Source organism: Spermophilus citellus (assembly GCF_964194105.1).
Source record: "Spermophilus citellus genome assembly, chromosome: 5".
In the NCBI taxonomy this organism is placed as follows: Eukaryota; Metazoa; Chordata; class Mammalia; order Rodentia; family Sciuridae; genus Spermophilus; species Spermophilus citellus.
Genome location: NC_138186.1, coordinates 57316807 through 57458452, shown reverse-complemented (window position 1 = coordinate 57458452; position 141646 = coordinate 57316807). Strand labels below are relative to the sequence as shown.

Sequence of the window (141646 nt, the reverse complement as noted above, 5' to 3'; positions counted from 1 at the left end):
AATTTGCAGGGCAGAATAAGATCGAGGAGGGCACTGAGCATATATATATATCCAAAGATCTGCAGAAGAGCCAGAGATCTGTCTCCTTGAATCTTTGGCTGAGTTCTGATTTGCACATGCTTGAAAGGGAAAGGCAGGGAAAGAACCGCTGAGGGCAACGCAATGCCTGGAGCTCCTGCAGGGTTGGGGTTAGTTTGTGTTCCCAACAGGCAGAGTGGAAAGACCTCGTAATACGCAGGATATTGGATACAATCCTCAGAAGGCCATTGCCTTAGTTGAGGTCTAAATTAACCTTGGGCTACCACCTGCTCTGGATCCATCCTAATAAAAGCAAAGCATCACCAGAGGAATCTGATTCCAAGCATATTAACTGCGTGCCAGAACAGAGAACAACAACACTGAAAGGAATGCAGAAGAACCCAGCACCAAGCCTTGGAACGATCACAATGTGGGGCGGCCAGTCAAGTTACAGATCGATAATTCTCAACAAAATGTCAGCATGTCAACTCCAACAATACACAGAAAGGACAATACATCCGGAGCAAGGGGGAAGCAAAACAGGTTTCACGTTTGAAAATCGATCAACTTTATTTGCTTGATTAACAAACTCAAAGATGGAAACCATATGGTCATTTCAACAGATGACCCCAAAGCATTTGGCAAAATCCAATCAAAATCCATTCCTGATAAAAACTCTCAGAGAACTAGGAATAGAAATCAAGTTCCTCCATCTGATAAAGGGCATCTAAAGACAAACAAAAGGCAAGCAAAGAAGCCAACTGGGAGAAAACAATCTGGAGAAGGTGAAGGAGTTAGCAGAGAAGGGCCTGGAAAGAGGGTGTATGATAGGCTAGCTATTCGAGGAGGTAGAGCAAAGCATGAAGATGGTGAGCAGGGAAATGGTATCCATAGGAAATACCCAAACAGGATTTCCAGAGGTGGAAACTACAGTACCTTAAAAAATGAATGAATGAATGAATGAATGAATAAATAAATAAATAAATAAATGACTGGGCTGGATAAAGAGCAGATTCAATTAGGTCACTATAGAAAAAAAGATCAATGATTTTGAAGATACATCAATTTAAAAAATATCTAAAATGAAACTCAGAGAGAAAATGAGAAGGGGAAAAATAGAACATAACTGATATTTGAGGTTATATCAAACAATCTAATAGATGTGGTTGGAGATACAGACTGGGCAAGAGCCTAAAAAATCATATGTGAAGGCACTGGGGATGTAGACGTGGTAGAGTGTTTGCTTAGCCCAGCACCACAAAAGTAAATTATAGTTGAAGAAATACCGGTTCAGATTTTTTCCAAATTTGATGAAAACTAAAAGAAAGAAAAACAAAGAAAATCACATAAAGACATTGCTGAAAATCAATGATAAAAGAAAATTGTGCTACTAGGCATGTTCATGCATGCCTGTTATCCCAGTGACTCAGGAGGCTGAGGCAGGAGGATTGAAAGTTTGAGGCCAGAGTCAGCAATGTAGCAAAACCCTGTCTGGAAATGTAGTTCAGTGATAAAGCACCTCTGGATTCAAACCTCGCTGCTGCAAAAAATTTAAAAATTAAGTTAAGGCAACTGAAAGACTTTTTTCAGACAGAAAAACCGAGAGCTAGACTGGTCAAAGCAAATTTGAAAAGAAGTACAAAGTAGAAGGATTAATACAAACTGAATTCCAGACTTATTTTAAAATTATGGTGTGATATTCACATACAGATAAATTGATTGCTATTCATTAACTATAATTTGTGTTTTTTCTTTTTCTCATAAAAATGTTGAATATTTTAAAATTTAAAAATATCGCATATTTTTTAAATTAAAATTTAAAAGTATCTAAATGATTTGAATTTGTTAACTTTTTATATTTACTTTAAAATGCATGTATAATAATACATTTACACATTGGATACTTTTTAAAATTACATTTTACTTTTAATTTTTTATGGCATTAACATAACAATCACATGAAAATCTTGATCATAAAACCATAATTGATGATTTTACTGAAAGGAGAACACAAAAAAGAAATGTTGCAGAATACATATATAATAGTTTATGAATTATGGACTTTTTTTGATTATCCATCCAAACTTTACTGCTTTCAGACGTATATAATATTAATAAAATTCAGTGATTTCTGTATTTTGCTGTCTTTTATGAAATTACAGCTCTGTGTGTGCACACATAGACATTTTCAGTTATAAGAAAGGCATATTTTTTTTCAACATGCACACAAGTCATAGTGTTCTTTTTGATGGATTTTTTTTTTGAGACAGGGTCATTTTGTGTTGCCTAGGCTGGCCTTGAACTCCTGATCCTCCTGTCTCAGCCTCCTGAGAAGCTGGGATTACAGGTATGAGCCTCCATGCCCACCAGATACTCTTCTTAATAAACATAAAATGGAAATTCTAATCAAAGAATTGCTTTTCAATTTAATTGCATATTTTTCTTCTTTGAACATAAATAATGGCACATTTTATGATCAATAAGGTTTTAGATGTTATAGATACATTATTATTGTTGAGGAATAGATAGGTGAAAAAATGAAGTATGTATATATTCTTCTTTTCTTTTCCTTTTTTTTGTTATTTTTTCTTTTTGAGTCTATTTTTTTAAATAAAATTTTTATTTGACCCAGAAGAAACCTACCTAGAATTGTCTTTGACATTTAAAATTCACTTAATTTAAACGAGGGGGATAAATAACTTGAAGCATCATAATTATTCAGCCTCAAAAAAACTTTCTTTAAATATCTTTCTCTTCTTTGGCAAAAAGAAAAAAATAAGTCTCAAGGCCATGCTCGCCTGCTGCCTGCTGATAAATCTCTTCCCCTTCCTTTCCTTCTCATTCTCTTTGATCTCCTCTTCATCATCATCATCATTATTACTATTATTATTATTTTGCAGCCCTGGGGACTGAGGACAAATCTCTTAGAACACTCCCCACACTACAAGCAAGGCAAAGGCCCCCAAGGGCCTCCATGATCTCTGAGTGACCGGAATGAGACCAGCTTTGTCCCGCCTTCAGGGAGTGCCTGTGCTCCTCACTCCAAACACAGCCAGCCGTTGGTGTCCTGTTCTGTGTGACTCCTCTCTCCTGGTTAAGGGGGCAGTTGTTAGACCAGGAGGATGGAATGTATTTTTACATAATGGTTTGTCAGGTTTATTTGTAAACTGTAACTCCCAAGATACAGATTGGGGGGGGGGGCCTCCTTTACATTTTTTTTAACTTTCTCTCTGTTGGTGTATTATAATTATACATGATAGTGGGATTCATGATGCCATGTTCATAAATGCATTTGATTTGATCAACCTCCTTCTCCATCCAGTGCCTTCTCTTTCCCTCCCCCTCCCTCTCCCTCCTCCTTTGCATACTTGCCCTGGTCTGCAAATGTGAGGGGTGGGGTGTGTCTGGCAGGTGACACATTCAGAACCTCACTCAGGTGGTCTGGCCCCAGGACCCAGCTGCCTGAGAGGAGACAGTGGGCAGGGGGTCAGCAAGAGCACAGCATGGAGAACTTTTTAGAAGAGAGATATGATGATACCAGAGGACCTCTTTGAGGGAGGGGAAGGTAACATTAAAGAGGAAAACTTTGTTGGGCAAAGGAGTAAGGAAGACAGATTAAGGATGGGGGGCACTGGGATCATCAACTTTTCCTCTGGGGACAACTGTCTCGCTAGAAGAGATGTTGGCAGGAACTGCACCTTAAGGAGATGTTGGCTTGAAGCTTGGAACTGTTGAGATGGCTCGTTTACTTCAGCCAACTCCCTGTCATCCTCAGAATGGAAACCAGTGTCTCTTGGCAATCCTAAAATAAATGCAGGAGGGACGAGCAAGGTACAGCCATCTTATCAGATCCTGTTGTACTGCTGCCTCTGACCCAGAGGCCAGCCAGTGTTGGAGAAGGGTTACCAACTGGCTGCGCTGAGCTGGGTCGCTCTCTTTGACGGCATCCAAAGAATTCAGAATGTGACGTTACTCCTCACCATGCCCAAATCATCTGCAGGACCCCAGTGATACAGTCCCCATGGTCTGGGAAACACCAGGCTGACCCAGACTCCAAAAGGGTGCTAACCCAACTGGTCAAGCCCAAGTTCTACCATCCCCATCTACCACTTCTGGAAATCTATGTGATGAGTCCACTGTTGCCAGAGGCGGCCCCCACCAATTTCTCTCATCCCTGTGTCATGTCACTCCTCCTGCCAGGAGATGGAGGCCGCTTCCCTTCCCTTTGACTGCACTAGCCTTGGGATGTGCTTTGACCAACAGAATACACCAAAAGTGATACCGTGTCAGCTCCGCCAGGCTTTAAGAGGCCCAGCCACTTTTGCCTGGATTCTTTGGACCTGGGCCACCATACAAGAAGTCCATCCTGCCAGGCATGGTGGCGCACGCCTGTAATCCCAGGGGCTCGAGAGGCTGAGACAGGAGGATTACAAGTTCAAAGCCAGCCTCAGCAAAAACTGAAGTGCTAAATAAAATACAAAATATAGGGCTGGGGATGTGGCTCAGGGGTGGAGCACCCCTGAGTTCAATCCCTGGTACCCCCTACCCCAGAAGAAAAAGAAGTCCATCTTGATGCAAGAAGAGATCCAGCCAGCCTCCACCTGTTCTGACCTCCCCAACAGAAAACAGCTAAATGAGTAGCCACAGCCACACCATGAGGAACAGGACTGCCCAGCTGAGCCCCTGGGATCATAAGGAATGCAGAACTGTTTTTTTTTAAGTTGCTAAGTTTTGGAGTGGTTTTAGCACAGCAATAGGCAACTGAAATTCATTCCAAGAACTGCTAAAAGCCTTACCAGCTATGAACTCAATCCTCACAACATCTGTGTTACCTTTAGCTTCGTTTCACAGGTGAGAAAGTCAAAGCTCAGAGGGTGACATGGCTTGCGTTGGGTCTCATGGTGGAGGCCAGCTTTGGACTTAAGTCTATATGACTTCAAGGTGGGCAGGTAGAGACTGGCTAGGAGGTAGGTCAGGGAAGGGCTTATGTCCCCATGACAGGAGGGAGGGTGTGTTAGTATGTCATTGCTGTGACCAAAACACCTGACAAGAACAATTTAGAGGAGGTGGCCCAAAGTTTACTTGGGGCTCATGGTTTTAGTGGTCTTAGTCTGTGGTCCGCTGACCCCATCCCTCTGGGCCCTAGATGAGGCGGAGCATCATGGCTGAAGTGCATGAGGAGGGCTACTCATGTCATGGTAGCCGGGAGGCAGAGAGAGCAGAAGGAACCAGGGACAAAATATATAATCCCCAAGGCACACCCCTTCCTCCAGCCACGCCCCATCTGCACACAGTTACCTTCCCATAACCCATTCAAAAGTATTAATCCACCAAATGGATTAATCCACTGATTAGGTTACAGCTCTGATAATATAATCATTTTACTTTCTTTATTAACACCGGAACTTTCGAGTGACACCTCATATCCAAAGCATATGGAGGGTAAAGTATGTGGTCCATCTCTCTCTTCCATAGAGGATTGTCCTGTGCTGCAGCAGGAACAGGGTGGCAGAGGGAACTGAGTGCACCAGGGCAAACTCCGGAGCTCTTGAAGGAAGGGTCTTCAAGGCGGCAGCTCCTTGATCCCTGCTGGAACCTGCCCTCCCTGCCCCCACCTGTCTGCAGAGGATCCTAACAGACAGCCAGGTGGGCAGGCGCCAGGCTCTTCTTTGGAGTATTGGGAGGAGAAGGGAAGTTTTGGGTGCAGTTGCCTGGACAGAGCAGAGGAGGAGGACAGGGGCCAGGTGTGGTGGAATCTGTGAAGCACCGTCTCAGCTCAGGTCCCTCTTTCTCAGACAATGTCAGAAAGCTGAACATCACATTTCTCAAAACTCTCTTGCAAGACGGATCCAAGTGGATCCGTTGCACTTGGTGGTATTTGGAAGGCAGGGGGTGAGGCAGCTCTGGGAGCTGCATTTGCCCCCAGGCCACGTGGTGGGAATATGAAGTGTTCCTGCAGATTCCAACTGACCGGCCCTCCCAGGGCCCCTTCTGGAGCTTCCTGGCTGTTGAGAGGCATATTTAGCAGCAGCAGCTTCTTGATCCCTGGATCACAGCCCTGGGCTGTGTTCTTGAACTCCTGGTTTCTGCTGGGTGTCACAGGGAGTAGCTCCTGGTGGGTCCGGATGGCCACCTCCTCCTCTGTGAATTGCTGCTCTCTCGGTTTGGGCAAAGTCACACAATTCTGGTAGGAGCCATGCCCGCCTCTCCCACACCTCCTTCTTCTCTTGGATGGCTTCTCATCTTCTCTCTTCTTTCTTTCTTTAGTTTTTGCCTTGCCAGGGATGGAACCCAGGGCCTTGTGGGTGACTGTTAGGCAAGCCTCTACCATTGAGCCACACCCCCAGCCCTGTCTTTCTCTTTTTGTTCAATCTGCTCATTTTTCCTTTATTTTTTGTGGTGCTGGGGATTGAACCCAGGGGCTCTTTACCACTGAGTTACATCCCAGCCCTTCGTATTTGATTTTGAGACAGGTCTTGCTAAGTTGCCTAGATTGGCCTCGAACTTGGGATCCTCCTGCCTCTCTCTGGGATGACAGGTGTGCGCCACCATACCCAGGCTTCAGGCTTCTGTTCCCTCTTTAAATCCCGTCCCCAGGAGAGCTGCTTGCCTCTTGTGACTGTCACTGCTCATTACAGGAGCTCTGGACAGAGAATCCAGAAGCTGCCACCGTAGCCGCCGATCTGCCACTCACCACCTGAGCACTGTCATTTCTTCTGTAAAATCATGGGGTTGAAAACAAAAGTTCCCTCCCTGCTTGAACCCACAGTGACTCGTTCTGCAAACATGTAATTGAGGGCCTGCTGCCTGACAGGTACAGGGCCTGGTGCTGGGGTAACAAGATGGATGGGGCCAGGCCCACAGGTCCACACAGAGGGCTGGTACGGTGGTTGGAGCATCAACCGGTTCTACCACCCTTGCTGAGGGAAGCAAGTGTCCCTGTCTCCCTTCCCTTTTCCTCCGATTCCTGGGACACAGCCACTTTCAACTCTTCTAGAGGATCTTTTGGTTTTCAGCCTCCCCTCTGTAGAAAAGAGACTTCCCTTGCTACCTTTTGATTGTCTGCTTTTAAGTGCCAACTAACTTCTCCCTCTGTATGATGGGGACTAAGTGCTTTCACCCACCCTCCCTGTTGTAACCTCTCCCAGCAGCCCTGCGCGTCTCTCCCCATATGGCTACCCTATCATCCTCCTGGTTAGGTTTGGATTCAGGACTAAATGTCATTTACAGCTAAGCTATATGTTATTTACTGTTCTTTGTTCAACACTTTTTGCTCTCTGGACTTAATCCATACTCTCCCCCCCCCTTTTTTTTTTTTGCTTAGGATTTTTTTTATTACAGATTAGTGACTCATCTCCCATATCTTCCCCAGTGATGGAGATCACATAAAAAATGTCCAAACATTAGCTTTCTGGAAGACTCTCCAAAACCTTGACTGCTCAGGTCCGAGCTGGTGACTCTCTCCTGGAACCCATCCTCCACCCTCCCACTGTGAGGAAGCATGATCGTGGTTGTGATTTGAGACCCTGCATGTCTCCCCGTCTCCCCGTGTTTCCCCTGTGCTCCATTCAGTATTCAGCAGGGTAAATATTTTTCCTTAGAATGCCAAGGCCATGTCACACTTTTGTCTATGTCGATGTGGTTGAATGATCTGATGCTACTTTGAGTTGTCATCCTTTAATGTGACTTAGTTTTCTCTCTGTGAGTTTCTGAGATTTGCTCTTTGTCTCCAGTGTTCTGAGATTCTGTGACAATGTTGTCTGGGGAGAGCACATTTTTATATGCTGTTTGGCATAGACATTCTCTTTGGAAACTCATATCTGTGAATTCTGGGGAAAGTTCTTAACTACTTCCTTTCCTTTCTTTTTTCTCCTCCTCCTTCTTCTTTTTTATTTTTATTTTTTATTTTGAGATAGGGTCTCACTATATTGCCCAGGTTGGCCTTGCATGCCTGGGCTCAAGAGATCCTCCTGCCTCAGCCTCCCGGGTTCTGGGGCTAAGCTGTGCACCACCACTCCTGGCTTGAATTACATCTTCAGAGTTTTTCTTTTTCTTAGTTTCTGTGTTTCTTTCTAAATCTCCTGTCGTTTAGCTATTGGGCCTCTTAAATTGGGCCTCGATTTTGTCTTTTTGTTTTGCTTTGTTGTTCTTCCAAGAGGTCTTTAACTTCAAAGCCTGTTTTCAATTCTGCTGTCTTATTTCTTGTTTCTAAGACCTCATTTTGTTCTCCAAATGCTCATTTTTCTAGCATCTCATCTTATTTCATAAGTGTGTAGTATCAGCTCTCTCTGAGAATAAATGACTTTAAAAAAATTTTTTTTAGTTGTTGTTGGATCTTTCTTTTATTCATTTGTTTGTATGTAGTGCCCGAGAATCAATCCCAGTGCCTCACCCATGTGAGGCAAGCGCTCTAACACTGAGCCACGACCCCAGCCCAATAAATGACTTTTTAAAAAAGTTTTCCTTGGGGCTGGGATATAGTTCAGTTGGTAGAGTGCTTGCCTCTGCATGCACAAGGCCTGGGGTTCAATCCCTGGCACTAAAAAAAAAAATGTTTTCCACTATCCGAGTAGAAGCGTCCTCCAAGTTGCTTTCTGTCTGGTTTTTTTTTTTTTTTAGATGTATAGACCTTTATTTTATTCATTTATTTATATGTGGTGCTGAGAATCAAACCCAGTGCCTCACACACGCTAAGCAAGTGCTCTACCACTGAGCCACAACCCCAGCCCCTTTCTGTCTGTTTTGATCTCTGCTTTTCATAGTAGATAGTTTCTTCCTTTGTCTGGTGATCCTAGATAAAAATCAAAGAACACAACTCAAAAGCCCTGTCTTCTCGGATGGCCTTGATGACTATGGCCTTTGGGAACCCTGATATCTGTATCCTTTCCTTAAGCCCCCTAGAGTGCCCCCGAGTATCCCCCGAATCTCCCAGCCCAGGAGCCCTCTGTTTACCACTACAGAAGAGCCATCGCCATCATCTGCTTTAAATCTTCTGTGCTCTGTGTGATCAGCAGTTCCTCCCTTCAAGTCCACGGTAGCCAGTTATTTTTTGCTTTTTAAAAAATACTGGTCTTTAGCCAGGCACCGTGGTGCACGCCTGTGATCCCAGCAGCTCAGGAGGCCGAGGCAGGAGGATCACAAGTTCAAAGCCAGCCTCAGCAAAAGTGAGGTGCTAAGCAACTCAGTGAGACCCTGTCTCTAAAGAAAATACAAAATAGGGCTGGGGATGTGGCTCAGTGGTCAAGAGCCCTTGAGTTCAATTCCTGAATGTATATATATATATATATATCTTCACTCCTAGAGGTCACCAGCCCCAGCCAATACCAAGACCCAATGTGGGGTCCACCATACAGGGCAGACTGCCTCTCAGTTCTCAATGCTAGTTTAGGACCCCACTCTCTCTGCCCTTTCCTCTCCAGCTTCCCTAACTTGTTGATGATGTCCCTGATCCTGTTTTGTTTGTCTCTCGGAGTCTAATCCTTAAAATAAAATTCCCCACTGTAGTTTTAGCAGGGCTTCAGATGGCATGAAGGGAAGGGCCTGGGTTCCATCTGCCATCTTTAATTAGAAGTTGGATTTTCTGTTCTCACCTCAAATTCAACTTGACCCAGACCAATCCTCTCATCTTCCACCACAAAATGAGCTCCTTCTTCACATATCCTGATTTCTGCCACTGGCTTCCGCTACTCGGTTACCTAAAGTTTAAAACCATAGGTCCTTTTTGTGTCTTTATTTTCCTGGCTTCCTATTTGTGGAACCAGTTCACCTTCCCCCACCCCACCCCCTCTTTTTTTTTTTTTTTTTTGGTACTGGGGATTGAACTCAGGGACACTTGACCACTGAGCCACATCCCCAGCCTTTTTGTATTCTATTTAGAGACAGAGTCTCACTGAGTTGCTGAAGCTGGCTTTGAACTCACGATCCTCCTGCCTCAGCCCCTGGAGCTGCTGGGTTTACAGGCATGCGTCACCGAACCTGGCTCGGTGTGTCCCTCCTGAGTGTGTCCCTCCCACTTTCCTTCATCTCAGCTCACAGATGTCTCCTCCAGCCAGCTTTTCACACCAGAGCCTTGGCCTGTTACTGATCTTTAAGCTCTCCCCCTCTCCTGCGTCTCTAGGACCCTGCCACACACAAAAATTGTTATGGATTGAGATGCAGCTCACTGACTTGGCCATCACCTAGCATTCGGGAGACCTAAGGTCAATACCCAGCAACCAGAAAAAAAAAAAAAAGTAATGTGACTGTGAAGTCAGCAGCAGAGAAAGAAATGGAAATGGACAAAAAATAATGCAGAAAAACTCTGAGACTACTCACTCACATGCTCAAGTTTTATTGAGAACATACTGGGTACAAGGCACCACACTAAGACCTGAAAATGAGAAATGGATGAGACACAGTCCCTCTCCCCCAAGAACCTCAAAGACAGCTAGATATGGAGGCCGAAGAAGGACAACAGCATTCCATTTGGGAAAAAATAAAATGTCTGTTTTCCCCCCAAGATGTCAAGATCGTGTCATTTCCTTGATCAAAAAGATTTTATTTTGTCGAGAGTACAATGTCCAAATTTCTGTACTGGACAGGCAGCTTCCCACCATGGGACTCTCTCAGGCCCAGTTCCCCCACTGCTGTGGAGGGACACAGTCCTTCTGAATGGTGGCCCCTTGCAGACTGTGCCTGGCTCACGCTCTTCTCTTCACCTACTCACTTTCCCACACCCAGCTCAAAGAAGCCCCAGGAAGCTGCACACACCCTCTCGCAGGTTCCCACTCCCAGTGGAATGTGGTTTATTTCTCATTTTTCAGGTTGCTGGGTATTGAACCTAGGCCTTGTGCATGCTGGGTAATCACCGGGCCAGTGAGCTGCATCCCCGGTCCATAACAATTATTTTTGAGGGGGGTGGGGTACCAGGGATTGAACTCAGAGGTACTGGTCCACTGAGTCACATCCCCAGCCCTATTTTGTATTTTATTTAGAAGCAGGGTCTCACTGAGTTGCTTAATGGCCTTGCTAAGTTGCTGAGGATGGCTTTGAACTCACAATCCTCCTGTCTCAGCCACCCGAGCCACTGGGATTTCAGGCATGTGCCACTGCGCGCAGCTTCCATAACATTTTTCGGGGTGTGTGTGTGTGTGTGATTGAGCCCAGAGGTGCTTCACCACTTGAGCTACATCCGGCCCCTCCTCTTTTCTCCCCAATTTTATTTCGAGTTTCCCAGACTGGCCTAAAACTTTCTATCCTCTTGCCTCAGTCTCCCAAATTGCTGGGATTGCAAGGATAGGCCACTCTGCCCGGCTTCATAACAATTTTTATAGGAAGGTTTTTTAAATGATTAAACTCCCTGGAAGTGTTGTAAGTAGGACCTTTTCTATATTTAGAATTGTTTAGCTCAAAAGGGAATGGACCATGTTCTTTTGAACATTGCCTTAACTTGATGTCACCATCATCATCATCATCATTATTGTTATTGGTGGAGGTACTGGGGATTGAACCCAGGTGCACTACTGAGCTATCTCCCAGCCCTTTATTGTTATTTTTTGAGACAGGATCTTACTAAGTTGCCCAGGTTGGGCTTCGAACTTTTTATACTCCTGCCTCAGCCTACTGAATTGCTGGCATTATTGGCTTCTTTATGGATCAGTGTTTGTATTGTTTTTATTTTTATTTTTTCTCAAACTACTTTGCTAGTTCATGAGGACAGAGTCTGAGCCTCATAAATGCCTTCAGTATCTCCCACGACCCCCAGCACCAGGCTGGGCAGAGAGTAGATGCTTAATAAACATTTGCAGGTTTACTGTGCCCTCTAGGTAGGAAGAGATACGGAAGCCAGCGTGGGGAAACTGTCTGGTATGGAAGCCAAAGCCGGGCCTGGGTCAGTCCTGGTGGAAGTGGGACATCTGAGGTCCAGGGCAGTTCAAAATCACAGACGAGTACTCTGTGGGGAGCAGGAAGCAGTCAGATGGTGAGAGTCGAAGAGAAATTTGCGTGAATGGGTTGGCAGTTGGGGGTCTGGCAGGTGCCGACTGGGAGCGGTTCGGGCTGGTGGGCAGGGCCCCGGATGGAGGCTCAGGAGCCTTCCTCACTCTGGAGCAGGCCCTGGTTCCCTCACTCCCCAGCTGCCTGCTCTCCCCAGCGTCCTGTTCACACAGGGCCTCTGTGAGGGGGTCGTGTGTCAGAGCCCAGCTTCCCCCGGCCAGGCCCAGGCCCAGGCCCAGGCCCAGGAGTATTTCCAGAGCAGTAGAGCTCCACTTGAGTCCTGGGGGGAGGACACCCTCCCACGTGCACTTGGAGATCCTGTTGTGGCCTGTCCTTACTCTCCCTAAAAATCCAAACAACATCATCACAGCTGACATTTCATAATAAAACCTCTTCCTGCTCTTCCATGGCTGGGCAGCCTGGTGGAGAGAGCAGGCTCTAGCTGAGCCTGTTTCCTCCTTGCCTTAGGACCCCCTAGCCCCCCATCCCCCCAGGTGGGCCTCCTGGGAAGCTCTTCTGTCCAGGGGCACCAGAAGCCTCCAATTCCCAGAACCCTGTGCACTGTGGCATTGCAGATCCTCCTCCCGGGCCCAGGGACCTCCCTCTCTCCATCCTCATCACCCTACGACCTGCTCCCACTTCCTTAACCGCCACGGCCATGCCTCTTGCCCACAAGCAGTTGTGGGCCCTGGCCAGCACCCATGGCCAGCTTCAGCAATGCGATCTCTCTCCACGGCCTCTGCACCAGCAGCTTGATGTCCTGCAAGTCCAGTTCGACATTTTATCCTCTCCTCTGTCCAGTCTGGAGTCGAGAGTTGCTGAACAGGTAAGGAGTCTTCCTTTGGCACAGGCCCCAGACCTTAGCACCAGTCTCCTTTTGTTTTTTAATAAAGTATTCCAGCCACACAAAAGGTACAGGGAACAAGAGAATGAACCCCTGGGTGCCCACCACCCTGCTCCTGAATTGGTTGTTTATCAGTCCTACAAATTCTTTTGTTGTTGTTGTGGGGGTTACTGGGGATTGAACTCAGGGGCACTCGACCACTTAGCAACATCCCCAGCCCAATTTTTCATTTTATTTAGAGACAGGGTCTCACTGGGTTACTAAGTGCTTCGCTTTTGCTGAGGCTGGCTTTGAACTCGCAATCCTCCTGCCTCAGCCTCCCAGGCTGCTGGGATTACAGATGTGTGCCATCGTGCCTGGCTAGTCCTACAAATTCTTTAAATGTGTGCTACGTGGGCATAGACTTCCTTATATGATATGCATGTTTTCAGACATTATGTAAATTGAAACACTTTTTCTGTTCCACTGGTTTTTGTTTGTTTGTTTTTAATGGCTTACTTATCCCCTGCTGGTGGAGAGTACTTGTTTATATCTTTTCTTTGCAGAATAATATTCCACCACAAAATGTGCCACACTTGCCATCCTCCTCTCAACGTGGACATTTACCTTAGATATCCCCAGGTGAGCTCAGGCAGCGGCCCAGTCCCCCCTTTACTCAGTTGTTATGCAAAGTGCCTCCTAATTTCATTCTCCAAAGCAATCCCATAATTAGGACTTTGTCACTTGTCACCTGGATGACCCCAGTAGTAGTCTCATTGGCTCCACAGTTCCAGCATTCTACTTAGCCCGTCTTCCCATAGTGCTCCAACCCAGAACCCCCAATCAATCCTGTTACTCCTCTGCCCAAATCCTTCTGGGGGCACTGTGGCCCCTGCTGTCATTCGGGTGGTTTGAGCATGTCCCTCAAGGCATCATGTGCTGAACTTTAATCCTTGTTGTGAGGTATTAAGAGGGTGGAAGCAGGGCATGGTGGTGAGTACCTGTAATCCCAGTGTCTCAGGAGGCTGAGGCAGGAGGATCCAAGTTCAAGGCCAGCCTCAGCCATTTAGCAAGTTGCCCTTGGCAACTCAGCAAGACCCTGTCTCAAAATAAAAAATAAATTGTGCTGCTATAAACATTGATGTGGCTGTATCCCTGTAGTACGCTGTTTTTAAGTCCTTTGGGTATAGACCAAGGAGAGGGATAGCTGGGTCAAATGGTGGTTCCATTCCCAGTTTTCCAAGGAATCTCCATACTGCTTTCCATATTGGCTGCACCAATTTGCAGTCCCACCAGCAATGTAGGAGTGTGCCTTTTCCCCCACATCCTCGCCAACACTTATTGTTGTTTGTCTTCATAATGGCTGCCATTCTGACTGGAGTGAAATGGTATCTTAGAGTAGTTTTGATTTGCATTTCCCTAATTGCTAGAGATGATGAGCATTTTTTCATGTATTTCTTGATTTATTGTATATCCTCTTCTGAGAAGTGTCTGTTCAGGTCCTTGGCCCATTTATTGATTAGATTAGTTGTGTTTTTTTTTTTTTTTGGTGTTTAGCTTTTTGAGTTCTTTATATACCCTAGAGATTAGTGCTCTATCTGATGTGTAAGGGGTAAAAATTTGCTCCCAAGGTGTAGGCTCTCTATTCACCTCACAGATTGTTTCTTTTGCTGAGAAGAAACTTTTTCATTTGAGTCCATCCCATTTATTGATTCTTGGTTTTAATTCTTGTGCTATAGGAGTCTTATTAAGGAAGTTGGGGCCTGATCCCATATGGTGAAGATTAGGGCCTAGTTTTTCTATACACACAATGGAATATTACTCAGCAATAAAAGAGAATAAAATCATGGCATTTGCAGGTAAATGGATGGAGTTGGAGAAGATAATGCTAAGTGAAGTTAGCCAGTGCCCCCAAAATAAATGGCAAATGTTTTCTCTGATATAAGGTGACTGACTCATAGTGGGGTAGGGAGAGAGGGAGTGTGGGAGGAATTGATGAACTCTAGATAGGGCAGAGGGGTGGGAGGGGAAGGGACGAGGCGTGGGGTTAGCAAGGATGGTGGAAGGGATAGACATCATTATTCAAAGAACATGTATGAAGACATGAAGTGGTGTGAACATACTTTGTATACAGAGATGAAAAATTGTGTTCTATATGTGTAATAAGAATTGGGATGCATTCTGCTGTCATGTATTTAAAAAATAAAAGCAATTCTAAAAAAGGTAGGGGGCTGGGGATGTAGCTCAGTGGTAAAGCACCTCTGGGTTCCATCCCCCGTACCAAAACAAAACAAAACACAAAGACGCAAACCAGGAGGATAGAGACTTAATTGAAAAATGCTCTTCAGAGATGGAGTCCTAGGAGGTGATTAGCCTTAGATAAGGTCACTAGGGGACCCCATGATTGATTGGTGATAAAAAGAGGAAGAGACTAGAAGAGATACATGCATACAGCTCTCTCTCTCTCTCTCTCTCTCTGCTCTTGCATGCGCTGCTCTTTGCCCCCTTGGGACCCTGTCAGCAAGAAGACTATCATTGGATGCAGCCCCTTGACTTTGGACCTCCAGAACTGTGGACCAAAATAATAAACCTTTTTTCTTTATGAAGTTACCCAGCCTGTGGCATTCAGTTATTTGCAATTAAAAAATGGAGCAAGACACCCGAGTCACCCACTTGATTCCCCAGTATGATCCTCACAGTCCTCCACAGTCTGACTCTATCTTTCCAGTGTCACCTCTCAGGGCTGCAGTCCCCCTGGTCCCCTTGTAGTCCCCAACATGCTACCCAGTCCTACCCTGGCCTTCTCTGTTTTTTTCCCACCACTTCTTGGGGTGCTCTCCTGCCAGGTCTAATCTTCCCATTGAGGTTCCCCGTCTCCTCCAGGAAGCCCACTCTGAATACCTCGGAAGGCCACAAAGCATGGTGATGGGCCACTGATGTGCCCCCTGCCACACTCCTATGTACTAAAGGACAGGATAGCCAGCCCCCTCTGGATGCAGACTCCTCAATGACCCAGGCCAGATCTTGTAGTTATTAACAGCATCATCAGTACCCCCACTTCCACTTAATTCTCCCCTTAATCTTCTGAGTAGTCAGAGATTCTTTTCTTTTTTTGTTAGTGGAACTTGAACCCAGGGATTTTTAACCCCTGAGCCACATCCCCAGCCCCTTTTATTTTTTATTTTGAGACAGGGCCTCGCTAAGTTGCTTAGGGCCTTGCTAAATTTCTGAGGCTAGCCTCCAATTTGCAATCCTCCTGCCTCAGCCTCCTGAGCTGCTAGGAACACAGGTGTGCGCCACCATACCCAGCTAGCAGTGAGAGATTTTTTACCACTGCTTTTTAGATAAGGAAATGGACTCTATTCACTTGCCCAAGACCCGAGTGCAAGGATGCAAGTGTGTGTTGGTAAGGCCAGAGAGAGGCCAGGTTTAGGGCACCCATAGGCCTCCCTGCCTCTGCCTCTCCTGCTTGGATTCCGCCCCTTGCTCTCTGCCACATTAACTTCCCTAGGCTCAGCCTCAGCCCCTCTGCAGCCTCTCCCCTTTCACTACCTAAATTTTCCCTCCTTAGCTCCAGGGCTCTTTCTAAGAGTCTGCTGGACACTCGGGTCCCAGGTGAGCACTCCGTCTCCGGGCCTGTATGGTAATGGACGTTCAAGACTACATGCTATCAGTGGCCATTACAGAAGCTTTCCAAGAGGCTTCCCCAAGGCTCCCCCAGAGCTGGCTGGTGGGGGCGGAGGCAGGGCTGGGACCCTGGCAGGGGCCTGGCCAACCCCCACAGGGCCTGCACTTACTCTCTTATGGACCCTGGACTCTAGATCTCCATCCGTTTCCTGTCCAGAGAACTGGCTCTTGAGACCAGAGGCCTGTCCTGTATCCTCTGGTGGCCACCAGCCCCTTCCTGAGCAGAGGCGGCTCTCTGATGTAATAGGGCATGGAGTCTACGTCCCAGAAGGAGCCTGATGGCTGTGCCAGACACCCCTGGGGTACTGAGTGCCATCCCACCTCAGCACTGTCACCCCACCCCGGGTTCCCTTGGCTGCCTTCTGAAGGTGGCCAGCCCTCCACGTTCCACCTGGCAGGATAGAGGGTCTGTGGGCCTGGCCGCCTCCTTGGCAGGGGCTGTTTTTCTGAACTTTTGGTCGGGGATGGAAAACTATAGGCAGTGGAGGGGTCCCAGGGCCTGAGTGACGGGTGTCACTGTGATCTCTGTGAGGCGTGTGTACCCCCAGGCTGTCCACAGATTCATCACCTGAAGATGGCTACAGATGGGAGGGGCCTCTTGGCATAAATTCACCTGAGTAGTGGCCTGGGTGTGTCGCTGGCGTGCTCAGGAGTGTGCCCGTGTGAGCGTGAGTGTGGGGGGTGGTCCTAGTGAATTCCCACCTTGGACAAGGACCTCTCTGTCTTCGCTGGCCTGGCTCCCCGTTCCATCCCAAGGCCCTGTGTGATTATTTTGAGGGTGTTTCAGTCTCTTTCTCTGGTTCATTCTGTGCTTTGGTGATTATTCCAAGCCCAAATGAACCCCATGCTACCTAGAGAAGAACAGAGACCGGGGAACTTGGAAGCCAGGGCTGAATTTCTAGAAGCAGTGGATGTGGAGGGTCACTCGGAAGCCGGGACTAAGCCACAGAGCCCGGAGCTTCCCTCTGACCTGTCCCACTGCAAACCGGATTCCTCATTCTTAATGCTTTACCTGTTACCCTCTTTGACTTCCTGTCTCAGTTTCCTCATCTGTAAAATGGGGATAATCATGGTATCTAATTCAGAGTTGCTGTTGTAGTAAATGAAATACAAGCCTTCTGGAGGAGTGTTGGGCATATAAGAGCTCATTAAGTGTTAATATTTATTGCTACTATCAAAAGTATTGGAATCCTTCATTGTGCTAGTTTCCAGAGATCTCTTCGTGTCCACTCCCTCTCTTCCTCCCTCTTGTATTCTCCCATTTCTATTTAAGATGTTTCACAGGTCACAGTTGGAAGGGTCTGGCCCGTTCCAACAGCAAAACCAACCCTTTTCAGCCTTAGGCCAAGGCACGGGGCTGTGCCAGGCGGGAGTTCTCCCAGGATGTTGAGCGCAAGTTCGTTCCGAGGAGCAGGTCCGCTTTGTCTAAAGCGCCCTCTGCTGGCCATTGGCAAAAGGCCTTTGGCAAGGGTGGTCTGCGAAGAGCCTTGACTGCAAGGGAGAGATCTATCTGCGCAGAGCCCAGGCGGGTATTGACCTACCCTTAAAATGTCCAGCTCGGAGTAATATTCATATTCTCTCTCTCTCTCTCTCTCTCTCTCTCTCTCTCTCTCTCTCTCTCTCTCTCTCTCCAGCCAAAGAACATATGCCAAATATAGCTCCCCCTTTAGGGGATAAGGATAAGACACAAGCCACAGTTAACAACTGCCCTCAAGATTCGGTAAGGAGAGAAGCTAGACAGCATGCAGGACTTCCTGAGAACAAAGTGTGATTGAGGGGCAGGCAGAGGAGTTGATTCCTATTTAGAAGGTAAAAATGGGGTGTGTGTGTGCGGGGGGGAGTGCTGCCCCATGTGGGGGGGGGTCTGTCAAATCAGTAGGAAAATTAGTTATTGAGTCTATAAGCTCCATGCACCCTGAAGGTGGAGATCCAGGGCAGCCTCTCATTTCTTTTTTCTTATTTTTAAAATGTAATGAATATTTTTTGTGGTACTAGGGATTGAACCCAGGGTGCTCTACCATGGAGCTACATCCCTAGCCCTTTTTATTTTTTATTTTGAGACAGAGTCTCACTAACTTACCTAGGATGGCCTTGAACTTGCTTGCAATCTTCCTGCCTTGGTTTCCTGATTAGCTGAGTTTACAGGGATAGGACACCAGGTCTGGCAATCTCCTGTTTCTCTCATTTATTGTCTTTCTTTCTTTCCTTTTCTTTATTTTTTCTTTTTTGTACCTGGGATTAACCACTGAGCTACATCCCCAGTCCTTTTTATTTTATTTTATTCTTTTTTATTTCCAAACAAGATCTCAGTAAGTTGCTGAGGCTGGCTTTGAACTTGTGATCCTCCTGTTTCAGTCTCCCAAATTTCTGGGATTACAGGTGTGTGCTAGAGTCTAGCTTCCTGTTTCTTTCATCCTCCCTCACCCCACCCACTCACTAGGAATTGAATCCAGGGCTGACTTATCCTGGATAAATGCTCTACCACTGAGCCACACTTCGGCTTTTTCTTTCTTTCTTTTTTTAATATTAAGACAGGATCTCACTGATTTGCTAAGGCTGGCCTTGAACTTGGGATCCTTCTGCCTCAGCCTCCCAAGTCACCGGGATTACAGGTGTGCGCCAGCCTGTTTCTTATGTTGTAAGACCGTCTTCTCTGCCAGTGCCTGAGATAGTTCTTGGCCTCACCTCCCACAGAGGTGAACTGACCAGACTTTTACTATAGTTCTGTTGAAAGGATAAAAGGAAAAGACAGTGGTTGAAACTGAAGCTCTGCTGGGGGAACTGTCCTGCCAGTGAGGCTGGGTGCCACCTCTTCTGGAGTCTGGAGTAGGAAGAAGTCCCCTGGGACCAGCCTGCAGAACAGACTCTGCTTCCAGGGGCAGGGTAAGGGAGTGAGTTGGGTGCTTGGCAGCCAACACCCCTGGATCCTCTGGGGCTTTTGGAGCCAGAGGTGCCCAGTGGTTCTCAGCTGGGAGGGGGAGGGGAAGCGGCTGCAGCAAAGTCAAGGGTAATTGTTTTATTGCATTAGAGAATGCCTTGTCCACGGATTACACACAGCTAAATTCTACTGTGCAGGGCCCTGTGGTCTCCAGGGAGGACCAGGAGGGCAGATTACAATACACAGCAGTACTGCCCCTTATAGTGTCTCGGGGGACAGACTGCGGGCAGAGGGCAGGGAAACTCCGAGACTCCAAGCTGAGCACCCCCTGCCCCCCACCCAGCCCCTCTCAAGGTACAGATGAGGGAGCAGGAGTTCACTAGGGTGGGGAGGAGGCAGGCCAGGGAGCCAGACTGGAGGAAATGACGATGGTGGAAGACACAGGCAGCCCTGAGCAGTACAGAAGCCAGCAGACCCCACCTCTGGTCCTATCCCCTTTCCTGCCCCACCTTCTCCTTAAATGTAGCTTCTGGAAAGTTCCAGCAGTTTGGGAGAAATCTGGGGGAAGGGTAATGGATCCCAGTTCTACTGCTTTCTCAACAACCTCCCCCCATACACCTCCTTCTGGGGCCCTGCCCCAGGGACTGGAGGGGCCCACCCAGCCTGAGGAGGGACGGCTTGGGAAGGGGCACTGGTGTCCGAGAAGGTGGGAGGAACTAGGCTTTGACATGGAATGAGACCCGGGCAGGGACAATGGGGCTGAGGAAGGTGTTGCCCGCCTGGTATGCCAGCTTGGACTACCTCCTCTCTCCTTTTCCTCTCCTGGCTGTCCAGGGTCCCTCTGGGTGGGTTTGAATAGTTCCTTTTCCAAACACCAGTACTGTGGTCACCAGCGTCCTGCATGGGCGTGCGTGCATCCCCCTGGAGCCTCGTCATAGGTGTCAGGATGCCACCCCACAGTGCATGAGCCTATCTAGGTGGCCCCACAGACACATGGACTGTGGGCCCTGAAGGGACCCAAGGCATGGGGAGGGGGTACCTGCAGGAGTGGAGGCCAGGGGAAAAGAGCCCTGCAGCCACCCCCACTCCGCTCACCCCAGGAACAGACCAAGTCCCTGGCTAAAGACGGGAAGCAGAAACTTGGATTTCAAGCCTGTGGAAGAACTGGGAAGAGGGGGCTGGGACTCAGGGACAAAATGGGGCAGTGCAGGCCTGACTTAGGTGTGGAGGAACCAGACACCCTGGTCCACAAACGTGGGGCACAAGGCCTGGTGCCCAGCATGCCCAGTGCTGCACCTGCAAAAGCCACCTTGGCAGGGGCCCCACTGTGCCATCCTGCCACGGCAGCCTTCCGGCTGGACGCCCCTCCCCACTCTCCCCTCGATGACACGCACAGGGCCCAGTGAATAGAGGACGTTTAATATTTCTGTGCTGGTCACACGGAACACAGGTGGGGACACATGGGGGAAGGGGCGGAGGGCCCCTGCCTCTCAGGAGGGGTGGCTTGTGATGGGGTATGTTGGGGTCTCTTGGGAAACATCCAAGGAGTCTTCTCAGTAAAGGGGCCTGGCCAGGGTGTTCTGAGCACTCAACACACCCTGTCCTTGGCCTTAGGTTGGGGTCCCCCATAGGGGGTCTGTGGAGAGTCTCACTTTTCCAGCTTTTTTGCTGGAATCCACACTCCCAGCGTGACGGGGGACTTGGTCCTAGAGAGGGGTCTGGAGAGCCCCCAGGAAGCAGCCCAGGTTTGGGGACCAGGACTCGAGCCCACCCACTCCCCTCTGCCTTCTCTCCTTCCTCCAGGCAGGGCAAGGGCAGAGGGGAGGCCAGAGGTCCCTCTCGGGGTCCAGGGTCCTCGGGGCAGGGGTGGAGGGAGAGGGTCTTGCCACCAACAGACACTGTAAACTTTGGTTTAAAACAATAACTTAAGTGAAGGGAGGGCTTCCAGCCTGGGGCCAGGGTGGGAGCTGGGAGAGCGGGGTGTCGGGAGGCGACAAAGGAAAAAGCCAACAAAAAGTTTTGGTTTTTGCTTCCGGCATAAGAAAGGTCTTTGGTCATCCGTTTAACTGGGGGGGTGGGGAAGGGGTGCTGAGGGTAGGGAAGGACTGCAGCGGAACCCCAGGCGTGGAGGGGAGGCTGGGACCGGCCTCACCCACAGCGAGACCCATGCTTCCCAGCAGTGGGCACTGTCTGGCCCCAGCCCGGGCCTCAGGGCAGTCTGGGCTCCACCTGCAAGAGTGGGCACCCAGCCAAAGTGTGGCAGGAGGCCCGTCAGCCTGGACCTGGTCTCAGGTTGGGGGAGGGCTGGAGCCGGGTGGCCCCGCTGGCACAGACCCCCACAGGGCACACACTGGTCCCCCCCAACAGCCCAAGGGCTGATTTCTTGGGGATGGTGGGAAACTTCACTCCCCCACCAGGGCCAGGGCAGGGCTAGGAGCTGGAGCTGGAGAGTTGTTTCTTCACAGTATGGAAAAGAAGGTGGAAGGAAGCACAAAGTGGGGAGGGGCCTCTGGCCAGAAACCTGGCATCAGCCAGGTGTGGGCCAGGGCCGGAGAGGTGGCTTAGCCCCGCCTGCGGGTCTCCATGGCGCCGAGGGCCGTAGGGGGAGCTGGTGGGGGAGGAGGGCCCTGCTGCTGGTGGTGGTTGGGGGAGGTGGTGTCAGATGTAGGGGAGGGTCTGAGAGGGGTCTGGGCCCTCCGTGTCCTTTGCCGGTCCCAGACCAGGGGTTCAGTTCGGTGTCCCCTTGGGGGCGGGACCGTTCCTGCCCCCAAGCGTTTGTCAGTCAGGTTGCAGTGGGAGGTGCTGGCCCAGGCCTCCCCATCTGAGTCCTGGAAGTGCCTTCAGGTTGGAGGGGCGTGGAGTGGGGGTAGGTGGGCCGGGGTACTGGGCGGAGCAATCTCCTGCTGCCCTGCTTGCCCCTCCAGGCCTTAGGACAGCTCCTCTCCGGGCAGCTCCTCCTCCAGGTCCCTGTCTTCCGGAGGCCCCACAGTGCTGGGGTTGGGGGGACCCAGTGGGGGCCCAGGCCGCCTGTCTTCCTCCGCCTCAGCCGGCTCCTCCTTCACCTGCACTTGGTGGCTAGGGGCAGAAGAGGTGAGGTGGACCCGGGCCTTCCCCTCATCCCTCATCTGTGTGCCCTCCACATTCATCCAAACATGGGGCACGGGGGTGCCCCCAGCGTCCTCCCCACGCCCATTATCCCTGAGGTCTGATGTCCCCCATGGTTCTCTGCAGAGAAAAGAGGCAGGGGTCTGCACTGTGTGCTCACCTGTACTGGGGTGGGGAGAGGCGAGGGGGGCTGCTGCTACCATTGCTGGGCAGCGGCTCCACGGGGGCGCCCACATCATCATGGCTGAGGGGCAGGAGGCTGCTGGCAGAGCCGGGGTTCAGCATTCCAGGGCTGTTGAGGAGGGGGAAGCTGCTCTCGGCCAGGGCAGCCTGGAGCACACAGGATTGAGCCTGTGAGCGGGCTCAGGGAACCAGTCCTCCCCACCCCCAGGGAGCCTCCCGTGTGGGGCAGTCTGCGGGTGGCCCCTGGGGGGTCTACCTCGGCAACCCCAGGGCCTGATCCCAGGGCTTTGGAACACAGAGCTATCCCAAGTTCAGAGCTCTGGCCCTGCCTCCGATGTCCCAGCTTTTCTGAGAACCAGGCCTGGCTCACCCTCATAATCAGGGGAGAGGGGACCCCCAGACTGACAGGCTGGGGAAGGGATATCACTGGTCATCCCAGTCCTCCTGCTCTCTGCCCCACATGGTCCCAAACCAGCCCTGAAACCTGAGGTGAAGCTGGGCCCTGGGTCGGAGTGGGGCAGTGGTCTTCATCTTTCCCATCCACCCCTCCTCCCATGGGCCCTTTGCAGGGAGGGCAGGGGGTCTCTTCCCATGCTGAGCCCAGGGTCCTGGAGAAGGGAGCTGGGTGGGCTAGAATGGCCCAGTCACCTGGTAGCTGGCATTAAGTGCTCCGTAACTGAGGCCGGAGATCATGTTCTTCACCAGGGTGGGGCTCCTGGGGGAGAGAAGGCAGAGTCTGGCTCACCCCCTCACTCCTCATGTACTCTCCCCATCCCAAGGGCCGGTGCTATGCCAAGGACTATCCCTCCATTACCCTGGGAGGCCAGAGTGGGATCAGCCTCTGTCTGCCCAGCCTCATGTGTTCTAATCATAGTTCGGAAACTCACCTGGCCGCGGGGCAGTTATGGCCCTGCCTAGGGGAGGGTGCTTAAACCTCACAGGGGCACTGGGACCTGGCCAGAGTCTCAGAATTGTCAGGTGGGAAGCAGAAGCCCTCCCAATGTCTGTCTTCACATCAGGCCACCTCAGCCTTTTTTTCGCTCTGGCTTGGATTTTCTCATGTGTGTCAAAGCCTGAGCTGTATCTTCCAGAGTGCCACAGTTCCATGTCTGCAAAGTCCACTCTCTTGCCATCCTGAACTCTGGGACTATGCAATAAGCCATTTGCTCAGCTTGTCCCTGGGGACTCCACACAAAAGGATATATATATTTAAATACCAGAAGGTGTTGGGAGAAAGCAATGGTTCAAGGCTGCTTCGCTACCACCATGATGACCCCATTTACAGAACCTCTCAGAGAAGTCAAAAAACTGGCCCAAGGTCACACAGCTGATGAGATACAAAGGTGCAATTTGAACCCAGGTCTTTCTTTTTGGTACTGAGGGCTGAACCCAGAGTGTGCTTAACCACGGAGCCATATCCCCAGCCCTTTTTTGTATTTTACTTAGAGATAGGGTCTTGCTGAGTTGCACAGGGCCTCACTAAGTTGCTGAGGCTAGCTTTGAATTCACAAACATCCTGCCTTAGCCTCTCGAGCTGCTGGGATTACAAGTGTGCACCACCGTGCCAGGCCCTGAACCCAGCTCTTTTTGATTCCAAGTTGTAATGACACATGACAGTAACCAGCATGGAGACTGGTGTGGGGGAGACAGCTTCTCCTGGGTGCCACACAACTGCCTGGGGAGAAGGAATCCTCCAGGGGAAGGGGAACTACAGGGGGATCCTTCTAACTTGCTTCAGGTCTCGCTCTCCTGACCTGCCTCTGGCCAAGACACACAGGCAAGGTGGGGATGCTGGGTGTCGGGAGAAAGGTGCCATGAGGGGACAAGTGAGTTCCATTCACAGTGCTGTGCACCTCCTGCCAGCCCTCTGCGCTCTCTGCCTTCTTCCCCTTCCTCCCCATCAAATAAAGAGGCAGGCCCAGGGGTCTCAGAGATTGGCTCATCCTATGAGGAATAGGGGAGTAGGTCCTGGGAACAGCAGCCCCCTCACCCTTGACCCGCCAGCTGCGAAATGCCCATGACCCAGCTCTGGCTATGACTACCGTGGGCTTTGTCTCTCTGATATGGGTCCTCTTAACTCCCCTCAGTCAGAACTGGGGATAGAAAACCATGTAAATGCCCACCTTCTGACTCCAGCTGTCCCTGTCCTAGCACTGGGCTCCTACATGCCTTCGCTCTTCCTGACTCCCCGAGTTGGGAGGCATTTGGGGCACAGGTCCCCTGGAGAGTCTTGCAGAGACCTAGCTCATACCCAGGCCAGGTGTGGCCCACCGGGGCCTGGCCCACATACCCTGTCATCTTTGGTGGTCTCCGCTTCTGATACTCCCGCTCGTCCACGGTCCACACAGCGCCCTTGACATTCTCCACACGGACGAAGCACTTGTGCAGGCTGAGGTTGTGGCGCACGGCATTCTGGGGGGTGCAGTGAGGAGGGGCTCAGAGGCAGCCGCTGGGCTCTCCTCTGCTCGGGTGAGCACAGGCACCTGGTCCAGTCCCACACCCCAAGCACAATAGTCACCTGTCCCAAGTCAGGGACAGGGAGGGGGAGGGCCGGGCAGGGGTGGGCTCCCAGCTTGCTCACCACAGACAGCCTTTCAGTACCTTCCTCCTCTCCCTGCCACGCTTAGGAAAATTCTGTCTGTCAACTACATGATGTCTAGGTATCAATAATTCATCTTGCCATCATCACCCACCAGAGACAGGGAGCCGTTACTCCCGGTTTCTGATGAGTGTGATCCGCTCGGGCCCATGCACAACTACACGCAGCCTTTACAAGTTTGGGCAATAACTCGTGAACCCTCACTGCTGCCCTCATGGAGCCGTGGGAGTCTGGGGACTGTGACTTATTCGTTGAGAGCATGAGGCACATGGCAGAGGCCTGATCCACACTTGTGGAAATAAAGAAGCCAGGAGGAAGGAGGGTGTGAGTGTGCCTAAGGCAGGAAGGAACGGAGAGCGAGGAAGTCGCCCTGTCACTCTAACTCCTCCCGGCAGGACAGCTTCAGGAATTGAGGTCACCCGGTTTGTAGGACACTTGGTAAGGATGGGGTGCTAGGCCCAACGCCCACCCAGTGTGGGCTAGGGCCCCATTCACCCACTGCCTGGCACCCACGTCCCTCAATCCTGTCCCTGTGCTCTCTGCTCAGCTTTCAGTGCCCCACTGGTCGTCCCCAGCCATCACCATCCCTGCCTACGTCCCTGTCCCTGTTACCTGTCCTCCTCCACCTCCCCCCGCCTCACCCCATTCCTGTCTCCTCTTTACATTTCTAAACGGGGAAGAAAGCGGGCAGGGCGGGCAGCCCGAGCCCCTGGAGACCCCCTCTCCCTCTCTCCCTTCCAACTCTTGCCACTTGCAACCGGCCCGATTTCATTACCAATTTTAATTTGCCTCTAATTAAATCCTGTGTATTTTTCCGACTCGCTTGCTAATCCACGAGGGAGGCGGGCGGCTGGAGTGGAATCTCTTGGAGCGATAATTACAAAGGGCCTAATCACGCCGGGGCTCCTGCCTCGGAATAAATTTGCCCGCATTACGGGGCTCCGATCCTCCGCTTTGCAAATGAGAATGACCCCAATTTCCGAGGATGGCCTCACCGGGGCTTTTTTCCCTCATTTCGAAGCCTGATTCGTGATGAGAGACTAATTCGTTACGCTGAAACATTAACGGCAATTTAAGGGGTCTGGCGGGGGCTGCGTAAACAAAAGGATGGGCCCACAACATGGGCCCTGGGAGGGGATGGACATGGGGAGGGCCAGCGAGGACCATCAACCTGGCAGATGGTCGCTCTGTCCCCGTAGGAACAGCAGCTGGCCTGGCCCACACCGGCTCCCAACCCTTCTGCCCTAGTCTGAAATAGAAAGCATCTCAAGGTGGGGGCCAGGGAGGCAAAGGAAGAGGGAAAGAAGGAAGTCAAAATCATTTAGGGGAGGAAAAGGAAGGACCTCAAGGGACAGATAAACAGGTAGAGTTGAGGGTAGACAGGGCATATTTCCCAAGTAACATGAATGAAGCTTGGCTTAGGATAAAAACCCCGAAGGTCAAAGTGGACCTGAGCTGACATGGATTCTGCTCTGCTGTAGGGAAGGCACAGGCCATGCAGTGCCCCCCAGTGGTGAAGGCGGCACAGCAAAGCACTGCCAATTGGGAAGGTCACTCACTCAGCCATTCACTTTCCCCAGGCCCAGCTGGCCTCATACTGGGACCCCAGCTAGGTGTGGGAGATGGAGGTGAGGACCAGGCTGCATAACCCGTCCAAGGTGTTCAGTTTGAAATATGAGGGATGGGTGGCTTCAGGATGGTCACTGAGTAGTGAAGAGGAAGCCAGTTCCTCTTAATGGCCACAGAAGCCAGAAGTAGAAAATTGCAGTGAAGTAGGGCAGGTGAGAGAGATAAGGGGGGGGGGGGTGATTAGTACACCATTCTCAGGGGGTTGCGGTCTTATGGAAATGAGGCTCTGTGTTGCTACTCCTGAGGGCAAAGGATTAGTATGTAATATTAAAGTGAACATTAGATAATAATTGTAACGATCCTTTTCATTGGTATTGGACTCTATCACTTTTAGAACCTGGTATCTGATCTGGCCCAAAGGTTGGAGACTGGACCAGGTAGTCCCAAGAAGGCCATGCTGGAAAGAGGGCAGGCCTGTGGTTGGCAGGAAATGATATCACTCATAGCCAATCAGAACAGCTGCCCTGCCTCACAGCCTCTCTTCCAAGCTTTGGGAGTTAGGCATGGGGCTACAAACGCTGTACTCAGAGAAGCCTGTTGGTGCAGACCCCACCCAGCTGGGCTGCTGGTAGGGAGGGAGGTCTCCCAAAACACTTGTTGAAACCTGGTGACATTGGGGGAGGTAGCCTGTTGAAGTGCAGTTTCTGCACTGGCCAGCAGGGGGACTCAAGAACCAGGGATCCAATTAAGGTTCTGAGATATGGACCCCCTCCAACCTTCCCACAGGGGCCAAGACTTCCTCCTCCTTCCCTCTGCGCCATCCCAGTTTAGATGTCACCTTCCCACTGTGCTGCCTGAGCACACACACACACAGGCACACATGCATGCACACACACCTTATTTTAGCAAATAAATAAATGCATTAGCGCCCTAGCCCTCATCTTTGTGTCCCATTTTTTCTAGGGTCCCCCTCTTGCCTTCCTCTGGTCCCCCAGGAAAACTCTCTAGCTGAAGGCATTGAAGTGACTAATTGGATATAGTCAATTATCTCCCGCCACTGGCAGCAGTGACGGGGGCGTGTGAGCACCTGTCTGTGCCCAAGTATATGGTCCATGGGCCCTGGTCCACACTGTGTCCAGGCCCCCCTACTCCATCGCATGCTGCCTTCAGGACAGGTGGTCATCCCAGGATATCCAGATCCTCTCAATACCAAGTTTGGGAATCACCAACCCCTGAGGCCCGACCTCACGGGGCTGGAGTCTTTGGGGCCCATGGGAGATCACGGGAAGGATTCTTCCCAAAGGGAGGTAGCACCGGGCTGGAAGGAAGGGGCCCAGAGAACACAGTGATGGAGGAATTCACAGCCCTTGCTGGGGTGGGGTGAGGGCCTAGGGCGATGCCTGTGCCCTGCTGGGCCAATTCAGCAGAACTAATTGTTGAGGGGACTAACTGCCAGGCAACCTTGGGCTCTGTGGGATGATGTCCAAGGATGATTGGAGCCCAGGGGCGGGCAGGTGGCAGGGGCATGCCTCACCTTCCAGGTGGCAGTGTTCCTTCGGAAATAGGCGAACATCCTGGTGAACCAGTTGTAGATCTCGTTCAGGGTCAGCTGCCTGTCGGGGGTTTCCAGAATGGCCTATGGACAAGGAAAGGGCCAAGGGAACCCTCAGTCTGAGCCTTAAAGGGACACAGCTCTGTGCCTTCTCCCTTCTCCCTGGCCCCTAACTCGCCTCTGAGTGGAGGAGGCCTGCTGCAGCCCACATGGGTCAGGCTGGGCATGGCCCAGCAAGGCTGACCAGAGCCCAGACTCTAGGGACTAGCGTTTGTGTGGGGAAACAGGAGCTTCTTCTGAGGGCGTGTGGCTTCCTGGAAAGCACTGTGCATGGGAGCCACGGCCATGGGGTGGGGGCTGTTTGGAATTCCCCGATATGGGCACAGGGCACCCTGAGCACAGGACTATGTGAGAACATATGTGAGGTTGCGCGTGCCTGAGGGGAGTGCCTGAGAGATGTGCTGTGTGTGAGGGTGAAGGTTGTGTGAACACTGAAGACACCATGGTGTCGGACACAGGGAGGGAACAGAAGCCACACACAAGACAGAGCCAAGGAGGGAGAGCAGACAGAACCACCGAGTGCCCCAGAGACCACCCACGCAGGCTGCAGGATGGCTGCACTGCAGCTGCAGGAGGTCACGCAGCAAGGGAAGACACAGGTGAGGGGAGGTTGGCCTAGGAACCCCCAGAGGCTGGGGCCCAGGGGTGGGCTGTAGGGAGCTCCCCAGCCTTACCTCTGCTCCCACGCTCACCTGGCGGATGAGGGAGGCGTAGGTGAAGGGGGGCCTGACGTCGGCGTTCTTGTAGAACTCGTGATTCTGGGCCAGCTCTGGGGGAGACAGGCAGAGGATGAGGTAGCCAGAGGGGACCCTCCAGGGACACTGTCCCTCCCAGCAGTGGCCCCACAGCCCCACCTGCCCTCACCTGAGGAGATGGGAGAGCAGAATTTGTCACTGCTTCTCCTGCGGGCTGGACCCCCGCTGTGCAGAGAGGCAGAGCCCAGTCCAGGGGGCCTCAAGGGTGTGATAGGGGCGGCTGCTGAGGTGGGGGGGTGCACGAGACCATCTGGGAACGGGTCTGCGGAGACGGTCACCTTGGAGAATGAGGAGGAGCCGGGGACCGGGTTCAGCTGTGAGCAATGGGGAGGGGCTGAGAACCAGCACCCGAGGGGTCCTGAGGGCCCATGGGCCTGGGGTGGGACTTGGAGAGGCTGGAGGGACAGGAGAGTCACTCACTGGCTGGCTGAAAGGCTTGGGCTCAGAGGGCCGCATGTGCAGGTGGGCCATCATGGCCTGCAGCCGTTCGCTCTCCTTGGCGAGCTGTGGAGAGGCTAGAGGTAAGCAGGAGGCAGTGGGCTCCTTTTCCTCCTCCCCATCCCACCTTCTGCCAGACTCCTCAAAGAGTCCATTATTCCCCCCAACTGGCCTCCACACGCCAGCTTCCGGGCTCCCTGAACCCCGCTCCCAGAAGCCTCAGCAAATCTCTGCTCCTCTGGACCCTTCACAACCTCAGAGGCCAGGACTAGAGGCTGCCAGCTCTGTGAAGCCTTTCCTTTTCTCCTTTTGCCCATGGCCATCAGAGTATGCCCTGTGTGTCCCAGGCTGGAGCTCAGCACCACCCCTACACATGGGGGGGGGGGGTGCCTTCTTCAAACCAGCACTCAGAGTCTGTGGCTGAACAGCACCCAAGTGCCTAGTGTGGTGGCACCTGTGTGTGAGGGCCTTTGCGTACTGAATGGAGATGCAGGGATGGATGAATGGTTCATTCACCCCATTCATAAATTCAATGGATCTTTCATGACTATCCTCTTCAGGCAGGGCGCTCTGCTAGGAGTCAGAGGGAGATGGGTAAATATTGATTGGTTAATTGATGGTCTGTCCAGAGTCACCTCTTAAGGATTGTGTTCCAGAGCTTCAATGCAGGGGCCAGACTGCCTGGGTTCTAGACCCGGCCCTGTCCCTCAGCAGCCGAGTGAGCACCAGCAAGTGACTTTGGTTCTTTTATGTCTACGTGCTGTGTGGCATGGGGAGAATCAAGGTACCCGCCTCACAGGTTGCTGGGAAGACTCCTTGAGCTACTTAGATAAGGCATGTAGTACAGCACAAAGCAGGTGCCTGATGTGCTAGCTGTTCGTGTCATTTTTATTTTTATGTATCGCGAGTCTCTCTGCACCTCCCAGCAGAGATGCCCACAACTCTAGTTCACCCCTCAGAATCCAGCTGTCCTCATTCTCACCATAGTTAATTAGGGCCTAGAAAGCATAAGATTATGGCTTTGACCATGAGACTAGAGACCTCTCCTGGAAGGTGCTTCGAGCAGGGGCCCTCCCACATCCCACGGGCCACACCTGGATCTCCAGCTGCTGCACCACCTGCATCTGCACCCGGCACTGGGCCGTGCTCCGGTCATCCAGGGCATGCTCTGTGTTGAGGTGTCTTCAAGGGGAGGAGGGGCAGAGAAGAAAGAGTTGGCCCTGCTGTCACCCACCTCCCAAGTCATCCTCCAACCCCTCCCACCAAGGCCCGAAGAGCAGACAGACCAAGAGATACAAAGAAAGGGTGGGAAAAGGGGGCAACGGAAGCAGCCTTCTCCTCAGCCTTCTTTGATGTCTTTGCTAAAACCCCCTCTACAGAGAGATCTAATTGCAAATGAACTAATTAAGTAAACCTCTGACGAAGCGTGAAAACAATTTGTTTGACCCTGATGCGGAGTTAATCAGTCAGTGACAGAGCCTGGCACGGCTGTGGCAGCTGGCGGCCTGCTGCCAGCCGCCTGTCCACCTCCCTCCCTGCCTGTCCCCAGCCCGTCTCAGGCCATCAGTGTCCAGGCTGTGGGGAGGGTGGTGGCTAGGGAAATGCCCTCAGAGTACTCCAGGGAGGGGGTGCGGAGGCTGCAAGCCGGGGAGTATTGATGGGTGGGGGTGGCGAAGGGTAGACGGCAGGGGGAGAGATCCTGGGCTCCCCTGGAGTGAGGACATAGGACAGCTGGTGACCAGAGGCCCCAGAAGGGGTGAGCTCTGTGGTAGAGGGCGAGGGGCCCTGTGAGTGTACCACCTACTTGATAAACTGGCCCAGGTCTTCACACAGGGTCTCACAGCCTGGCCACTTGCACTCTCCGTGTCCGTAGAGGGGGTGGGAGCCGGGGGTTTCCTCATGGGAGGAGCTGGGAGGGCAGGAGGGAGGTGGTGGTTGGAGACTCTAAAGACCCCAGCAGCCCTGGGCCCAGCTCAGCACCAGCTCCCCTGCTGGTGACGTTTCTGTCCCAGCTACAGGTTTCCCAGGGGTCTTGCACCGTCTCTTATGCCCTGGGACGGAGGTGAACTCCTGGGTCCCGGAGTCCCAAGCCCTCCCTCCCCAGCCCTCAACATACTGCCCTGAGGGCCCAGCCCCCCTACCTGTCTCTCCGAGATGTGAGCACAGTGGGCTGTCCATTGGGCAGAGGGTGGTGAGAGAGTGGGGGGGAGACCTTGGGGGGGGCAGCGAACGAGGTAGCGGTGGCAGCCGTGCCAGTGAGGTCCAGCCCCTCCTGCTTGACACTGTCCTCAGCAGGCTGCCCTGGGGCACTCTCACCCTTCCACAGCTGGGGCAGGTCCGACGGGCACACCGCTGCTGTGGGAGAGACAGGGGAGGCTGGCCGGGCCCCAGGCGCATGCGTGGCCCCTGGATCCAGGGAAATCTGAGGGGCTGGGGGGCACTCACCTTGGGGGAGGGTCTGGAGGGGCCCCGAGGCTTGGCTGGGCTGCAGGCTGACCAGTCCCTGCCTCTGCAGGTTGAGCAGGTGCTGCTGCTGCAACTGTTGCATCTGCAGGAGCTGCTGCTGGAAGGCCAGCTGCTTGTTCCCCAGGGCCTGGGAGGGTGCCCGAGGGGGCGGGCAGAGAGGGTTGCCAGCGGCCTCAGGGGTGCCGTCTGGCCCCCACCCTGCAGCCACCCCCTCCCAGGGCCTGTCAGCCCCTGGAGCTGTCGTGGTGGCGTCTGCAGCTTCTCTGCTCCCGGCCCAGCTTCCATAGGGCTGCATGCCTCCTCGCGGTAAACACACGCACGCATGCACGCACGCACGCACGCACGCACGCAGGCGCGCAAACACACAGCCAGACCCAGACACGCAGCAAGACACCCTCCCTCCTTCCCCTCCTTCCTCAGCTGTTGGCTCAGTCCCGAAGCTGTGTGCCTGGGGGCGGGGGCCCTCGTCACCAAGATAGATGAGCCGGTCAGATCTGGGGGGCCACTCCTGCCTGGAGGGCACCCTTCCCACATGTGTGTGGGGCGGGGGTGGGGGGGGCTCTGCGGCGGGAAGGGATTGTCTCCCCACATGCAGATCCAGCCCTGTCTTGCTTTTTAGACACAGAGAATCTAGTAGTCCAATGGGACTCAACTGGCAGGAGCTGGCCCTGGTAGGCCCAGCGCATACTGAGCCTCGCGGGCAGCACAGGCAGCACACCCCCTTCCCACCCCACCCCCACCCCCTGCTTTTAGTTTTCACACAGGCACTGACAAGTCAGGCTGTCAGCAAGCCTTCTGAGCCCTCAGAGCCAAGCGTGTCCTGGGTGTTTTGGAGGCTAGATTGTCTGCCTGCCTCCCTGCCCTGGGGGAGGTAGGGTGGGGGGCTGGCTATTCAGTAAGGAGACAAGAGGATCAGTCCAGCCCAGGGGTTTAAGGGCAGACAGGCAGCGTTACAAGACCCAGAAGGGCCCACAGGATTTGGAGACTGCCTGGACATCATCTGGGAAGCCTGCTGGGAAGAGGCTGCTGTGAACCTGGGCTGTGGTTTGGCCAGCAGGAGGGAGGCACAGGTCGTGGACAGGGGGGATTGGACACAGAAGCTCAGGAGGCACTGTGGCACAGACGGGCAGGGCATTATTAGAAAGGGCAGAAGTTGGGATAGGCCGAGTGGGGGGAGGTGCATTGCTGAGGGACAGAAGCACAGAGAGACAAGTAGCCAGGAAGATGGCATGACCACGACACAGCTGGACAATAAGACACACCAATGACAGGATGCAACCTACACTGTGGCCCAGACAACACATGACGTAGGAGGGAGTGAAGGGGGACGGGGTGGGGGCTTGCGAGTGGACTGCCCTTGCCTTGACCCCTGTTACATTGACTCCTCCCAACTTTTTCCCAATTTTTCTATTCCTGCAAAGGGATTCTCTCCTGACTACTTTTAGACTGTCAGACTCTGGGCAGAGGAGAACTAGGTTGTAGGTGCCAGGATGGGGGTTCCTATGGGGGCATCCAGTGCCTTGGGCAGGGGCCCTGCTGCAGCTTCTCACCTCTTTGGGCTGCTGCTTCCCAGCCTGCTGCTGGGTGAGGAGCTGAAGGTGCAGCTGCTCTTGCTGCTTCTTGTAATATTCCTGCAGCTGGTGGGGAACAAAGGAATGGTGACCTAGCAGGGGCTGCTACCCGCAACCCCAGCCTGGGCTCCTGCAGACGAGGCAGGGGCGGAGGTCTCATGGAAACACAACCTGGTGGGGAGAGATCTGTTCTCTCCAGTCAGCCTTGAGGATACTGGAGCAGGACTTGGGTAGGGAAGGAAATAGAGAGGGAGGGGAGGGTATCCCATAGTTGTGAACCCTCCCAACCTCTTGGTGGATCTCCTGAACAGGCCACAGGGACAGGAGCCCAGGATGTTCCAGTACTTTGTCCCTTCCTAGAGTTCCAAAGATAGAAGTGGGGCCAGAATACAGGAAAGGAGTATGGGGTGCAGTGGGGTGAGGGGCTGCTGAGATTGGACCTTTGGCCTCTCCCTACTGCCCTGGAGGAGTGCAGGCCAGGCCAGCCTGAGCAGTCTCTCTGGTTTCTGCCATGGCTTGGGCCCTCAATGAGGCTGGTAGCAAACAGGGAGGGAGGTGCAAGGCCAAAGGCCAGGCCAGGAAAGGCAGGGGCCACTGCCCTGGGGCCAGACTCACCTGCTGGAGCATGAGGGCCTGCTGCTGCTGGAGCAAGGCCTGCAGCTGTGGGGGTGACAGGATCTGCTGCATCTGCTGGGGGGTGAGCATCTGCGGCGACATCATAGCCACTGACACGGGCACCTGTGGGATTTACCCTGTTAGGTAGAGGCAGCACCCAGAGTCCCCCCATAGTGTGGCAGAGTTGCTGGGCTCGGATTCTGGCCTGGCTGCCTACTGACTGTGTCTAATAGGACAAGTGACTAACCGTCCTGATCTCTGTGTTTCTTGTGTCTAAAATGGAAATAGTAATAGTGCCTGCCTCATAAGGTCACCATGAAGATTAATCAATCCTAGGACAGAGCCTGGCATACAGCAAGTGTTTATACGGGTTGCCTATTACTACAGACGGGTTGCCTATTACTGCAGGATGTGCTGTCCTTGGTGCAGGAAGACTAGACCCTAGTGACACTGGTCAGGGGAAGCCATGCTTTGGGGGGCTTTCACCCAAGGAAAGAAGGAGCAGCACTCCACATCCCCAGCTCTTGTGCAGTCTGTTCTGAGACCACTAGGCAAGACAAGCCTGGCTGGTGGGCAGCCTGCAGCCATTGGAACTATTAAAAAACTGGCCCATCTGAACTTTGGTCTGCTCACAAACATGTGACTCTAGCACGACTCTCTAGATAGCACACACAGTGGCTCAGACCTTAGGCAAAGTGAGCTCTGTTGGTGCTGTCCTTATGAGTGTGCATGCTAGGGAAAGAACAGCAGGCACAGAATTAGGGTGGCAGGCTTCTACTCCCAGCTCTGGGCTGAACTTGCTGTGCAGCCTCAAGCAAGTCACTCGCCCACTCAGATGTCAGTTTCCTCAAACATAAAACTCTGGGATGGACTACAAGAACTGACTCCTACCTGGAGCACCCCGGACTCCCGAAGCAGAACAGCTTTCTGCCTTCTGCCCCAGGGGGCTCAGAGGACCCTTCTGCAGAGAGAAGGCTCAGGGAGAGGCAATTGGTACTACTATTCGCAGCCTCTGAAACCCCCAAGCTTGTGCAGTCGTGGCCAGACAGGTCCAAGCCACTACACTGTCCCAACACACTAGGTTTTAGGGTTGTTTTGGTTTCTTTTCTTTTTCTTTCTTATTTTTTTGTGGGGGTGGGGGGATGGGGGGGAAAGTACTAGGGATTGAATCCAAGGGTTCTCTTATCACTATGCAATAACCCCTAGCCCTTTTATTTTTTAAAAATAATTTCTTTCTTTTCTTTTTTCCCTCTGTGGTACTGGGGACTACGCCCAGGAGTGCTTCACTACCAAGTTACGCCCCAGCTCTTTTTGATTTTGAGATGGATCTCACTGAATTGCTGAGGCTGGTCTGGAACTTGTGATCCTTCTGCCTCAGCCTCCCAAGTAGGTGGGATTACCGGCTTGTGCCACAGTGTCAGCCTGACCCCATTTTAGCAGGACAGGTCTTCTGCCACCCCTACTCCTCTGAACCCTGTGTGCACAGCACCCCCAACCCCTGGCAGAGGGCCTGGCACACAGTAGGCACTAAGTGTTTGCTCCTCTGAGCTGAAATGCCTTTCCCAGCAGACCAGAGGCCCCTCTGAAGGCCTGGGGCTGGAGGGAGAGGTGTGGGCCAGCCCAGTCAGGGAGGAGTAGCATGCAAGGACTTGTTCTGAGCGGGACAGGTGAGTTCCCCAGGGGACACCCCTCCTCAGCCTCAGCCCCACCTGTGGGGTGGGGAAGGAGGAGCTGCTTCCCTTCCCAATCCCCGACAGGGCCACAACTCAGCACCCAGCCACCCCTTAAGCCATGGATCAAGGAATCCCCAGGCTCAGGGGCAAGCAGGGAGGTGCCACTGCCCCCAACTCTTATGTACCCCATAACTAGTGGCTTGGCCCTTACCTGGGCGTCACTCCTGTACCGCAGTCCACCCCTGTCCAAAGCCCCTGGGACAGGTAACAACCTGACCTTGTTTTTAGACGTGGATGTACCATGTGTGTGTGGCCCCCAGGGGCCACTAAGGCAGCAGGCATATGCACATGAGCCCATGTGAGCTTTTTTGGTTTGTTTTTAAACCCCACTTCTACCTTCAAGGAGATCAGAGAGGTCTGGTGGCCTTAAGTGGCAGGGTAGGAATTCTAGTCCACGTCTGTGTGGATTCCAGTTTTCCAGAGCAGGCCTGGACCCTCCTGGGCAGAAAGGGTCACTATGGCTGAGATCCCAAAGGTGAGCTGCCCTTTTTGTAGCTGCATTCCAGAAGAACTCGATGGAAAGCCAGGGTGCTGGGGTGTCATGACCCACACACAAGGGGACCTAGGGTTGGGGTCCCCCTTACAGAACCAGATGCTGCGTCTGTGGGTGGCTGCTCAGAGAACTTGGGTTTTGCTATCAAAGACTGGGCTGAGACAGAAGGATGCCAAAGCCCAGGCTGGCAGTGTCCGATGCCGAGTAGGTATCACGGGCTGTCCTTCTTTCCTCTTCCCACAGGGACATCCAGCAAAGAGAGGCATTATGTAGTGGTGAGCTCCCAGCCCTGAATATTGGAGTCCAGTTATCTAGGCTCTTGTCCCTGCTGTTTCCTGTTCTTTGAAGTCACCCAGCCTCAGTTTCCCTATTTGCTTACTGGGATTTAGAGTACCTGCCCTCCCAGCCCCACAGCTGCACAAGAGGACACTGGTGACTGAGCAGGTGCCAGGCACTTGGCTAAACTCTTCATGTCTCATCTCCATGACTCTCCACAGCAGCCCTGTGAGAAGGGCACCATCGTCCTTGGCCTAGAGAGGCAGAGCAACCTGTCCTGCTCCCGAAGGGATAGAGAAGCGGGGAGTGAAGGGCACTGCATTGGAAGGGTCATGGAAGACCACAGCTCATCACGTAAAGAAGCAAGCTAGAGGAGACGGACATGTTCCACAGCAAGAGAGACTGAGGCCAGACACACCCACAGGATCTTTCCGGGTACCAGGACTGTGAGTCACTGACAGTAGCACGCAGGAAAGGATGTGACCTTTTTCCCTGGGGCTTTCCTACTTGGAGGCGGGAGAATGGGAGAGATGCCCTGGAAGGCCTCCCTGGCCCCTGCCATTCCTGCCAATTGGCTGAGCGGCTGCCTGCACAGGCCATGGGCCGCTCTGCAGAGCTGGATGGGCTGGCTTGTGTGTACTCGTCCCAGGTGGCCCAGTGGATCCAAGAAGTGTCAGTGGAGTGGCAGAACCCATCTACCTCCCACCTGCCCCTTGGGATTCTGAGATTCGAGCTGGAGCTCCCCTGGCATCCCCACGGGCCTCCTAGGCTGGGTTGGGTCAGGATAGGCATTTGTTCAGCATGGCCTGCAAGTCCTCGTCTGGAGAGTGGCCAGGGCAGCTAAATGCTCACTGAAGCCCTGGCAGGGGGAGCGGCCTGATACTGGCAGCTGATCCAGCCCCACCCCCCAGCACCCCTCGAGCCCCAGCCCATGAATACAGGATAAAGATCACCTGACCAGAAGGATCAGGGACAGTGCCTGACAGAGGAAGCTTCTCTGGGGGCTGACAGTTGGGGTGGCTGCAATTTGGTGCTAGAGTGAAAGATCCAAATTCTACATCTTCAGTGTGGGACCCTAGGTGAGTGAGGAGCAATGCAGAGGGCAGGTTGGGGCACGGTGTGGGTTAGCTCCCTTCCAAATAACCAGCCCTTAGCCTTATTCTGTGCAGGAGCAGCACAGGATAGTCATGGGATATTAAGAGAACTTCCACGCACACGCTTGTAAGCCCAGTTAGTCAGGAGGCTGAGACAGAAGGATGCCAAGTTTGAGGCCAGCCTTACCAACTTACCAAGACCCGGTCTCAAAATAGAAAATTAAAAGGGCAGGGGATGTAGCTCAGTGGTCAAGTGCCCCTGGGTTCAATCCCTGGTACCAAAAAGAAAACAAAAACCAAACCAGAAGAACCTCCAGAAATGCCAGACGGGGAGCAGACAAAGCCAAGGACCTGGTCCTGGCCACAGCCATCCCCACCCCGGCCTCCCAGCTCCTGCACTGCTCTGTGGTCCACATCTCCCTGCCTGGGATCCTTGCCTGGCCACCCCAGGCATCTTCCCTAGGCTGCAGCGGAGCCCTAATGTGGTGGCTCCTCTGCACTTGGCTCTAGGCGTAAGTGGTGAACCTGGCTGGGAGGGGTGTGGGCAGGCAACCCGCTGGGGGGGGGCAGAATAGCAGCCTGAGGAGCCTGGGAAAGGGGCCACCATCAACCTCCCTCATGACCCACTTCACTCAAGTGTCAAATCTTCAACATGGACTTTTCCGCTCACAGGAGGAGCATAGCCTCACTCCACCCTCTCCCCACCAGCCTGCAGCTCACAGAAAAGCCACTTCTAATCCCTGGACCCTACTGGGGGACAGAGACTCCACCTCCTTGGAGACTGTGAACTCAGGGTGGGGAGGGAGGCAAGGAAGGCACCCAGAGTTAGAGAGAGCGCTCAGCAGAAGGCGCTCAAGGGGAAACACAGTGCCAAGGACAGCCACCTCCCTGGGTCCTAGAAAACCACTGGCCCCGGCTTCTGGACTTACGCTAAGCATGAGGCGGCATCACAGTGTGAGGATTGAAAGGATGAGTCCCGGGGTGAGTTTTCTGAGCTCAAGTCCAGGCTCTGCCCAATCCTTTTTTTTTTTTTAATACTTTTATTTTTTAGTTATGGATGGACACAATATCTTTATTTTATTTTTACATGGTGCTGAGGATCGAACCCAGTGACTCATGCATGCTAGGCAAGCACTCTATCTCTAAGCCACAACCCCAGCCCCTCTGCCCATTCTTTTTTTTTTTTTTTAAAGAGAGAGTGAAAGGGGGGGAGAGGGAGAGGGAGAGAGAGAGAGAGAGAGAGAGAGAGAGAGAGAGAGAGAGAGAGAGAGAATTTTTTTAATATTTATTTTTTAGTTCTCGGCGGACACAACATGTTTGTTGGTATGTGGTGCTGAGGATCGAACCCAGGCCGCATGCATGCCAGGCGAGCGCGCTACCGCTTGAGCCACATCCCCAGCCCCTCTGCCCATTCTTAATGGTGTGATTTTGCCCAAGTTACTTAGTGTTTATGGGCCTCGGCTTCCTCATCAGCAAGGTGGTCCTAATAACATCACCTGTCCCATAAGATGTGAGAAAAAAAATGACACAATACTTGTCAATTGCTTGGTTATCTTCCTCATGTAAAGTACTCTATAAATGAGAGTTGTTTGGGAGTACTGAGTAGCTGTTGAATCAAGGAATGAATCGATTAATAGGAGGTAAGGAGGCAAGAGAAACAGTCCCAGAAAAGGACCATTTATGTCTGTCTGAGCCCAAAAACTCCAGGCTGCTCTCACTTTGCAGGGGGAAGAGTCTCCTGAGGAATATTCCATAGCCTTCCTCCCTCTCAGTTATTTCAGATCTCCTACCCCAACACCCAGCTGGGAAGCTCTTCCTGATGTCTGACTCCAGTCCCTTCACCACCAAGCCCATTCCCTCTTGCTTTAGGTCTGCAGGCCCCTTGCTGGCTTGGGAAACACTCCTGCTCCACAGCCCACCTCTCCCTGCTGGAGGAAGGAGGTCCTAAGGGTGGGGAGGATTCAGAAGAGCAGCCTGAAGATCACTGCCGACGCAGGAAGTATAGACGGGGGGTCCCCCAGTCCTGACACCCCCTGGGTGTGAGGACCTTCTCCATACGAGAAGTTTCTTCCCCTTTGCTGCTCTTCCAGACTCTGTCCTCACCCCCACTTGCCCAACCCCTCTTCAGTGAGGGCTGTCTCCAAGGTTCCAGATTATTCAAAGAGGCTGCGGACTGCTTTAGCTGCTCAGCTGTCCAGCACTTTGAGCTTCTCCAAAGCAGTTCCTAATCATACTGTTTTGTATAAACCCAGATACTTTGCTGGAGCACTGGAATCTCCCCCAGGACCAAGGCCAGTACTGGGTACCTCACAGAGCATCACGCCCCACCCCTCTAACTCCCCCACCCCGACTCCAGAGCATGCGGCTCCAGATCCGCTTGGCTTGGCTGGGCATCACGCTCACCCTTCCTCCCTTAGATAAACTTCCTTTCAAAACCCAGCTTAATCCTCTCCCCAGTCCCCAGCCCCAGCTGCTGGGGGAGGGGAGGGAGTGCTGCCCGAGTGGTGACCCATCCAGGACTCAGACGAGTCTCCGAAGTTCTTTGTGACACAAAAAGTAAACAGAAGGCCTGGCTCCCCGGCCCCCAGATCCCCCCTCCCCCAGCCAGCCAGCCAGCCAGATGGGCCGGCAAGCTAGGGGGGAGGGAGAGGGGAAAAAAGGGCAGATTGTGCAAAGGAAAACAAAAGAGACAGAGACGTCAAGAGACAGGAAACATGGGGAGACCTGTGGAGAGTCCATGGGTGAGAGATGAGGGGGAAAGGAGAGGAGGGGAGACCCACTGACCCTGCAAGGGAGACGCAGGAGGCAGCCAGACCCACATGTGGGACAGAGAGGGAGGACAGAGTGACCCACAGGGACAGAGAAACCTGAGGACCGAGAGACCCCGAGGGGAAGAAGCAGGGAAGGGGAACCCAGCCAGAGAGGTACGGAGGCAGAGAGGACGGCAGACAGGCGCAGGCGCCCAGGGAAAGAGACAAAGCAAGGCCTGGGTGATCAGGTGGCACTGGGGACAAAGTGGAAGTGTCTTGGCTCCACCCCTGTGGTGACTCTATTTCCTTCTGGAAAGTTGCCCATTTTTTTGGCACTGGGGACTGGCAAGAGCAGTTCTCCATGGGGTCCTTGACCTCCCTCAGTGCCAGGACCACCCTCAGCCTGGCCCCACCCCCACCCCAGCCCTGCGCCAGCTGGTGCCCCCCTCACCTGCACAGCAGAGGCAGACTGTTTGCTGTCATTGTTCCCAGGGGAGCTCAGGCCAGAGGCCTGCTGCAGCAGGAACTGCCGGGCCACCTGAAGAGCCTGCAAGACAGGGCTGAGTCAGCTGCACACTCCAGCAACAGCAGGGCAGGCGGGCGGGTCGGCGCAGGGAGAGTTCAGGGCAGTAAGGGAAGGAGCGCGAGGGAAGGCAGAAGGCCCAGGGTGGGAGGTCGGGGGGCCCCATCAACTTCTAGACTTGGGTTGAGGACAGTCATTATAGGAATCATAGCATTAGAAAAACGGGACCTGGGACCAGTGAGATTCTGTTAGGACTCAATGGGGACAGCAAATGGAAGGGTCAGTGGTCAAAAAGGACTCCAGGGAAAAGTGCAGGGGGTGAGTTCAGGGCATTAACAACAGGCACTTTTGGTTGAGTGGCATCTGCCATGTGTCAAATACATTATAGGCAGGATCTGAATCTTCCTTCATAAGGCTGTGAAGTGGGGATTGTCAGGCCCATTTTGCAGATGAGGAAACTGAGTCTCTGGGAGGTTAAGTAACATGACCAAGACCATAGCTTGGAGGTATCAGAAACAGGAGTGAACCCAGGAGCCTGGTTCCAAGGCCATCTGACATATTAGGGGGAGGGATCAGTTTGGGTACTAAGGCAGCAGTCACTATGGAGTGGGAACACATAGGTGAGGGGATGAAGACAGAGCCTAGGGGTCAAGGGCACAGGGTCTGGGCACTGTGTGGCTTGCTGAATCCAGGGAGAGTGGGTACAAAGCCTTGCACTGGGAGAATGAGATGGAGTCTTGAAGGCTACATCTGAATGATCAGCAGAGATGCACGAGTGGTCTGGGCTTGAGGGCCATGGTGCAGGGGCCAGAGGGTCCTCAGAGTGGAAAGTGTATGGAGTTTGTGGGAGAAGCAGCTACAGCAGGTTAGAATGACATCAGGGAGTCAGGGACCTGAGAGCCGAGCAGTGAGGAGTCTAGCAGGAGAGCGAGGGTTAGGAGGCCCAGGAAATTCTCCGTGAGGTCAGCCACGCCCTCCACACCTCCATCTGGGGGGGTGTGGGGGCTTGTCCTTATCACCCTCCAGGAGTATAAGGCCTGTCTGCCTCCAGGTTCCTCGAAGACCTGCTCAGGAGCCAGCGCAGTGTCCAGGCCCCTGAGGCCCGCAGGCTTTGGCATGAGGCAGACCTGGGCTGGAATCCCGACGGTACCACTTACCAGCTGTGACCTTGGGCAGGTCATTTTGTCTCTCTGCACTTCCATCTCCTTATCTGCAAAACTGGGACACTAGCTACCTCTGAACGACTAGGGGGATTAAGGGAGCAGCGCCTGGCACCTTGTTGGCATTCGGGAGGTGTCCAGCCTTCCCTCCTGGCTGCTCTTAGCTGCACTCTACCTGCCTTCCCCAGCACAGCCTGGCGCCACACACTTAAAGGAACCATGCCTGCCCGCCTGCCCGCGGCTCACTCTCACATCTGTGTCCACACAAGTGCTTCCCCTCACATGCACTGCCATTCACTGACACCCACCCCCCGCCAAGTCGCCTTCACAGCAAAGCCTTTCCAGTGTGGTCCACCCTCACACCCCACCAACCCAGCTGTGTGCCCAGCAGCAAACACACCCATCTTGGCCCTTCCCTCCCCACATCCACAGCCCGCCTCCAAGGGGCTCTGGTTGAGTTTGCCTGAGGATGGTCCCTCAATGCACCCTCGCATCTACATGGGAACATATGTGTTCCTCAGCAGTCTCCAGACCCTGGGCTGCCCCCTGGCCCCTCCTGAGACCCCACACCCAGAGAAACTCCTGGGCTTCCACAAAGAGGCTGCTTCTCCTCAAGGTTCACTTCAGAAAAGCAGAAATCTGACAGGTCTAAAGGCTCTTGGAGCCCGCCGGAAGTAGGCGCCTGGTGGGGTGCAGAGAGGCAAGGAGGTGGCCAGGTGGTCATCAGGAAAGAGCCCCTGGCTTTTACTGACTTCCTCCAGGTCTCATGACAAATGTCCTTTGTCATCTAAAGGTGGAGTTAGCATGGAGGGGGCATAGGGGTCAGAGGCCAGAGGGCAAGGCAGTGGGAGGGGAACCTGCCAGCCCAGTTGATCCAAAGGGGGCACTGGTCAGGGCTGGAAGATGAAGCACCCCAGATCCCTGTGTGAGGGTGGGGGGACAGTAGGGAAGGGTTTATAGGGGACATTGTGGGGGAGAGCCCCACTCGGTTTCCTGGGGCAGGGGAGTGGGTCAGGAGAGTTGCATTCACTCCTCACTGACCCCCTGGAGCATGAAATTACAAGATTTACAAGAAAAAAATGATAGGGCCTTGAAATCTCATTCCTGTGAGGCCTCCCTCCCTGTGACAGGCCTCCCTGCGACAGGTTCCACCCCCTCCCACCTTGCTCTCCCCTGGGCCCAATGAAAAGAGCCAGGTAAGCACCTAGGCCAGGCCCATGGCTGTCTGTTCCTTCTCCCATTCCGCCCTCCTTCATTCACATCTCACTTATGAAGTACCCAGGGGCCAGGTCAGATGGGAGACACACAGAAACAAGGTACGCAGTTGGTCCCCAAGTCCTCCAGTGCTGTGATGAGGTCTCTGCAGACCAGTAAGGTGGGCAGCCTGAGGGGTGCCGAGTTCCACACCAGGCCCAGGGAAGGGCCTCCTCTGCTGGGGAGACCTACCAGAGGAGGCAAGGCCAATGGAAGTGCCAGCTCACCAAGTAGACAAGGAGGCGTTCCCATTACAAGGCTACATCCCACAGAGGTGAGCAATGGGGGGAAGAGTGGGTGTTGGGACAATCCCCAGGCAGGCAGAGCAGCTGAGCAGTGCTGGTAGCAGCAGGAGACTGGAGAAGACCAGGGCCCCAGGTCTGGGCTCTGACCTCATCCAAGCACTTCATTCATTCATTCTTCATTAGAGTTCAGTCACCCACCAGTACAGACCTGGGCCTGGAGGAAACAGGGAGCCCGTGGTACACTGTGAGAGGTCATTTAATATAATATAAATTTGCCTACAGCCCAGCCATGACGGGGTGGTACTAGGTGGGATCTGGTACCATCTGAAGACCATGCTGCATGTGCCATGTGGTGGGAGTGTTGGGATGATCCCAGGCTTGGGACCTAAGCATCCCTCCTCGGATGGCCCCTCCCCCATTGCTCAGTGCCCTGTAAGTGCTGTTCCATGTTCTACTTCCACAGGCCTCACCATCCGGACATCCAGCTCCCCAGCCAAGGGTGTGCTTGGGAAACTGGGGTCCCTCTGGCGTAAGATGCCCAAGAGTGGTCACCCTGGGGATGATGTAGGCCTGAGACTTTCTGAAGCCCCATCTGAGTCACATCCACCACAGGAGTGCACCAGGGCCATGTCTACACTCCCTGCTGACACTGAGGCCTGGTAAAATCATTGGACTGCCTACCTCCCAGAGATAGAAACAGCAGGCCCTGACCCCAACTCATCCAACCCCACCTTCTTTGATGTGCCAACCAGACTGGAGCCTCCTTAAAATCGTGGATGTTTTCAAATGTAGCTGTGAGCCCCCAGCTCCAGCCCAGGGCATACAAGCAATGCCTATCAGCAATACTCACTTTAGTCCAGGCTGAACACAAGAGGTAAGCACAGGCTGAGCCCAAGTTCGGGAGCTAACAGCAGCGCAGTACCTTGCAGTTTTCAAAGTACTTCTAGCATTTAACAGAAGTCTCACAGCACTGAATCAGGCAGAGCTGGTGTCACTGTTTCCATTTTATAGACAAGAAAACGGAGGCCCTGGGTCCCTAGAGTAGAAGTTGTAAGAATCCATATACTTCTGACTGCCCAGGCCACCATATCACTCCCACCGAGGGGCCTCTGTGACCCCACAGAGTCCAGGGAGGTCTTGGCATCTGCTCTCCCCCAGTCTTGTGCACTGTCGAGCTCTCTGGTGTGGAGGGGAGGGGAAGCTCTGGGAGGGGACCAAGGAAGGAATCCCCAGGTGCAAGGTGGGCTCAGTGTCCCTCTCCTGGGAACTAGAGGCGCCCGAACACAGTCCTGGTGGGAAAGGCATGCAGAAGCCCACACTGGGGTAGGCCATGGGGCACACCTGAAGAGAGGGAAAGAGGGAGGGAGGCTGAGGGCAGAGTGGAAAACTAGAAGCCGTTTGGCCCCTTAAACTTCATCTTCTTCCTTTCACGCCTTGGACTGAAAATCAAATTCCTAGCTCTGTGGTCTGGGAGCTCAGGGTCCGTTTTCCTCAAGGGGAAGCCACTCCATCCATGCAGTGCCCGGACCCTGGTCCCGGCTCCACCGTACAGAGCGACCTTGGCTGAGTCACATTAGTTCTGTGAAGCTCAGTTTCTCCTCCTGTGAAACGGGGTCAGTGCCACACTGACTTCAGAGTTGCTGTGAGGCATACACGGGACAGTGCACACGGAAGGCTTAGCACAGCACGGGGCACCCAGTGGGTCCTGGGTGAATTAACTATTGTTACTAATTTTTATTTTACCAGGCAGCTCCTGGTCACTTGCCCAGTACCACCCAGAAGGCCTTCTCACCAAATCCTCTTCCGGCAGCCCCCACAGCGTAAGAACTGTCTCCTTAATGAAGCCACACTCTCCTCCCCCATTCCCATTCCCAAGTCATTAGCAGGATCTCCACAATGAGGAACAAATGGCTTGTGATAGATGGAACCCGGACAGGGTGCTGGAGTGGTGGGAGCTGAGCTGTAGCTGGGAGGGTAACCAGGGGCAGTGGGGTCTCTCACCTCCAGGAGGAGACCACCTCCCCTATAGCTGAGGATCTGGGTTGGGAGGTGGGAGGAAGGCTCCTTGTCCCCAAAGAAGTTGGGTGCAGGGCTGTTACCAGTCCTTTCACCAGTCTGGAGGGTGCCAGGTCCCCCCTGGGGTCCCCCGCCTTATTCTCTGTGTGCCTGGGAGAATGGGAATGTGTTGACTGGGGAGACGAGCTACAAAGGGCTGTCACAGATGTGGCCCCAGTGAGCTGCAGGTACAGAGGGCATCCAAGCAGGTGTCCTTCAAATTACTGGTCATGACCCCATGGTGGGTCATAATATCAATTTAGTGTGTCAAAAAATAGAAATGTCACACACACACACACACACACACACACACACACACTTATATTTATACTGATCTAGTTCACTTTATAAATGAGACTATGAAGATCCAGGGAGAGACAGTGACGTGCCCAGAGGGACACAGTTGCAAAAGCAGAACCTGAATAGACAACAGAGGAGGCTCTGCACAGGAACAAGAGCCAGGAGCTGGCCAGCAGGATGGAAATAACGCCCTGCTAACCGGGGGATTAATGTGGATTGTGGTGAGAGGCGGCCAAACTAAAAACCAAAAGCTGTGTCTCTAGTACATTTTGGCAAAATTGGGATTCAGCTATATCCAAATTATTGTGATAATGTAATTTTCTCTGGGGTAAGCTGAATTTAGGAGAAGCAGGGACTAGAAGCATTTCTGGCTCCCTCATCCTATCTCAAACCTGAAGAGCATTCCCAGGAAAGCCATGGCCTCTACCCCAGGATGATTCACCACCCATAGACCAATAATTAAGTAGTCATGGCATCCCGGAGGCCTCTGAGTGCCGCACTGAGGGGCTTATCTCCTAAGGCACTGATGTGGACACTCGACAGAGACAAGAACAAACCACGTGCCGACGTTGGCCTCACGGGAGGGCGACGGTGGGCTACCTCAGGTGAGTGGCCAGGGAGGTCTCTGAGGAGACCCTTGGCAGCAGCAGGAGGCAGCTGTCCAGGGGAGAGGATTCAAGGTGGAATTCAGACAGTACGAGGCCCCAAGGTAGGAAAAACTTGGTGCATTATGAACTAAAAAGGCCAGTGTGGCTGAGCAGAGCAGCCTGAGGCGAAGCCCCAGAAGTGCGCAAGGCCAGGTTCCACAGGGACAATGATAGATATGTTTTTTTAATTTCCTTCTACACTTGAGGAGAAAAAAATCAGTGGAGGATTTTGAGCAGAAAGCGATATAATCTTGGAGGACAGATACCTAGCCCACTTGAGTAAACAGCAGGTACCTAATAAGCACTGCCTGATTTGAAATGAGCACCCATCCTTCAACATGCAACTCCCCAGGGATCAGAAGGTGGATGAAAGGGGTATAGGGAGAAGGGGTTAGAGGTCAGTAGCCACAAACACTGAGGGAACTGACCAGGGGAGACACAAGTTCTTGACCAGCCAAGCTTTGTCCTCCAGCACAGAAACATAAAAATGAAATTACACAGAGAAGAGGGGGGGCAAGGAAGGTTGGGGAGAAGAGATCACAAAACCCCCGAAGTGATTCTACACTTTTTTCCCTTGGAGAGAAAAAAAAAAAAAAAAGCTTTTTGGAAAAGGCTGTAAATTTTTTTTACACCAACCTCGTAAAAATGACATCCGCACATTCTCAAATTAGAACCATTAAAATGAAAACCAGCACGGCACAGACACAGACAGGCCCACGTGGGTGGGAGACACATACATGCAGGGTCCCCACTGCTGGCTTCAGGACCCAGCCCCGCATCTGTTAGGAAGGCGCCTCTCTCCACAAGGAACTGGCCCTCTGGCCTCAGAAAGATGAGAGTTAGCAAATGAGACGCAGTCCAGAGAAGGACCGCCATCCTTTGCAGGGCTCCTCTATCCTCCCCATTTCTAGAGCTACCGCTCCTAAATGCTAGAGGGCTGGGGATGGTGGCGACTGGCCTCAGCAACTTCAAGTGACAATGTCTACCTTGCCCAACCTCAACCAGCAGAAGCCAGTTTCACCAGGTGCTGAGAGGCAGGGCCAGGGGCTAGGGACTATGCTCACTGGCAAGGAATGAAGTCACAAAGCTGAGGCGGTGGTTGAGGGGTAGTGGCGGGCAGGGGCTTTCCTCCTCCTTGGAGACGCTTGGAGATGTCTCCAGATACACAGCTTGGCCTATCTGTGGACACCTCTGAAGCAGAAGCAGGTCTGTGCCAAGGCCTGCTAAGTGAGCACCCTAGACGCTGCAGGGGACTCTAAGGTGGCATTAGAGTAAAAGCATGTACTCCTCCTCCAGGAGAAAACCCAGCTCACCTACTAAGGGCTCCAGGCTGAATCCTGACCTGATGGGGTGGCCTTGGGTACAGCCCTCCCCACTTCAATCCTCATAAACCCTACACCCTCAGCAGAAACATTCACTCACCTTCCCCACATTCTTCTTCATCCCCCAAATTCTTATCAGGAGGAACAAGAATTCTGCAACAAAATGGGGTGAGGAGCTGGGCACGGTGGCACATGTCTGTAATCCCAGCTACTTGGGAGGCTGAGGCAGGAGGATCACAAGTTCAGGCTAGCCTTGGTAACTTAGTGAAACGCTGTCTCAATAAAAAAATAGAAAGGGATGGGGCTCAAAGGTAGAGCTCTTGCTTAGCATGTGCAAGGCCCTGGGTTCAATCCCCAACACTGCAAACTAGGGGGGCAGGGAAGCAGCTCAGTGGTAAAGCTCCCTGGGTTCCACCCTCCATTGGGGAGGTGAAGTAGGGAGGGGGAAGGAGAGAGAGGCAGGCAGAGGCCTCAGCAACTCAAGGAGGAGGGAGGTAGGAGGCTCTCCAGCTGGGAGACCCCTCTCCTAGACCAGGGCTCTTTCCTCTGCACGTGTGGTACACAATGCCCTCCTGGGGCAAACGTTAGAGTGGCCTTTGGTAGAGTAGTCCAGGAAGAGTACAAGCAGCATCTCTGACACACCCTCCCTCAGTCCCCACACCTCTCACCTGCCCTGCTCACAAGGCTTCCAGGTGAGGTTTCTGTGCACTTCCCAGCAGCCAGCATGAATGTGAACAGGCGCCAAGTCTCTAAGTACCTCCTCTGAGGAGCTCAGCCCCAACCCTCCCTCCATAACCCAGCACATCAAGGGGCTCTGTCTGCAGAAGGACAAGAAGCCAGAAGGTGCAGAGCCAAAGGCAGAATCTGAAGCATGAGGCTGGGTGTCTTGAAAGTCCCAATGCCGGACCAGACAGACTACAGACAACTGTTGACAGCACATGCATTGTGGGGAGGGGCTGACTTCCCTCTGGAACCTCCCTTCCCATCGGATCCCCCTAAAGTAGCTTGAGCAGAGGAGACCAGATGGAGGAGGAAAGTCTCTTCCATTCTTCTTCTCCCCTCCCCCTACTCCTCGCCCCCCCCATTTCTTTAGAGGGGGGGTGAGTTAAAAGCCCATTAATGTGTAGAGCCCCCCAACCCTTTTGAATTTCCTCACAGGATGTGAACAGGGTGGGATTTGGCCCAGTTGCCACGGCAACTGCAGTGGGAGTTCCCAGACGCTAGGCAACCCTCCCGTGACCCTCCCTGACCTGTCACCCCCGCAACCCATGGACAATGGGAATGCGCTCTGGAGGCCCAGGCAGCCTTTCAGCCAGCCGCCAGCAGCTCTGCCAGCCCCACCAGGCCTGCCGGCTCAGCCCGTCCCGGCCCCAAGTCCAGCCCTCCTGGGCCAATGTGCCCTGACCAGTCTCCAAGACCTCCCCAGGTCCTCTCCTTCCCAAAATCTGGTGCACACCTCTTCCAGCTCTCACTGTCCCCCATCAGAGACCCAAAGGGCATCTGTGGGGTTCCTGGGCTGGCCCCCACACACGGGAACATTTTCATATAGGTGATATCAGATGAATATAAATCATAAGAGCAACTTTTAAAGAAAAAATATCTATCATATGGGGTACAGATGCAGAAGAGGGGGCAACAGGATAAGAGGTATTTGCCTTGATGAAAGAGGGGGCTTATGTATCCCTTATGTCCCTCTAGTCTAGGGTACTCTGCAGTAGCAGCTGGGGATCAGCAACTCTTCAAGGCGCTGCTTGCTGAATGACTGCCAGCTCCAAGGCCTGCAGTCCCCCAGCACCACCTTCTCGGGGTAGTAGGTCCATGCAGGATTGAGTCTACACACTTGGTGAAAGCCCCCGGGATAGAGTGAAGCTGGTTTGGCTCTGTCACTCACCAATAAGGGGGCCGGGAATGGTGAAATGGGGCAGCTGGCCAGGGACCCTCTGTGTAGCCAGACCTGGCCTGGCAGGCGTGCTGGGTCACCCCCCAGCCTCTGTTTAAATAAGCTCCCAGCCTGCTGGTTGCATGGAAACCAAGCGCCTGCTCTTGTTCTGAAGTGACGTGGCTGCCCTCTTTAGTGCTGTTTGTTTCAGCCTAAAGTCTTGTCACCAGCCTGACTTCTGACTCTGTGTGTGTGTGTGTGTGTGTGTGTGTGTGTGTGTGAGAGAGAGAGAGAGAGAGAGAGAACTCATTACTCCCAAAGGCCAGGATTGCATTTCCAGGATTGCATTTCTGGTGTGTTTACCCAGAGCAGAGGGACAGGGAACAACACACAGACAAAGGGAGAGGGCCTTGGAGACCCAAGAGGGGCACAAAAAGGAGGACAGGGCCAGCACGTGATCCTCCGACCCTCTCTCTCAACACTCTGCCTCTGGAGTTCCTGTGGATACCAGAATAGCCATTTAGGGTGTCCGGCTGGGAACATTTATGTCAGAAATGACACCCTCTTACCTTCCTCACCAACACACATCTGTTTAGCCCCAGAACCTCCTCTCTCCACCTCCTGCACAGGCCTGGGATACAGAGGTGTAGCTGCTGCCTTTGTCACCTGGACAAGTCAGTGTCTACCTCTGGCTGCCTCATCTGAAGTAGGATTTAATGACACAGTGTGCACGACAGTTGGCCTCCAAGAGGGAGGAGGAACCCAGGGGCCATCTTTAGCTCCACAAATCGGTGTTACTGGGGCACCAGGAAGGGGTGACCCTTGAAGCTCCCCCCAAAGTAGCATTCATCTGTGGTGTGGGGGGGTGGAAGAATGGCCCACAGACTATTTCATTTTTAATTGAAAATCTTGTAATTTTAATTTTGCAGGGTTCTTTGTAGAGTTTGGAGCCAACAAAACCTTTTTTAAGTCTCAAATATTTTCCTTGGCCCTGGGCACTCCGCCCATAGCGAGCCCAAATGGATAAAACAGTCCTCCTCCTGCCTCCAAATCCCCACCCGAGTTTATTTGTGAAACCGATATAGGATTTTCCAGGACTTTGGGATATTCCCCAAAACAAACAGGAATAACTGGAATGTGGAATATAGATGGTAAAACATGGCAATGCAGAACCCAGAAACCTGATCAGTACAGATGGTCCCGCCTCTCCCCACCCCAAACATCTCTCCAGTTGAGAGACCTGGGCTCATGCTTCATTCCAAGTAATTTTTTTTTTAAAGAAAGTTTTGTTATCTCCCCCGACTTTTTTATAGCTTTGTTCGAATGGAGGTGCAGGAGGGGAAGGGCTAGTCATACAAAATGGGTGGCCTCGAGGACTTCTGGTGGGGTGTGTTTTGTTATTATTTTGATAAAGGGTCTGGTTTTTCCCTTTGACTTTCTGTACCCAGCAGAAGGCACTGTGTCCCTGAGGGTCTCTTCCCCAGAGAACCTGCATAGGGAGGCTTGGGAGACGCCGGCAAACACCCAAGGACCATCTCCCCAGGGACAAAAGGCCCTTCCCACTCCAGTCTCTGTTGGCAAGAGGACGTCATTTTTTAAAGTCCTCGATTTGTTCACATCCATGAGTAGTGTGAGAGAGGTTTCACACCCCAATAGCATCTGATCCTAAACCAGCACACTGGATGCCCAATAGGCCAGGGCTCAGGGAGGCCCATGATTTGTGGTACCTTTGGTAAGGAGTGGGCTGGCACCTAACCCAGGCTTTTTCCATTCCTGCTTTAGAACTTACTGACCAGCTTAGAGCAGTTGTGGGGCCTGGGTTGGTGATGCTTCTAGTCTAACCTCTGGCTCTGAAAAGTATGGTGGGAAAGGGCTCCTTAGGAGGTTATTTAGAGGAGACAGGGAGAGCCCTGGAGCCGGTTGTGAAGGCACAGCAGGTACGCAGCAGAGGCAGAGCTGGGATGTTGGGCAGGGACAGGCACCCAAAGACCCTGATTTTCCATGTTCCCAGAAGAGCCCCCAAGGGCCAGTGCCACCAGCAGTGATTTGAGGAGCACAGTCAAATAGGAAGAGAATCCCAAGGCCAGGGCTGGCTGGGCCGGTTCTCCTGAACTTGTCAAGCATGATTTTTCCTTTTTGACTCCAGGTGGGGCTGAGACCTGGGGGGCCCTGCTCTGTCATCACCCAACCAGGTTCCCCACCCTAGTGCCTCTTGATCCTCAGGCAGGCTAGCCTTGAACTCCTGAACCCTGCACTTAAAGGTAGGAAAATAGTCACAGAAGAGGAAAGGGGCACACAGAGGGTTGCCAGTCTGAGCCCTAAAAATAGGGCTTTGCCTTTGCCTCCCTCTCTTGGCCTCTTCTTGGTGGCTTTGGCCCCTGGTGCCTCAAAGTTTAATCTCTTCACATCTTGGATCAGAGATCCAGGCAGACTTGGAGGCGGGGAATGTTTTATAATACAAATAAAGTGAAGATACCCCTGTGTGCACAGCACCCCCCCCCCCCATACACACACAACCCTGCTAATTTAGCCAGTTTGCCAGGAATGCGCAGGCGCAAGCAGAGAGTGAGGCAACCACCCACTCAAAACAGACTCCAAAGCCTACTGCCCAGCGTCTGTCTGTCCTTATGTCATTCCTGGGACTGTTCCAAGCTCTTTAGACTCAGGCTCCAATACCACTTCTCTCTTTCCCTGGGGATGGCTGGCTCCCCAAGGCTTACAGTGGCCACCAGAAGGAGAGGCGCAGGAGTCCCTGGAGGCGTACCCTCTCAAGAATGTTAAAATAAGGTTGACTGGTGGGCGCAGCAGCCCAGTGGCCCTCAGGGAGTGGGAGAGAGTGGGAGGGGCGCGGGCTCCTACCTGTTGCTGCTGGAAGTGCAGAAGCTCCGCAGGGCTCATCTCGCCATTGCTGTCAGCACCGGCTGCGGCGTCCCTACCCGCTCCGCCTGCAGCGGTGCCTGCGGCCCCGGCCCCGCCGCCATCGGCCTGCCCAGAGAGGCTGCCCACGCCGTTCTGACCGGACGGAGCCGACCTGATTGTCTCTGAGGCGGATTCCACCATCATGTCGCTCTAGCGGGACCTGAAGGAGGAGAGACACGGGGGAGGGGCTGAGGCTCCAGGCTAGACGGGCAGGGCGGGTCCTACCCAGGGCGGCCACCAAAATGCCCCCAAATACAATCACCCCTCACAGAACCCCCCATTTCCCCTCACCCTGGGCTTTGGTGCCCTCAGGCTCTGAACTTCCATCCTCAACTTCCCCAAAGGTCACCCCTGGAACCCTCTCCTGCAGGTGTGGCCCTTCTGGTGCTATCCCTCCCTTAGGCCTAGGTAAGGGACAGATCCAGACAAGCTGAGGCCTCCATTTGCTCCCCTTCCTCACATTCCCACACTTCCTGGGCACCTCCTGCAGGGAGGGGAGGGGAGACAACGCCTTGCCACGCCCCTCGGGGGCCTTAAACCAGCTCTGGCCTCTCCCTTCAGGTCAGGAAAGGGTGGGGCAAGAGTTGGGGGTCTAGCTGGAAAGGGTGTTTCCACAACAAAAGGCAGGCAAGCTATTCATTAGGGGCGACCCCATAGGTATCCCCTCCCCCACACCTGTAAAGGACTTGGTGTTAGTTCCCCTCTAGAGAGGAAGTTCCCTCAGGGCAGGGCCTGCCTCCCCAGCACAATGGAGGTCCTAACCAGTATTTTTTGTTTTACAGTAAAGATGGCTTCCATCCACCCAGCCCCTACAAGGAGGCAGGCATTCAACAGATGCAGGAGTCTGCAGGGAAAGAAGCCCTGGGTTCACATTCCATCTCCTATTCTAAGTCCCTCAGCCCAGCACAGGGCCCCAAGTAGACACTCAAAACTAACTACAGATTCCTCCTTGAGAGAACTGCAGGAGAGGGCTGGGGGGGGGGGGGCAGTTCAGCGGTAGAGCACTTGCCTAGCACGCAGGAGGCTCTATATTAGATCCCCAGCACCTCCAAAACAAACAAACAGAAAACTGCAGGAGATAGTTATTATCACACTAATTTACAGATGGAAAATATGATGCTAGGTCTGTAGCTCAGGGATAGAACACTTAGCATGATTGAGGCTCTGGGTTCCACAATCAACACCCCACAGAAATGGGGTGGCGGGGGGGGGGGGTAGCTCTGTGGTAGATTACGTGTTTAAAGTGCATGAGGCCATGAGTTTGATCCCTTGTCCCAAATAAATAAATAAGAAACTGAGGGTTCAGAGAGTTAAGTGCCTCACACAAAACAAAGAGTCTGATTTCCTGATCAGACAAGGCTTTTAAGAAGTAGCTGAAACTCCTCCTACCCCAGAAAAAGAAGATAGGACTGGGATAATCAAAGGTAGTGAGAAGGAAGAGGCCTGAGCTCCCTTCCAGGAGTCATGGAGGTTCCAACGTCCCATGGGCTCCTACACAGACTGCAATGAAGATGGGGAACATTAGTGTGCAAAACTGTCCTCTAATTCCCAATACTCCCCCTAAAGCCATAGCACCTTGAGAGGAACATGGATTTCAGTCAAACAGAACATGGATGGCATCCACCACAGATTATTAATGCATCTCAAACTCCCTAAATCTCAGTTTCCTTGTCTGTCAAAGTATTTAATCCCGGCCTCTTACAGTTCTCTGGGGAGTAAATAAACCAGTATTTTATTTACTTCCTCTACCAATGCACCTGGTAGAGGAAGCATCCTTTATGGACCAACCCCTTCTCCACCTACCCTAACTGTAAAAAGCGAAGACCCAGGTTCAGAGAGGTCAATGACTTGGCCCAAATCACAGAGAGTTAAGGGGTAAAAGCCACATGAGCATCCAGCATAGTCCATGGAAGCCAGCCAGTGTTCTTCCTTCTCTTGACCCCTGTTGGCCCAGGCCAATGCCCATAACCACATGGTCTCCTGGGCCCAACGGGAGGGGAGGGTGAGGGTCTTGCAGGTAACTGGTAAGAAACTGTAGGAAGAGGAGAGAATACTTTCCTAGTTCCTCCGTCAAGGTGGCTGATTTCAAGAGCTTCCCTTCTTACCCCCAAATTCTTGCTTTTTTTTTCCAGGGAAGAACCTTCTCTCACTCCAATGGACCACTTGCTCTTTTTATCCCTGCTAGGAGCAGAGAGGGGAGGAGTGTGGGGTGGGAGAGGACAAGAGAACAGAAAGCGGATCGAGGGTCCATGGGGAGGCATACCACTGTTCCCTGTGTCCCTTTCCCAATGGTCTGTGTGGCCTCTCTTGTCCACCCCCATGCTACTGGAGTGCCCATGTTTGAATTTTTCTGTATGTTCCCAAGGACTTACTTCCCAACCCCTAGCTTCCACTCCCAGCCCTGGGTTCTGAGAGGGTCTGGGCCAGGGGTGAAGGCAAGGATGGGGGTGATGGTTTGGAAGAGATTAAGCACTAGGTCTCAAGCCTTAATGGCCGTGTCAGCCTGAGGGCTAGTGGCTGCCAAATGATGGATGGGGTGGACGCCATCCTCCACCCACCACAGCACAGGGCGCCAGTCCCCTCCCCTGAAACCACCCACCCTAGTAGCCTACAGAAGCAACTTCCCCCACACTCAAGCCAGGCCTCAGCTCAAAGAGGGGGAAGGGAAGACAGCAGGGGCCTACTCTGCTCTCCATCTCCCACTCCCCCAGCCCTGGCCCTGCTGGGGGTGGAGAGCAGCTGCCTGCCCTGAATCCAAGTCTGGCTGCTCTGAGATCTGAGAACTCCTGGGCCCCAGGGGACAAAGACCAGAGCCTCAGGGATGTGTGTGCACACAGGATAAAGCAAAGAGAATCTGGCAGTTACTTCCCCGGGGTAAGGGAGAGTGTCCCCTTCCAACATTTAAGAGCACCATAAAGTTGTAGATCAGACAGCAAGTTTAGAAAAAAGGAAGAAAAAAAAGAAGTATCCCTTTCTTTCCTGTCTTTTCATGGAGGGGGGGGGATAGAGCGACACCCACTGAACAACATAATTGCTGCAATGTGGCGTGTAATAATAGCTATTCAAGGGCTGATCATTCATATTAAACAGGGTGAAGCAAGCCTCTCATTTGCATGCTTGAGATTATATGCATTTGAAAAGTCATTTCCGCAGGGTGTATGAATGGCATTAATTCCCATGTGGCAAGCTCTGCCCCCTCCAGGGGCCTTCGCCCTGCTGACACACAGCCCTATACCTCCTTCCATGCTCCCACCCACCCACTAACACCCGCCCCCCAAACCTGCGTGGCAGGCATTCCCAGGCAGCCTGCGAATCCTCACCTGTTCCCTGGGACACTTGCCCTCCAAAGCTGAGCACACCAGCAGCTTCCTTCATCCCTCTGCCTCTCCACAGGGTGTTGCAATAGGACCAGGGTGTTTCCTGCACTGTGGGTGAGCAGATTCTGGGTGCCTGGGGCCCAGGCAGTTAGGGATGGGATGAGGTAGGGTGCTGGGGGCAGCCCTTGGTATCAATGCCCTGTAACTACAAGGGAGTGGGTAAGACAGTGCCCATGAGAGCCTGGACTCTAGCAGGGGCCTTGTGTTAAGAACCTGGCTCAGCCACAGTCAGCTGTCTTTTGCCTTTTCTCGGGGTCTCACCTTCAATACACACCTCCATGTAGAGAAGTTTTCTTCTGACTTGGAAACTCCAGTAGCAAAACCTCCTGGTCCAGCATGTGGACATGAAGCCACAGTATTTCAGTGGCTGCTGGGAGCCACTGAGGACTCACTGCTGGAATCCCTTTGCCAAAGGACCCCACCCACTGTAGACCTGAGCTTCCAGCTCTGGGACTGGAGATGCACCTCCTCCCTACACTCCCACCTCCAGCCTCCATACACCCTTACCCTCCCACAACACTCCTCCTCATCACCCCTTTCCCAGCCAGGAGCAGCTGAACACCTGCAGGAAAGGGCAGAAGCTCTGAGAATTGGACCACCTGTTTTCAAGGCCCAAATGTGGGACCTTATTCGAGTCGCGGCCTCTTGCCCAGTCACTGGGCTGCTTTCTCCCTCCGTACAAGAAGGGGGATCAGAGACTTTTTTTAGGGTTGACTAAAACTGGGGCTCTCATCCTCACCCGACACTTCCCAGACCCCTCTCCCACCATATGATGGGGGCAATGGAGGCCAAGTAGTTTGGGGGGTGGTCTAGGACTTCCATCTAGGATTCTGATAGACACATGGGCAGGTCCTAGTCTCTCCTCTCTCAGGGTTCTCTTTGGGGGAGCCGGGGCATGCTTGAGATTATATGGGTCCCGGGCGTCAGCAGACGCTGTGGGAAGGAAGGAAGCTGGGTCAAAGCCGCAGTCGCCTCTTCCGCTCTGGGGGGACGCTGTGGCTGTCGGGGGTCCCACTTCCCCTGATGCTCGGGCTCTTCTAAGGACCAAGGGGGGCCTCGGAACTCTCCAGGTCCACCCCGTCCCCTCCCTGGCCGGAAGTGACGAGTTCCACCTACCTGAGCCCAAAGCGGGCACCCAAGGCCTGGGGTGCTTGGAGGGGGAGAGAAGAAAGACTGGGGAGCCCCACACGTGGAGAAACCTTTTGTGCCTTTTCGCGGGTCCATATGGCATAGGGAATATTAATTACCGTAGCTTTTTAATTAACAATCATTTAATCTGAGCCGTAACATTTGCCACGACACCCTGCGCCTCGCCGCGAACCCGCGCCGCCAACTCATCAATTAATTTTTATTGACGTTTTCTTCCCCAAACAGGCACAATACCAGGGTTTTCCAATTAACACCTCCGCGATCTCTAATTAGCGCAATTAACAGAGTGATGGATGCCCGGGGTTTACCCGAGAGGGAGGGAGTGGCGGGGCAGCCCCCAGCGCGCTCCCGGGGCGCTCGTCCACTGGGCACAGACGTGCACGCGAGCAGCTGGAGAAGGAACGCATCCCAGCTCTTAAGGAAGCACACCGTTGGGGGTGTGACGACAGCTCACCTGTACACAGAGGCAAGGTGGTAGCTGGAGTTGGAATAAGAAGCCAGTTTCCAGCCTTATGGAAACCTATAATCTAGCCCAGGAGAGAGCAGAATTTGTCCTCCGCTGGTAGCCTGACACTAGAAGTAGGGAAACCAGCATCTAGCCCTAGCCTTATCATCAACTTCCTGAGTGACTTGGGTAAGTTAATTCTCCACTTTCCTCTGTATAATGGGAATAACTAGACTAGAGATAGCTATTTATTTATTTATTTATTTAGTACTATGGATTGAACCCAGGGGCACTCAACCACTGAGCTACATCCCCAGCCCTAATTTGTATTTTATTTAGGGATTGGGTCTCACTGAATTGCTCAGCACCTCACTTTTGCTGAGGCTGGCTTTGAACTCGTGATCCTCCTGCCTTAACCTCCCGAGCCACTAGGACTACCGGAGTGCACCATTGCCACCGTGCCTGGCTAGAGATGGCTGTTTATAATTTATAATTCCAGGTACTAGGAAGAAGCATATTGCAATAAATAAAAGGCAGATAAACTTAAGATATAACAGAGTAAAAGGAGGGGAGAATAATGGATCCCAAATTGTAGTCACAGAATCACCTTGGAGAGCTGCTCCCCCCCACCTTGCTCACTAATGCAGAATTTCTAATTCAATAGGCCTGGAGTGGGGCTGAGAATTTGTATTTCTAAAAAGTCCCCAGAGGATGCTTAGGGCTGCTGTCTGAGGCAGCAGGTCTCCACTGATGAACCCTGGCTCTAGTTATGATGTTCCTGATCACCAAAATTAGGGATGGATCTCCCAAGGCCATTCATTCATGTGTATTTAAGGCCAGATTAAGCTAAGCACCAGAGATCTACCTTCAGGAAACTCAAGCGTGGTCCCCACTGAATAAGCAACTGCAGGAGTGTCCTAGATGCTTTAAGAGCCATGTGTAAAAGAATCAGTAAGAGTAGAAGGTAATAATGGGGGACCCACCCCTTGCCTTTTCCCAGGTAAATCTTTTTTAAAGTTTAGCCACTAGGAGTCTCTCCCTCAGTGGTTGGTTGGGAGTGTACTCCCCTAGCAATGACCCTTTATTCATTCATTGGTTCAGCAAGTATTTAAACACACACAGTGTTCTCCAGGAGCAGAACAGGACACTGGCCCTGATCTTGTCAAGCTTATGTTCCCATAATGGGAGGCAAACAATACATAAGGATACAAAAATTAACTAAGCTTGAATAAAATAAATTCTGTCCAGTATGAGTGCAGGGAAGGAAAGGGCCTTCTCTTTTGAGGAAATAGCATTTACGATTAGATAGGAAGAATAAGTAGGCATTGGCCAGGCACCGAGTACACTGGACGAAGGGGAAACAGCACATACAGGTTTTTTTAGCTTTGTTTTATTGCAGGGGATTGAACTCAGAGGTGTTTTACTACTGTGTAACATCTCCATCCCTTTTTATTTTTTAATCTTTGAGAAAGGATCTCCCTAAATTGCTGAGGCTGGTCTTGCACATGTGGTCCTCCTGCCTCAGCCTCCAAAATTGCTGTGATTATAGGTGTGTGCCACCAACCCTGCCTAGCGCAAAGGCCTTTATTTAAAAAAAAAAAAAAAAAAATCACCAGTTTCAGACTTTTCCAGAATTAATAGTCTTTGAAATGACTAAAAGTCTTTGAAATTTGTAGATGATATATAAAGACAGACATGTGGGTACCTCATAGAAAGATCTTGAGGGACACCTTATTTTTCCTTTCTTTTCTAGCCTTTTTTTTTTTTTTTTTTTTAACTATACTATCAGATCTTCCTTATGTCAGGGAACATAAAGCACAGGGCTTTTCAGAGCCAGAAGTACTGGCCCTACAAGTAACTGAAGGATGCCTCTCAATAGGAAGGCCCAGGGAAGCCCTCCCCCATGCAGCTCTGACCTCCCACTGGCTTCAGGTGGCCAGGTGGGAGGAGGGCTGTCCTGTAGCAGCCACTGTGGGCCTTGGCCTCACACACAGCCAACTCATTTGCCATCCTGCCTGCTAACTCTGACCTCTGGTTACCTTAGTGACATTAAGCAATGAAGTCACCAGTCTGTTTTGTTTTTTTATCTGTAATATGGGACTAATACCAAAAAAACTTCCCTCCAGGAATGCTGTGGTATCAGGTAAGACACACTGCATGAAGAAGACAATCAGACAAGGGTAGTTACTTAGTTATGGGGCCCAAAATTCCTGTTGCAACACAACTCTGAGTGGGCTGGGGTTTAAAAATTCACCCCAGGGGCTGGAGTTGTGGCTCAGCGCTTGTCTAGCATGTGCAAGGCCCTGGGTTCGATCCTCAGCACCACATAAAAATAAAATAAAGGTTTTGTGTCCAACTACAACTAAAAATATATATATTTTTTAATTCACCCCAGTCCTTGGATCAGCACTACAAAAAAGCAAGGCAGGACCCACGGGTTAGATTGTCCACATGGGGCTGGGAACATAGCTTAGTGGTAGAGCCCTGCCTAGCATTGTGCAAGGCTCTGGGTTGATCCCCTCCATGTAGAGTAAGGGGACTATAGCTCTAAAGTGGGTCCTAAAACCAGAACTGGAAAACTCTCCAGCACTATGTGGCTGATCATGCTAGCAGTCTTTCTACTCAGCACATGGCACTGAGTTCCAAAACAATCTCAACTCCTCTTGGGGCAGGAACTTAGCTCTGTGGTACAGCACTTGTCTAGAATGTGAGAGGCCCTGGGTTAAAGCCCCAGTACCAAAACCAAACAACAACCCCTCTCCAAGCCCCTGCCCTCCCTCTGAGACTACTATGTGAGTCAGAGGCTGGCACCCTCTGCTCCCCTCCCCCACACTGGAACCTGAGTGTTGAGTCTGGAAACTACCCACCCCGACTCTAGGGAGCATTCAAGGCCAATTCTTGGCACAAAACTTCAGAGCTGGAGGGGCTTAGTACAAGTGGTAGGGCAAGGAGATGCTAGTCTAAAACACAGCAACACAGCCTTTAATTTGGAAGGTGTCCTGTGCTTCCTGCTCCAGGTTCTCTCCAAGTCTCGAATAATGTTATTTTCCAATCTTAAAAAAGACATCTTGGTGGGACTTCTGATGTGTGTGGAGCAGGGCAGGTAGGCAGGTAAAAGGAAAAAAAAAAAAAAAAAAGAAGAGTACTCTACCACCCAGAGAACTGGCCTTGGGGGGTGACCCTTCCAGTCAATCCACTTTCACTCTCTTTTGGAATACAAATGCTTAAAAGTGAAATTGGGTAATCGGTACCTGGTCTGAATTTTCCTATTTTTCCACTCACCACTTACTATCATAAGCATTTCCACATGACATAAAATATTTTAAGCAACAGTTTTTAATGGTCACATAGTTGCTTGAGTATGGCTTCGTGTTCCAGAATTTATTTAGCCAATCCCCTTGAGTTTGATATCTAGGCTGTTACCTTTTTTTTTTTTTTTTGGCATAAGAGATTGAATCCAGGGGTGCTTAACCCCTGAGCCACATCCCCAGCCCTTTTTAATGTTTTGTTTAAAGACAAGGTCTCACTGAGTTGCTTAGGGCCTTGCTAAGTTGCTGAAGCTGCCTTTGAACTAGTGATCCCCCTGCTTCAGACTCTGGGACCACGCCCGGCTATATATTTTTTTTAAAATATTTTTTAAGTTGTATATGGACACAATTCTTTTATTTTTATGTGGTGCTGAGGATAGAACCCAGTGCCTTACACATTGCTAGGTAAGTGCTCTATCACTGAGCTATAACTCCAGCCCCACCGGCTACATATTTTTAAAGTTTTTTTTTTTAATTTTAATATTTTTTTTAGTTGTAGATGGACACGATACCTTTATTTTATTTATTTATTTTTTCAGTGCTGAGGATCAAATTCAGTGCCTCACGTGTGCCAGGCAAGTGCTCTACCACTGAGCCACAACTCCAGCCTCTATTTTTAAGGTCCTCGATTTCTCTCTAGGTTATTCTTTTGCTGTTGTTTTTAGTTATACATGACAGTAGGGTATATTTTGGCATATCTTTTCTTGATATCTTTGATAGCTATAAAATTTGTACTAATTTTACCCTCCTGTGGCAATGAGACCATTATCTCAGAAGACTCACAAACCCTCAACTTTTTGGTGGTTTCCCGCTATTCTCCTCAGTTCCTCCCCAGAGATTCTCAGATCTGCATAAGGCATTCAAAACCAAACACTACAGACCCCGAGGAGCCTGTGTGAGCTCCCTGGTTCTCAGCTGGGCAGGGTCTTCACCTGTAACTGATGTGGGGCGCAGCAGTCACTATGGTCTTTGTAAATGGAGGTGAATAAGACATGCTTCTGGGGGACTTACATATTGGTGGAAGGAGGAGACAGAGGCAAACAAAGGGGCAGGTAAGCAAACCTTCTAATGCAGCAGAATCACATAGGGAGCCTTAGAAAGAAACCATTCTTAGGTCCCACTATAGGTCAGTTTAATTGCTCCCTGGGGAGAAGGACTCAGGCTTGAGTATCCCACAAAGCTTTTTCAAGTATTCTAAACTTCAAGTGTGGGGTCGAGAAGCTCTGCTCTATACAACACATACACACAATCTTACAAAGGTTATGCACTGGGGGTGATGAGAACCTGGATGGAGTGGGGTGCTTAGGGTCTTGCTAACAGCTTCCTGGAGGAGGTGACTTCTGGGCTATCATAAGGCAAGAGCAGGCTCAGAGCACAATTTGTTATTGGGAGGGGAGGGGCTGGGCAGCATTAGAGATGGAACCCAGGGCCTCACACGTGCTCGGCAAGTGCTCTACCCCTGAGCCACATTCCCAGGCCTTGCATCTTATTCTTAATAACACCCATTGCACTCAAGAGTCCCTGAAAGCCCTTTCCTGTACTCTGTCCCTTCTCCCTCCCACGCAATCCTCTGCTCACTTTGACAGAGGAAGGAACCACTCTTCAAAGATGCCAAGTGACTTGACAAGGTCACCTGGCTGCTACGTGGCTGAGCCTAGGACTAGGACTCTTCCCTGCATCCCACCTCAGAGCCGGCAAGGCCCAGAGCGCTGTTGCTCTGGCATTTCTGGGGATTCTGAACCTCTCCTCACCACCTCTCCTACCAATTCACCTTTTACTGGCTCCAGTCCTGAAACGTTCCCACCAGGCCCTGGCAAAGAGGCCAGGCTCAGCTCTCCCTCCTACCACCGTGACCAAAAGGAAGAATTAACAATGAAAAAGAGGGAGAACCAAAGATCCCACTCCATCTCATTAAGAAAGTAAACATAAGAGCCATCTAAGTGTCTAATTAAGCTTCTAATTAGTCCCTGCTTGTTACTAATGCAAATTAGATTACTCCGCTTAACTACAGCATGTCCACAACACCCTTGTTAATTGCGGCCTTTTGAAATTAAATTACTCCCTAATTAGCATATCAAAGCCATTGATTCGGAGCTGGGAAAGATGAGGGCAAGAGGAGCCGAATGCCAAGTTTGGTTAATCAGAGATGGCTAATTAAATAGTGACGTCTTACGTGGGGGGCCTGCTGGTTAAGGAGTAGGGGCAACCCACTCAGGGCCTGAATGGCCACCTGGAGCCTGGTTCTGGTAGTGGCCTTTGACACCAAGGGCCTCCTATGGGCATAGGAGGGGCTTCAGTGGGCTGGCAACAGACCACTGGGTCCGGCCCTTGTTTAGCCTCTGGCTGCTGTCTAGCCTTGCCCCTGGGCACGCCCTGGCCCCTCTTTATCTCCCTAGATGATTTCTAGGCACGGCATTCACAGAAATCTTGGGCATCAATTCAGGGGTATCCAAAGCACAACCACATTTGAATATGCAAAGCATCAGCAGCGTCCTTCCACTTCTCTCTGTGTCAAGATGGGTTCCTAAGGGGGACTATTCCTCCTTTCCCAACAACACATAAGAGAATAAGTATGGGGGACAGATAACCTTCATAGAGGGGCTCACCTGCCAGGGGTGCACTGGTTTCAGCTTAGAACAGGCCCCTAGAGACACAAGACCTTATAATTACCTCTGTGGTATAAAGTAAGGAAAAAGAATTATCCACCACCATCAGTTTTAGTTTTGGGGTTTTTTGTTTGTTGTTGTTTTGAGTTTATTTATTTATTTATTTTTTGAGAGAGAATTTTTAATATTTATTTTTTAGTTCTCGGCGGACACATCTTTGTTGGTATGTGGTGCTGAGGATCGAACCCGGGCCGCATGCATGCCAGGCGAGCGCGCTACCGCTTGAGCCACATCCCCAGCCCCTATTTATTTATTTATTTATTTTTAGTACCAGGGATAGAACCCAGGGGCACTCAACCATTAAGCCATATCCGCAAAGCTTTTTTATATCATTTTTATAATTTAAAAATTTTTTATAGTTATAAATGGACAGTGTGCCTTTATTTTATTTATTTTTTTAATGTGGTGCTAAGGATTGAATCCAGTGCCTCATACATGCTAGGCAAGCGCTCTGCCACTGAACTACAGCCCAGCCTTCTTTATATATATATATATATATATATATATATATATATATATATATATATATTTTATTCAGAGACAGGGTCTCCCTCAGTTGCTTAGAGCCCACCTAAGTTGCTGAAGCTGGCTTTGAACTCCCAATCCTCCTGCCTCAGCTTCCTGAGCTGCCTGGATTTCAGGGATGCACCACCACGCCCAGTTGCCACCATTAGTCTGGAAATTAGATTTGGGTCCTTATTAGTCTTCTCTAAGCCCTTGCTGTAAAGAGTCTTTTGGACTCTCCCCTCCTAGATTTTCCTTGAATAATATTGAGACTGGCAAGTCCCCTTGTCAAAGTTGCTAACCAAAATGCCCTCTGGGGCTAGGCGGGTCACCAGCAGGCCAGGTGAGAAGCAGCTTTCACTCATTCCCAGTCCCTCCTTACCCACACAGAAATATGGGCTTAGTGTTGGCTGTGTTTGGGTTTGGGTTGTGCAAAAGAAGCCCCAGTAGGGATACTTTTGGAAATTTACCACGGCATTGAGCTGAGGGGGGCGTCAGAAAACCTCAGCAGAGGTGAAGTTATTCAATTTGTGACCACAGTCCTTCAGGCCAGCATTCCCAAGAGAAGGTCCCAGTTAACTGTGTGACCTTATGTAAGTCATATCCCCTCTCTGGGCCTAGATCCTTCACCTATCAAATGAGAACAGGAATTCTCAGGATTTGGTGAATCTCTCAGGGATGGTGAGGATTAGAACAAGGAGGGCTGTGAAACTAACTGCAAAGCACAGTTCCGTGTCAGTCTGGTGACCACCTGTCAGTCTGCTGACCACCTAGTTCTATGTGCTACAAACCCCTCCCAGATTTCCTAATGGGGATACTTTCTAGAAACTTCTTACTCGGTCTTCCATGCAAGGAGCAGAGCCAGGGCTTCCAAGTGTCCCTTTTTTTTTTTTTTTTTTAAAGAGAGTGAGAGAGGAGAGAGAGTGAGAATTTTTAATATTTATTTTTTAGTTCTCGGTGGACACAACATCTTTGTTTGTATGTGGTGCTGAGGATCGAACCCGGGCCGCATGCATGCGAGGCGAGCGCGCTACCGCTTGAGCCACATCCCCAGCCCCCAAGTGTCCTTAAGAATGCTGAGGGCTAGTTACTGCAGGCGCCTGGCTATTGGGAAGCTAGGAAGTACCACACCTCTCTCCTCTGCCCTACATTTAATGGACCAGCCCTGGCAAAGGAGTGGAGGGTCCCTAACTGGTTCTTTCTCTGTCCCTCTCTCCCCAGCTAGAGTACAGGCTGTCCCCAGCCTTCCCTCCCCCAGTCCCCCACTCCAAGTTCATCACCAGTAGCCCCTGGAGCACTCAGGGTCAGGGCCAGGGCCAGGGCCAAATTCCCAAAGGGTAAGATTTTGTTTATTTAAGGAGAGATCAAACAGGGACCAGAGGAGAGGAAGTCCCCATGCTCCCCACCTCAAAAAGAGTGAATCCCAAACAGTACTCAGCCCACAGGTAGCCACACAGGCCAAATTGAGCAAAGGGGTCTAAAGCAATTTTATTTTAGAAAGTAAGTGAAATTAAAAGCAAAGCAGAAAAAGGGAAATGGGGGAGGGGAAGGCTGTCCTGGTGTGAGGGGGAGGGGGGATGGCAGCACACAAGGGCCAAGCTGCAGCCCGCCTAGCACAGCTCTCTCTCCCAAGGAGATTCAATTAATTGATAACAAGAGGCATCAAATTAATTTCTGGAGGATGTGAGATTCTGATGAAGGGAAATCTCATCGATGGGGATCAGGCAGGAGGGCGGCGGGCCGCACCCCTTTTAATCAGGCTCAGCTGCCTGATTGGTGAGGAGGAGACTTCCATGGGTCATAGGGTTCCCTGCCCTGAGCTCCACATGTCACCCCTTTGGAAAAGACCCGGGAGGCAGTGGGTTCCTGTCCCTGTCAGAACAAAGAGGGTGCCCAGCTTTGGCAAGCTGAGGCCAGGCAGAGGGGGCTGCGGGTGTCCCTCACCAACTGTACAGTACAAATCTGGGGCCCACTGGGAAGACAAGGTTGTGCCTAAGGCCACAGAGCGAGGTCGGGTCTTGGTAGCAGTGCCTTACTGGGTTCCCATGGTATATGTGTGCAAATCTGGATCCCATTTAGAACCCAGACCCATCAAATCATTCCTGAACTCAGGCATGTAGCACAGAACATGGGTGGCACTCCCTGCAGCTGAAAAACATAGCCCAAGCTGTGCAAGACCCCTTCGGACCCCCAGGCCCTGGTCCCAGCCAGCCCGTGTGCCAGTCATTTTATCAGCATTCAGCAAGGGCCAAAAACATATCTCAGCTCAGATCTCAACACCTCTAAGAGTGTCCAGAGCTCAGAGCAGTGTTCCTGGAGGGCTAACCTGAAGTAGTGCCTCCGCTGGGAAGGAGAGCAGGCAGCCCTGGCTTGCTGGGGAACCCCCCAGGCTTCTCTGAAGGAGGGCTTCTCCCAGTGGGCTGCAGCACTTCAACACACCCCTGACCTTCGGAGTGCCTCCTGTTCCCATCTGGAGATGGGGAAGCCTGCAGAGCCTTGGAGGTTTGCTCCCCAAGCGACCCCTCCTGGGTTTCCCACAAATCTGGATGTTCCATCTCCCTCCAAAATTCTCCCCAGCAGCACCTTTTTCTTCCAGGATGCAGACAAGAATCTGCACAAGGAACACCTGAAGGCAAGGAGGAAGTCCACTGCAGCCTGCTTTTGGAGCAAATTCTTTAGTGCTGGGGCTCCTAGAAATGTGGGCTTCCAGAAATGAATGGAAAGCCTGAAGTCAAATCCCAGGGATCCTGCTCAGACCTGCCCCAGGGAGGAAAACAAAAAACAAAACCCCCATACCTGCCCCCCCCCCCCGTCTTTCCCCTCCTACTGCAGGGGTGCCACTGGTACATGTGTCCTGTCAGGACCCAGGCCTGCCTTCTGTGGTCAGAACCCATGCAAAAGATCCACACTCCCACACTTGCTCCATTTCAGATTTTTACAAGTTACAAGCGAGCCTCCTCTTATTTTACTTCTTCTCTGTCCTTGCACTTAGTAGGCACTCCACACTATCTGTACAGCGGAGTCCAGTCTTGTCTCTCTTCCCTGAGTTGCCCTGCCCTCAAGTGGTCATCATTTTGCCCTCTCCTTTCCTGCCAGTCAGAATTCTAGGTCACTTCCACGCCTACCTTGGACAAATGCCAAGAGGGTCTTTACATAAGTCTTTAGAGTCTGGAAAAACCCTCTGGACCCCACCTCCATTTACATGGAAGCCCAGGTGAGATGCCAGCAGAACCAACTTAGGGTGGGAAAGGAAACAACATTTACCTCTATCTTGCACCATCAATAGACCCCACCCACCCTGGGGCCTCAGTGCGCAAAGGAAGAGGCCCAGGAGGTGGGCCGGACAACTGGGATTGGCAGGAAAAAAGAAAGATGCAGGGGCTTCAATGGAGGGGAAGCACTGAGAAAAACAAAAAGACCCTGGCCTGGGTTGGTGCAGGCAGCCCTGGAAGCAGGGATCAAGGCAAGGGAGGGCTCTGGCCAGGCCCTGCCAGCTCTGACCACACACCAGAGTGACCCCATGGCCCCTCACCTTGTAGCCCTAGGCAGACTGTGCCTTTTGTGCAGGAGCTCCTGCTTCCCAGTCTGCATGCCTGAGCCCAGGAGCAGCATCTAACAAGACCACTGCAGCCACAGCCACAGCCACAAAGTGCAGACATAAATTTTGGAGGACAGAAGAGGGTTCCTGCTGTGATCCCGTTTGGGCAGAACCAGCAGTGAGTGCAAGTGTGCATTTCCATGGAAAATCCAGGAAGGCAAAACTGAAGAAAGCCAACTTCAGGCTCAGGGGATGTTTCTTTTTGCCTCTTAAAGGTGATCCCCTCAGCACTAGGTCCCAAATTGGTCTGAAACTTGCTGCCAAATGTATTCTATAAGGATGTGAGAGGAATGGTTTCTGAATACGAGAAATCTCACTTTTTAGAGAGAGGGTACTGATCATTTTTTTTCCTCCTTCATGTTCTGGGAAATTTTCATTTATACTTTTATCCTGAGCATCTTAGTAGTACCTGGGAGACATTCCAAGGTGCTAGGGTGGGGGGCATCAGATTCTATACCCAAGTCTTCCTCTAAAGGGAAGACAGGGAGCGAAGGTACAGCCTTCAAACTAGAGGGAAGAGAGGAGAACAAGACTAGCTTGTGGAGTAGGGGAGGAGGCAGGGGGAGTGACCGCCCCTCCATCCCTTCCCAGTAGCAGAGGCTCAAGCCTTGCTGGTTTATACTAGGGTCAGGGGCCCCACACTTAGTCCCAGCTCTGCTACTAAGTAGCTGTGTAACCTCAGTCAAGTTGTCTCTTCTCTCTGGGCTTCTTTTTCCAGCCTATAAAATGAATTTTAATACTCCAGTGTTTCCAGTATTCAGTCCAATAAGTGGCCTGGCAGTGCTGGTAAACTAACAATTTTTAAAAGCCATCCCCGGATTGGCACTACCAGGCACCAGGCACCATGCTAGGAACTTTACCTCTCGTTCAACTCCTAAGCTGACTCTCTACATTGGGTATTACTGACCTACTTTACAACCTAAGAAAATTGAGGTTCGAGGAGCTTAATTAAGTTCCCCAGAGTCCCATCTCTATTGCCAAGTTCCACTCTGACACATGTTCTGCCCTGGGGAGGCCCGTGTTCCTTGCTCTGGGTTCCAGAGTTCTGGAACTAAGTCTGAGGAAGTCATCCCAGCCAATGGAGCCCAGAGTCCCGACCAAAATAGTCCTGAGGCTGCCTTGGCCTGGGCAACTGGGATGGGGCAAGATCCAGGGAAGGGAAACTGGGAAAAACCCCTTGGATGAAAGAAATAATTATTTCACATAGTTCTATCTATAGGAAAGGTAAAGACATTGCACCTGCTTGGGAGGAGGGTGTAGGGGTTGTACTGCCCCAGCGGTAGTGACAGGAAACTGCCAAGTCCCAGCTCTTAGTGGGGAGGCTAAGGGTTAAGATGTAGGGAGGAGCGGGCAGCTGTGGAGCAGGGAAGGCTTCTGGAGATGTCCGGCCCCTGTCCCTTCCCTCCCCTCACATCTCAAACCCCTTCTCTGAAACACTCACTGCTCCCATCTATCAGAATCTCCCGTCCCAACACTGTGAGGTCCAGAGAGCAGACCCCAGCCTTTATCACGTAGGTACCCCAATACCCAACCTGGGACCTGCCCAGACAGAGTAGGGGCACAGCAAATACTTGGGGAATTACTGGATAAAAGAACACCCCCCCCCAAGTTGTCCTGCTTCCCTCCCCTCAGGAAGAGGTGTGTTTGGAGTAGGGGCCCAGCAGGATACACACATTCCTGGCAAGAAGGGACCTACCTGCCCGACTGCCAGAAAGGAGGTTTCTGGCCAAAGGCAGAGAAAGGGGGGTGGGGGTGTCTAGGTAGAAGGAAGAGGGGCAGGTCTCTTTGCAAGTTGAGCCCAGCCTCAGCTATTCTTCAGCTCTGGTGTCAGGCCTTTCCCTTCCCAGGGCTCAGGGGCTTCCCAACTCCAGAGCTCCTGAGAACCCTGCCCAGGCCTGGGAGAACAGAAAACTCCCCCCCCAGGGGCCCAGGGTTAGGCTGCTAGAACAGAAGGTTCCAGTGGTCTCCCCACCTTAGCACCAAGGATACGGTGGGTGTCTAAGGAACCAGGAGTACAGATTGGGAGACTGGGGAGGGGGCACCGATAGCACCACCTCCTCCCCATGCCATCTTGCATTGACTAGAGTGGAAATCACACTACATAGGGATCTCCCCTGTGCACTGTCCTTAGAGCAACTCAGATCTAAAGGCACTGCGGGAGCCAGCAAGCCATCTAGGTGCCCACCACAAAGTCCCTGTGCCCTCCCTGCAGCTACCAGGTGATAAATAACCTCAGAACCCCAAGGGGCAAAAAAAAGTTTCTCAAGTTAAAAAAAAAAAAAAGGGCTTTAGACTTCCCCACAGCGGTTTTCCGCGGGGGCGAGCAGAGGTTGTCTGAGGCCGGTGGCTCCCCTTCAGACAGCTCCTCTCAGTTCGGGTTGCGTTGGAGGAGCAGAGGAAAGGGGCTCCAAATGCCTGTGACCCAAGGCACGGAGGCCAAGGGGCCGATCTGCCCTGGTTTTCTCCGGGAAGTGAGCTTGGGGTCCGGAAAGCTGGGCGGTGAGACCGCTCAGACCCTCCCACAGCCACCGACGACCTTACAGATCATTCCGCTGCTCCTCCTTCGGGTACGCAGAAGGGGGCCCTTGATTTAACCACCACAATTGCCCCTCAAATTGCGCTCCCCGAGGCCCTCAACATCTAACACTTGGGTCTGGGACAAATCCAGGCGAGTGCTCTGAGGCAGGGTGAAGATGCTGAAGTTCAGATAAAATCCCGCATTGGCCAAACGCTCCTGGGCTTTCTCTGGAACAGTAGCTTCAGTTTGGGGTTTGCGCCTCTGGGTCCCCCGCCCCTCTCCCCAGCTCAGGGCGCCGCGGTCTGCCAGAGGGGAGACCCAGAAGTGCTGGGGTGCTTCTCATGCGATGATCTCCAGATGCCTTCAATCCCAGGTGCGGAGTAAGCGAGGAAATATCCAGGCGGGGTTGGCACGAGAGGTCGGGGGTGCAAAAGGAGGAGCGGGGCGATCTCTTAGCTCAGGGCCCCATATCCTTTTCCTCCCAACCTATAAAGTCGGGATGGGATGCGGGTGTGTTCACGAGGTCGCCCCAGTTGGGGGAAGAGAGGTAATCCACCGCCGTCAGGGCTCTGCCTCAGAATCCGCATCCCGCGAAATTACACGATCCTTTACTCAGGTGGCCGCCGAGACCCCAGGTCTCTCAGGGCACCCTGCATTCTAGAGCCAAGGGCTCTGCTCTGGCGCAGCCCAAGGAAGTTTGTTTGGCGTTGAAGCGGAGCGCGATGCTGGAGCGCCGCCGGGGTGGCCGCGGGTCAGAGAGGTGTTGGGGGAAGGAAAGGGGTTGTTCACGGGGGACACAAGAGTCCTCAGTCTGGGAGGCATGGTCTTGCTTGGTCACTCTGGGACCCTCTTCCCTGGTGGGCTTCCCCCCCCCACACCCCACTAAGTGATGGGGTGGTAGCTTTCCCCAAAGCGGGTGAATAGAGGTATCCGCCAGATGCGTCCCCCACCCTGTGGCTCAGGCGCACAAAAATCACAGAGGCCATTTCCAGACGCTCTCAAGTCCCCAAGAAGTTTTCCGCTCTGTCTCTGAGCTCAATGAGGGATGGGGGAAAGAGGGTTGATTGGTCTCAGAACTTCCGAGGTGCGACCTAAGCAAGACAAGTTCCCCTTCACCCAGGGCGACGCGGCGTGTGGGACTGTAGTACCCCCCGCCCCAGTCCCTCTGCCTCTGGCATATCTTGGAGAGTCCCGAGACTGGAAATGGGGGAGCCCACTTCACCACTTCCCTTCCCAGCTCAGGAAAGTCCGGGCCGGGAAGTATTCTTTGTCTGACTCGGGGAGGGGGGGTCGCGCCCCCTTACACCCCATTCCCAGCAGCGAGGCCCGGAGGGGGCGGAGCCCAGAATCTTGGGGGAGGGGCGGGCCTCAGTGGCCTCTCCAGCCACCCACCCCTGGCCGGCCCCCGCTGCCCGCTACCGCAACCCGCCCCCCCCGCCACCGCGCAGTAGCCCCCACCTGTTCCCAAGGCAGCTCCGGCCCGCTGGGGCCCGAGCCGGGGGCGGGGTCTCGCGGCTCCCCGGGTCAGTGCACTACGGCCGGTCCCGGCTTGAACAAAGTGCGCCGGCCCGGGCCCGACTCCTCTCGGCGCCCGGCGCGTCTCCGGCGGGCAGTTTGCAAACACAAAGTGAGCCAGTGAGCAGGCGAGAGAGTGCGCGAGCTAGGGAGTTGGTCTGGTCACCGGCCCAGCCCCCACCCGCTTCCCCGGGCCCGACCCGCCACCTACCTGTCCGGCCCGGCCGCTCCGTGAGGGCTCCGGCCCGTCAGCCTGCGCAGGGCATGGGGCTCGCTCGGGTCGCAGCCCGGGCCCGCCGCCGCCCGCCGGGGCTGCTCCTCCGCGCCGCCCCGCGCCGCGCAGCTCTCGGGCGTCCTCCCTGCGCGCCGCGCCGACCGCCGCGCGCCTTAGCCCCGCCGGGGCATTGCACTTTGTGGGGAGCTCGGCTCGTTCCGGCTCTGCTCCTCCTTCTCGGTCCTCCCGCGACGTTCGTTAGATCGCTCCGGCTCCCGGGCTCCGGGACCCCGGCGTCCCCGCCCCCGGCCCAGCCCTGGTTCCGGCCGGGGCTCCTCCCCGCCGCGCCGCCGCCGCCTGCGCCGCGCCCTCCTCGCGGGCTGGGGGCTCTGTCCCGGCCGCCGGCCGCACTGTCCGGTCCGCAGGGGTGGCCGGCTCCGGACTCCGAGGGGCTGCGACTGAGCCCGGGCTGCGAGTGGCTGCGAGCGGGCGGCGCGCGGGCGGGGCGGGAGGGGACGGGGGACGGGAGGGGCGGAGGGGAACGAGGGAGCGCGCGGAGCGCCCGGGAGGAGGGAACGAGCAAGCGAGAGGCGGAGGAAGGAGCGACCAACTTCTAGTGCTACCATAATTCGCCTAAAGCAGGTGCAGCAACTTTCACCCCGCGAGGCAGCCTGCCGCGAGCGAGAGAGACCACGTGGACCAAACTTTAGGGGAGGAAAAATGGGGACGTGGAGAGAGGACTTGGGGCTACAGATTTGAAAAAGGCGATAGGCAGAGAGACTCCAGAGATTCGCCCTGGCCTCGGACCAATCCCACGGTGCGCTATGTAAACTCCGGCCTTTCCCTGGAGTCTGGAGGTGCGGCCAAGTCCTGCTCCCACACGGTTCACTGGTTCCCGGCGGGCTGCGCCTGGCGCGGGGAGTGGCCGGGGGCCCCCAGTCCAGAGCCCGCGTCCTGCCCCCGCCTGCCTTGCCCCCCTCCGACTCTCCAGTGCGTGGGGGCTGGGGTGGGCTTTTGAACCAGAGTGGGGGTGGGGAGGCTCCTTCTGGGCATTGTGAACAGTCACCCCCTACCCCGCCGCTCCGCCGCGTGCTGCCTTCCTCGCGGAAGGGGAATTTCCCGTAAAGTGCTCTGAGAACCGGTGAAGAAGGCGCCCAAGACTGGATCCACGAGGGCACAGCGAAGAGCAAAGTCGAGGCAATTATCTGGACAAATTAGATTGTAAACAAAACTCAGCGTCTCTGCCTACCGTTTCTGCCCCATTGGAGGGATTGTACTGGTGGCCGTGGTGCGTGTTTGGGTGGGGAGGGGGACATCCGGGCGAGGAAAGGCCCACGATCCAAGGGGGAGGGCTCCGGTGGGTGGAAGACGCCCCATTCGGAGATCCGTGGGAATCCGAATAAATCTTCTCACCTCCTTCTCCACACGTCTGTATTGAGGGAGTGGAGAGGAAAAGAAGGCCTCAGGGATCTTCAATGAGTGCCCTCCACCCCCACCCCACCCCCGTGATGCCAGGTCCCCAAGACTAAGGGCAGGAAAGCAATAATGGCTCCTGAAGGCCTCCTGGCCCCAAGTCACCTGAGGCAGGTGGACCAGGAGCAGACACCTGATGGCCTGTGGAGGGTGGGCTGTGGCAAGAATGAACGGCTAGTTGTGAGGAGAAAGTCTTTTGGAGAAGCCTCTTCCAATAGAGCTTGAGAGAAAGGGGTCTCAGAGAGGAAGCTGTCCCTTTTCTGTTTAGGGACACTGTACAAGCCCTATTGGGCAGGGGTGACAGGCATACGTAGGTCCTTCCAGAGCCTTTCTGAAAGGTAGTTGTGAAGTTGGGGGAGAACACTCTGTGCCATTTATTTGACTTATTTATTTATTGTGGGGCTGGGGGTTGAACACAGGGCCTCAGGAATGCTAAACACATAATGTACCACTGAGCTCCATCCCCAGCCCAGTGCCATTTATTTGGCCATCAGAGTGACCTTTCCAGTGCAACAATAAAGCTAACATTAAGGCATCAAATGACAGCTAATGTCTGAGTCATGCCACACGCTGGGCACATTGATTGATTGAATCTTTACAGTGGCCCTAAGAGCAGATAGTTCCGTTTTCTTTGTTTTTTAAAGGAGGAAACTGAGGCACAAAGAGACCTTGTCACTTGCCCAGGCTGAAGAGATTGAACAGGATTCTAACCAGATCCAGTTGGCAAGGTCGTGAAGATGCCCCTGGAAACCTTTAAGTAGGGTTCCCTGCCCAGGAGAGTGTTTGGGGAAGAGCAAAGCCCTTGTAGCGCCATCCAGTTTATCTTCTGTGGAGAGCCAGCTCTGTGGATGTCATGCTGTGCAAACAACCCTGGACCCAGCCTGTAGTGGCAGGTCCTGTGTCAGCACAGCTGAGTCCCCTTATATAACAAAGGCTAAGGGTGAAGTGAGAATTAGGGACTTTGGATACAAAAGAGGGGATTTCTATAAGGAGGATGGAGTGACTTCCAGTGGGCTATTCTCAGACCTCAGAGCCCTCGTCCCACTACATGCCTGCATCGGCCTTCCACACCACTCACGTGGGGGCACTGGGAAATGCTTTGGCTCTCATTTCAGTTTAGACCTCCGGGCCAGCTCAGTTCTCAGCACCCTGGGAGTCTCACTGGAGGGCCCAAGGGAGTCAGGAGGCCCTGTCTTGTCCTCACCTAGTGGGTATTTTAGGGAGAGTGGAAGCCTCTTCCAAAGGGGGGCACAGAACAGATGCCTCCAAATCTTAGAATCCTGTTGGGAGCCTTCTTCCTGGTGCAGGGGCTTCATGAGTTTTGAGAGTAATCCTCTGCTCCTGGTGGAGAGCGATAGGACCAGGCAAGAGAGACAAACAACTGTCCCTTCATAGGATTCAGGACAGGTGCGTATGCTCAGGGGGTGGCAGGAACCAGGACTCAGAGCCTGATCCTACTAGGGAGGCCAGGTTGGGAATACAGGGGCCAGAGCCAGGAAGTGGTGGGTGGATCTTCAGCCTCTTGTCACTTACTAGTGTATGACCTGGGCAAGTGACATGATGTCTGAGCCTCAGTTCTTTCACCTATCAAATTGGGAGAATACCTCCTCAGGGGGCTGGGAAGATAGCATGAAAAGGCATGGGCGGAGCTTCAAGCTTGGTAACCTGTTCCTCTGTTCCTCAAGGGTTTTCCATAAATGTTTACTTTTCCTTTTGTGAGCCCATTTCCTCACTTAAAAATGAAGAACACTGACTTCAGAAAGTTGTGAATCATGAGTTGCCACTTACTAAGTGCCTGCTGTGTGCCAAGCACTTGATGAATAGGCTGTTTAGCTTCAAAACCCCAACTAGGGTGGCTCTCTTCCCCAATTTACAGCTGAAACTCAGAGAGGTCAGGAAACTTGCCTCAGGTCACACAGCTAGAAGGTAATTCATCAAGGACTGGCTCCTGGGTCAGCTGCCTCCCTGTCAAGGGTATGAAATTGGCTAACAGATGAACTGTTTCTTAGTATCCAGTTTGACACCACTTGGAAGGAGATGGTGGTAGTGGTGGAAGTGTATCTACAGTCTTTTATTCCCATAGTCCTAACACTAGGCCCAGCTATCTTATCATTCCATTTATCTATTTCAATCTTACCTTTTTGCCTCTAAAAGTTGTTTGTTTTTGTTTTGTTTTGTTTTTTAGGTACTGAACCCAAAGGCACTTTACCATTGAGCCACATCCCCAGCCATTGTTTATTTTTTGTTGTTTTTATTTTGAGACAAATCTTACTAAGTTTCTGAGTCTGGCCTCAAACTTGTGATCCTCCTGCCTCAGCCTCCTGGAATTGCTGGAATTATAGATATGCACCTCTGCACCTGGCTCAAATATTCTTTTTCAGATTCTTAAGGAATAAGACTTTATTAACAAAACATAAGAACTGCACTTCTAAGTATATGTCAACAGAAATGCATACCTAAATATGTTCAAAAGGCATACACTAAAAATGCTATGTGGCCTATTAGTATATGCCAACTACTCATAATAGCCACCAAGAGTAGAATAGATCAGTGGATCCAGGTGTCATACAGGGGCTAGGACCTGGCAACAAGAATAATCAAACCGTTGCCACATACAACAAATCTCACAAACATAGTGTCAAGAGTGAAAACCAAAAACAGACAACAAAACATATAGTTTGATTCCATTCATCTGAAATTTAAAAACTGGTCCAATGGATTGATGGTGTTAGAAGTCTAGAGGGTAGCCTCTTTAAGCAGGGAAGCAACTGAGAGGAGGTACAAGGGGGTTTCTGGGGATCCAGGAATGTTCTTTCTTCTTTTTTTTTTTTTGGCTGGGAATGAACTCAGGGGCACTTGACCACTAAGCCACATCCCCACCCTATTTTTTTGTATTTTATTTAGAGACAGAGTCTCACTGAGTTGCTTAGCGCTTCACTTTTGCTGAGGCTGGCTTTGAACTTGTGATCCTCCTGCCTCAGCCTCCCAAGCCTCTGGGATTACAGGCATGTGCCACAGTGCCTGGCCCAAGTTTTATACTCAATCATTTAGTACTACCCAGCTCTGTTAAGTGAAAGGTGGTTTTTTTTTTTTTTTAATTCCTTGCTTTTACTTGTTGGATTTTACTCAATTTCATATTGTCGAGATGAATTCAGGTTTGTTACATGTATCTCTAGGTCATTTATTTTAAGAGGCTTCCAGAGAGCATTCCACCCTATCAAGCTCCTGTGTTTCTTCACTCACCTTCCGGTTGGTGGACAGTTAGATTGTACCCACAGTAGGCCACTGTGCACCTTCTGCAGCGGGCTTCCTTCTGGGACCCCCCTTTGCCTCCTGCTCAGCAGGTTTCCCCTGCTCCTCCAAGTTCCTTCTTTCTGAAATCTTCTCCCCTCCCTATCTATTCTGCTTCCCAATCTTTCTGATTCTGCAAGACCCAAGTCTGTGCCTGGTGGAGGTAGGGGAACGATGCACAGGGTAGCCCTTTCCTTTTCCAGAGAGGACACTGTTCCCCATCATAAATGACAATTTAAACAAAGAATTATTTCACCAAGGGTGGATGTCTTAATGAACTGTGCCAGCAGCTGTCAAGTCTTTAGACTCCTTCAAGGCCCTCTTTTCAGTGGGGCTCCCACCACTGGGAGAGATTTATCAGTTCATCACATTGACCTGAGTAGTGGACCATGGTAGTAGTGTGGGGATCTGCCCCTAGAGCTGTGAGGAGAAGGTCCCTAGGGGGAGGAGGACGTTCCATTGCTCCTCTGGGTACCAGGCTGACCAGGTGCCTGGGTCCTGGGAGATGTTTGCAGAAACCCTTGTGATCACTTTTCAAGACTCAGAGACTCCGGTTTTTTTTGTTTTTTTGTTTTTGTTTTTTTTTTTTCATAGTGGTGGGCATGGAGACTTTGGGCTGATGGGTAGAAAATCAGTCATTACAGATCTGGAAATGAACATAACTTGACAAGCAGTGAGCAATTTTCCATTAATTAGAACACAGTATCTTTGGGTAAAATGAGATCCCTCCATGGGATGTCCTTGTGGGGAGAATAAGACAAATGTAGGAAGAATCAGGAAAGCAGAGCCCACACCTTATCTTTCCCCTTTGTTGTTCATGGGGTTGGGAGGTGGAGTGGGACAGCATGGGGGCAGGGAAAGGCCAAGGTGCAGACACCTGAGAAAAGAAGCCCCTGGGGATGTAGCTCAATGGTAGCACACCTGCCAAGCATACTCTGGGTTCAGTCCTCAGCACTGCAAGAAAAGAAACAGAAGGAACCCGTCTCCCTTTATTTACATTCCTCCCCTTTTCAACACAGTGTCTCAAACACTCAGACTCAAGGCATCCTTCTGCCTCAGCACCCCCAAGTTGCTGGGACTTCAGGTGTGCTACAAGTCTTGCTTAGTTCTTCCTCAGTTTTAAAGAACTACCCCACATCTTCCTCCCTTATGAAGACTCTTGGATTTCAATCCTAATTCTGTCATTTCCTAGCCCGAAATCCTGAAGCAGGAGGCTGGACCTCAGTTTCCTCCACTGCATGAGAGCCCAGCAGAGAGCTGGTAGGAGAAGCAGGGCTGGTGCAGAGCTCCTCTCCCAGAAGGCACTGGAAAGACTGTAGCTCCTGGCAGGATCTCTGGATTACCCCGCCACTCCCTCCCACCTCCCCGCCCCCCTTTAGCACTCAGGTGTCATTGATGTTACAATGTGTTGTTGGCTAGCTTTTATGTCAGAAGTGCCTAGTAACTTTAAACACATTGTAAACTGTTTGCCATGTATGCCTCATTTCTCCAAATTTATAATAAAGTCCTGAGGTTAGGGGCCCTAGATTCTAGTCAATTGGGGATTGCCCATTGCATCCAGTTCAGTGTTTTTACATAGTAGGTACACAGTAAATGCATGTTGATTTGAACTGATTATGATGTGATACTTTAAAGCATTGCTTGAAAAAAATAGTCTGACACTTTAGGACAAGCTGGGGACCTGCAGGTATCAGCTGGGGTTTGTAGAATGTATGCAGTAACAGAGTCTTTACTACTTTTATTTTGTTGTTGTTGTTGTTGTTATTGTTGAGATACACACACACACACACACACACCAGGGATGAACCCAGGAGTACTTAACCACTGAGCTACATCCCCAGCCCTCTTTTAAATATTTTATTTAGAGACAGTGTCTCAACGAGTTGCGTAGGACCTGGCTAAGTTGCTGAGACTGGCTTTGAACTCCCCATCCTCCTGACTCAGCCTCCCGAGCTTCAGGGATATCAGGCGTGTGCCACCATACCCAGCCAGTCTTCACTGCTGCAAGAAAAGAGTTGGTGGTCAAGGATGGGGTGACTTGGATAGAAGATGGGACAAGGCAGTACCCTCCATCCCTCAGAGCCATCCTATCCTACCAGAAGGTAGTGCTCTCAGTTCTTTGCATTGCCCCTTCTCAATCCCTTTTTGCCTTCAGAACTCCCTGCTCAGCAAGGGAATCATTCTTTTCCATGGAACCTTAAAGGCCTGGGGCTTAGGGTCTCAGTCACTGGCCCTGGGAAAGTGAAGTAGGATGTGAAGGAGGGAAATCAAAGTCTGGGTAGACTTATGGAAATAGCTGACACATGCTGATCATCTCTACTGTTCACTAGGAGCTTTTTAGATGTATCTTGGATCCCCACAATGGCCTTGGATTTTTTTTTTTTAAGAGAAAGCGGATCTCCAAATGACAGAAACAAGGTAGGATGGATATAAGGTAAAGTAAGAGAGAGACTTCGTTCATCCCTATTAAGCATGGCATCTCCCTGGGCCCCTTGGGGAGAGGTGTACGTTTTCCATACACTGATCTGAACCATATTCTATGCCAGGCCTGGGCCTCTGGCATCTGCTCTTTTTCGTGGCCTTCCCTGTATCACTCAGGATCCTCTCTCCCCGTCCCCTTTGCTCTTGACCCTGGGCCCTCTAGCCCATTAGACCTTTCTCACCAGGAAGCCCTAGAGCCAGGCAGCCAGAAACTGAAGTGAGGCTGCATCTTGATGGAAAAGAACCTCCTGTGACCACACAGGTGCTACACATGGCACCGATGACCTCGTTCCTCCTCCCATCGGCTCACTGAGACCATGCTGTTGGTGCCTTCATCCTGACCACTTATGGCCTGAGGCTCCAGTCACCAGGACCTGCTTTTTTCTTCCCTGGGGGCTGGCTCCCTCTGGCCATTGGAGCCCACACTGCCCCTGTGTGGGAGACCAGGATTGCTGGGGTTGGGTAACACTCCCGGGGGAGCTCTCCACCCATGATCAATGGGAATTGGTATAAAATACCTCTGTTCTGGGCTGGGGTGTTGCTCAGTGATCCAGCATCTCCTAGCATGCATGAGGCCCTGGTTTCATTCCCAGGACCATAAAAAACAAAAAACAAAACAAGGGCTGGGGATGCAGGTCAATGGTAGAGCACTTGCTTGTATGCATGAAGCCCTGGGTTCAGTCCCTAGTATTGCAAAAACAATCCCCTAGCTGGGTGTGGTGGTAGTGCACGTCTGTAGTCCCAACAGTTCAGGAGGCAAAGGCAGGGGGACTGTGAGTTCAAAGCCAGCTTTAGCAATTTAGCAAGACCCTGTCTCTAAATAAAAAAATAAAAAGGGCTGGAGACGTGGCTCAATGGTGAAATACCCCTAGGTTCAATTCCCAGTACCAAAAACGAAAACAAAAAAACAAGACTGTGGCTATATCTCAGTTGGTAGAGAGCTTGCTTCACAGATGCACAAGGCCCTGGGTACAATCCCCAGCACCACCAAACAAACAAACAAACAAACAAAACCCCACCCTATGTGCACACCCAGAGTTTCCCCAGTGGGACTGATCCCACTGCAGAACTTCCTTCCCTACCTTATTTGATTCCACTACTTCCTCACCGGGGTTTCCCATTTGCAGTGGAATAGTTGTCTCAGGGGCCACTTCTGTAGGAAACCAGACTAAGTCAGGTGGGGACTATGATCATCCTTATTTTGCCAATGACACGACCAACCGTGCAGTGGAGCTGAAATTCACCCATGGTTCCGCGACTAACTCATACACGGTTCCACGATGACTTCTCCTAGTGAGTGCCCGTATTCACACCGGGGCTTGCTGCAGAGCAGAACCGACCCTTCATCTCTCCCCTGTGTGGCTTCTTGAGGACCTTTTCCCCCTTAGGAGGTTCAAGACCTTCTCCACCCCATCCCACTGGCTTCCTCTCTGGGTGGTAGGAGGTGAGAAGCAGACTAGTCAGGCTGACACCCACTGAAGGCAGGGAGGATTCCCAGGCTGCTCAGCCCCCCATAGCTCCTGTGGGCCACTGGCCAACAGTCACGACCAGTCCCCAGATGGCAGACAGAAAGAGAAGGGGTGAATACCTACAGGGCTGGAGATGTGACCAATGGAAAAAAAAAAGTGAAAGCCACTTGGAGGCCAGAACAGAAGAGGGCTGTACCAGGGCTACAGGGAAAGGCAGGCGCTGGGACAGGAACTGAGGAATCCTTCTGAGCCTTTGCATTCTGCAGCAGTGTATGACTTCAAAAGAGGGGATATGAGAGGTTTGGGTTTTTTTTTTTTTTTTTTTTTTTTTGCCATACTGGGGATTTAACCCAGTGCCCCAGGCAAGCACTCTCCACGTAGCTATAACCCTAGCCTAGGAAAAGATTTATTTTTCTTTCTTTTTGGTGGTACTGGAGATTGAACTCAGTGGTGCTCTGCCATTGAGCTTTACCCCCACCTATTTGACTTTCTTTCTTTTTGGCAGTGGGGATTAAACCCAGGAGTGATTTACCACTAAGCTACATCTCCAGTCCTTTTTAATTTTTAGTTTTGAGACAGGGTCTCGCTAAGTTTCTGAGACTGGCCGTGAACTTGGGATCCTCCTGGCCTCAGCCTCAGGAGTTGCTGGTATTTCAGGCACGTGCCACCGTGCCCTGCAGAGAGAATTTCTTTTTTTTTTTTTTTTTTTTTTTTTTTTTTTAAAGAGAGAGTGAGAGAGGAGAGAGAGTGAGAGAGAGAGAGAATTTTTAATATTTATTTTTTAGTTCTCGGTGGACACAATATCTTTGTTGGTATGTGGTGCTGAGGATCGAACCCGGGCCGCACGCATGCCAGGCGAGCGCGCTACCGCTTGAGCCACATCCCCAGCCCTAGAGAGAGAATTTCTTGATGGTGAAGTTTGTTCATCCTAGGAATGTGGGATGAGCCCTGCTGAGACCCTGAGGACTCTGGGAGAAATTGGTCTGCCAGTGGACTTGGAGATGGGCACAGGGATGACCTGATCTGGACAGAATATGACATTTTCTACTTGTTTGGATTTCACAAAACCTTCCTCTTGGTTTTAGGTTCCCCCAGAGGCAAACTCCGGGACAAGGATTCAAGCACAAGTGGCTTATTTAGGATATGGTCCCAGAAATACCAGTAGTGAGTAGGGTCATGGGGAGGAAGGGAAGGCAGCCCATACAGGGAGACTGCGCCAGTTACCACGCTGAGCAAGAGGAGCACAGTCACCCCGGGAACCCTGGGAGCTGCGTGGGGCACACCTCCAGTCACCCCTGCACGGGGCCAGGGCCGGGTGCCCATCTCATGCCCATTTATTCAGCAGCCTCCTCTCCCTGCTTGAGGCCTGCTGGCAGGTGAATTCACTCTCCAGCACTTCCGTCTTGCCCTGGGCTGGAGCCAAGGGTGTTTCCATGGCCAGAAAAACCCCCTCAGGCCCAGAGCAGGTGTTGGCAGTCGGCAGCCTCCTGCATCCAGAGACAAGTGCCGAGAGACGTGGGCAGGGTGCCAGCGCCTACTGCACTCTGCCCTCCAGCTTCTTCCTGCACTTCTGCCTTTTTATGAGCCTCATGGGCTCATCTGTGTCCCACTGTCCCCTCTCAGAAACCCTTGGCATTCTCAAGGCTGAGACCTACTGCCCCTTTGTTCTGCCTCCTCTTGGATAAGCCCACCCACTCTCATGGTGAGTTGAGGCTTCCAGTACCATCCCTGTTTCAGATTTTGATCCTATGCCCATGTCTTCGGGCCTCCGGTGACAGCATATTAGACATGTCCCCAATTCAATCATCCTTATCTAAAGCATGCCCCGTCTCTTCGTTCTCTTCCCATTGGTGGTACCGTATCTACCCAGTCCTTCTAGAATCTGGAATCATTCCTTGATTCTCCCTGTCTTCCAAACTGCTTCCCAGGGTCATCCCCTCTTCTTCACCCACCCCTCCCCCTGCCATTGGTCGGGACTCTCATTATTTTCTACCTGAAGTATCCCTGTGGCCTATGAGCTGAAGTCCCCACTTCTGGCCTGATGCCCTCCCAGTGCCCCCATCTAGTGCCTTCTCCACCAAGGTCCCAAGTGCCAACCTCTGGCAGCACTTGGGCTTAGCATCTGGAGCCTGTGGGTTTAATCCCCAGCATCATAAAGTCAAGTGACAACCTGGACTTGTCATGTTCTATCCAAGACCCATTCCAGATCCAAGCACCTTGGCCTGGTGCACAGAGCAAAAGCTACCCTTTCTTGAACCTCTGATTCATCCCTGGCCACTCTCAGCTCTGCCTCCTGGGACTTGTGGTATGTGCTATGCTCTTTCATGCAGCTGGGCTTCCTCTCATGCCCTGCCTGAGTTTGGTGTCCCTTTTCTTCTATTTGTTTTTGCTGCTCATGCTAAGACCCAGCTCAGATGGCGCCTCCTCTTGGAAGTCTTCCCTGAATGCCTCAGGCTGGATTAGACACCCTTCTTTTGTGCTCTTATATCAGTGCAAGCATCAGAAAATCCACTTCAAACAGACTTAAATAACAATGGAAATTGATTGGCTCCTGGAATTGAAAAATCAAGGGGTAGGGCTTGCTGCAGATGATGTGTGATCCAGGGGCTTAAAACGATGCCCCTGGGTCCTCCCATTGCTTAGCTCTGCCTTTCTCTGGGTGGGCTTCCTTCTCAGAGTCCTTGGAGGGCATCACATCACTTCAGACTCACATCCTGTCCAATCCAGTCCAATGAATCATTCAAGGAAACACAGGCTCCTCTGGACCTCACTTAGGATTTACTTGCCCCTTTCCACACCAATCAAAATGGCCGAAGGCTTACAACGTTCTGCTCCAGGGGTTGGCAAACTATGGCTGAATCCTGCCTAGCGCTTGTTTCTGTAAATAAAGTTGTGTTGTAAAACAGCCACGCCCATTTGTTTATGCATCCTTCCAGGCTATTTTTTGTGCCAGTGTCAGAGTTGAAGAGTAGGGGCAGAGGACAGCAGGCTTGCTGCTCAGAGACAGTAAATATTTTAGGTGTTGAGGACAAGGTACAAAATGAAGGGGGATTGAGAGAGAGAGAGAGAGAGAGAGAGAGAGAACAAATTTCCATGTCATTTTTATTGATGAAATTACAATAATAATTGAATAGAACATACATATATCTGCTAATGAGAAGAATGGAATTTAGGGCAAAGAGGTAACATTTTACTTAATTGGGGTTAAAATCAATGCTCCCTATCATCAGATTGATGACAAATAATTATCTATTAAAACCATTCTTGCTGGTCATGATGGCTCATGCTTAGAAGCCCAGCTACTCAGGAGGTAGAGGCAGGAGAATTGCAAGTTCGAGACCAGCCTGGAAAACTCAGCGAGACCTTGTTTCAAAATAAAATGGATGTAACTCAGTGGTAGAGCATCTGCCTAGCATGAGAAAAACTCTAGGTGGGATCCTCAGCATCGCCCCAAACCAAACAATAAAACAATCATACAGTCCGAAATACAAAAACAATAAATATATTATATTATATTATTATATTAATTATATTATATTATTATATTAATAAATAAAATTATTTACTTTATTATTTGAGCTGGGGCTTGAACCCATGGTGCTCTACCATGGAGCTACATCCCTAGCCACTTTCAGTCACAGAGTGTGGCAGGCATTTTGAAAGGTATTTCTTTATAAGACAAGTTCATGTCCATTTGGCCCCTCATCCTGACAATATCCCTATGATGTAGGCAGGTTAAGGGTGGCTGTGTTCTTTTCAGAAGGAAAACAGAAGCTCAGGGAGAAGTGACTTGCCCAAGGTTTCATGGCAAGGCTTCTCTGGGACACCTTTGAATATTCTAAGGCATCGGTCTCATAAAACATGCCTTGTTGGTTCATTGAACAGGTGTGGTGGCCCCTGGCTGGGGGCGCAGAGGCAGAGAGAGAGAGATTCAGGCTGGTTGAATGATGGCTTGGGAGGCTACTTCTCCAGATGGCTATGTGTCACCGGTGGTCTACAGGGACGGGTCTGGTCCATACAGCTTCTCAAGAGCTCACTGTTGCTTCAAGAATCTCTGGCTGGGCTGGGGCTGGGGCTCAGCAGTAGCACACTTGCCTGGCATGTGTGAGGCACTGGGTTTGATTCTTGGCACCACATATAAATACGTAAAATAAAGCTCTATCAACACCTATATCTATCTATCTATCTATCTATCTATCTATCTATCTATCTATCTGAATCTTTGGCTGGGCTGGGCTGGGGTTGTGGCTCAGTGGTTGCCAGGCATGTGTGAGGCACTGGGTTTGATTCTCAACACTGCATATAAATAAATAAATAAAATAAAGGTCCATTGGTAACTAAAAATTATTTTTAAAAAATCTCTGGCTGGGCATACTGGTACAGTCCTGTAACCCTAGCTACTCATGAGACTGAGACAAGAGGATCACAAATTTGAGGCCAGCCTCAGAACTTAGTGAGACCCTGTCTAAAGATAAATAATGTAGTTACAGAGATGTAGTTCAGTGGTAGAATGCCCATGAGTTCAATCCCAGTAACAAAAAGAAAAGAAGAATCTTAGCGCCTAGGCCTGCCTCTCCTACTCATAACTGCCCCATGCAGGACAGGTAATACCAGCACAGCAGCCTAGAGCTACAAGGAAACCAGGCTTTAGGCAAGAATGCCGAGAACCACACACAAAGACCCTGACCCCTCACCTTGCTGCCTCCAGACTGCAGGCCTGGTCTCATCTGGGCCTCTGAGGAACATTCCTGGGTCCTGTTGGCCAGGCTGGGGGCAGAGCTTCCCTGGCCTCCGACAGGGCTGCCCAAGGTCAGAGAAGAACTCTGGGGATGGGCAGAGGCACACAGACATGGAGGATGGATGCTGGGTTCCCGTCCAGGATGGTGAGCACGTGTGTGCACATTCACACTTTCCCCATCTCGCACGCATATTCGTACACTCCCATGGTCACACCCATGTTCACCAGGATTCTCACCTACACACACATGCATGCTCCAGGATTTCTCAAACTTATTTGCACCCCGAAACTACACAACATCCATCCGCACCTGCGTTCATTTCCTGCGGTTGCTCTAACAAAGTACTACATACAGGGTCGCATCAGACAACAGACACTGTCTTTTCGTTTTGGAGGCTAGGAATTCAAGTTCAAGGTTTCTCCTGAGACCTGTAGGGGAGGATTTTTTCTCTTCCAGCTTCCGGTAGCCCCAGGGGCTCCTTGGCTTCCAATCTTTCACAGTGTTCTCTAGTCACCTCTGTGTCTTCACATGAACATTTTTTTTCTTTTCTTTTTTCACTTTGAGACAGTGTTTTGCTAAGTTGCCCAGGGCTGGCCTCGATCCTGCGACCCTCCTGCCTCAGCCTCTCCAGTAGCTGGGATTACAGTGGTGCGCCACAGCCCCAGGCGCTTAAGGACGTCTTATAAGCACACCAGTCCTCCTGTATCTGGGCCACACTACTGCAGTACCAACTCCTAACCAATGACATCTATTTGTTCCTTTTCCCAAATAAGATTGTATTCTGAGGTGCTGGGCATTAGGACTTCATTTTTTAAAAAATTTTTTGGGGGGGAGGGAATGAAATTCAACCCTGTGGTTAAATTGGTCATGAAACCTCACATGCACAATACAGTATTCCCACAGTGATGCCCATCTACAAACTTCCACATTCCCATAAGCACAAGCTCACACTTACCCAGAGATGCTACCAGGATTACCCACGCCCAATCCCAAAGTCTCCTAGTCTTACACACAGCCCTGCATGAGCCCCTAGGCTCCCCGCCCCCTGCGTCCCTGTGGCCACACTCAGAGGCCACCCCCGGGAGGTCATGCTCACAGCCCTGCACATTTGCAGTCTCACACTTGGCTCAGTCTCACATCCCCTCCCACCCACACACTCTCTCCTCCCTGACTCCTCCTCCAGCAAACAGATCCCCCAACCCACCCTCACCCTGGGCCCAGCTGGGCCACCCCAGGAAGGTCTCCTAGCCCTCTGGTATGGGGTGCCCCACCCCCCGACAAGCCTTCCTCCTTCACAGACTCCCACTCTACCGTCTCAGGGGCAGACAGACAGACAGACACTCTGTCACACTCGCACATGCCCCTCGGCAGCCCCACGGCAGCAGTCTGTTCCTCATTATGGGCCAATGCGCCTGTTTACTCACCCAGCTGGAGATGGTTAGAGAGTGATAAATAATGAAAGAGAAAACAGGCTTTTCCCCTCTGCGGCTTCTATTTATGTAACATGTGTCACAGCGCACTCACAGACTTTGTTTCGGAGCTGGTTGCAGGAAATAGTTTATTTTTTCCGGACGGTGGCTTGAGGGGTGGGGTAGGGGGGCCAGGGCTTGGGTTTCTGGTCTCACACCTATGGGAGTTTCGGGATCTGGGCTCCCAGCGTCCTCCTCCTCTGGTGCCGCCTCCCCTGACACCCCCGAGGGGGCAGACATCATGGCTGGAGGCGGCCAAAGAATGGGGTTCTCCCACTCCACCAATTTGGAAGGAACTGGGATGGCTGGGGCCCCTCCCAGCTGCCTCTGAAACCTCCCAAACAGATGGGCTTGTTTTAAGAGCCAGACAGCTTGAAGCTAGGACTCCCTGAGAGGAGGCAGTTGGACAAGGGGCTTCCTAGGTAGCCTGCACCTGTTACGGGGGAGAGGATACAGAAGGATCTGTTCTATAAAATAAGAATTAAAACAAAATCCACTCCTCGTGCTCACGGACCACTCTTCCATCTGTGGTCTCTGAAGCCTCAGGACATTTACTGGCTGCTTCTCAGGTGAGGTGATGGGTGGTGAGGGGGGCTGGCCGTGGGCTGCTCAGCTGCTTCATGGGAAGCCAGGTCTCAAGCCTCAGCCTCCAGAACCCTCACATAACCGCTGCCTCCCTCCTCCAGGGACACCTCCCTGGTGAGGGTCCAGCATCACGCATGCTAAGGCTGTTGGGAGTGGATATAAGGGTGCAGGGGGTAGAATGGGGGGAATGGGGGACATTAGAAATCTGAGAAGTGCTTCCTGCCCACTCCCCAAATACTGAGTGGAGCATCTTGCATAACAAACCAGGGAAGGAGGAAGTGACAGAAAACTCCTCTGCTTACCACCCCCAGGGCAGGACAGCTTTGGGGCATTTGGAGGAATTGTACTCTCTCTTGGGATTGTCTATGAAGGGCAGGAAAATGATATCTTCATTTGACATAGAGCTCCACTGTTCCCCCAGGACACTGCTGGGGGAACCCAGAAGTACCAGAAACTACCCTGTTTTCTGCAGATCCCACTGTGGAAAATGGAACTGGGAGCCCCAACCCCTACCAACTGTTGGGGAGGGGTAACAGGGGCAGGGGCAGAATCCTGCTCAGTGGCTCAGAAGCTTCTGCAGGGGTGTCCCACAGGGATCTCCTGGATTGGGGAAGGAACGGCCACATTCCCAAGACAAGGACTATTAACATTAATTTAAGAACAGATAGCGCTGGTTTAGTGCAAAAGAGACAAAGCCCAAGAAGATTCTTTTCAAATTTAATGCATGTCAGATACAGAGAGAGCTTCTCAGAGGCTGATCCCCAGGCTCCCTCTCCCAGGGTGGTGATTCAGCAGGTGGGGGTATCTAGGAATCAACCTGGTGAACAAGTTCCTGGGAATTGGGAATTCTGGGACTGGTCATTTCCCAAAGACTTGGGGACAACATTGCCCTAAGTGGGCCCTGGAGGCAGCCACCCCCCACCACCCGCTTCCACCCGCCAACATCACCACACATAAGCTGAGATGGAGGCACATCCATCACAGAAGCTGATCAGAAGGGAATTTGACTTCCCTCAGTGTGCAAGCAGTCTGATCAGAAGAAGGATAAAACTGGTTTAGAAGGAGGAAGGGAGGGAAGGAAATAGAATTTGTCAGCACCTAGTAGGTACCATTTTTACCTAGCTGCTTTTTAATTTTTGCCATTCGTACCCATTTCTGGAATCTAAAACACTCAAACATTCTATTTCTTATTACCAAGTAATGCTCACAGGCATGCATACCTTATCAGAGAGACAGCAGGGGGGTTCTGTGTATCTTAAAGCATTTGCTCTCTGCCTGGGATGTGCCAGGACTTCACACGTGTTTCTTGATGTATGCCACGTCGTAGCACTGATGGCAATGCTATCCCCAGTTTACTAATGAGAACACAAGCCTCAAAGAGGTTTAGTGACTTAAAAAAAATTCTTTTTTTGTATTTGTAGATGGACAGAAAGCCTTTATTTTATTTGTTTATTTTTATGTGGTGCTGAGGATCAAACCCAGTGCCTTACACATGCTAGGCAAGCACTCTATCCCTGAGCCCCAGCCCCAGCCCGTGTTAGTGACTTTTATAAGGCCACCCCACTATGCAAGTCTTGGCAACAGGAAAAGCTGGTGTTTTAATTTTTTTATTTTTATTTTTTGGTACTCCCCAGTAATTGAACTCAGGGTGCTTAACCACCAAGCTACATCCTCAGTCCTTTTTATTATTATTATTATTATTTTATTTTGAGACAGAGTCTCGCTAAGTTGCCCAGGCTGGCTTGGAACGTGTGATCCTCCTGTCTCAGCCTCCTGAGTAGCTAGGGTTACAGGCGTGCCCCACCCCTCCCAGCACTACAGCACTCTGTTTACTGCCACAAGCGGGAGCCCCTTTGGGATTCTAACTGAGAGTCAGCATCCAGATCCTGCTTTTCAGCTCTTTCCCCAGGACTCCCTCACTGCCACTCTGTGGAATGGAGAGGTTGGTAGGGAGGCAACCTCTCTGCTGCTCCCCCAGCATCTCTGTGTTTGGGTCCCTATGGATTCTAGCAAAGCCCACCCAGCACACACCTTGAGCTCTCTTCCAGGGAGCTGAGCATTGGGGGTCGTGGGGACCACCTTTGGATTCAGTCCCCAGAGCACTTGTGGATCTGAGGAGGTCCCAGAAGGGCAGGGCCATGTGAGCCAGCTTAAGGAGCACCCCTCCTGCATGTCCAGGAGCCTCCTGCACCCCTGTCCCCTTGGCAGGTTGGGGATGGCATGAGCTAGTGGGTGGGAGAAGGGCCAACAGGGACAGCCAAAGTCTGGACGTTTGTTCAGGCTACAGGCTAAACATGATTCAAACAGGGACTCACAGCAGCTTCACAGGGACTTCGTGCAGACCCCCATGGACACTGGCCTGCACTTCCTCATGCTCTTGTGTACCCCCTGCACAGAGTCCCATTCACGAAAACCCTGACAGAGCTCCAGACTCTTGTGTCCCTATGGACAGAGCCCAGGTGTTCTGCACACCTTGTCTGTCTCTAACCTTCACACTGACCCTGCAAGGAAGCTGCTGTCCTGACCCTCCCAGCCTCACAGAGGAGAGAAAAGGGGCTCAGAAAAGCCAAGTGACTGGCTGCCTTTCCTGTGTCTCCCCTAGCACCCAGCAGGTGTGCAGAAGTCCACCCACAATGTGGACATACAAGTTTTCTTTCATGCAGGCTCCTTGCAAGCCCCAGATGCCCCTTTCTCCAAACACATCCTGAGCTGCGATCTCTGTAGGCTGAGAAATTCAAAGACCCCCACAGCCAGCACTTCCCCAGCACTGGTGCCAACAGCGGGAGTTCCCTGGGATCCAGCCTCAGTTTCCCCTCTGTCTCTCAGGCTCACACACCTGAGCAAGCCCCCCCTTGCTTTGAAGAGGCAGTGCTGGCTGGGCCCCTGCCCCAGGTCTGACCCTCACTCTGGAAGCTTCTGGGTTCAGCCACCTCCATCCTCCCTCTTCCTCTGAAACGTCAGACCTGGCACTGCCCCCCGCGGCCCCCTCTCCCTGCGGCCCCCAGGGAGCCCAGGCTTTGCTCGAGGGCAGTGAGTGAAGCCGGCTGTAACAGAGAAACCTCAGGCTCCTCTTTAGAAGTCCCCGGAGGAGGCAGATCTGAGGAAAGGCTGCCGAGAAGGCGCCTGCAGCAATGTCAGCTTGAGAACAACCCGGCTGACAGGATGCTGAGCGGGGATTAAGGTCGGGATCAGGGAAGCCGGGGAAATGAAGGCAAGTTCCCCGCATCCCTCGCTGCCACCTCCGAAGCTGACTGTGCTGCTGGGTTTGTCTTCTTGTTTGTTCTTGCTCTGGGAAAGTGGGTGGGGAGGGAAGCAGGCAGGGGCCAGGCAGGAGTGGGGGAAGGACAGGGGAGAGGTGGACAAGGGCAGGGAGCCCTGGAGAGCGAGCCTGCGCTCTGCGTCCCAGGGCCCAGCTAGGGGCGGGGCAGAAGCACAGGTGCCTTTACCTGGAACCTTCCCATATGCTGTCCCCATCAGATGGCTAGTCTGTTGGACAGTGGGGCTCCCAGTCATCTCCCCTGGTCCCCTTTCCCCAGGTCCTGAGTGTGGGTGGTGGGATCAGTGAGGATAGAATTGACCTCACCGTGAGGCACTCCACACCAATGAAGTGGGTGCCATACCCTATCAGAAAGGGGAGGAGCCTGTTTCCACCTGTCTACAAATGCAAGATCCCCTGTTGTAGGGCAAGGCCCTGTACCAACCTGCCTTCTCACTGAAATGTCACAGGAATCCAATCAAATGGGCTGCTGATTTCTAGGTCATCCAACGCAGCAAATTCTAGTGAGACCTCAAACCCTTGCATGGTGTCATGGTAAAGAATGTCTTGGCTTCTGGTTTCAGTATGTGTGGGCTGGAATTTTGGTTCTGTCATTGACTTGCTGTGTTACCTTGGGCAAGGTGACTAGCCTTTCTGTGCCTTGGATAAGACCATAGCATCTTCTTATAAGGTTGGTGAGCAGAGGAAGGGAGTGAACACATGAAACTGCATGGAGTAGGGCCGGCCACAGAGGTCATGTGCCATAGTCTGGTGTATTATCATAGGGGCAGAGGGAAGGAAGAATCATGGCAACCTGAAGTCAATTACCTGAAGTCTTCCTGGAGGAAGGGAGGGTGGAAATCTAATTTGGTGGCTAAAACTTGGCAGGGGTGGGAGAGTAGAGTAGGGGTGAAGGACAGTACTCTTGTTTACCAAGTGTGATTTAAGCCCGAATCTGATGAGAGGTGGAGAGGGTGCATTCCCAAGGAGCCCCACCCCCAGCCTGTGTTTCTCCAAAGTTCCTGCTCTAACTAGAGGTATCATGATTATTCTCTCCTAGCTCTTCCAAGGGCCAGTTGAGATGCAAAGACCATGACAAGACACTGGTTTTCATAGTTCCCTTCCCCACATGGGGCTTATTCCAGAAATCCTTGCAATTCAGACTCTAGTTGCACCTGGGGTCTCTGGACCTGGTGAGGAAGGGGCAGGTATAGAGAGTACAAACCTGGAGGCAGAGAGTCCCTGGGGTTGGGTTGTAGCTCTACCGTCCACAGCTGTTAGAGCAAGTCAATTTGCCCTTTGGACTCAGTTGCCCAATCTGTGAAACGGAATAATAATACCCACCTTGGATTTGCAGTGTTGGGCAGTTACTTAATACATGCCCAAGGCTGATCTTCAATTTGGTGGTTATTGAGTTCTAGCCAGGTTCCAGGTCCTAATGAATGGGCCCCTTCCCTGGCACAAAGGTGCTGGTGGTCTATACGGCTGAAGGTAGCAGTGTTACCCCAAAGGTTAACCCAGGAACCAGGCGTCTCCCCCGTCTAGGCCCCATGGTCTGCTTACCTGTCTACCTGTAGCCCTTCCTGGGGTCCTCAACTCCCCACCCTTCTCCAGACATACTGGCCAGTGGGTTGGGGTGGGTAGAGGGTCTGGGGAGGCTGAGGGCCTAGGATGAGGTTCTAGGAGAAGGGTCTTTAGAGAAGAGTCTTTGAGTCTGTTTTTTTGGTGGGAAAACCCTGCACAGGGGCCCAGTCTCTGCAGAAATGTGCAGGGAGTATCTTGCTAGGAATTTTATCTCTGGAGAACTGATTTCTAGAGAAGATAATTTTAAAAACACCTCTTCTTTTTTCCCTGTTAATAGCTATGTGTATTTATTACAGAAAATTTGGAAGATATAGAAAAGTCCCAGAAAAGAGAGATCAGCCCTAATCTGATCACTCAGAGATAAACCTGGTAAGATTTTCCTTTTTCTTCTGTTTTTTTTTTTAAGTTCACCCTCACACATATGCTCATGCTTATATATGTAACTTTATTGCAGCAAAATATGCTTAATGTACATCTATCATAAACATTTTAGAAATCTGATCATGGAGGAATGAACATATCACAATTTTGTAAACAAATTTTTTTTCATTAAATATTACTCAAGAACTTCCTCTCAGGCCATTAAATATTCTTCTCAACATAATCTTTTTTCTTTTTTATGGGGTTAAGAGGTAGGGGGTACTGGGGATTGAACCTAGAATGGCTCTACCCTTGAACTACCATTTCCAGGCCATTAAAAGTTTTAATTTGAGCTGGGTGCACTGGCACACACCTGTAATCCCAGTGGCTCAGGAGGCTGAGGCAGGAGGATCAAAATTAGCCTCAGCAATTTAGCAAAGCCTTAAGCAACTCAGTGAGACCCTGTCTTTTCTTTTTTCTTTCTTTCTTTATTATTATTATTTTTTGGTACCGAGGATTTAACTTAGGGGCACTCAACCACTGAGCCACATCCCTAGCCCTTATTTTTATTTTATTTAGAGATAGGGTCTCACTGAGTTGCTTAGTGCCTCACTGTTGCTGATGGTGGCTTTGAACTTGTGATCCTCCTGTCAGCCTCTGGAGCCACTGAGATTACAGGTATATGCCACCACACACCGCCTGAGACCCTGACTCTAAATAAAATATAAAAAGGGGCTGGGGATATGGCTCAGTGGTTAAGCACTCCTGGGTTTAATCTGCAGTATCAAAAAAAAAATCATTTTGAGACAGGGTCTTGGTAAATTGCCTAGGTTGGCCTTGATCTCACAATCCTCTGGCCTCAGCCTCCTGCGTCTCAGGATTATTTTCTTAACGTAACCGAAGATGCCAGGACCGTGCTCCAGCTTTGGGAAGCCTCTTTTAAAAACATGTCATTTTATGAATCCTTTTTTTATTGGCTATAGAAGCTATTTCTAGATTTTTTGCTATTTTAAACAACACTGTAGCGAACATCCTAGTAGGAGAAACCTTTGAGAGAGCAACTACCTTTGGGATCATTCATTTACGTGTCTGTCCTCAACCCTGAGTTCCGTCCTTTCTAGGCAGGGTCTGCCTCTAGTTCATTTTTATGAACTTCAGGTCTAGCTTACCCTGGTTCACAGCAGGCATCCCATAATTATTGGATTGAATTGCTCCTCAGGAGCTTATGCTCCAGGCAGATTAGGAAGAAGCCCACTTCTCTTTCTTAAGTGTGTAGGCGTCCCCACTGCCTCTTTGCTGGGCCCACCATTCTTTCCCTTAAAAAAACATTCCCAGTCTAGAGCCGCTGTCATGCTGTCATCCGGGAGGCTCAGTGAACCACTCTTCTTTTCATCTCTTATCTTCCTGGGCAAACCAAACCTTGCTTCCCCCGCTGGGACCCTCCCCCTCCGGACCCCACAGAGCCCCATGCAGCAGCCCCCTCTCCAGCTGCCATTTCTGACAGCACAGGTCCTTGGAGGTTCCCCATGGCACCCCCAGCCCTGCCTCTGTCTGGGGCCACCTCCCATGGCACCCATGCGCCTTTGTCCTTCCTCCTGGGGACTCTAGGCAGATGCTGTTATTCTTACTAGTACACATGAGTAGAATCACAGATTTTGGAGCTTGAGACCTTACTCCCAGTCTTTTAAAGGGGGCAGTGGGTGGCAAGAAGAAAAATCGAGAGGTAAAACTTACTAATTTAATTTCCTCTCCTCTAGTATGCATGCTCCCAACCTCCAGGGATTCTCTCTTCTTCCCCCTCTCCTCTCCTTCTCCTCTTTCTGTCTCTCAGCTCTGACCCACAGTCTCCCACCCTCCTGTCCTCCTCTCCTCTCCCCTTCTTTTTTAAGTTTTTTTTTTCTTTTAACTTTCAAGGTCATTCCGGACTCTGCCGCAGCCAGTCCCTTGGTGAGACGTGAGCGCCATTGGCGTCCGTGGCCTCTGTTTCCGTGGCAACCCAGTAACCATTAATTTTCAATTAAAGGAGACAAAAAGCTCGATGACAGCTCCAGGTCTGCTGAAGATGTCAAGAATCTGTATTAATATACAGCAAGAGAGCATAATTGTGTGTCCATCTTCCAGAGCAGCGAAAAATGGAGGGATAATTACTGGCTCGAAAGCCACTCTGTAATTTAGTTCTTACTGTCACCACAGCCCTACACATTAGCATAAATTAAAAGCAGAGTTTATTGTTATCAAAGTGCATTGATATCGCCAGACCCGCTTTCTTCCTTTTAACTGTTTGTTGTGGGTGAGTGACTCCCCAACTCCTGCCGAGGTCTCCCTGGATAGGGAGAATGGAAGTACCGGGGTGCTAGACCTGCAAGGTCACAGCTACTTCTGCCATCCTTGGGGCCTCAGGGCAGAAGGAGACAAGGGTCAAGATGTTGCCTGTCTGATGGGGGCTGGGAAATGTGGGGGAGCTTGGATGTGAATTCACCTTTCACATGGGAAGTGCTTTGTTTGGCTTAAGAATTTTCCAGCTCTTTCCAGAGGGGACCACTACCCCGTGTCAGATCCTGCTGCCCCATCTTGGGAATAGTGGAGGGCAGGCAATAGATGCTCAGCGCCAACCTGTTAGACAAAGGAATGAGCAAGGGCTTAAGGGTTTCCTTTCCCAGCTGCATGCCGGAGGATGGACCTTCTTACTTTCCCAATTAGGGACATAGTCAGCTCAGGTGGAGGGAGATACCCCCGGACAGGAGCTCAGTTCCTGCTCCAGCGCCTGGGATCCATGCTCCTCAGAACCTGGGTCTGCTGGGCCACCCACTCCTGTGGCCGGAGTCCTGCCATGGCTACCACCCTGCAGCCTCACTTCAAGTAATCGGAGCGCCTTGAAGTGTCTCTTAGCCAGTGTGCCAGTGACAGCCGCAGAAATCATGAATTTCCGTGAATGGGGATGCGGGGTTTTCTTGTATTCTATCCAGAGAGAGCTGTCCTTCAGAGGGGAATTTAGTGTAATTACCCTTAAGGGAGCGATCCTTACACAGTCAGTCACAACACTGACCTCCTGGCTGAGATTTGACAGCAAAATTACAGGCTGTGTGCTCAACAGAAGGGGCATCCTCCTTTATTTTGGGAGGGGGGAGGCGGGAAGGAAGGGGGAGGAGGGAAAGGCGATACAGAAGCTTTGAAAAGAAAAGGGCTGGCTTACAGCTGCCAAGCACATGGGTTCTCCTTGGCACAGTGTCCTGGGGCAGGGGGAACCTACCCAGAGATCCCCTGGTACTTCAGCGGGTTGGTGAGGAGTGGCCGAGGTGGCTCTCCAGCCCTTTAAATCTTGGAGCCATGGCTTGTGATCTTTGCTAAAGTCAATCTTATTCTAGATAGGGTTAGAGGGTACTAGGAACTATTTGATAAACTCCTCGGGCATGTTTTCCCAAACACATCTGTCCCTTGGCCCTTCCCACAGTGCTGGAAATTCTCACCACTCTTTGTACCTTTCAGTGAACATCTGAGACCCCGTTAACCTGCACCTAGGTGCCTGGCAGGGCTCACATGCTAATCTGTGACCATTCCAAATATAGCCCAGACTTATCTTTCAGACGTGCTGGCCTGTCACACAGCAGGACACTAAGGACATAGGCCAGGTGAATTTTACCTGAACTAATGGAGAAAATATCCAGGGACTTTGAAGCCCAGGAAGGAATAATGTACACCCTAAATCTCAGAGCTTGAAGGGGCTCTGGAAATGGGTGTGTTCTGATGGCTCCTAGAACAGGACCACCCCAACCTCTGTTCCACCTCCACCCAACACAGGAGCTCAGCACCCCTAAAGAGGACCATCCAGCCATGTGACATGGGAGGCCGAGGCAGGAGGATCATAAGTTCTAGGCCAGCCTGGGAAATGTAGCAATTTACCCTGTCTCAAAAAAAATTTTTTTTTTTGAAAGGACTGGGGATGTAGCTCAGTGGTACATCTGAGAGCACCTCTGGGTTCAATCCCCAATACCAAAGGGAAAAAATAAAAAGAGAGTTCCATTCCACTGTTAAATACCGATCACAGGAAATTTCTCCTGGACTTTTTTTTTGCAAAAACCTGTTTCCCTAAAATTCCTACCTTCCTTGTGGAGACTCAGGAACGAATGTGAGATGGTTCTTCAGCTGCCTGAAGACAGCTCAACTGTCCTGCATCTTCTCCTCCAATTCTAGGTCCTGGTTGGCCCATGCAGCTCCACCACCCAAGGAAGAGCCAAAAAGGGTCCTGGAAAGACGAGGAAGGGCTCCTGGGCAGGCACAGCACTTACTGAGCATCCAACATACCTCCTTTCATCCATCCCAACCACCCGGGAAGGGGAGGATGGATTATTCTCACTTAGTGGAGAGGAAAGAAAAACCAGGCAGAGCCATGGTGGAAGCTCAGATTCCTGACCCAGGCTGAGGACTTTCCTTGGGAATCCAGGTGCCTTTGCTCTTAGACCCGTGGGGCACTGTTGCATTTGTGAAATGAACTTGGTCCTCAGTCTCCTCTCTCCTCATCTCCAAAGCTTCCTTCTTTTTTGCTACTCAATGGGAAAGGAATTCCAGGGAAAACCCTGTATAAGTCCTGCTCCTCCCCGATGGTTCCCCTGCCCATCGCAGCCCTCAGTGGCTGCTTCAGGGACAACCACAGCAGTAGTGGTTACTTACTGACCGCAGGACCCTGCTCCAGGGCTGTGTACCTGCTTGCTGTTTGGTGTTTGATCCAGTCCTCCAGGCTTTGCCCTGGCTGCAGTTCTACCCAGGCCCCTCTTCCTCACACATCTACATCTCTTTCAAATACCACCTTCTCAGGGAAGCCACCCCAGTCCTCCTTCTGAAGCCTCATGCCCTGCCCAGATTCCTTCCATGGGTCAGGTTGACCACAGAGAAAAGTTTATTTCTGTTAGGTTCGTTGTCTGTCTCCCTTTAAGTCTCCAAAGGGCAGAAGCTGCTTTGTTTGTGATTGAATCCCAGGCGCCTAGAACAGTCCTGGGCCTTAAGTAGGTGCCCAGTCCGCATTTGTCAGTTGGAAGGAGAAACCTGAAGCCCTGTGAGGTGAGTGGTATTTTCACAACAGAGAAGAACTGGAGCTCTAGCCCTGGGTTAGATGGCTCCTCCAAGGTCACAGAGCTCTCAATACCTAAATGCAAACCATGGTGCATTTTGGGTTGCTGAGAATGAGCCTGTTTTTTTTTTTTTTTTTTTGGTGTGTGTGGGGGGGCAGGCCTGTTCTGAACTTTCAGTATGTGGGAGAAGGGGACTGGCTTCCTGTGGGATTTCTGCCTGCATTCTGACCAGCAGGTCCTCTTCCCTCCTGTACAGGGTGAGAAGGGCTCCTTCCCTTCTGTAGCTCCCCCTTTCTTGCCCCCAAGTCCATGGGGGGCCCACAGGTGCAGTCTAGCTCCTCCCTCCCCTGAGGACCCAGGTCCCTGCCTGGGCTGAAGTCCATACCCAGGAGTCTGGGGCACCCCTGGGAGGCCCCTGCCCTGGGCTCTGAGTGGCTCCCCTCCCCATAGATGTAAATCCGGGCCCCAGAGTGGCCACACAGAACATACATCTTAAACAAACACTTCTCCTTGCTGTTTATCTCCCTGGCCTTTAAACAAACTCTTTCAAAGGTTTCTGCTGATAGGAGAGATTTACTGAAAACCATTCCTTACTTAAAAGCCCTGGGTTTATGCTGCTGGGGAGGGGGCAGCGGGGCCTTCGGGCCTGGGGTTTCTCTGCCTCCGGACCACATGTTTATCCTCTGGGCCTTGATAGAGGAGCAGCTCAGACTAATCTTTATGGAAAAGAAAATAATAAAAGCAGGAAAGGGGAGGGGTGGAAGTTGGGGGAGGTTTGGTTCTTGTCACTGACTTCAGGACGCCCTGGCAGGCCGGGGTGTGGCAGCGCCCACCCTCAGTGGCAGGGAGGGGTGGGGCCCCGTGGACTTTGGACAGAAGGCCCTTGGGCAGGTGACTCTGTTCTTGGGCTTCCACCCCCCTGGCTGAGGCCAGAGTGGGCCTCTCCCAGCTGGGTGGGGCTGTGGGGGGTGGGGAGCAGTCACATGATAATGTCTACATCTCTATTCCTCCCTTCGGCCACCATCCAGGAAGCATCTAGTGTGTGCCAGCACCTGGGGGTACAGAGATGAGTAATTGTTAACATTTACTTCAGCATTTCTGTGTGCAATCACTTACACGAATTAACACATTAAATACAATGGGCCCCCAGAAGGACAACCTGTAATTAGAGCTGCATTTGGGGAAATCAAGGCACAGGGAGATACCTGGGCCATACCTGAGAAATTTGGGCTTCACTGAGATGCAGCCTGGACATGGGATTCTAAAATGCATCCCACATGGGGACTTGCTGCTGTGGAGAGGTGTCTTCCTGTCCCCGTCTTCCCAGTGACCTGGTAGTCCGCCAAGACCAAGGAGTCTCCCAGCCCATGGAGAGCAGTAGTTCTTTCTTAGTGGAATGTAAAATAATGGTGCCTCTTACAATGTCAGGTTCAATGAAATCAGTGACAGGGAACTAACCCCCACCAGCTGTGGGCCTGAGTTGCATGATTTTGCATATATTATCTCAGTTAACCTACCTCCCGAAACTTCAAGATCAGTCAAGGAGCACCTCCCATGAGAAATGGAAGGCACCAGCCAGGTGCAGTGGCCCTCACTTGTAATCTCAGTGGCTCGGGAGGCTGAGGCAGGAGGATCGCAAGTTCAAAGCCAGCCTCAGCAACTTAGCGAGGCCCTAGCAACTCAGTGAGGCCCTGTCTCTAAATAAAATTTAAAGAGGGCTGAGGATGTAGCTCAGTGGTTAAGTGCCCCTGGGTTCAATCCCTGGTACCAAGAATAAATAAGTAACTAAATAAATGTAAGGCACCAAGACCTCTGGAACTTTCTCAAAACCTAGTGGGAGGCGGAGGCAAGATTTGAACCCACAGTAAATGGCCTGATACTTCTTCCTGACCTTTGAGGTACTTTATATTTCTCAGACTCTCTTCACATCCTTTGTCCACTGAAGAAGACACTGGAATGGCAAATGGTGAAGTGACCTGTTCTAAGCCCACACCTGCCTTCTCAGCCTGTGCAAGGGGAGTTTTGTCTGTTGAAACCTGCCTGGGCTTCTGTAGGTGGAAGCTGTCCCCAAGGGAGCACAGGACTTGGGGGGAGGGATTCGGGACAGTGTGGGGCTGTCCTGGGGTCTTAGGTGCTGAAGGCTGGAGCTGTGGCCTGTCCCCCGGAGCTTCCAAGGTCAGAGGCCCTGGGCAGGGGTAGATGTTATTGCAAAGACTCCACTGACTTCCGCCTCTGCCTTGTTTGTTTGTGAAATTGCTGCCGTGGCAGGTGGGGAAGGGAGCAGCAGGCCAGGTAGGAATTTCCACTCCTCTGGCTGCCCAGAGCTGAGGCCGGAAGCCACTCCCCTCCTCTGTGTTTACCCTCACGGGGCCACACCCCTCGAGATGGCACTGACTGACACCCTCTTCCGCAGGTCCTCCAGCTTGGAGCCAAATACCTTTCCCCTCTCCCTGAAAGCACCTTTCAGCACCTGGGCCCTGATCTGGGGTGTGCTTCCAGCCAGGAAAGAAGGGAGAGTGTGGGGAGGAGGCTGGGTGAGGGAAGGTGGGGCGGCTAGGTGGCCCAGGCGAAGACAGAGCCACCTGGGTGAGTGTCTTGCAGTCATCGCCTTTCTTTATGTATTATTTTCCCTTTATATAGCGACATCCGGTTTCCAAAACCTTTCTTCCTCCTGGCAACTCTTGTTGTAAGATACTTCATTCACACCAAGGTAAACATGACGGATAACAGCGTCTAAAGTGACCCTTTCAAGGGGAAAGTGCGTCTTGGCAAAGCCTCTTTCTCCATTCATTCTTTGATTTACTGGATGATTCCTTTAGCATTCCTGGACAGCCCCATCCCCGTCACAAAGGCCTCAATAGGACATCCCCAAGTGCTTTGGTGGGCTGCTATCCAAGCTGAGGGCCTTGTAGCTAATGACACCCCCACCCTGTGACTGCATGGAGATTCACCTGCAGCGCCAACCTTTCTTTATTTGTACCTTTGATGAAAGGAAAGGGAGTTTATCCTTTTGAAAAAAGTTTGGGGACTTTGCCAAAAGGAGGACTTTGTTTTTTTTGTGGTTCTGGTGATCAAACCCAGGTCTTGTGCCTGCCAGGCAAGTGATCTACCAGCCCAGGGAGGTGCTCAATGACTGACCTTCACCTACCAACCCACCAGGATGCGTCCAGTCTGGTTGAGGGTCTGACGTCTCAAAGGCAGCTGGGCAGGGACCCAGGGAGGACATCATAACTTGGGGTAGAATTTCCAAAGGGGCCACTGGCCATCAGGGCTCTGAACATGTTTTACTCCTTGTCCTTCTCAGCAGGGAAGACCCTGAGCTCAGGGTTGGAAGGGCTCCATGCGTCATCTAGGCCAATAATTTACAGAGAGTACAGCCTTCTGATACATTTAATTTACACTGAAATCCAAAATATAAGATGGCTAAAAGAAGATGCACCTTCCAGTTGAAGGTGGGGAACTGGACTTTGCCCACTCTTTTCTCTCCACTGTCCCCTGAAGTGGCCAAAGCTTCCCCGTGGAACTCCAAAGCTTAGGAGATCTCAAGTGGAACCCACTGAGCTAGGCTGGTAGCCCATTTTCCAGACAGGAAAACTGAGTCTGAGCATGGAGGAGGAGGAGGGTCCTTGGGTCCTCCACCCTCCCTTGGGCTGCTTTGGGTCCAGGTGCATTCTCTGAGCTCATAAAGTGTCCTCCTTTCGAACTTGACCTGCAAGACCCTACCTCCCTTCAGTCTCAGCTCAGACACCACCTCCTCTGGGAGGCGCTGTTCCCCAGTTATCGCGTCCAGTTCTGGGCCCACTCCCACCACTTCCAGGTTTGCAAGTGCTTTTACCATCTCTTAGGATCAACTTCCCTGAATTTCTGTTCAGCTGGATCAGATCTCTTCTCTCTCACCGAACCAGAGGGCTCCCCGAGGTCAAGGGCTTTTTTTTTTTTTTCTTTTTTAATTCTTGAGCATCCAGTCCTGAGCTGGTGTGACAGCAAGGCTGCTGACCTGCTTTCTGAGGTGGGGAGGGACCCTTTGCCATGCTGGTAGGAGTCTGCCTATCCATAGCCCCAGTTCTCACCAGCTCTGCCAGAAGGGCGCTCAGTTTAATCGGACAGTTCCCTGCAGACCTGAAGGAGTGCAGGGGAGGGGCCACAAAGCCCTCAGACTCTGGAAGGGGGACACTTCACCCCCAACTGGCCCTGCCCCCAGCCCAAGAACACAGAGAAATGGCGGGAGGCACAGAGAAGCGGGGCCTCCTACCTCCACCACCATTGGTTTCCCTCTTCTCTGGCATTTGAAGAGCTCAGACTCTAGTCCTTCAAGGGCTGTTGAAACAATTAGATTTGCAAGTGCCCAGCGCTCAGTCTAATTGCTTAAAAGCCACTTCAGGCTCCAACTGACCCAGAGTAAAGCCTGGGGGTGGGCGGGCTGGGGGGAGGGGACACTGAGGCACTCTGCTGCCCTGTTTCCCAGCCCTTCCCTGCTGACCAAGGCCTGGGTGGGAGGTAATGCCTTCCGTCATCTCTCTGCCCCTTTCCTGGTCCTTGCCCCCCCACCCCCAGCCCCTGACATCTAGCCCTTCCCTCAGACACCTTCTCAGGTAAATCCCAGCTTCCCCGGGGGGCAGTTGGGCCTGGTGTGTTCACGGGCCAATTTTCAGAGTTAGACAGTGACTAAGCCCAGGTTAGGAGGCCCAGAAGTGTCTGACTCAAAGCTGACACTTTTCCTCTGTGCAATCTCTAAATCAGTTCCATCTCTCTGGTCCTGATTATTCTTCTCCCAAATTCTAGTTCCTGCATAAAATTCTTGCTAGCATAAGGCTTTGCAATGGCTCCATGCCAGATGGGGTCAAATCCTCCCCCTAGCCTTTGGCTCCTTCTGTAATTAGGCCCCACCCCACCCTCTACCCTGGACCCCCTTAGCTCCTACCCATCTCCGTGCCTTTTCGTGTGCCCTGCTCTTGCCCTCTGTTGCTTTAGCATCTACACAAACGTGTCCATTTATGTGCCAGAGATGCTAGGATCAATAAGCCACAGGCCCCGCTCTCATGGTGACAAATTCTTATTGTGCACCAACTACAAGCCAGACCTGTTCTTGGTCACAGGAATACTGAAGAGGGCAAAAAATAGAGTTTTTATGCTCAGGGAACTTATATGATGGAAGGAGATAGACTGGGATGTAGCTCAGATATGTGAGGCCCTGGATTCCATCAAAACTGTAAGCAGGAAAGAAAGGAAGGAGGGAGGGAAGGAAAGAAGAAAGAAAGAGGCAGAAATACATACACAAAGAAGTATACAATCCATCAGGTAGAATGAAGAAAACCCAGATAGAAAGAAGAAGAGGGGTTCGGAAACAGGGATACTTGAACAGGAACCTAAGAAAGGGGACAGCTTATGCAAAGGTCCTGGGAGCCGAGTGAATGCCTGTGTTCTAATGCCAGGGTGATTAGAACACAGTGAGTGAGGTGAGAAGAGGGGATGAGTCAGAGAGAGAAGGGGCCAGATCATAGTCATAGCAAGATCTTTGGGTTCTGGTGTGAGATGGAGCCATTGGTGGTACTCTGAGCAAGGAGGTGACATAAGCAAACTTTTTTTTTTTTTTTTGTACTGAGGATGGAACCCAAGGGGGTTTTCTCACTGAGCTACATTCCCAACCCTTTTCACTTTTTATTTTTCAGACAGGGTCTTGCCAAGTTGCTGACATTGACCATGAATTCACAATTCTGCAGCTTTAGCCTCCTGAGTCATTGGGATTACAGGTGTGTGCCACCATGCTCAGGAGCAAACATGTTTTCAGAGGCTCACTTTGAGGCTGGCAGAGGACAAGCCAGAGGAGGGAGCAAGAGTGGAAACAGGGAGTCTAGGGAGCAAGATACTGGAATAGTCCAGTAAGAGATGGAGGTGTTGGGCACAGGGAGGGAGCCATGGTGGAGATCCCTATAATCCAGTGTAGATGTCCAATATGAGCATAGGGACCCTGTGACGGACCTGCAGGTGGGGATCGGCAGGTGGGGATCGGCTATTGATGAGAAAGTGTTGCTGGAGGTTTGATGACAAAGGCGAATCTGGAAGGAGGAGGAGTTAATCCAGACAGGAGATGAGAGAGTGGGGTTGAGAAGTCCTGTGTCCAGGGACTGGGCACCGTGCAGATGTGTCAGAGCATCATTTACAGGCAGGGGCCGTGTGGGTGGGGGCCTGGAGGAGCCGCACTCCAAGTGCCCTAGCTGCATTGTTCAGGCCTTCTGTGGACAGCAGGGAGCCTCCAGAGGACGTTAAGCATGGACTCCTCAAGGTCCAGTTTGTGCTGGAGAAATCTGGCTGCAGAGGGGGCAGGGCTGGGAGACCAGTTGGGAAGCTGTCCTGGCGACCCAGGAACAGATGGTAGGGGCCTGGGCCAGAGGAGCCGTGTTGGGGCCAGGAGAAGTGCTTAGACAGGAAAATCACAGAGTGTTCCTGTTCAGATGTGGGCTGGCTGGATGAAGGGATTAGGAAACAGAAGGAATGAGAGGGACTCATGTGCAGCCCCAGGGCCTGGAGGCGAAATTAGGGCCTCCTCTGGTCCAGCTCCCTGGGGGGGTCTGCAGAACCCACCATGAGCCACTAGACTCCGCTCCAGAATTCCCTGCCCAAAGGGGCTGTGCGGGCCTCCTCTCCAGGTCCCACCTTCTCCTCAGGGGAGACCAGGTTGTGGCTTTGAGCTTGGGTGTGCAGACTGGGGGATCCACACCATATGCTTCTGAAGTCCTTCATATTTCAAAGTTGGGGATAAGAAGTGAAGGGAGGCAGGTGGGGGGAGCGGGGCAGGGGCTGGGAGCCCCAGAGGCCTTCCTCCCACAGAGGCCTGGAACTCTACATTCAGGTCTGGCCTCTCAGATCTTTTAGAAGGAATATGTGTTAGCAAAGGAGAATAGAACATATTTTATTTAACAGTTTGTTAACTTGATTTATAACTGTTAAATATTTAGACATATGGAATGTAGGCCTCCACTTATACTTCACCTGGTCCAAGAGGGGTGAGTGGAAACTCTCCAGGGCCGGGATTATGTCTTCTTTGCCTTGATCTCCCTCCCCTTCCACCCCTACCCCAGGGCCCCTGGGCTTTGGTAATTTCCATTCAACTGGAAAGAGAATCAGATCCCAGCCTGATAGTGAGAAATGTGGACATGATGTGACCTGGGGGGGGGGGGTGGGGAGAAGGATGGACTGACTAAAGAGGTCTTTGCACAGTGTGGTCAGAGGCTGGGGAGGCCACTGACATCATGCTCAGGGGGGTGAAGAGCTTGCAGACTGCCTGGGTTCAAAGCCCAGATCAACTGTTGGGCTCATGGTGCCCGGCAGGTTGTTTAGCTCCTCTGCAAAAGCTGCCTCCTTGTAAGACCAAATAATAACACTGTCCTTGTTTCCCCACCTCCTGGTTTCCTGGGGGAAGATACCAGGTCTGGCATGTAAGGAGTTCTAGAAAGCATTTATTATCACTATCTCATGAAATGGCCTCTTGGAAGGAACTTTTTAAGCCCCACTAAGGGACCGAGCCTGGCATTGCAGAGAAGGAGGAGAAGTTGGTTTGAGTGGGTGGCAGATTTTTCTTGTCCTACTTTCAGAGTTTCTGGGAAGGGGATCCTCAGTGAACAGGCTGTGCCCTGGAGGTCTGTGGCCTTGGGAAATTCCGCCTGTTCTGTGACATCCATGCTATTCTCTCATCTCTGAGGGCTTCAGCAAGCAACTCCCTTGCTAATAATTCTGGAGGACCCCATTCACAGGAAGATGTCGGTGGGCAGGGTGGTCCAGGCCTTTGCTGAGGGCCCTAACATTCTCTAGCCAATCTTTTAATATTTATTTTTTAGTTGTAGGTGGATACACAATATCTTTATTTCATTTTTATGTAGTGCTAAGGATCGAACCCGGTGCCTCTTGCGTGCTAGATGAGCACTCTACCACTGAGCCACAACCCCAGCCCTTTTTTTTTTTTTTTTTTAAATACTGGACCTTGATGTAATCCAGGGCCTCATGCATGCTCTGGGCAAGAGTTCTACCACTGAATTACCCCCAGCCCTTTACATTTTATTTTGAGACAGATTCTCCCTAAATTGCCCAGGCTGGCCTCAACTTTGTGATCCTCCTGTCCCAGACTCCCAAAGGGCACACCGCCATTTGATCCTTTTAATAAGCCCCCAGCACTGTTCCAGATGCTCTTATCCCTATTTCCAGGGCACAGAGAAGTTAAGTAACTTACCCAGGGTTTCTTAAAACCCAGCACAGGGCTAGGACTGGAACCCAACAGCATGTGGCTAGAGAATTCCTTCTTTACCACGATGAATCCTGCCTTAGTCAGAGCCGCAGCGACCCTGATAGAGTTCAGACTGTCTGGAGATCAGGCCTCATCCCTAGGGAGGCACTGGGTGGGGCTGCAGTTACAGGCTGGTGGATGCTGATGTTGGGTTCACCCACCTTCTCTGCAAGGGCCACATCTGGGGTGGGCTGGGCTGGGGAGGAAGGTGCTTTGCCCACTGAGAATGCTTGGCAGTGGGTTTTCTAGACAAAAGAATTCTCAGGGATAAGGAGCTACGTTTTCCCACCCCAACCTTGCTTCAGCCTCACAACTTGGCCCATCTGGGGGCCACAAAGGCAAGTTGGTAACATGGGCTCCTTGGAAAGCTGCCTACCTTGGGATTAAAAATATCATCAAATGGGGCTGAGGATGTGGCTCAAGCGGTAGCGCGCTCTCCAGGCATGCGCGCAGCCTGGGTTCGATCCTCAGCACCACATACCAACAAAGATGTTGTGTCTGCCGAAAACTAAAAAATAATAAATATTAAAATTCTCTCTCTCTCTCCCTGTTTTTTTTTTTTTTAAATATATATATATATATCATCAAATGACACTTAGCCATCACTTGCTTGTTTGTGGGAACTGAAATGTTTTATTCTGGTCCTTGCTCTCCAGAGTTTACAATCTCATAGGAATAGGGATAGACAGACCAGGGGAACATCACATGGAAGGAACATCAGGGAGGCTTGCCTTTGGCCCTGACATGAACTCACTGTGTGACCTTGGGCAGATCACTCGCCCTCTCTGTTCTTGGTTTCTTATTTATAAAATGACTGTTAGGATTGATCATCAAGTTAAAACTTATTTTTCCTCTTAACCTTCATTCTAATGAAATCCAACATGGAACTCTGTATAAAAAGTCGCACTGGGGCTGGGGATGCAGCTCAGTGGTAGAACGATTGCCTAGTGTGCACAAGTTTCTGGTTGTGAGAGGTGGGAGCCAAACTTCTCTTCTTTTGAGATGATTCCAAGGGCAGCTCTCACTGACTTTCTCTGTAAGACTTGAGTCCCCTTGAGCAAGGAGTGGCCTCTTGGAGGAGTCCAGATGGACTCGAAGGCTAGAGGGATCCCCCTGCCCTGAGGTTCTGGGGTCCAACCCTGGGCATATCGTGCTTTGCTACCCCTGAGCTGTACCCCAGTCCCAGGGCTAGGTGGATTGTGATGGGGGAAGGTGTGAGCAGGGCACAGGAGGACAGGGAAGGCCAGGTCTATGCTGGCACAGGACCCTGCCTGGGATTGAGCAGTCCTGGAGGAGAGGAGGCAGAGGAGACCTAAGAGAGGGGTCCTCGGTGGAACCCATGGGAAGGTCCCAGGAGCATCCAGGGGGCAAATGCTTTCTGCATCAACTGGGAACACACTTTCAGATTCCTTCTTGGGGGGGGGGCACACCCTGGTGTTAAGGGAAAGAACAAGAATAGTGTCACCTCAGAGACTGTCTTGAGGGTGAAATTAGTGAAAATATTCAAAGCCACCAAACAGTGTCTGGCACACAAGGGAAACTAGACAAGCATTTGTCAAATGAGGTCAGACCAGAGTGGACCTTGGTTGCCACAGATCTGCATGCTTCCTGGCCTTTGGCCTAGAGACTTGGTGATGCCTTACCAACCCTCCTCCTCCCCTCCCCCTCCTCCTCTCCTCCCCCCCTCTTGCTCTTCCCCCTCCTCCTGTTCTTTTTGTGGTGCTGGGGATTGAACCCAAGGCCTCACCTATGCCAGGTAAATGCTCTACCATTGAGCTACAAACCCAGCCCTGCAAAATTCACCAGCTTCTGTGCCCAATAGTCGTGGAGATTATGAGAGGCGTGAGTTTGCATGAGAGTGATGCTGCTGCAGGTGTCTTTCAGCCACTGGCTAGGCCACAGACACCCCACCCCCACCCCCAGGCCTTCCTCCGGAGCTAGGCTGCTCCTGGCCACCCCAGCCCTGGCAGAGGCTCTGCATCTCCTCCCCACCCCCTGCTCCAAGCCCACACCTTGCTCTGCCCCTTCTCTCCCCTCTCGCAGAGCCCCTGGCCCCCTCACCCACCATAAATCTGTAGCTCTTCGACGTGTGTGTGGATGTGGGGAGGGGGCCGTGGTAGGAGAGCAGCAAACCAAACCAACCCCAGCTAATGAAAACGGCGATAAATCTCTGTCTATCAGGTTTGTTGTGAGCACAAACATTGCCAAACAAGGGCCCAGATGGCCTGCAGGCCCTCCTCCCCACAGTCTGCAGAGCTTCAAATGGAAACGGTTGCTTTACATGTCTATTTACTGCTTGGAAATGGGATGATTGAGACCAGGGGTGCCTAGCCAGGAAATGGGGGAGCAGACCAGGTGGGAACCCTCTGTCCCCCACACCTGAGCGGGACCCTGCTGGCCAGTCCTCAGGCTCCTCTCTGACAGGCCATCAGGTGGTGGTGGGAAGACACTACCCCCACCCTGGCTAGTATTCAGGCCTCACAGTGCCATCTCGGTTTGCCCCAGGACACAATCCTGCCAGCCAGGCCTAACCCCTTGCTGTTGTTTTTGAGGTTCTTCACCCCTGCCTAGAACTTTCCCTCTTTTCCATCAGTCCCGTGGAAGTCTACCCTGCCTTCAAGCCCAAGTCAAACCCACCTCCTCCAGGAAGTCTTCCCACCCCTATTCCTCTGGTGCTGAGAGCCCCACACGGTCCTATGTGTCATTATGAGGCGGCTGCTTGGGAGGAAGACAAGTCTGGGCATACAGCCACGCTTCACCACTCAGCCAAGGCATCTGGCCAGGATAATTTCTGAGCCTCAGTTTCTTACTCTGTAAAATGGGTAAAATCATGGTGTCCACCTCACAGCAAGGTTGTGATGACTAAATGAAACAGCATAGAATGTATCAAACAAAGTGTACCCTGCAACAAGTTGGCACCATCCTGTCATGGCGCCCTATCAGTTCAGAGATACGTGTCTGTTCTGGTGTGGGTTCCCCTGAAAATAGACCCCGAGACAAGAATTTGAGTGCAGGTAGTTTATTGTGGAGGTGAACCTTGGAAGCTGGAGGGAGGAAATGGAAAAATTAGATGGGAAAGGGGCAGGTAGAGTGGTACATGCCTGTCACCCTAGTTACTCAGGTGGCCGAGGCAGGAGGATTCCAAGTTGGAGGCCAGCCTGGGTGAGTTAGCAAGATCCTGTTGCAAAATAACAAGTAATTAAAAGGGATGAGGAGGGGCTGGGGATGTGGCTCAAGCGGTAGCGCGCTCGCCTGGCATGCGTGCGACCTGGGTTCGATCCTCAGCACCACATACCAACAAAGATGTTGTGTCCGCCGAGAACTAAAAAATAAATATTAAAAATTCTCTCTCTCTCTCTCTCTCTCTCTCTCTCTCTCCTCTCTCTTAAAAAAAATAAAATAAAAAACAATAAAAAGGCTGGGGACGTGACTCAGAGGCAGAGCATCCCTGGGTTTGACCCACAGTAAAAAAAAAAAAAAAAAAAAAAAAGGGATGAGGATAAATAAAAAGAAGCTCAGTCGTGAACTTCTCCTGAGTTCAGTCCCTAGTACCAAAAGAAGAGAAAGAGAGAGAGAGAGAGGAAGAGAATCTAGAAAAGCCGTGAAGCGTGGTTACTGAGGGAGTTACCCCGTGGGCTGTGGGTTTCCTAAGCAATGATGAGAAAACCCCATGCCACTGAATTTCCCCCAGGCTGGGCATTTGTCTACCCATTTCTGTCCCTTGTTAATTAGATAAGGGATGCCCCTGGGACCTGAAATCCCTGACACCTCTCACCTACCCTGTGGGCTGATAAAGCTCCTGCAGGTCCAGCCCTGAGAAACCTGCAGGGGAGAGGCAGAATGGCTGCTTGGGGTGGACCGACCTGGGGCTCCCCATTACAGCAGCAGAGGGACTGAGCAGTGGCCCTAGAGGACAGAGGTGTCCCTCCGCTTTCCATCCCCCATGTGCTCTAGTGTAGTATTTTGCATGCACTTGGCACACTGTAATTATTTGAGGACCAAAGGTGGTTTAGGTGAAGAGCTGGGAACACTTGGACTTTCCCCACAGCTCAGTTATTAATTCACTGTGTGATGCTAGGAGAGCACGTGACCACTCTGGGCCTCATCTTCTGTAAAATTAGGAGCTTTCCACCTTCTCTACTTAGGACACAATCTATTGGGGATGCGTTGGGATGGTCTTGGGGTGTGTGTAGTGGGGAGGTGCTCAAAACAGGAAAGTGGGCTGTGATGATGTGGGGGAGGAGGGTTCCTCTTTCCAGGCCTGATTCAGATAAGAGGTGTAAGCACCCTGTTACTTGCTTACACACCTGACCCTACTGGGATGCCTCCTGTTCCTTCCTATCCCTTGACAACCTCAAAGATAAAAGGATCAAGAAAGAAAAGTCCAGGGGTCTAAAACTTGCTGACTCTTTCAGTGCAAAGGACCCAATTTTCCCTGTCTGCCAGGGCTGCTCTGTGTTTCCTTATTTCTTTCTCTCCCTTTTCTGATAGTGCTGGGGATCAAACTCGGGGCCTCTTGCACAGCTAGGCAAGTGCTCTATCAGATGCACCCCAGCCCAGCTCCTTATTTTCAGATTCGTAGTGGGTTTTGCCAATGGCTGATGACTATGGAAACCATTCAGTACAAAAATTCTTAACTTTGGGGTCTTAAAGTCCCTAGAGGCCCCATAGGTAAGCTTTAGGAGTTCCCAAATCCCTTGAAAATGTGTACAACTGAGTGTGTGAGAATGTGTGTACATGAACTGCTCTAAATTGGTGACCTGGGGCTTCTAGCAAAATCTCAAAGGAGTCTGTGAGCCAAGAAAAGTAGATTTGCTCTTGCCAGAATCTCCTCTCTCAGGGGGGTGGGGGGGGGGGAGATACTGAAGTCCAGAGAGAAGAAGTGACCTGCTGATCACATTAGGTCGCTAATCTTGTATGGTTGTGTGGGTCAGTTAGAATGCACAACCAGAAAAGCAGGCTACCGAGGGGCAATACCCACAATACACCACAGTGCCTCCTTGCTCCTGGGGAAACATGGCAAAGACACCATACAGTCACTATTCCCTGGGATTGAGGTGATTGCTGAGTCTATTTCCATGGAACACAAAACAAGAAAAAAACGGGTCCAAGTGTAGCAGGGTAGGTGGGTGGGGGAGGAACTGTTTGAGAAAGAATGTTGGAACAGGGACCTTAAAACCTGAATTAAGCCAGAGTTTGATGGTGCACATATGTAATCCCAGTTCCTCTGGATTACAGTTTTAAGTCAACCTGGGCAATTTAGCAAGATCTTGTCTCAATATAAAATAAGAAAGGCTGAAGATGTAGTTTAATGTTAAGAGCACTAGCCTATCATGAGTGAGGCTCTGAGTTTAATCCCCAGTGAAGAAACTAATACAAACAAACAACAAACAAACAAACAAAATGAGTTAAGCTTGGGCACTTTGGTGGGCCTCAGTTTTCAGATGTGGAAAGGAAAATGAAAATCATGCTTCATCTAAGTTGTGGTAAAGATTACAGAAGACCTAATGAGTGGAAATGGCTTATAAAAAGGAGAAAGTCACAGTAAATGCTAGTAATGATCATTACAGCATAGGCCTGGTGAGTGCTTTTTCTGCTGCTGGGAGTGAATTGTATACCACCTGGATGCCAATTACCCACTTTTGGACAATTGTCGCTTTCTTTCAAGCCCTAGAAGCCTGGTATTGGAATATGAGGCCTGCTTTTGGAGTCAAACCTGAATCTGCGCCTCCAATAAATCATCTGTGCATGTGTATGACCTGAGCAAACTCTTCTCACCTCTGTGTCTCAGATTGTCCATCTGCAAAATGGGACACACGCCTGCCTCATTAGGACATTATGAGGATTTGATGAGTTAGTACAAATGAGAATACCATAACAGTGACCAGCAGAGAATAATTGCTCAATAAGTATTAGCTATTTTGTTTCTGTTCAACAGTTTGTAACTTTGGACGGTTTGTTGACTGTACAGTCTCTGCCTCACCACATCTCTGTCTTCTCCACTAAAACGCAAGGTCTTCAGACACAAGTATGTGCCTGTCTTGTTTACAGCTGTATCCCCTAGGCCCAACACACAGCGTGCAGCAGATATGAGTGAAAGTGCAAAAGCACATTTTCTGAGATTGAGAAGGAACTTTGACAATGTGATACCGCTCATCAGTCTGGACCAGCCCCAAGGGGGACCAGGAGCTGTGCCAAGAACCCTAATAGGGATCAAGAGAGTTGGCCTCTGGTCCTAGCTCTGTCACTTAACTGAGGAGCCACCTCAGGCAAGTCTCGGCCCTCCGGAGCCTTCTGTGTGCTTCCTGCAGAGCGTGGGAGCCCTGGTATTGCAGGGCTTCTCCCCAGAGGCTGGCCTCCAAGGAGCTCCAGCCAGCAGGGGAGTGTGGGATTTCAGGATAATTCAGTCACTTAATTAATGAAGAGGAAGGAGAAGTGAGAGAGGATAAAGGCGGGGAAGGGGAGCAATCCCGGAAAAAAAGTCAACACTCGGCTGGGCTGCAGCGCTGGGCAGCTGCGGGCTGCGGGAACGCCCCGCTGGGCCTAAGCCCGGAGCGGCTGTGCGCGCCCCCGGAGCGTGTCTCCGCCGCGGCGTGTGCTCCGGAGCCTCCGCCAGCCCCTCCCTTCCTTGCGCGCCTCGCCAGTTCCCGCCGCCACTGACTTTCTGACTTCTTAACTTGTCAGCAAATCCCAGAGTTAAAAATGCACACGCACCCCGGCCAGCCGCCAGCAGGGCCGTCTGGCCGCGGCTCCAGATGTGGGGCCACTGCGCGGGCCGCCCGCCCCGCCGCGCAGACTAAACAATCGGCCTTGGCCGTGAGCGCGGCGCAATTCCAGATGCCGCGTCCCTCGCGCCGCGCGCTAATTGGGCCGCGGGCGCGAGGCTCTGTCAGCGCCGGGAAGGCCCTGCCCGGGGCGGCCTTGGCCCGGCGCCCGCCCGCTGGGCTACCTAGGGCGGGGGCGGAGTGGGGAGACCAAGTGGAACGGGGAGGGGGGGGCGGAGGGAGGAGAAGAGAGGGAGGGAGGGAGAGAGTCAGAGACTCAGACTGAGATCAGAGACCGAGAGACACGTGAACTGGCCAACAGGAAGGGACAGAGACGTTCCCGAACTGAGATACCGAGACAAAGAGAATCAAAGCACTGAGCTGTGTTCAGATTTAAGAGCCAGAGCCAGACAGGGGAAGAGAGACGCGCGGAGCTGGAGAGGAACAGGCAGGGAGAGCCCAGTGGAGAGCCCCAAAGATCAGGAGAAGGAGACGCACGTGGACGCGACCGCGAGAACTCGGGTCGCTACCGCGCCCCGGGGGTCCTCGCCTTTTGTTTCATAGCCCCTCCTTCCCACTTTATCACTTTTGATAGTTCTCCCTAGACCCGGGCAAAGCCGGGGACTGAGCCTGCCCACGGTGGACCTAGGCCTAGCCTGGCTCGGCGACGGCACGGAGGAGGCGCCCTCGTCCCCAAGGGACCCTGAAGCCTGGAAATTTCACCCCTAAGCCTGGGCTTGGGCACAGGGATTCGCCCTGGACGCGGGACTCTTTGGGGTTTGCCTAGAGGCAGAGGGAGGCCCTCAAATGACTCCTGCGGGGGACCTTATCTCCCCAGGCAGCCACTCCGGCGACAGCCTGCTTTCCCAAGCGCCCTGGGGCCTCCTCTGTCCCGAGACAGAGTGACAGGTTATCCAAAGCCTAAGGCAGGGAAGCCCACGGGGACCACCCGGGGGGACCCCCGCCCCCCACCCCGGCCTTGTGTTCCGCCCCCGCCAGGAGGCCCGGGCTGCCCGGGGGTGAGCGCGGAGGGCAGTGCGGCGGCCGGGCAGCTCCTCTCTGACAATCTTTCCTTTGTTTGTTTTCTTAAATCTGGGAGGCCCGAATTCCTGCCGGATTCCGTAGGTTTCACTCAGGAAGGAGGCGCCCCCACCGCCACCACCCGCCTCACGTCGGGCCTTGCTGCGGGGGGAATGGCAGGTTCTTCCCGGAGGCCAGCAGCGCGCAGCCCCGCGGCCCCGGCAGGGCGAGCGGGCGCCGGGCGCGGTGGAGAGCCCCGGGCTCCCTGCCCCAGTGCGCCACCAAGCAGTCCCGCCGGAGAGCCGCGGGCAGCCTCCGCAGAGCAAATTCTTACAAGAAAAAAAAAAAAAAAATCAAACCGGGGAACGCTTTAAAAGACACAAAGAGCAGCCCTACCCCCACCCCAGCCTCATTCCACACCCCTCCGCCCCGCACACTTTCTCTCTCTCCTCTTCTTTTTTATTTTGGTCTCCAAACTTGAGCCTCATTAATTTCCAAAAAAAATTTCCCCCAATAAAAGGCAAACATGGAAAGAAAAACAAACTATTAGAAAATAGAGGAGGGAGGAAATGTTATTTAAAAGGTTAGCAGACCGCATCATTTTCCAATGATATTATATACTCCCAGCAGTATCCAAAATATATATGGGCCCTGGGCCAAGAATGTAAAAAAACTTTTTTTTTTTTTGAAAAAAACCCTCACTTAGACACAACATCTGGACCCGAGAGCGAACAAACCCTCCATTTATCACACTTAATCCTCCAATGAAGCAATCGACAGTTGACTTCTGTTTTGCTAATTTAGCTGCTTTCAAGAGCCGGCCCAGTCCAGACCGGGAATTAAGTGTCACTTGTGGAGGGCCTGCCCTACCCCCGCCGGTCTTCGCTCCCTCCAGCGCCCAGGCCCTCGGACTGGGGTGGCGGGGGGAGACCATTAAAGAAAGAAAGAAACTTTTTACGAATTCTCTTTACCCCCGCCCACTCGGGTCAATGAAAATCTCGACTCTGCCCTGGCTCTGCCCCCTCGCTCAGCACCCTGACACCCACTCCCTTGGCGGCCCCGCCTCCACCCGCCAGCTGCTTACCCGGGTCAGACTCCCTGGAGCAATGGCATCGCCGCTGGCACCAACGCCAGCAGCTCTCGGCGGTCACCCTGGTTGAGGAGGAGCTGCCAGCCTACCTGGCACTCTCTGGTGGCCTGGCAGCTTGACCCTTAGGGCAGCCGTTAGAGGGCAGGGGAGGGTCCTGGTGCCTGGAGGCTGGGAACCTTCATTCCTCCCGGAAGTGGATGAGAGGCCGAGGCCCCCCGAGGTGGAGGCCCTGGGCCAGCGGTGTCTGGAGACAATAGGATCTTGTGAGAGTGCAAGCAGAGAGAGAGTAAATCAGGGAGAGTGTATCATTTGAGGATTAGTCAATAAATCCCTGGGACCCTGGCCCAGTGGGGCTGCTGCCAGAGGCAGGGCTGGCCCCAAGTACAGACTTCCTTCCTCCGCAACCTTCCCTTTCCCTTTCCAGAGGCCTCCTGAGTCTTTCCCCTCACCTCTCTGTCCATCTCAGTCTCCTTGGCTTCTCTCCTGAACTTTGAAGGCCAAGGCTCAGCCTTTTGTTGGTGTCCCCCCCCCCCCCACCGTGGGACAGCTCTATAATGGACCAGGAAAGGTTGCTGGGGTTCTGTCCTCAGGCACCTGCCAAAGAAGAGGTTGGAGAATATGTTCCAACTCCAGCCTGTCCACTCTTCTTCACTGTGATCCAGCCCACTGCAGACCCCAGCTGAGTCTTGGCTGAGGCCCCAGGGACAGCATGCATTCCTGAGAGGCTCCCCACACCCTGGATCCCAACCTCCTGAGGTTCCCATGGTGGCCTGCCTAGGCTTCAGACTTCCTGGGGAGGAGCCCTGCATTCTGGCCCCAGTCCTGTTGTAGTCCCAAACCTTCTGAGACCACCCTCCAGGGCCCATGGAAGCCTCCTATCTGGAGCATCATTCAATGGGCAGGTACGAACTTTTAGTCTATGCCAGGCAGTGTGCACGACTCAGGATATAGAGATGGATGAGATGATTCTCTTGCCCCTCCCAAGGGGCTGAAGTCTCTACTGAGCCTTATGTTCTGTTTACGTGGGGCTATCCTACTACCTGGCTACACTGGGTCCATAGATAGTCATTGAGTATTTCCCATGTGCCAGACACTGCTAGGCACTGGGGCTTTAGGGACGACAGGAGACCATTTCTGCCAGGGAGATAGACATGGCAACAACTAATTCTAAGACAAGGCAGAAAATAAGGCCCAACTGAGGCATTTATAAGAGTTTCAAGGTATGCCTGGAGGAGGGGCTCAGTAAAAAGCCAAGGGGCTGGGGGAAGGAGGGCTGTTGATGGTGGTGGGGTTGGGAGGGGGAACCTTCTTGCAGCTGCTGTAGCTATTAAAACCTGCGTGTGTGGGGGGGTACAACCTAGTGGCTGAGAGATGGTGGCCAGGTGGTGTGGTTCAGCCTTCTGTTCCACCACGTCAGTTATGAGATCCAGGGCCTCTTAGTTTCCTTGAACCTCAGTTTTATCATCTGAAAAGTGGATCTAATAATGGTAAGTCCCTTGTGGGCATGTGAAGTGAGCATAGTGGGTAAGAAGCAGAGTACAGTGATCTCTGAATGAGTGTCCATGTCAATGAACTTTCTTCCAAAAGATATGGACACATTACCTTGTAGCCTCTTTGCCACCCTGTCCTTGTCTCCCTCTCCAATGTGAGGACCTAGTACAGAGCCAGGCACACAAAGGGAGAGGTGGAACAAATGGATGGGCAGACCAGATGTTGCTCCCGTTCGGTTCGAATGCTTGTATGTGTGAGGTCCTGGCTTTTCTCTCTGGTGTCTTTTCCTTCTCTCTTCTTGCTTCCCTGGGCCACCGTCCTCTCTCTCCACCTCTTCTTCTGCCACAGTCCTAGGGAGCAGAGGGTGTGTGGGTAAAGCGATTCCTCCTGGCTTCCTGCGCAGCTTCCACCTCCCACCTCTACCCAGCTTCCTGGCCCCTAAACACAACCTGTCCCCTTGGATCCAAGTCTGTGTCAAAGGCCTTGGTGATGCCCTGACCCTTGAATTTTTCTTTTCTTTTCTTTTCTTTTTTTTTTTTTTTTTTTTTGTACTGGGGATCCAACCCTGGGGCCCTTTACCACTGAGCTACATCCCCAGCCCTTTTATTTATTTTTAAATTTTAAGACAGTGTCTTGCCATGTTGGTGAGGGGCTTTCTAAGTTGCCCAGGCTGGCCTTGAACTTGGGATCCTCTACCCCAGTCTCTGGAGTCTCTGGGATCACAGGTGTGCGCCACAGCACCCAGCAACCCTTGACTTCCGACCTGTGGCAGAGTGGGCGGATGGCATTCCATCTGGACCAGAAAGTGCTTAATATGGTCTTCTGTCCCCAGAGATTGGCAGGCTCCATATTCCCATGCTCCCCCACCCCATCAGCCCTGATCCCGGCCTCAGGGTAGGGACAGGAAAGTAAGCCTTTTCTAAGTCTGTCTGACCCACCTGTTTCACACTGTCCCTCACCTCTGGAGCTGGGAGAAGCCCTTTACAGAGGTCCACATGCTTGGAGGTTATTATTGTCACCAAGGAAACACCTACTATTGCCAGGACCCATTTCCAGACAACCTACTATGGGCCAGAGACTGTGTTATGAGCCAAGAAGAGGTAGGGGGAGAAGAGACTGAGGCAAGACAAAGGCTGGACACAGTCCCCAAGGAGGTGCGCGGCTGCCAAACCTGGGGCTCGTGGGCAGAGGGTTTGGCAGTGCCTGTGCGTGGGCCCAGCTGGAGTGGCACCTGAGACAGAGCCAGGTCCCGGGGACAGGTAAACAGGACGCTGTGTTCTGGGTGTGGTGGAGAGGGGGAGGGGACTGGGGGACACAATAGGCCATTCATTGTGTGCTCAGGAGTTGCTCTTGAGCACTCTTGGACTCTGGGCTTCCCCTTCCTCTCCACCACCCTCCGGCTGGGCTGAACAAATACCAAGACATATGGAAGGTGCAGCCACAGATACTGTGTATGGAAATGAGAGTTATCTGCTTTGGATCCTTGTGCTGTTGCCTAAACCATAATAGACTGAGGTATTGTGGTGTGTGCGGATGGCCCAGCCCGGAAGGGACAGGGTATGACTGGCAGAGATCAAACCAAGTCTGGTGACTAGGCTCTTGTCTCAGGCACACCATTGGCTGGTTGTGTTTGTCCTTAGGAACATCACACCACTGCCCTATGCCTCAGTTTACCTATCTGTAAAGTGGGATCAGGTGACCCTTACCCCATCTACCCCAGTGTGTGTGGTGCTATGACAGAGCTTGGGACACTGAAGAGGGTATTCCTAAGGTGGAGCTGGTGAATATTGCTTCTGTTGCTATTTTGCTGACGAAGCCCTTCTGCCTGGCAGATCTCCCCATCCTGGCTCAGGAATGGGCAGAACTAAAGTCTACCCATTTGTGACCACTGAGGTACTGCAGACAAGAGGCAGGACTTAAACTCTGAATCCTTAAGGCAACTGCTCTTCACTCATCCATCATTTATTCACTCATCACACAGAGCTACTCCTCTCTTATGCCAAGGCATCGTTAAGAGATGAACAAGGGCTGGATACAATGATGTGCACCTGTAATCCCAGCTACTTGGGAGGCTGAGGCAGGAGGACTGCAAGTTTGAGGCTAGCCTTAGCAATGCAGTGAGGCCCTGAGCAACTTAATGAGATCCTGCTCAAAAAATCCAAAGGAGGGATGGGATATAGAGCACTCAGCTATAGAGCACTCGCCTAGCACGGGCGGGACCCCGATTCGATCCTCAGCACCACATAAAAATAAAGACATTGTATAAAAAAAATTGCTTTAAAAAAATCCAAAGGGCTGGGGATGTGGCTGAGTGGTAAAGCACTTGTGGGTTTAATTTGCAGTACATAATAATAATAAGAAGAAGAAGAAGAAGAAGAAGAAGAAGAAGAAGAAGAAGAAGAAAGAAAGAAAGAAAGAAGGATGAACAAGGATGTGTGTGTCTCCTGCCCTCACAGAATTCCTAGTCAGATGGGGGAGGCTGAAAAAACACACACACACACACACACACACATTCACACACATACACACAGCATTAACATAATAACAGCTAGTATTTATTGAGTCCTTGCTATGTGCTAGGAATGATTCTAAGCACTATATATGCATTAATTCATATGATCATTCCCATTTTGAAGTGAAGAAAAGTGAAGCACAGAGAAGGTTAGTAACTTGCCCAAAGTTACACAGGTAGTAAGTAACAGTCTCCTGGGTAGTGTGTCTAGAGGTTGAGCTCTTAGAACGTGGTACACACAGCATGCATGAACCTACACTAATCAGGGTGAAAGGACAGCGAAGAGAAGGCCTTGCTGAATCTCTGAAAGAGTGGAGGGGCAGGACCAGGTGAAACAGGCCGCACTTGCAGCTGGACAGATTTGCAGGTGTCTCAGAAAAGGAGCCCCTGGGATGTTCTCCAAGGCAGGAGACTGGTAGGCTTTCTTGAAGACAGCAGAGGGCTGGTTTGGATCAGTTTCCCAGCCCCTCTCTGCTTGAAGTCCTTTCCAACCCCAAACCCGGAGCTTTGTGGTTAGGAGCATGTGACACCTGCCCCACAGATAACTTGAACTTTCCAATCCCCAAGCCTTTCAAATCCTTGATCCTCCTCTGTCTATAGGCTGCAGGAGCTGTGAAGCAGGACCCAGCGTGCCTAGAGTATTGCTTAGGGAGCAAGCAACAGCCAAGTCATTTAAGCCAAAGGAAGGGACTTATTGACAACCCGAGAGGACAGGAGTGTGCCTGTGTGTGCATGTGCGATGCTCACTTATGGGAGTGAAGGTGGAGTTTAAGGACTGTCATGTTGCAAAAGGTACTGCCAACCAGGCACGCCTGACATCCCACCACTCGGGAGGCTGAGGCAGGAGGATCACAGGCCAGCCTGGGCAACTTAGAGAGATCCTATCTCAAAATGAAAAATTTAAAATTTAAAAAGGGCTGGGGATGTAGCTTGGTGGTAAAGAGCCCCTTGGTTTCACCCCCAGCACCAAAAAAAAAAAAAAAAAAAAAAACAAACAAACAAAAATAAAAAAAAAAACAGCTAAACAATTTTTTTTAAATCAGCTTTATCTCTTGCATTTTTTAAAAAAAAAATTTAAAAAACACTTTTAATTTTATTTTGTTTATTTATATATTATGTGGTTCCCAGAATCATGTCACACATGCTAGGCAAGTGTTCTACCACTGAGCTAAAATCTCAGCCCTGGCATTTTGTTCTTGATTTCAGACATATCTTGGCTCCCCCCATCCCCCCCCCCCCACCATTGCAGCTAAGTCTCTTAACTGCGGAGAAGGAACTGGAATGAGAAGGAAGGTCAGGGCCTCTCGGATCCATTGGGCGGCAGGAAGAGATGACTGAAGAGCATGGCAGCAATTTCATGCTCCTATCTCAGAGGAAAGACAGCATTTGCCATCCCCAAAGCTCCTGCCCATAAAATCCTAGAGGAGAATTCCTATTGGCCTAGCTTGGGTCACGTGCTCACATCTTTTTTTTTTTAAGAGAGAGTGAAAGAGAGGGGAGGACAGAGAGAGAGAGAGAATTTTTTTTTAATATTTATTTATTTTTTCTTAGTTCTCGGCGGACACAACATCTTCGTTTTGTATGTGGTGCTGAGGATCGAACCCGGGCCGCACGCATGCCAGGCGAGCGTGCTACCGCTTGAGCCACATCCCCAGCCCTCGTGCTCACATCTTGAACAAATCAAGGTACAGGAAAATTCCTCTGATGATTGGCTCTTGGGCCCACCCCCAGGCCTGAGAAACTGAGGAGTTGGGATTAGCTGTCCCACAGAGTTGCATGGAATGGGGCAACCGCCATTCTGGGGAGGAAAGGGGTGCAGTCATCAAAAGGAGACAAGGTATATAGGAGTATATAGGAGCAACAAACCCCGCACACCAGAGGCAGAGGAAGCAATAGAATAAACTTAGCATATCATTTTCAAGCTTCTATTTTAGTCTGAGATTTTTGGAGGAAAGTTTTTTTTTATGACATTTTAAAACAGAATTTTTATTTATACTGCACCTGACTTTATTATTTGAAAAATTCAAAGTTCACAGGTTTCTAAGATACAAGATACCAGAGCTAGGAAGTAGCTCAGCAGCTGGGAGGCTGAGGCAGGAGGATCACAAGTTCAAAGCCAGCATCAGCAATTTAGTGAGGCCCTAAGGAACTTAGTAAGAACCTGTCACAAAATTAAAAAAAAAAAAAAGGAAAGGGAAGGGCTGGGGATGTGGCTCAGTGGTTAAGTGCCCCCCAGGCTCAATCCCTAGTACCAAAAAAAGAGACAAGATACAGAGAAAGCATTGGGCTTGCAGCAGGCTGTGTTCATTATGGAATCCCTCCTCTAAACCCCCGCCCCCCTTGCTGTGTATTTGTTCAAGCTCCTCCAATTGGAAGGATATTCAGACAGGGACAGAGTGGGGATTGGAAAGTTTGAGAGGCACTAAGAAGTAGAAATAACACAGATTTAGGAGCTCAAGAGATGAGGCTTAAGATCTTGTGCTGCCCATTTCCAACAGTCTGACCTTGGGAAAGTCCGCCCTCTCTCAGCCTGTTTGCTTCCCTGGAAAATGGGTACAGTGGTGTCTGTTTGACCTGCTGGGGAACACCTAGCGCGGTGTGGTGCCTGGATAGAAGGAGGCATTGCACCTCCCTCTTCCTGTGGTGGCAGGCTCCTAGGGGCACCCTAATCCAGGGTGCTGGGAGCTGGAAAGCAGCCTCACACAGTCCCCCCCACTCCCAGCTGCTCTTGGTAGAAGCCTTGAGACTTCCCCAGAAGCCATCGCCACAGACATGGGCATGGTGATAACTGGCTTTGCCATCCTGGAGTTAGGCAATTAATCCTTTGCTAGTGTAACATCACCCACCCAGTGGGAATTCACCGCTCCCTTTCCCCAAAGCCCTGTGCACTGCCTTCTCTTGAGGTGCCTGTTACTGAGCGCTGCGATGGCCCTTTGCCTGTTCCTGTGGTCTCACTGCCACCAGCTTATGGATTCTTGGAGGGAGGAGTTTTCTTCCCTCGTGTGTTCTCAACACAGAGGTTGATAAAGGTGGGGCCCAGGGGTGGCTTAATCAGGAATGAGTGCTTAGGCTGCTGCCCTGGGGTGGCTTTCTGTCCAGGTAACAGGTTAGCATCAATGATGACTGAGTCATTAAAATGCATGGACACTCTCTGAGAACCCTTTCATTGGCTTATTCATAATCCTCAAAACAACCCTATGTCACAGGGACTAGACTCACTCCCATTTTACTGATGGGAAATGGAGGACTCAAGAACCTGCCTGAGGTCACATGGTCTATAACTGGGGTCATGAGAAGGTCCTCAATGCTGTTAGATGTCAGAGTGTGGGGGGGAATAAACCTTCTGCTTCTGTTATCCTGGGGAACGGAGAGAAGGGGGTTGGGGTACAGAGACATCCCCAGAAATAACGCTGAGATAGGGGTCCACTAGAGAGATGATCACAGAGGGTGCTGAGTGGGGCCCTGGCAGGAGGGACAAGAGGGGCTTTGGGACTGAAGGTCACGGGGAAGTTCAAAGGTTTTGGGGCGTGGGGAGTCCGGGCTGGTGGTCAAGTTCTGTAGGAGGGGGTGTCCGGGCTGGGTCTTCCCCTGGCTGGGGCTGGGGGTCAGCCCCGTGGTCCTCGGGTTGTTTCCAAGCCGGGTTGGGGGGTGTTTAATATTAATAGTAATGACTGCCGCGGGAAGATAATAGGCCTCAGTCAGATTAGAAGGGGGTAAGCGCTTATCTATGGCTGCTGAAGACACATGTCTTTCACCTGCTCCTTTAATATCCCCCTTCTTTCATTCCACCGCCCACCCCCTCCCACCAGCCTAGAACAAAAGGGGTATTATGGGCCGGGGTGTTTTCAGGCTGCAGCCAAGGAGACCTCCCCTTCCCCCTGCCTCCCCCACCCCGCCCGCCCAGTTTGAATGAGGCTTTTTCCTCCTGCAGGAGATTAGCTCCGTTTGACAAGGCAGTGAACTTTGGGAGGGGTAAGTGGGGGGTCTCCTCCGGGAGCCTCCAGAGTGCAGCCCTGTTGAAGGAAAGCTGCCGGAGAGAGACCCCAGAGACAGCCCGAAGACAGACGCACGGATACAGTGGCAGACAGACAGACAACACACAGAGACACGGGCAGGTAGAGTCAGACCCTGAGATGCAGGGACACACACACACACACACACACACACACACACACACATGCAGAGAGCAGACACACAGACACCCACAAAAGACAAAGGGACAGAGAAACACACTTACACCCTGGCCACAAAACTGACCCCGAGAGAGACAAAGGTGGGTGAGGGGGAGATGAGGCGGGTGGGGGACAGGGGAGAGCCCAGGAGACAAACTAGCTTGAGAAGAAAGGAAACAGGGGGAGAAAATGGAAGCTGAGGAGGTGGAACTGTCTTGGGAGGTGGGGATGAGAGGCCTAGGAGGAAAGTTGCAGGAAGCTCACTGGGGCCCTCAGCCTCCAGGGTCAGTTTCTGCAACCCTGGCCTTGGGTTGGTAGAGGCTGGTGGCTTCTCCAGGGGAGTGAGCATTTGCATGGCTTTGGAGGATTGGGGGCTGGAGATGGATCAAAAGACAGCCTGAGAAACTGGCCTCCGTGGATACAGCAATGTGTTGGGAAAGAGGCAAATAAAAAATACCAGCGGGAACCCTGGGGTAGTGCATGCCTATAACCTCGTCAGCTGGGGAGGCTGAGGCAGGAGGATCGCGAGTTCAAAGCCACCCTCAGAAATTTAGCAAGACCCTAAGAAACTCAGCGAGACCTTGTCTCTAAATAAAATATAAAAAAGGGCTGGGGATGCGGCTCAGTGGTTAAGCACCTCTGGGATCCATTCCCAGTACCTCAAAATTAAAAATCCCAGTAGGAAATGTGAGTTTCTTCAGTAAGTCCTCTGAAGGGACTGCCCTGTGGACAAAAGCTTGAGCAGCTGTGGAGGTGACGTGGAGGGGTGGGGCTGACCTAGAAAGAGGATTCTGATGGTGGCCAGGTAGAGACAGCAGGAAAACTTCCACTAGTGTGATTCCCACCCCTACTCAAGTTGAAGAAGTTCAAAGTCACGACAGTGAGAGAGATAGGCTGCTAGACCTCGATGATCCTGGGCTCAAATCCCAGCTCTGCCACTGTGACCTCAGATGAGGGTCCCCACCCACCTTAACCCTGCTTTCCTCATCTGTAAAATGAAAATAACAGTAGTATCTTTCATACGGGTAGTTGCAACAAATTAGGATAAGGTAGGGCTTCTGATGTATCTTAGCGCATTTGCCTTGCATGTGGGAGGCCCTGGGTTCCATCACCAGCAATGGTTGGGGGGGGGTGGATAAAATATTTAGCACCTCCAGAGACTGGTGAAGGGCTACTTATGGTTTGCAGGTCTTGTTCCGAAGCATCTTTATCTTTCAAATATTTCATTTAATCTCAGGACAACCCATCCAGGCAGTGACCGAAGGACACTGATCATCACACACACGTACATGGTGAAACCACAATGGAACCAGATGGCTGAGGCTCATTCCCCATAGCCTCTCACCCAGGGCACTGTCTTTATTAACAGGAGAACACAGTCTCCATTTCCCTCATCCAGAAGGAGCTCCTCAGCTTTTTCAGAAGGAAAAGCTGATTTTTTGTGGACCTGAAGGGGCTTGTGAGTTTTGCTGGTGGAGAGCCGGGAAGACAGAGGTGTGCAGGGAGGGGTTCCATAGCTGGCCCTCCCCGGGGGAAGGATGCTTGCCAACATCCCTCCTGCAAACACTTCCTCATGGCCAACTTCAAGCTACCAGTAGGGCATTCACTAGACCAGGAGTTGGGGAAAATGCCTGTGATCTCCTCCCATGAGCCCATGATAGACTCCGGCATGTCACCAGGTGAGGCCCAAGCAGCCTGTGTGGAGAGGTGATATCAGAGTACCCATCTTTTCCTCTGGGAGCCTCCAGCCTCATTCAGGAGATGGAAGGTACACAGTACCCCCACCCAGTGCCACGCACGCAGGCTCTGAACAGAATGTTCTAAACTAACTGGACATGCTATGGCATTTGCAGAAGAGGTGGGAAAGAATTTGGGTGCTTTGGAGCATACCTGTAATCCCAGCTGCTCAGGAGATGGAGGCAAGTTCAAGGCCAGTCTGGGCAATTTAGCAAGATCCTGTCTCTAAATAAATAAATAAATAAATAAATAAATAAATAAATAAGGCTGGGGGACGTGTAGCTCAGTGGTAGAGCACCCTTGGGTTCAATCTCCAGTGCCCCCCCCCCCACCAAAAATAAAATAAAGAAGAAGGAGGAGACCGGCTTGTGGGTTGGTATCTGCTTTGTGTATCCCTCTGTCTCCAGCAGTTGGGAATGCCTAGAGGACAGGGAAGGCCTCTTCTCCCCGGATTTCCTCCCCATCCTTGGCCAGTCCCTCTCCCTGGGCCAGCAGTGCCCAGAACACTCCATAGTGTTGGGAACCTTCAGGGTGTGAGCAACTGTGCTGGAGAGGGCTGGCACCAAAGGCCAGTGGCCCCCCCATCTCTGGGGCCCCCAACTGCCTTCTGTGAAACCAAACACTCCCCTCCAATTGCCCACCCGAACACCTGACTCCCTCCTGGGGCCCACTCAGGGCGAAAGCAGTTTCCTGTCTGGGGCTTGGTAACCCCCAGAAATCCCAGCCCCCCCCCCCATCCCTCCCAAATGCTTATTAAGCTGTTTGCAAATCCAGGGCTGAACCACGGTGTGAGTTTAATAAAGCAGAAGACAGATGCCATCCATCACAGGGGCCCTGGGTGGGGTGTGGTGAGCTGGTGGGCTCCCACCCTCCTGGCTGCTTCTAGGTCACCAGCTGCAGAGCCACGTGGCCTCCTCCCCTCGCCCACGATCCCCGTCAGGACCCACCCCAATGTGTGTGGCTACTCTTCAGCTCACCACTGTTTCGCAGATCCCACGAAGGCGACCCGGGGATCTCTGTGGACAGGGACAATGGGCAGAAATTGAGAGGTCAGCCCAAACCCTGCATTCCATGCAGACGGCCTTGGCTTTGGGGTAAATCTCAAGGAGGGGATAGACCACAACCTCAGCCACCAAGATAAATCTTATTTTAATGCGATTTTTTTTTTAAGACTGCTAAAAATGGAGGATGAACAAAACACCAGAATTTTAAATAAAGACAGAAGGAGCCTTTACTGATGGTGGCCGGGATCGGTCTCTCGCGACTCACTTTGGCCCTGTTAACAGCCGCCTCAAATGCAGCGGGTTCAAAAACTAACTGCTGGCCTGTCCTCAGACCTGCTCCTTCCCTCTCAGGAAGGACACCTCCAGACTTCCAGTGACTCAGGCCAAAAAGTGGGAGCTAGCCTGGACTCCTCTCCTCCCACAGCCCCCACCCAGTTCTCAGGACATCATGTGGCCTCTCCTCTCCAATGCGTCCAGAATTTGACCCCTTCTCCCCACCTCCTCTGCTGGTCCCTCCCTGGTCCTATGACACTTCAGCCGTCTTCTCATGGGTCTCAGATCTCTCACCTGCCTTTTGCCCTGCTACAGACTACTGCCCCACGGAGCAGCAGTGAGAACTTTTAGCCTAAATCAGACCCTGTCAATCTTCTGTTCAGAAGCCCCCAGACTGGGAGTACATGCTAGGATATATATGTTTTAGTTGTAGATGGACACAACACCTTTATTTTGTGTATTTATTTTTCTGTGGTGCCTCACAGGACTAGGCAAGTGCCCTAACCACTGAGCCCCAGCCCCAGCCCATAGGCTAGGCTTTTAAGTACAATAGCTCCAGATCCCTACGTGATCTGCCTCTGCCCACCCCCGGCCACTTCGTTGACATGTTTCCTGTTCTCTCCTTTGTCCCCTGGACTCTTGGACACATCAGCAGGGTAAGCACACTCTGGCCTCAGGGCCTTTGCACTTGCTGGTCCCTCTGCCAACCCTCTTACCCCAGATGTCCACATGGCTCCTTCCCTCACTTCCTTCAGGGATTTGTTCCAATATCATCCTGACAATTCTATGTAAAAAGGCACATGGCTGCTCCCCATGACAGTCACTAGACCCTTTGCTCTGTTTTCTTTCCTTTTTTTGAGAGGTGGGGTGGGGTGGGGGAAGGATGTTTCTTGAGGGCAATTTGTCTCTGAGTCCCCTCCGTGATTCAAGTGCAGTGGAGATGCAGTCAGCGCCATCTTTCAGCCCATCCTGATGGCCCTTTCCATGTGCACACACACAAGGCTCCCTATGCATGGCGGCCAGTCTGGGAGCCTCATCTTATTCCATGCCCTACAAAGGCACCTCCCCAAGGAAGCCCCGCTCTTGGCCAGGGTTGTGTGGGGACTGGAGTCACAGTGTAGTGCTGCATGAGCAGCTCTGAGCAGGCGCCTTGGGATTGAGCCTTGCCCTGGGTCCAATGCACTGTGTGAACATGGGCCAGGCCCTTCTCCCAGAATCTTGGTTCCCCTTTGAGAGAAGAAAAGTTTGGACTGGATCTCTTCAAGTACTGACTTTTTAACAGTACAGTCTTCTCTGGGGCTGGGGGCTGGGGTTGTCGCTCTGTGGTAGGGATCCCCTGGGTTCAATCCCCATGCCATAAATAAACAAATAGAGTCTTCTCTGACAGCCTCATGTCGTTGATGGAGTCAGACGGGGTGGGGCTGGGATCTTGGTGCCCCCACTTTCTAGATGGTCTAGTTAGATGTTCTACATCGTTTTTAGTTGCATCTGTCAAATGGGGATAATGATAGTCCCTCACCTCACAGGATTGTTGCGAAAATTACACAAGAGAATAAATTCATCATGTATAGTGACTCAGAAAGTACCTAAAAATACTCTTTAAATGGTAGCTGGTTTCCTTACCACGGGTGGTAGAGCATACATGGAGAATTCTAGAGTGTTAAAATTGCCTTCTTGTATTTTACCAAATGCATGTATTCATGAACAAGGGCAGCAGCAAACCCTTGTCTCTCAAGGAAATAAAATGTCTGACCAGGGGCCAGGGGAGGGCCTCCTCTCAGCCTCTTGGCTCTGGGCTGTCCTTTCTTCCCTCATCCCAGCCAACCTGGCAGATGGCCTTAGGCCTGGCTCCAAGGGTCCCTACATCTTTATCCTCTGCAACCAGCCCCCTCCTTCTGTAGCTCCTGTTCCCTGTCCTAGCCTCCTGTGTCCCCTGAGCCCTGGCTCCCCGTCTCACTGGATCCCGGCCTGGGCTGAGGCTCGCCTTTCGCACCCAGATGCAGAAGCTGATGCGGGGCCCTGCTCAGGGCTGGGCTGGGCTCCAGCTCACCATCTGGCATCGATTACCAACAGTGGCTGCGGAGTGGACTCCTCTGCCTGCCACTCACCTATCTGCTGGGGTGACAGAGGAGATGGGAAAAAGGTTTTCACAGCTGGAATAAATTGAAGGGAAGTGGAGGGGGAGGGTCAAAAAGAGACAAAAAACAACATTGAACTCAAGATGGAAAAAAAGACAGCATTAGAGGAGGTAATGAAGAAAATATGTGTGTGTGCACCCTGGGTGTATGCTCATGTGTGTCTGGGGTAGTTGTGAGTGTGTGTCTGCACACACACGGATCTGGGTAAGTGTGAATGTCAGTGTATTTACTCGTGTGTGTGTCTGGGATACGTGTACGTATAGGCACTTAGGTGTCCCCATGCATGTGTGTCTGGGATAAACCGTGTGTATTTGTGTGTGTAAATTAACCATGCGGGTTGAACCCAGGGCCTTGCACATAGGCATGTGTTCTACCACTGAGCTACACCCCCAGCCTTTTTTTAAAGTTTATTTTCAGACAGGGTCTCACCAAGCTGCGCAGGTTGGTCTTGAACTTGTGATCCTCTTGCCTCAACCTCCTGAGTGTGCACCACTACACCCAGCCAACCATAGTGTTTTATTCAGTGTTGTTTAGTATTTTGTTTATTTAGGGGGCTGCCCACACCTACTGTAGACCAGGCAGAGTGCCTATTTCTGGGGCCAGGAGTGTTGGCACATGCCTGCAATCCCGGTGACTCAGGAGGATGAGGCAGGGGAATCACAAGTTGGAAGCCATCCTGGGCAACTTGGTGACTTAGTGACACCCTGCCTATTTATTTAAAGATAAATAAATAAATAAAAGAATGTCTAATTCTGGTGTTCCAGGACAGGCCAGACTCAAGAGGAAAGGGAAAGCAGGGTGGAGGAAGGAGAGTTGGCAAAGATAAGCAAGGAGATACCAAGAAGGTAAGAGAGGAAAAGAGAAAGGGAGAGAGAAAACAGCAGAAAAATATGAACTTCAGAAGAGGAAAAGAAGAAAATTGAAGTGTTCCAAAAAACACCAGTGCCCTGGCTCTCGGTTCACCATCTGGGGCTGCTCCCGCTAGGTCTGCGTCCTGGACCTGGGTCCCAGAACCTTGTCCCTCTGTGGGTGATGGCCAGGCCAGGATCTCTTCCCTCCCCCACCTCCTGACCCCACAGGGCTCTCTCACCCCTCCCTCCCTCACTGTCCCCCTCCCAGCCGCCCACACCTCTGAGGCCAGGCCAGGCCGCAGGAATTCCCCTCCCTCCCCATCTGCTCCCCATTGACACGATGGAGCTTTCAATTGCCCGCTCATTAGTCACTGAGATATTTTCCCTGGAACCCCTCCCCCCAACTCTATGAGCCAAGGCCAGCAGGGTCCCAACCTCCCACCAGGCCCCTGTTTGCAGCAAACCCTTCTGTAATAGCCTTGTCAGATGCAGAGGAGTGACTGGACCGGAGCGGGGAGCTGGTGGCCCTTGCAATGAAGGGGCCCCTCGGAGGCCTTGCAGTGTGTGTGAGGGGCTGGGTCGGCCCCTCGCTGCGAGCGCTCCCTCATAACATTATCCCTGTTGGGTCCATAAAAGCCCCCTCTAGCGTTACAGCATTTGAGAGACTATTAAGTTTTAAGGCCTTGGACCTCCGGGGAGGTGGCACGGTGTCATGGGTGTTTTGTGGGCTCTTGTTTTTCCGCAGAGGCAGCCAGGAGGGGACTGACTGGGCTGAGAAGGGCAAAGGCCTTAGAGAGGGACAGAGGCAGGGGAGAAGGTTGGGACCAGCTCAGGGACCCAGGGCTCTCTCTGTATTCTCATCAGTGGCTTCAAACTTTAAAGACCTTAAGACTGGCCTTCCCTGGAGCGGGGACAGGCGAGCAGAGAGAAGAAAGGGGCTTTCTGTCATGACATAGGACCTGAAGGGATGAGGGGCTCCTGGCCTCTGGGCTGTAATGGATGCCACATTCTCTCCCACAATCCTGCGCTGGCTGGTTGCCCCTCAGGCCAGCCCCGTTCTTTGGTCTCCTCAGTGGGCATCTACCATGGGAAGATGTGGCCGCTTTTCTCCTTCCAGATTTACTGTGGCTCTACCTCTGGAGTGGGGGCTTGGGCTGGCACCCTCCCCAACACCCCATGCCCCCTTGCACCTTCAGACCAGCTGGGCAAATGCAGTCCAAACCCCAGGAGAGGCCTTTTGGAAAGGCCCTGTCTGGGACACCAAAATCTGTGTTTGACCCAGGTCCTGCCATTTACCAGATGTGTGACCTTGGGCCGGGTTTTTGGGCCTCACTTTTCCTAGCTGTTACCTGAGGGGGTTGAACTAATTCCAAAACTTGCACCAATTTTCTGAGTCTAATTTCATTACTTTGTCAGAGGAGGAGGGGATATTATATTCAAGTAAAAGCTGAGCACATCTATAATAATGGCCAAGGTATCTGAGTGCTCACCATGTCCTAGGTGTTTTACCCACGTTCTCTCCTCACAGTGACTCTCTATGAGGCCATTATTTGCCTTACTTCGTCAGTGGGGCAACTGGGGTGTAGGGAAATGAATTGGCCACCCTGGCTGACCTGCTCCAAGGTCTGTTGCTTTACACTCAACTGTTTAGTCCCTTATGTGGCCCAAGTCCCTGCTAACCTGTTACATGCCAGGACTCAGGCCATGCATGTTGGTAAAGGCACAGCCACATCCTCTATTAGTTCTCAATACCAAACTGCATGTTCTCCTGGTCAACTCCTCTGAGCCTGGTGCACGTGGGGGACACCCAAGACACCCTCAATGGCCACTTTGGGAACAGTGATGAAGAACAGGAATGCATGAGCACTTAGCCCAGGGCCCCTTGCATGCTAGTTTCAACCTTCACTGTCACCATGATCTTCCCAGGATGCAAGATCCCTGCTCGAAGTAGCTCAGGAGAAAAATCATCCCCAGAGAGGCCACCGGCGAGAGTCAGTGCACTGTGATCTGCAGGTGACAGGAGGCTAACACTGTCACCAAAGCTTCTGTTGCCTCCCTTTGAGAAGGCCTGAGATTTGGAGATAATAGTAATAATGACACCTCACGTTTAGAGCCCTCTCTTTAGGATTTCAATTCAATTCTACATATATTTACTGTGCACCAACCATGTCAGGGGCCTCCACATGCATGACTTTCTCTTTTCTCACGGGTGTGAGTGTGGGCACATGTGCACACGGGGCCTCTGCTTGCCTTCTCCCTCCCTCGGCCTTCATATATATATTTTGCTGTTAACTCAGGTCAGTTCACCCTGAGCCTCTGAGCAGGCTGGACCCTGAGCTCTGAAGTCACCCTGCAGAGGCCTATTCACGAGGAGGGGTCCATGGGTCAGAGAAAGGCGCTGAGCTGGCTGATCCACACAGAGGCTTTCAAGTTGGCTGACCTGTTCACATTCCTGCGTTACAATATAATAGTTCCAGCTTAACTTTTGTGCCTCAGCTCTCTGATCTGTAAAGTGGGGATAATAATAGTAGCCACCTCATACCATCTGTGTGAGGCCTAAACAGCACACCTGGCATGCGTTTTGGCAGTGGTGGTGAGGACCTGATGAGGATGTGTAGGATTGGTCTCCTGCAGTGACAATCTCTCACACTGTCACCTTGAGGGATCCCAGTAAAATATATATTCTTCCCCCCTTAGTTCACTGTGGGCCCTTGGGACTAGTGTATTTACCCCTTTTCAAGGATCCCTGGGATTCGACGGCTTATCATCTTTGTGTGGAGGGAAGGGGAAATGGGAATGGGAAAGACAGTAGAATTCACTAATTGGACGGAATTTTCTTAGGTTCATATATGAATAAATGACCAGGGAACTCCACATCATGTACACCCACAAAAATGGGAAGTTATACTCCATGTCTGTATGATATGTCAAAATGCATTCTACTGTCATGTATAGCTAGAAAGAACAATCAATCAAACAAACAAAAACTATGTCTCTCTTAAACCTGACAATAGCCCAGGTGAAGTGGCTCATACCTGTAATCCTAGCTACTTAGGAGGTTAAGGCAGGAGGATCTTAAGTTGAGACCAGCCTCTGCAACTTAGTGATGCCCTGTCTCAAAAATGGGGTATAACTCAGTGGTAGAGCAACTTGGGGCTCAATCACCAGTACCGCAAAACAAACAAACCAACAAAAAATGCAACCAAACAAAGGAACAAAAAAGACCCCCAATACAATCACCACCACCACCACCAAAACCTGAGAATCATGTTTAGGCCACTGGTGGCCTTAAAGCTCTGTTTCTCTCTTCCTGTTGTTTGAGTCGTGCTCATGGGCTGTGACTCCCCTGCAGCCCCTCTGTGCAGGACCCACCAGTTCCTATGGCTCACTCACCCTTCGGTGGTAGTGATATCCCTGCAACTGGCCAGGGCAGCACCCCTAAGTTACTGAACCTCAAAGAGGCAACATTGAGTTTGGGGGAAGTGGAGGATCTGGGCCTGTGGCTCAGGGCTTGGTCTCCACGCCTGCTGCTCCTTGTCTGTCCTCCTGTGTTTCTAAGTGACCCCGGAACCTCAGCCCCAGGACCCAAGGGGAAGCTGTGGAGCCAGAGGAGAAAGAATCAGGTTTTACAGGAGGCAAGTTCAGAAGTCCCCACCTGGGCCCTCTGCTGGGCCTCCACCCACTCTGCTTCAGCTGCCCCAGTTTACTCCAAAGTCAAACAGCACTTTCCCCCTCCTTCTTCTCCCTCTCCTTCTCCTTCTCCTTCTCCCCCTCCCCCTCCCCCTTCCCTCCCCCTCCTCCTCCTCCTCCTTCTTCTTCTTCTTCACATTTCTTTCATTTTGCAGCACCGAGGACCGAGTGGCCTTGTGCCTGCTAGGCAAGTGCAGTACCACTGAGCTATGCCCTCAGCCCCCAAATAATATTCTTATTGATGTATAATGCAAGCCGAGCACCCTAACCTCAAAATCTAAAATCTCTGATGGAGCATTTGGATGGATTGCCTCCAATGGACTGAGCAATGTTCAAGAAGTTTAGGATTTTGTATGATTTACTAATATTCAGTTATTAATTTTACTACATAACTCGCTATTCCATAAGCTATAATTCAGAATAACTTTCACATTTGAGGGCAAATGGATGTAACAGACAGTTGATATCATCTTATGAAATTAAATGCTTTCTAAAATCACTAAAAAAAAAAAAAAGAAGTAGTAGTTTAGGATTTTGGGAACATTCAGGATTGGGGTTTTCAGATTTGGGATGCTCAACCAGTAAAGTCTATGCAAATATTCCAAAATCCAAAAACCTCTGAAATCTAAAACCTTCCTGATTCCAAGCATTTCAGATAAGAAATTCTCCACTTGTGTACATGTAGACATGTGTGTAAATCATAAGTGGACAGCTTGATAAATTTTCACGTAATGAACCACCTGTGTAACCACCACTCTGAAAAAAAACAAAACAAAACAAAACAAAAAAAAACACCAGAATATCTTTTTTTTTTTTAATTTTTTTTAATATTTATTATTTTTTAGTTCTCGGCGGACACAACATCTTTGTTGGTATGTGGTGCTGAGGATCGAATCCGGGCCGCACGCATGCCAGGCTAGCGCGCTACCGCTTGAGCCACATCCCCAGCCCACACCAGAATATCTTGTAGGACCCTGGACTATTGCTTTGTGCTCAGCCAGTCACTATCCATCTACTTCCTGTCAAAAAGGAGCTCGTAGAAGTCTACCTTCAAATAGATTTTTTTTCTTGCTTCCTTTTGAACTTAACATAAATGGAATCATACAATATGCAAACTTTTTGCTTTTGGTACCAGAGATTGAACCCAGAGGTGCCTAACCACTGAGCAACACCCTCCAGCCCTCCCTTCTTTTTTTAGAGACAAATTCATGCTAAATTGCTTAGGACCTTGCTAAGTTGCTGAGGCTGGCTTTGAACTTGTGATTCTCCTGCCTCAGCTTCTTGAGCCTCTGGGATTATGGATGTGAGCCATGGCTACACTATGCAACCTTTTTGGGTCTGGCTTCTTTCCCCAAAAATTATGCTCCTGAGAATCATTTACATTGCTATACAGAGAAATGGCACATTCTGTCTAATTTATAGTATTCTGTTGTGTGAATATACCTTAGTTGATTTCTGCATCCCACTGTTATGGTTTTTCCATATTTTGCTTTTACATATACTATTGCTATGGGCATTTGCTGATGACTAGCATTTGTGAGTCACAGTGTATACATGTGTTAAGTTTTAGTAGATAATGGCAGCTCTCAATGGTCGTTGAATGAATGTTTGGTCCCACCAACAACGCGCCAGAGTTCCGGCTGCTCCATGTCCTCGTCAACACTTATGTCTTTTCATTTTGACCATTTGACTGTATGTATGGTGGTATGGCATCGTGGCTTTAATTTTTGCATTTCTCTCATGATTAATAAAATCAAATCCCTTTTCTGATGCTTATTAGCTATCTGGATATCTTCCTTGTGTGAAATTCCCATTCAAGTTTTTTGAACAGTTTTTTTTTTTTTTTCTTTTGCTAAGGATGGCTTTGAACTTGCAATCCTCCTGCCTTAGCCTCCCAAGCCACTGGGATTACAGGAGTGTGCCACTGTGCCTGGTTTTGAAGTGTCTTTTGATAAATAGAAGTTCTTCCATTATGTTGGCTAACAGGAATTTTCATCCTTTATGTTTAAATGCTTTTTGGTGTTCTCTTTAGAGAACACAGTTGCCAACCCCAGGTCTCGAAGATATCCTGTTTTCTTCCGGAAGCTTTGTTGTTGTATTGTTCACATTTGGAGCTACAATCCATCTGGAGTTGATTTTTCTGTATGCTGTGAGGTAGGGGTCAAGACTCATTTTTAAAATATGGGCTAGCACCATCTTGACCTCTGACCCCCTCCACTCCCAATGAAAGCCTACTTTAATCAAGAAGGGCTTTTGTGTCCAAATGTGTCCTCTGACAGCTGAACTCAGGAGCAGCTTTCTGGGCCTCTGAGTAGGGGTCAGGGTGAAGCTCTCAACATGGGAGGTCCTGAAATGTGCGTGGCCCACTTCTTCCGGGGAAGTGAGAAAAGTGAGGACAGAGGGCTGAAGTGCCTTCCCTGACTGTCAGCTGGGACTCTACCACTCACTGAACTCCTGCCACCAGCTCCACAGAAGCTAGGTAAGTGGCGCGTTCCAGCCCGGAACCTCGGGATCACCTGCTTTCATACTCTGCCCACGTTTATTCACTCAACGAACGTTGGATGGCATACTCCATAACGGTCACTGTCACTGATGACACAGTGATGGACAAGACTGAAAACCAGTCCTCCCCTCCTGGACCTCACACTTGGGTGGAGAGAGAAAAGCAATTAGAATATAATTAGGTACAAGGTATAAAGAAATAAATAGGTACCAAGATAAAAGAAGACGATAATTACCATGGAGGAAAATAAAGAGGACAGAGGAGCAGCAAGGGCCTGGTGGTTAATTTTAAGCTGGGTGATCAGGGAAGGGGGGCGTTACCGAGAAGACGCCACTTAAGACCTAGGGAGCCCTGCAGATGTCTGGGCAGTGAGGGGTGGGTGTGGATACGGCATTAACCAAAAGAGCAGCAAATTCAGGATCCCAGAGGCAGGAAGTGATTTCACCAGAGATGACAGAGCTGAGAACCCAAAGAGGCATTGGTGAAGTAATTCAGTGCAAGCCACTGTCCCCTGGGCTAGAGAGGCAAAAGGAGGAAGTGGTGGTTTGGGAGCCCAGGGAGGAAAGGCACCCAGGGACACAGTCACCATGTGGGCCTGTGGGCTGGAGCCGTGGATGCACTACAGGCTAGAAACGCCCTGGCTTTTCTCTAGCCCCCTCCCTCCACTCTCCCACCAGTACCTCCTGAACCTGAACTTGTCCTTGGTGCCATATCTTCATCCCCAGTAACAGGATTCTAACCTGCAGGAGCTGGGAGAACTGGATTGGAAAATGGACCTTCCCCCATGAGACACCTCCTCCTCCTACTCAGCAGATGGGACAGGGAACATGAAAAGGACGCATAAGCCAAGTGTTGGCAAGGGCAGGGAGCCCTTGGAATTCTTATGCGGCTGATTGTGTATAGGATAGTAAAACCACTTTGGAAAATTGTGCGGTGGCTTCTAATAAAATTGACTAGCTAGCTAACCTATGACCCCGCAATCTCACTACAGGGAGATGTCCCAAGAGAAATGAGAACATATGTCCACAAAATAGACTTGTGCTAGCGTGTTCATAGCAGCCATGTCAGTAAGCCAAAAAGCTGGAAACAATCCTCAAATGCTCACCAGCAGGAAAATGGTTAGACTGTGGTAAATCCACACAATGGACCTTCCCATTACAATAAAAATAAACTAACTACTGTGACATACAAGTTAGCAGTAGTCGTGTGGATTTCCATGCATCCATATTGAGTGAGTCGCCAAGACATTACGTAGAGTGAAATAAGACAGACACCAACAAGAACACAGCACATGATTCCATGTATATAAAATATAATGACAAGGAAATTTAAGATATGGTCATAAGTGTCCAAAAGACGGTTGCCTGTAAGGAGGACTGGAAAGAGGCACAAGGGAACCTTTCTGGAATTATGGAAATGTTCTCTCTGTCTATTTGGGTTTGCAGTAAGATCTGGGCATTTAAAAAAAAAATTCTGTGAAGATTGCACCTCCACGAAAGAAGAAAATGCAAAAACAAACCAAAAAGGATTAGATCTTTGTCTGCCTTCCCTCTGCCACCAGCCTAGCTGGGGCCCTCCTCACAAGACACCGACTGCTGTCAGCCATCTGCAGCCTCCCATGGCTGCCCAGGGCAGCAGATCTATCTTACGAAAGCTGCTTGGGGCGGAAAGCAAGGCTTGTCCTGGAGCCTAGAGCCCAGGAATCCCAATTTAAATCTCAACTCCATCTTTTTCCAGCTATGTCACTTGGTTGAGCCACACTTCTTTGAGTCTCCTATCCTCACGGGAAGAATAGGATCAAAATATCTGTATCACATGGGTGCCTTGGTGCATGCCTGTAATCCCAGCAGCTCAGAAGGCTGAGGCAGGAGGATCACAGGTTCAAGGCCAGCTTCAGCAGTTTAGCGAGGTCCTGAGCAACTAGGGAGAGACTCTAGTCTTAAAATACAACATAAAAATAGGGATGTGGGGGCTGGGGATGTGGCTCAAGCGGTGGCGCGCTCGACTGGCATGCGTGCGGCCCGGGTTCGATCCTCAGCACCACATACCAACAAAGATGTTGTGTCCGCCGAGAACTAAAAAATAAATATTAAAAATTCTTTCTCTCTCTCACTCTCTCTCCTCTCTCACTCTCCCTTTAAAAAAAAAAAAAAGAAAAAATAGGGATGTGGCTCAGTGGTTAAGTGTCCCTGGGTTCAATCCCCGGTACAAAAAAAGAAAATTTCTATCAGAGGCTGTAGGCAGGATGATATGATGGTGGTCTGGAAAGTTTTTAGAAATGGGAATGGAGCAACCATGACACCCAACTGCTTAGTAACTTCCTAAAGCTACTGCACAGCAGCTGAGGTAGAGCCCTAGTGCCATTTCTTCATTCCCAGGAACAGGATTCTACGTCCACACCCTTTGCCATATGATTCTACTTTCCCCACCACACTGATGATAGATTTGATCACATGACCTTTTTTGGCCAATGGCACATCAGTGACAGAGCGTGGGATTACAAATGTCTGTGCTGTTGGGGCTGCTCTCTGAGCCCCTGTGATTGCTAGGCTGGCTGAAGGACAGTACAGAGCAGTCTCAAGCCCAACCCAAAGTCTGTGAGGAAGAAAACAAAGGCCTGCTGTAAACCATGGAGTGTTCCTATGATTTACCAGGCAGCAGTCCTGTGGTAATAGGTGACTCATACAGCCTCCAGGTCATCTCCAAGCAGGTCTGCATCCTCCGGTCTCTCCAGCCCCATTGGCAATAACTCAGTTCCAGTCAAACCAGTCCCTTCAGCACCCCCCAAAACCTAGTATCCTATCCTGCTCCTACCTGCTAACTTAGGGTGCAGTGTTCCATTCCTATTCTTTTTCTTTCTTTGTGGTGCTGGGGATGGAACCCAGGGCCTTGTGCATGCAAGGCAAGCACTCTACCAACTGAGCTAGATCCCCAGACCCCATCCCTATTCCTGACTTACCTCCCCCTCTGGAAGCCTTCCTTGACTGCCCACACCCACCCACCCCAGGGCACACTCCTCTGCAGAGCTCTTGCAGCCAGGTCTGCCTGTGCTCCTCATGGGCTGCTGAGCATGCTCCCACCAGGATCATGATGAGCTTAATCTTTACAAATGAATGACAGTGTATTTCATCTGATTGGGATTTAGGAGTCTTCTGATCAGCATGGAATTAGTACTTGGGAATACCTGTCAAATGAAAGAATGAATGAAAAAATGGATCAATAATAGCATAGTGCACACCCAGCTTCCTTGAAAGTATGACTTGCAAGTCTAGCTTCAGGCCCAATCCAGAGGTCATGATTAAAATGGAGAGAGAAGCAGGGGGTCAAGGGGAAGAGAAGGCTGATAGCTCTGTCTCTATCCCTTCCCCGTCCCTATCCCAGTCCTTTTTCTATGCATGTATTTCTCTCACTGAATGGCTACAATGACCACATGGTTGGGATCTAGATTGAGTCCTACTTATTTATTTATTTTTTCGTCTTGGTGTGGGTGCCCAGTGCTTTGCATGCAGTGGGTGCTTGATAAATATTTCATGTCTAAAGGAATTAATAACGTGTTTTTAAAAGTCTGGTTGGAAAATTATTTCACATTTAGCCATTTGGGGCCCAGTCTCCCTGATTTCAGAAAGGTGTAAAAACTCTAGCCAGGTGTGATATTGCACATCTGTAATCCCAGCAACTTTGGAGGCTGAAGCGGGAGGATTGCAAGTTGAAGGATAGTTTGGACACTTTAGTGAGGCATTGTCTCAAAATAAAAATGGAGGATGTAGCTCAGTGGTAAAGAACTGCTCGGTTCAATCCCCAATACCGAAAAACAAACCAAACCACCACCACCACAGAACAGAATAAAAACCTTGAGCAGGGCATGGTGGCACACACCATAATCTCAGGGACTTGGAAGACTGAAGCAGAAAAATCATAAATTTGAGGCCAACTTTGTCAATTTAGCAAGACCCTGACTCAAAAATTAAAAAGGGGGGCTGGGGCTGGGGCTGAGCGGTAGGGCACTTGCCTGGCACATGTGAGACACTGGGTTTGATTCTTAGCACCACATATAAATAAATGTCTACCAACAACTAAAAAAATATTTTAAAAAATTAAAAAGGAACAGAGATGTAGCTTAGTGGTAAAGCATTCCTGAGTTCAGTCCCCAATACCCAAATCAAATAAAACAAAACAAAAAACCCTTCAATGCCAATGATATGGGTTTGGGGAAATGATGACAGATTAGCATCCTTTGAAAGTTAATGGGCCAAATGATAAATCTCTGATTTTTTTTTTTTTTTTTTGGTACCAGTCTTTAACAACTGAGCCATATCCTCAGCCCTTTCTCATATTTTATTTAGAGATAAGATTCTCCATGAGTTGCTTAGGATCTTGCTAAATTGCTGAGGCTGGCTTTGAACTCAGGATCCTCCTGCCTCAGCCTCCTGAGAAAGTTTGCTAGGATACAGGGTATGCACACTGCACCTAATCAGATCTGTGTTTTTTGTTTTGTTTTGTTTTGTTTTTAAAGCAGGGATTAAATTCAGGAGCAGTTGGCCACTAAGCCACATCCCCAGACCTATTTTGTATTTTATTTAGAGGCAGGGTCTCATTGAGTTGCTTAGCACCTTGCTGTTGTTGAGGCTGGCTTTGAATTCTCCCTCCTCCTGTCTCAGCTTCCAGAGCTGCTGGGATTACAGGCCTGTGCCAAGGCCCCAGCCAGATCTCTGTTGTTTGAAGAGACCTTCCTAATGGGAAAGGGGGCATCCATTAAAAAGTTCCTCTTCTGAAATACCCCCCCCCACACACACACACACGCATATCCACATGATGACAAAAATATCTGGGGCTAAAAACCCCCATCCTTTAAAACTTTCAAGGACTTGATTGTCCAACCAAAGTTAAAGAACTTGATTGGGTAATATTGCAAGTGAAAGGCAGAGGGGAAGGCCTGTGCTCTATGTCAAATTTGGAGCTGGACTGGTGGCTGAGGGGGAGCTCAAATCCAGGTTTAGAGACAGACAAAAGGGGGCCAATTAAAGGGACAGCTTTCAAGACAAATGTTCCTCACTGGGACATAGAAAGGTTGGATATGGAGAGTGGATTAACTTGAGCCTCCCCTGTAGATTCCCAAGCCCTGGTCCATACTCCCTCAGGAGTGACAGTACTGGGGTGACCCTAGGTGGGCGAGACCTGTCTGCCTGGTTTGAAGGGTGAGGAGGAGGAAGGAGTCCAGGAAAAAAGTGCATAAAAGGTGGGGTGTGAGAAAGAGCTCCAGGAATCACAGTGCCTTCACCCCATTCTGCAGGGAAGCTCCCCCCAACTTCAGGAGAAGGCTCAGGGGCAGGATTAAGCCTTCAATATGGAACTGGATCAGGGTCCAAGAGGAGGGGGAGGCGTGAATGAAGAAGTCATGCTTTTAGGGAGTGACCCGGGTGCTCTGTTGGACCCACCTGAGCCCCACATCTTCAGGATTTATGCAGCTGCGATGCTTCCTTGGGGCCCTGCCTCCTAACTCAAGTCTTGGGTTTATTTATTTCAGCTAGGGTCAGCTTAGAGGACTGAAATCGACGCCAGCTCCCCCCATCCCAGCACAGGAGGGAGCTAGCAGGAGGCGGGGTGGGGCAGGAGCCGGGTGGATCCCCACAGACCGACAGAATCTTGCCAACCGGCCAGAACCCACCCCGCTCAGCAACAATACAAATCTGCACCCCAAGCTAGATCCAAGCGCCCACTACCCGCCCGCAGCGCCTAGTCTTATCTCCCCGCCCCCATCCAACAAACAGAAACACAAACAGGCCAGCGGAGGCGGCCGGGGCTGTTCACACGGAGAGGCAGATCCGCTCCTGCCTCCCACCCCGCACCCGGCCCCGGGCTCCTCCCCACTAAATTCCTCCAGGCAGGGCTCCTGCAGGCGGTTCCGACGCGGTTCATCTCCTCTGAAAGGGATAACCCTGCGGCCCACTCTGAAAAGCTGTTTCCCTTGGTTCCTTCATTTTCCCGATTTCTAGGAATTCACTGAAAGGGTCTTGGACAGTAGGAAAAGTTAAGGGATCTGCTTTCTGTGTGTGCCAAAGTGGGGGAGCTTGCAGAAGAAGAATCTTTCTTATTTTAATTAATTAATTAAACTGG

The 141646-nt window shown here is 51.5% G+C and overlaps 1 protein-coding gene and 1 long non-coding RNA gene across 8 annotated transcripts; one reads left to right on the top strand and one right to left on the bottom strand.

Annotated features, from left to right (window-relative positions):
* Nucleotides 1–21428: 21428 nt before the first annotated feature.
* Nucleotides 21429–72749, bottom strand: FOXP4 (forkhead box P4). Of its 7 annotated transcripts, none has more exons than XM_081295810.1 (17): nt 72234–72726; nt 52883–53102; nt 41090–41185; nt 34293–34415; nt 33657–33743; nt 32086–32233; nt 31782–31992; nt 31445–31549; nt 30735–30822; nt 29623–29706; nt 29312–29516; nt 29140–29216; nt 28370–28471; nt 24958–25079; nt 23316–23382; nt 22645–22814; nt 21429–22454 (listed from the first exon to the last, which is right to left on the bottom strand). In XM_081295810.1, exons 2-17 carry the CDS (start codon nt 53084–53086, stop codon nt 22307–22309), a joined length of 2037 nt encoding a protein of 678 aa, XP_081151936.1. In that variant the 5' UTR covers nt 53087–53102; nt 72234–72726; the 3' UTR covers nt 21429–22306. The 7 variants fall into 7 exon arrangements, with proteins under 7 accessions (XP_081151936.1, XP_081151935.1, XP_081151938.1 ...); XM_081295809.1 differs by having other exon boundaries at nt 31782–31995; nt 72234–72723; XM_081295812.1 differs by having other exon boundaries at nt 29312–29480; nt 72234–72723.
* A 14559-nt stretch (nt 72750–87308) lies between these two features.
* LOC308650046 lies at nt 87309–95155 on the top strand. The gene is made up of 3 exons (XR_014022223.1): nt 87309–87727; nt 92880–92952; nt 94858–95155. It is a non-coding gene; the product is annotated as an uncharacterized lncRNA (long non-coding RNA).
* Nucleotides 95156–141646: the final 46491 nt, after the last annotated feature.

Coding starts and splice junctions, on each gene's coding strand:
- FOXP4 (XM_081295809.1), bottom strand. CDS start 53,086: ATGATGGTGGAATCCGCCTCAGAGACAATCAGGTCGGCTCCGTCCGGT. Junction 29,707..30,734: donor TGCAGCAGCTGGAGATCCAG/GTGTGGCCCGTG, acceptor GCCTCTCCACAG/CTCGCCAAGGAGAGCGAACG. Junction 29,217..29,311: donor CTGCTCTCCCATCTCCTCAG/GTGAGGGCAGGT, acceptor TGTCTCCCCCAG/AGCTGGCCCAGAATCACGAG.